The sequence below is a fragment of the Buteo buteo genome, chromosome 2 (assembly GCF_964188355.1).
Source record: "Buteo buteo chromosome 2, bButBut1.hap1.1, whole genome shotgun sequence".
Classification (NCBI taxonomy): Eukaryota; Metazoa; Chordata; class Aves; order Accipitriformes; family Accipitridae; genus Buteo; species Buteo buteo.
The window spans coordinates 5009134-5153312 of record NC_134172.1 but is presented as its reverse complement, the minus strand read 5'-3'; the positions used below and the strand labels follow the sequence as shown (position 1 = coordinate 5153312).

General features: G+C 39.4%; 1 protein-coding gene and 1 long non-coding RNA gene across 3 annotated transcripts; both read left to right on the top strand.

The window, feature by feature from the left end:
- The first annotated feature begins 40903 nt into the window (after positions 1–40903).
- On the top strand, positions 40904–123146 carry MINDY4 (MINDY lysine 48 deubiquitinase 4). Of its 2 annotated transcripts, none has more exons than XM_075044399.1 (18): positions 40904–41128; positions 43130–43249; positions 44456–44664; positions 46999–47257; positions 48291–48709; positions 63986–64044; positions 64394–64503; positions 65642–65758; positions 69293–69381; positions 73991–74092; positions 75082–75145; positions 76520–76585; positions 76841–76908; positions 95610–95673; positions 97594–97755; positions 109013–109106; positions 113985–114057; positions 119556–123146. In XM_075044399.1, exons 1-18 carry the CDS (start codon positions 41066–41068, stop codon positions 119602–119604), a joined length of 2187 nt encoding a protein of 728 aa, XP_074900500.1. In that variant the 5' UTR covers positions 40904–41065; the 3' UTR covers positions 119605–123146. The 2 variants fall into 2 exon arrangements, with proteins under 2 accessions (XP_074900500.1, XP_074900490.1); XM_075044389.1 differs by having other exon boundaries at positions 108926–109106.
- A 5886-nt stretch (positions 123147–129032) lies between these two features.
- On the top strand, positions 129033–138280 carry LOC142028588 (uncharacterized). The gene is made up of 3 exons (XR_012649632.1): positions 129033–129310; positions 137076–137157; positions 137701–138280. It is a non-coding gene; the product is annotated as an uncharacterized LOC142028588 (long non-coding RNA).
- The last annotated feature ends 5899 nt before the right edge of the window (positions 138281–144179 follow it).

Here is a 144179-nt window from a genome sequence, read left to right as displayed (position 1 = left end):
TTGGAAAAGAGCAGATCTTTCTGCAGTTCAGAAATCCAGATTAACAGATAGTTTAAAGGCTTGGTTTGCATGTTCTAAACCATTGTAACTATAAACTATAGTTCTGATCACTGTAAATAGAGCCAAAATGAGCAGCATCAGCCATCTACAGTACTTTGGTCAGGATAGATAGGTACTCCAGGTCCTTACTCTTGAACTTGGGAAGAGAGTTCCACGATAGCTATATTGTGGCCCCATTTCTTCCAGTACATCTTTTTCCTCAACAACATTTATAATTAGTCATTGTGACAATAGGCTACTAAACTAAAAAGAGAACTACGAAGGACCATAATGGTGTGGAGTAATGGGAAAATAAAAGGATTAGAGGGAATAAAGGATTAAAAAGAGGGCTATTAAAAGATGCAGGCATATTGCATGAACAAATCCAGATGAAATACCCACAGAAAAGAGAGGGATGAGAGGAGGGCAGGAAGTCAGAGCAGCGTAGGAGAGGAGACCAACTGAAGCCACGCCACGAGACTGACTGCTGACATGTGTCAGCATTAAAAACCACTTTCCAGCACAAACAAAAAAGGGCATCTATTGGGTTTTGATCTGTTCATTCCCATCAGCAGGGCACTTTTCATGTCAATGTTTCTGTCCGTAATGGAAAAAACCCTTCTGCTTAATGAGCGATACATACCAACACCATGGACAGAGCCACCTTCCCACCCCACACCAGACCGAGTTGGAATTAGAGCTCATTTCACTGGGAGCATGTTTCAATACCAACACTGACAACCTCCTCCCAACAACCTTTCCCAACACCCACAGTCCGTCGGCTTCCTCCTGACAGTGGTAATTTTCAGATTCACCACCACCAACCACAGGCAAAATCCTCCCAGCAGCCAACAGACCACTTCACTCCCTTCTGACAGTTAGTATCAGAGTCGCCGTCAATTCAAAAATAGCACATAGCCCATTGATGACGACCTGATAAGGTTGGCACGGGACACGGTTCACGGCTGTCCTTTAAAGTTGACGTCCACTGTCCACTCCCACAAACCTTGCTTCTCCAGACATGACACCCCAGTTCAAAATATTGCCCAGGCAGCTTGAATGCTGTCACCGACAGTGCTGTTGCGTCATGCATATTTAGGATAGTTGAGCACCTCTTCCCCCAGCCGCTCCCCGTGTAGCAACGGCAGGTTCTATTTTGTGTTTATTTCCTGGCTCAAGTCTTTCCATTTGTTACGTTTGGCTCCATTCCACGCACAGCTGAAGAGCTAAATAGCCAAGGGCAGAGGGCTGCTATTTCACCTTTGATAGATGGGAACTAAAGTTACTCTTGGCAGCTGACTTGAAGCTTCTATAAAGAAAAAATTGGGGCTCAGTCACAAAAGGGCCAGGCTCTGTGGATTCTGATAACAGGTTTAGTTAGGATTACCTGAGCTTGGCTTTAAATCAGCACGGGGAACATATTGTTTTCAGGATTATTTTGCTGCAGTGCATTTAGAAATGTCATGGTCGGTTTAAATAGATTATGGTAAGAGCAGCTACAGGCTCCATAAACAAACAAAAAGACCTCAAACAACAACAAAAACAAACTCTCATTTGGTCTCTTAAATATAATCTCAATTTTGCACTGTCAGGAAATACAGAACTGCACAAAATACAGACAGTCGGATGTGAGAAGAGAGTCTGATGAAGTCAAAGATTTTAAATCTTTTGGAGCTTTCTTAATTACAAGAGCTCTAGTCCCTAAAATTGTCCAGTCTTTTTCCAACTTTACTATAAATTTTAGAAACACAGCAAGTGTTTACAGTACACTTATAATAAAGAGCAACATGAAGTTTTGTAGAAGTGCACACAGTATGGGAAATAGATTATAATGTCATTTAGCTTTTATATGCTGTCTTTTTATCAGGAGACCTCAAAGACAACTCTCAAGCAAACAGTATCATCTTTTGATTTACACAGATAAGAAACTGCAGCACAATTGCATTGTGCAGGATCTTCCACCTTGCTCTTGGTAGAGCCATGAACAGAACAGATGATTGTAGGGTTGAGTCTACTGCTTTAACCATCAACCAATGCTGCCTCTCATACACACACGGCCTACAAAAACTGTATCCCAGTCTATGTCAAACCTGACTCGGCTTTTAGCTGATAGAAGTGAATGCAGCTCCCCAAAACCCAATGGAGCTCTGTCTAGGTTTCTCAGCTGAAGATTGGGTCCTCTATATTTCATATTAATGTATCCCTGCAATATACTATGTCGATTCTAAGTGGTTTTTAATCTTTTATTATTTCTGCATCAAGCATTGCAGAATTTGCTAGCTTTATATAATTTAGACACCTGAGAACACCATAATATTCCATTTTAATTCCTCTTTCTAATGGATAAGTATATAAAACCATTCCTAATCAATTAGCCTTACTTTCAGGGACAATCTCTGAATAAGTAAACTCTGACAAAAATGGGCTCTGCATTACTAAGTGCCATAGATGGCTCTGGCATGATCTAGACTTAATGAAAGATGAATACAGCTCCAGCCAAATTCATGGGAGCCTGTTTTCATGTTAGCAGTCAGCGGGAATGAAGTCCCACTGGAATCTGGGGGTGTTTGAGACTGCAATTTTTCAGTTCTGAAGCACAAAGAGGTGAAAACTCTGGAATACTAAAGTGACTTGGGAGCTAAGGTCTACCTTCAGACAGGTATCTTTGATGATCTTTCTCGCACAAGCTCTATGTTTAAAACTGATGTGTGGAGGTAGCAGACCCTGAAAGGAGTGTTAGGAACTTGTGTCAGTAAGTAGCAGAGGTGTGGGGGGAAAATAACTGCAACTTTAGTCCTCTAGATACCTTCTTAGGTCTGAACTTCAGCTCTAATGATATAAATGTTGGAAACAGGCCAGTGACCCCAGCAGGTCCTTATGTGTTAGACTATCCTCCTGTGACCCCAAGAACCACACAGGCAGCCCTTCTGGGAACCTGCTTCCCCAGAGGTCAAGACTGTCCATAACTCAGGGGTTTTGTTTTATGTGTTATCTTCTGCAACAGTATCCTGGTACATTGGCCCACTGAGCTAATCTAACACCTCCTCCACAGCTACCCAGACAGAATCACATTCCTGAGGGGACAGACACAGCAAAAAGGCTTATAATTGTAATTTCCTATGTTCCTTTACCTTGAGCTCTTCCCAACAGGCATGCGATCCCCATTACCACCCCGTATGGTAAGTAATACAATATTGAATGCCACGATTTTGAAATAGCAGACCTCCTCATTGCTTTGATTTCAGGAAGAAAACCAAAAAATTAATTTCATTCTCCATTTCCAGCTCTGGATGAGGACAACTAACTTCTTTGTCTGAGCAACGGAACCAGCAAGCCTGCAGCTACATACACTACCTGCAGATAAGGCCCTGGAATTACAGAGCAGTCTTCCTAGATGGTGAGAAGGCACAAAAATCCTCCCTAGCTAATGAAAATGTACCATGATCTGTTGGCCTTTAGCATCCTGACTTCTCTTCAGGCTAGTGCTGATCACTCAAAAAGTTCTGTGTTTAGTCAATGCACTGTGTAGCAAGTAGCTGGAGGAAGCCTGTGCTTGTTAACTCACTCCTGCAGGAGCTCAGCAGCTATTCTTTCCAGCTGGAAAAATCTGAATTGTTTCCAAATATTTGTCCTCCTGAAATACCAGAACTGATATCAAGAGCTTACTTTGTCTGGCAAGCTTGGCTTTCTCAAATCTAGCTATTTCCCCTCTGCAGGTCTTCCCTCTCTCCCCCTGCCTCCCTTTTTGTAGCAGGACAAGAAAGCTTAACCCAGCATGCAGATGCACCCTAGCCAAAGTGGGCTGTATGAACAACTATGAGCTGTAGTTAAAAAATGAGTGGTTCAGGTGTGCAGAGTATAAATGAACACAGTGACACTGTCAAATAAGTAGTAATTAAAATAATAATTAAATAAATAAATAACTCTTTCTTCTCCTTCAGATGTTTTACAAGTGACCTTGCCTGTTACTGGAAGCAATTTCCCTCTATCTGCTAGTCCCCTTTGGTTTCTCATGCAGACATTATATCCAGGTTTTCTGGATATATCAGACTTTTTAACACCTGTCACAGGACAGTGGCAGGATTTTGCTTTCAGCTGCACACATGTGTTAGTTAAATGCTGCACATCCAGAAAGATGCCAAAGCGATTAAGGGGAAACTAGACCCAGCAGAGCACCAATTATTCCTTTTGAGATGTAGATGGAGATTACTTTCACCTATCTTCACCCACCTTTGAACTTGCATCTTACACTATTGGCCAAGATTTGACAGGTATGCTGACAGCAAAATGATGTTCAGATAAAATACCGGCTGCTTTGGGAAGGTTGCGGGAAGTTATTATTCCTCTCCATGTGGCACTTGTGAGGACACATCTGCAATACTGTGTCTGGTTCGGGGCCCCCTGTACAAGCGAGATGTTGACAAACTTGAGTGAGGCCAGTGGATGGCTATGAAGGTGGTTTGGCATCTACCAAACCAGGGAACACGAGAGGAGAGCCTGAAAGAGCTTGTTCAGTCTGGAGAAGGCTAAGGGGAATCTAACTTTCTTTTAACTATCAAGTAGGAGGCAACAGAGGTGAGGAGCCAGACTGCTGAGGAGTACACTGCAGAAGGACAAGAAACAGCAGTTACAAGTTGAAAATCTGAAATTTTTCATCTGAAAAATGAAAACTGTATTTGCCATGACAGTGGGTGAACCACAGGAACAAGGGCTCTGAGAGGCTGTGCAATCTCACAGAATCACCAAATGGTTCAGGTTGGCAGGGACTTCTCAAGATCTTGTAGTCCAACCCCCCTTGCTTAAGCAGGATCAGTGAAAGCAGGTTGCCCAGGACCATGTCCAGCCAGGTTCTGAATATTTCCAATGATAGAGACTCCACAACCTCTTGTGGCAACCTGTTTTAATGTTCAATCTCACAGTAAAAACCAGTTTTCTTATTATCAGATGGAATTCCACGTGTTTCTGTTTGTGCCCATTGCTTCTTGCCCTCTCAGTGGCCACCACTGAGAAGAGCCTGGCTCTGTCTTCTATGCACCTTCCCATCAGTTATTTATAAACATTAATAAAAGCACCCCTGCACCTTCTCCAGATTAAATGCTCCCAAGCTCTCATAGCTTCTCCTATGTCAGATGCTACAATGCCTTTATCAACCTGTGGCCTTTTGCTGGACTTGGTCCAGTAAGTCCATATCTTTCTTGTACTGGTGAGCCCAGAACTAGACACAGCACTCCAGATGTGGCCCCATCCATCCTAAGTAGAGAAGAAAGATCACTTCCCTCAACCTGCCAGCAATATTCTTTCTAATGCAGCCCAGGAAAACTGTTGGTCTTCTTTGCTGCAAAGTCACATTGTTGGCTTTTGTTGAACTCACCAGGACCTCCAAGTCCTTCTCTGCAAAGCTGCTTTTCAGCTGGTCATTCCCAGCAAATACTGCTGCGTGGGGATGTTCCTCCCCAGGTGCAAGACTTTGCATTTGCATTTGTTGAGCTTCAGAAGGATCCTTCGTTGGAGATTTTCAGAACTCCACTAAAACCCTGAGCAGCTCAGTCTGGAATAGAAGCTAGCACTGCTCTAAGCAAGACTTGGCAACAGAGACTCTAAGGGTAACTTCCAACCTAAACAGTTTTGTGATTTTACAAATAAGCATCACAGATGTGTCAAGGCTCCAGCATACCGAGAAGCTCCAGCTTTATGAATGTAAAAGTACATTAGATAAGATAGACCCAAGCTAAAAGAAAAGAAGTGCCATTTTTACTGCTATGAACAACACAGAATGCAGAGTTCGGGGGTTCCTCTACATTCATTCTTGACAGCAATAGATCAAGAATTAGCTCAGTTTCCCAAATTTCACTTCAGCAACTTCACCATCATCATCCAGACTCTTAGCTTTCTGTCTTCTTTTTTTTATCAGTTTAAGTTCAGGAACTCCAACTTTACATATGCTTTCAGCTGTAAGTGCACAGTATTATTTTTTAAAACCAGAAATGGATGAGAAACATGTGCAAAGTAAAAGAGTAATGCACAATAGACAACCGAGGTCCTATATCTGACATAAATGTCACATTGTGAGGAATCACCTGGAGGTGTACATGGGCTTAAATTTGTGCACTTAATTAGGGTAAGGCTGAGTGAACATCTGGATATGGACTCAAGATGACCGCAAAAGACTGACAACCATAGCTATGACATGTAAATGTACTCAAATACTTATAAGAAGTAGGTTTGTTCCTTCCTGCCAGAGAAGAAGCATAAGCCAGGAGGATGACAAATCTCTGAAGTATAAGCAAGCTGAGCTGTTCTAGGCAGATGTCTATCAGTTCTACTCCATCCAAAAGAAAAAAAAAAAAAGGCTTTTGGAGACATTGCTAAATATCACCAGCCAGCCATAAGCACTGTACAACAGGATTGCTGTGAAAGACTCTGACAAGTCTTAACCATGAGGAAGCTTAACCTCTGGTTTCTAGTTAAAAGCTGCTAATTCTGTACCTGTGGCTGGCTGCTCTTGAAAGAATGGCCCAGGTAGCCCACATCTGTCTAGTTGTTTGCTTCAGTACCAGTGCACTTCCCTACAAACACGGAGAAAACCAATCTGGCTTGGCTTTTTAATTGACTATTTCCCTGTTGGTCTTTTTTTTTCCTGGTAGGAAGTTAATTTTCTTCTGAGTAATTTTGAAATAAGGACAGGAAATTATACTGGCCCCACATGTGAACGTTAGAGCAATGAATACGTTCATTCCCAGAGAATAAGCAAATTTTTTTTTAATATATATTTGAGTGCCTACTTGGGAGACCGTAGGAATGAAATTCAGAGAAGCACAGTATCAACAAGTATTCTTGCTATGAAGGTAAAACCATACGCATCTATTGAAGACATAAAGTCAATGCATTGATTCTTATCCCAGTTTCTAGGTATTTAGCAGGTATTTAAGCTTCCTCGCTGAGATGATGTTATCTGGAATTTGCATTACGTCTGTGGCTGCCCAGTACAGTTCTTGGTAAAAGGACTGTTTTAAGAGCACCAAGAGCACAGAGGTAACACTGGTCCTTCAAAAAGTGCTCCAACAAGTGCTGTTAGAGCTACTTCAAAATTTCTATGCAATAAATAGCAAATTTTCCCTGAGAGCCAAAGAATTCCCCTTTCTGTGCTCATTCAACAAACACCTGAAGATTTTTCATCAAAGCAGTATTGGTCCCTCAAGTAACACAGCTTGAGAAAACCTTTTTTGAAGCAAAAAATTTGGTCACAACTAAAACAATTAACAAAAAGATATGAAAAAGGAGACACCTCTGCCATAGCCACTGTCTGAGGGTCCCTTCCGAAGCGCCCTGCAAAAATTAAACACTTCCAGGGAAGGCTGTGATGATTCCTCATCATATCAATTATTTCTATTAATTATGTCAGCGTCAGGGGTCTCAGTGAGATGGGGCTTTGTTAGGCTAGCTGCTGTAGAATCGCTTGAAGAGCAGTCTGGTGCCAAAAGCTTGCAAACTAAGTAGAAAAGAGTCAGGGAGAGAAAGAAAGGGATGGTTATTCTTGTTTTATACTGGAAGACTTGAGGGGCAAAACAATTAAAGGACTTCTGCAAAGAGTCACAATAAAATCTATCTTCAAGCTGACGAGTTCAGACGTCTTTGGTCTCTTTGGAGAACAGCTGCAGGTTATTTGTCCTCGATACCAATCTGGTAAAGATTTTTAGAGTATTTTTGCTCAAGTCAGACAGAAAATTCCCTTTCTTATCACGACACTACAGCCTGAAGCCTCCATAGAATATATGAAAGTGTCCAACAACAGTGCTTCAGCCACAACACAGAGGCTGCTCACCATCACAGCCACAGCAACATTATCACACCAGCCCTACTTACGCAGCAGTCACAGCCTCATCTAAAAGGCTTCTGCAGAAAGGAATGGTTACCCACCCACTGACTGACCGTCTAAGCGTTCAGGAAGTCTGGAATAGCAAAGGAAGGGTTTATGACTGATTCGGTGTTAATCCTGCCAGTAAATGCGAACTGCAATGGAATTAGTACCGGTAATTTTGTCTCCTCTTTATAGTCATTGTTCTCAGGGCAGCCAGAAATTTGATCTTCCAAATTTGATCATAAATTGGCCACCAATTCATCCTTGCAAGAATTACTAATTTTTCCCTGTTTTTTTCTTTTAATACAACCTGGGATTTATCACATTTCACAGCTGCAAAATTTTACTGAAATTTGAGTTATAACCACCTATTTCCACAGAACCATACTAACAATCTGATTATCTTCTCCCTTATCAGAATGCTTTGAGCAACTATACTCAGGGCCTCTACAGGAGAATTTCTAATTTGTTCCTTGATGCAAATCCAGTCATTCATTTTCTACATCTACTCAAAAGTGACATACTAGCCCTACAGCAGAATGAAGGTCCACATGGTATGAAGAGAACTGTGCTTGACCAAACCTTAACTTCTCACTTGACCAGATCCCAACATAAACATAATTAAAGTGTCCTTTTGTTTTAAACTAATGCCACAAGTAGTTCATATGTATTGTAACCCTCTCTACTCACACCAAATCAAGATATAAATGTTGTATATAAAACATTTTAAATATAATAATATATATTATAAAAATATGCAGGAAACGTATTTCACAAACAGAAATGTCACACTTGGGGATGAAACAATACTGCTTGCAGCTAAAGAGTCATTTCTCTCCCCAATGTCATTAAGTCTCCTCTACTAATGCTGCCATAACTGAATCCTGGAGATGTGTTTTGCTTTACAAGAGAGTCATACCCATGGTAACAGACAGAATGCTCTGGGCTTTTAAAAACTTGTGGGGTTCTTTTTAAGAATTAGTTTTGAGCTGCAAATCCCTCCCTCACAGAATTACATTAGGAATAACCCACTAAAGTCAAGGAGGTCAAACCAGTGAGCAGGTGACAAGATAATGGAAGAGCAGAAGCAGTTGGTGTTATTTGTACTGCAAAACTGTTATGAGCCTGTCCCTGGCGTAGACTTGGCATAGCACATGATAGAAAGCATTTCCCCAAAAGCTCACATTTCAAGTGGGAGAGATGACAAAAGGATGAATGATAAAATGGAAATCCAGAGAGACAACAGGCCAGGCCGACCCAATACCACATCAGATGCTTAACTAGGAACGTTGCCTTCTTTCCTTCTATGCAATGTAGAGATGCTGGCACCTCCTGAGGGCTAGTGTATCCTTCTGTTGACCACACAGACCCAGTTTAGATCTCCAACGTAGGTGCCTATGTCAACTACCAGAAAATCAGGCCAAATGACTTCCCCATATGCATAAAAAGAAGTCACCAGCAGGATGACAGGACCCTCAGTCCAGTGTATTGAAAACTGTCTGACCTGCCAAACTCAAAGGGCTGTGATCAGTGGCATGATGTCCACTTGCAGGGCAGTCGATAGTGCTATATCCCAGGAGGTTGGCACTGGGGCCAATACTATTTAATCTGTTCATTAGTGACTTGCATGTTGAGACAGAGTGCACCTTCAGCAGATTCACAGACAATACAGAACTGGGACGAGAGATTGATAAACCAGATTGTTTGTGCCGCCATTCAGAGGGCCCTCCATAGGCTGGAGAAATGGGCAGATAGGAATCTCATGAACTTCAGCCAAGGCAAATGCAAAGTCCTGCACCTGGAGAGGAATAACTCCATATACTGGGATGGGCTGGGGACTCACCAGTGAGAAAGCAGCTTTGCAGAAAATTCCCTTGAGGTCCTGGGGGACACCACCTTCAACGTGTGCCTGCAACATGCCCTTGCAGGAAAGAAGGCAGCCAGCATCATGGGCTGCATTAGGCGGAGCATCACTACCAGACTGAAGAAGGGGTCTCTTCTCCTTTACTCAGTATTGGTGAGACACATCTGGAATGCTGTGTCCAGCTCTCCTCAGTGTCTCCTGGTGTCTACCCAGCTCCAAAAGCTCTCCACTGACAGTTGCCCTGAGTAGTTTTTTCAGTTACTTATACCTATACTCAGATTTTCACCAATGTTCTTGTTCACTGAGCTGATGAGACTATCACTTGGGACGTTACAAGAAGCCTAATCCAGAAAACATCTCCCTTTTCTATAAAGGCCTTTCTCCCTCTCAGCAAAGGGCATACGCTCTTGTGCATAAATGGTATTGGCAGAAAAACTTTACAGCCAAAGAAAATTGTTACAACTGTGATGAGGCCTGATGTTTTGAAACATTAAAAATATAATTTCAATAATTCATAAGTTCCAAGTTTTTATGTTTATGACAAAATTGGTGGTTGTTATGCCTCACAAAAGAAATAACTAATAGGATGAAATGGTTTTACTCCAAGCCGCTGCTTTCAGTGGAGTACTTGAAAATGAGATGAGATCCATTGAGGCAAAAAAATAAAATCATTACATGGCAATGAAAGTGTACCTAAGTGGTTATTTACTATTAAAAACTTCAATACTAATGACAGAATGAAAAAATTAAATTCAGAGTGACAGGCTTGCTGTACTCTACAACAGCATCCCCCACCGAGGCTCCCTTTCCCAATGCATGGGTTAACATGCTGGTTTTTGCACATGTTGGTAGGCTGGGATGCACAACAGGTTTCTACAGGGAGAACAGCACTGAACAGGGATGCTGTGCTCAAAAGGACAGCTACAGACTTCAAAAAAACCTCTGCCAGGACACTGTGGCAGGTCACCACCTACATCAGAGATCGCCCACTCTCTCCAAGGGCGCAGCTCAGTCTTGGCACCATGTTCAGCGTGTCACAGCCCTTCCAAGCTTACCCTCGTGGTAGGCACATCCCAAAGAAGAGATATAGATATACCCAGGGAGATAATTGCTCTAGCCACAAAAACATCCAGGCCCCATACCTGTCCCATAACCACATGAGTGACAAGTGCAGTATGAAGACTGTTTATTTTGAACACAAGGCACATAGAGGCCAGCTGAGGTGACTGATTCTTCTCCCCCATTTCCCCTGCATAGGAATGCATTCACACTCCAGTTAGTGTGAAAAACAACAAACTTGTTCACCCTTGCACTATCACTTGGGGTGAGCAGTTATATTTCTGAAGCCTCCCGTGGCCTGCACATCCTCCCAGAGACTGTGCATGGCACAGAGCACTGATGGGTTTGGGGGAAATGAAGGCACACAACACTTAAGTGACAAAACCATCCTCAGCTTGGCTGAGAGTAGAGCAGTGTGGAAGGGGCAGATAATCCCTGTGCTAGGGTGGGATGGCAACTGGGGCAAGAGAGAGACCAATGGATTGTACTTGGATAGACTGTGGTCCTTACTGCTCCTTAACAGGGCTGAGGAGCATCTTTCTGCATCCTGCCCAAGCTCCAGGAAAAGCGATGGTGCAGCATCCATTCCAGTCTGGTCCGCCAAGCTGCATGTCAGCAGAAACTTCATTTAATAGATTTTTCTTTCTACACCTGCCTTTTCCTCTTTGTTCCCACTGAAAAGTCATAGGAAGGGCAAGGGAGCACAATCAACAGTACGAGTTTCTCATGCAGGCCTGAGAACTGATCCACCAGTGAAACCTAATCTTACAATTTCTAGTCCATTGTGCCATATCACAGTTTGAGAGAGTGATAAAGAAGTGCATGTCTTAAGGAGAGAGACTTTGTATTTAAGTTAGTGCATCTGAGGCTGGTTTATTCTTGCTTTTATTTATTCTTTTCAGTTGCCTTGCTTCCACCTCCTCCAGCTCCCATTGCGCTCACTGTGCTCAGCTGTCAGCTCCATGGAGCAGGCAGCCCTGAGTCTGGGCAGTTTTCACACCAAATAACAACACATCAAGAATGAGAACATGGTCCCTGAGGCAGCGACTGTTTTCTGTGTCAGGCCCTCCCAGAGCTTCTCACCAGGGCAGAGATTGGAAATTCTCTGTCATCCCAGTCCCAATTATTATAAAAAAGTGGCAGAGAGAGGAAGGCCGACTCTGATAACTGAGTCAGGCAAGCAGAAAAATTAGCTGCTCTGAGTGATTTATCATCTCAGACTACTGGTATAATCCTTTCCAAATTCAATTACAGCTGATTAAAAATAATTTTTTCCTCTGAGTTGATCACTTACAGTTCCAAGTTACAGTTAAATCCTGCTGTAACAATGACCGTAAAAACTAACACTCTAAGGAAAGTTGCAAGGTTTGCTACTGGTTATACCATAATATACTTAGTTGGTAGCCCTCTAGCACTCTGGTTGGTTTTGAGTAAAGCAAGACTGGATGACTTTGCTGAGTACCCTAATCTCTCTCCTTCTGTTCTACCTGTCCTCTCAGTTGACATCGGATTGCCTGGGAGAAGCACTGCTTGAGAAACTGTTGCACTTCACACACAGCTTCACTTGGAATTACATTATCTCATTTGTAAAGAAGTGATATTCTGGCTCCTGTCCACTCATTTTTTTGGTCGAGCACCAGCAGACATATGAATATATTATTATTAGCACACACTTAGCCTGAGGTCAAGTTCTGGTGACCAGCTCCAGCATTTGGTCTGGATAAAAATGCTCTGTACAGTCAGCAATCTTCCTCCAACATTTGGAATGCATAGAAAGCTGCTTGTTAGAATAATAATAGTAAAAAGAGAGGTAGTAACTTGGAGCAATAGGCTTAATTCAGGAAAGGGTTTTAAAAGCCAAGCATCTCTCTTCCTCACAGAGCATTCAGTAGGATTAGATCTCATGCAATTGTCAGGAGTTAGACGTTCGTATTCTCCTATCACTCACTGTAAAACAAGGGCTTGGGAAGCAGCTAAAAGACATAAACCACCTTCCTCTGCTTACTGCCCCATGGCAACAAGTGCTTAACTCCTAGGACTCTCTATTAGCAATTCTTTTATCGCATTATCTGGATAATAAACCAACTACTTACACAGCTTTTACTGACAAGATCAACTGCAGGATTTGCAGTAGCAGAACAAAGTTGCTGTTTGCTTTCAAACTGCCAAGGTCAACGCAAGCCAGAACACCAGTCGTAGCAAATACATCACACACAGGGAGGACATGGTTCAGAAGGGAAAACGATGTTCTGGTGTTTTCACCCTCAACCAAAGCAAGATTTGCCAACGACTGACCCTATTATAATATTTGAAAATGGATGTTTCATCACACAGGCTTCAGAACAGAGGCCAGTGATCATTTTTGGAGTGTATCACACCCTCTGTCTTCATCAGGGCACAGAAATGCATGTCAAAAATGTGATTTGCCTAGGAGGCTTCATTGCTCTCTGACACATCACCTCTTGAAGGGACCAGAATATGATACTTTGAAGAGAAACAGAATACCTGACTAGACCTCCGATTCGAGAAATAACACTTCACAAGGGAAGATATTTCCTCTGGCTCTTGCAGAGAACAGCTAAGCCATGTTGCACATGATGTAATTATCCACATTTTCATTACCTTTTGTGTCTTAATTACTATTACAGTATGCTTGGCAAATCGTCACTCAACAGCTTACAATCACAGTCTTTGACTACATTATTTCATTCATTAGATTATAAAAGCAGCCAAAGAAAGCTGCAACACTGATGCTGGTTTCTGTCCAGCTACAGTCCTCTAAGCTCACACAGCTGACTGCATGGGCAGGCCTATTTACTAATTTTAAATGAATTACCCTTCAATCAGGCTGCTCTGGCCTGCATCTTTTTGGCACATTTCTACAACAGCTGAGAAACTGCAAGTATTAGTCCCTGGCTGCTCTCCTTTTTTTTTTTTTTTCTTTTTTTTTTGCGTTTTGAGGATGGGAAGGGAAAGTTACTGCACAATCTCAACATGCTGTGTCTTCAGATCAACCTTCATCCCAAAAGAGAAACAGAAGTCGCTTGCAAGTAGAGGGTCATAGGAAACCTCATTCAGTATGATTTTTATATCTTCTGTTCAGGTTGTCCTCCTCTAAGCAAGGCTCAGCTCTGACCAAAGCTTTTCTGCTGTCAAGGCATTTTTAGCATTCCTCTCTCAAGCAGGCTCTCTGGAAGCTATTAAGGGAGCTGATCTCCCGCACCAGCACTGGGGATAGCAATTGATGTGGGCTAGGTTAGGCCACTGATTTTCACAGAACTTGTAGGAATGCTAAGGATTTCAGATCTCTTTCCTGCATCATTTTCCAAATCATGTAATCCTATTACAGATATTAAGGATTAACAGATAGGAAACTGAAAAAAAGAAAAGAAAAAATTAACAAAAAACTACCTTTCCCAAATTACATACAAAATATTGTTGTATAAATTGTAGAATAGAAAGAATAGAATAGAATAGAATAGAATAGACTATTTCAGTTGGAAGGGACCTACAATAACCATCTAGTCCAACTGCCTGACCAATTCAGGGCTGACCAAGTCAAATAAAGCATGTTATTAAGGGCACTGTCCAAATGCCTCTTGAACACTGACAAGCTTGGGGCATCGACCACCTCTCTAGGAAGCCTGTTCCAGAGTCAGATCACCCTATCGGTAAAAAAATGCTTCCTGATGTCCACTGTAAACCTCCCCTGGCACAGCTTTGAACGATAAATCGCTACATTATCACTCAAAGAAGCATAATTCTCTCAAACACCTGACAGTCTTTGGCACATATGGCCAGATGAGCTCTTCTGGAATCATACTCATTCATCCATCCTCCAATTACTGTCAGTTTATTGTGGCAACGAAAAAACCATTGGAAATAAATTCAGTCAATGCCACTGCAATACAAAAAGCATCAAAAAAATGAGCCTGAGCCAGAAGTATTATACTTCTGGAGTACAATGAAAGAGAAGATGGTACGTGGGGGCATCTTGTCTACAAAGCAGATATAGTCATCTTACCGAGAACCCTAGCAGTGGTGAAGTTAGAGAAGGAGATAGGACCAGAATTTTGCAACATATTAAGATCCCATGGCTAAACTTTTCACCAGGTTGGTGATATTACAAAATATTTTCATATATCAGAGAGGCAACCTCAGTTAACATCTGATATGTGACTTAGGAAACAGAAAGAAAAAAATAAAAATGCCCACATTTTCTGTCATAATTTTTTACACCTCTCCACTGTCTTCATCCCAGAAATTGGTCACTTGGTAGTTCTACCTTCCCCTCTTTTTGCACCATTCACCCTGCCAATAAAAGGGAAGTGCAGAATAAAGCCTGCCAGTTACACTGAGGCAATGCAGTTATAGACAGATGAGACTGGGAAGTCCCAGGCCTGCACGACCCATGGCGATGACATAGCTGTCATTTATATAGACAATGCAACTGCCTGCAGGCCACAAGCATCCAAACTAACCTATCTGTGGGTAATTCAGAAAGTGAGAAGCCAACAGAATAATTCTTAAGAAGTTATTATCTGTTGACATCTTCCAAAGGAGGTGAGAAACCCAGAATAATGGTCAATGAACAGACTGGCATCTCCAAATAGTTTACCCACGTCCAGTAATGCTGGAGGCAGAACAGGTGGGATATCTGCTGCCACGAATATGTCATGTTTGATTAATTTCCACTGCTGGATGTAGTAATGTTCCTTCAATGGACTACTTATCAGCAACCCAACAGTCAGATGAAGCAGCACTCACTCAGGACACCCTATTGAGGAACTTATTGAACTTGGACGTCTATAAATGTTCTTTTGTAGTGATCATCTCATTAAAAAGTCTTTGTTTTCTGATGGATGGAACTTTATTACAAGCACAGTGGCATGCATCTGATGTTGCCATTTACATTTATGACACTCCTTGATGGGCATATTTAATTTCAGATGGAGGGGTCATTTGATTTTATATTGCACCTCAGAAACAGCTGCTTTTTCCACTCTACCCATCCTCAAAGCATCATGGAAAGCTTCTTGCTTTCCTCCCAGAAGATATTTTTATAGCAGGAAATCAAATCACAAAATTATTCCATTCTTTGTTCCAAACTGTGTTTAAGTATGGTATAAATTCACTTTTCAGTAAATGTCCAGGCCACCATCATTGCTCTACTAATTGGGTTGTAAATGACAAGAGTTTAGACTCAGGTTGATTTCTGAGATGCATTGCCAGAACAGAGATTCACTTGTAAATAGTGAAATTTAACAAATGTTTCTTAATAAATATTTGGAAAAAAAATCTGCAGTTACTGGTCTGTTCACATGTTACAAGTGATTGATTATGGATTTATGATAACGGTAGTTCACCTTAAGAGTTTCCATGGGGACACAAATCACCTTTAATTAAAAGATGATATGAAAAAACACTCGTTGAGATATGAGTTTCTTAATAAAAGTGATAAATTACATTGTGGATTTAATTGGAGGGAAAACACTCTAACACACTTAATTCAGTTCTTCTGTTTATTTTCACACAGAATGTATACACTTAAAGCATTTTAAGTATACCTCTGTTAAAATGATTTAAGGAACGAGAAGCGTCAGTCTGTGATTCAGTAGTGGTGTTCAGACAATATGGGGTGATTTAAAGGACTTAAAGAAGTGCTGAGGAAGAGCATCTAAAATATAGCAGCGCATTTTGAAGGACTATCATTTTAGCAATAGCATAGAATTTATACAAAGCAAGCCTTCTGTCTAAACATTTGCACTTTAAGTTTTCATTGTTTTCTTCTCCTGTTGCTACTTCTAATTCCTAAATGCACGTACACCAGGGAGCAACCCCAAGCTCTCAGAGAAGCTCCTGCTGAACGGATGGGTTCACTCCAGGAGAATTTGACTCAACTGTGTGGCACTGCTGGGACTGTTAGACAATTCCTGTTGTAGTGAACATCTTTTCACCACTCAAAATATTAATGGCAACAGACTATTCAGTAGCTGACCAGATGTTTTTAAGATGTAAATTGGAGGACACATGATACAAAGACTCTGGAGTGATCTGTTTTCCAGAAAAGTAAATTAGCCCATCAGGGACTGGCTGGCCTGTTGTCACTGGAAGGATTCTTGGTTTCTGAAAGATGTAGAATACCTGCTTTCTGCAAGTCAGTCCCCCCAGGATAACTGGGCATCTAGGATCTGTCATTTTGTCATCCATATTTTTCATATTAAATGCAATTTTTTTCAGTTCATTCTGTTCTGAGACTGAAACCCCCAAAATATTCATGAGAAAGTATGCAGTTGAATTAATGTGGGTAAATAAACCTTCACATGTTTGGGAAGGATTGTTTTTGTGCTTGATTTCTATTGCCATAGCAATGCACAGTGGGATGGCTGGTAGTGAGAAAACACTGGTTCAGTAGAGGAACCACAACAGTAAGCAGTATTAAAAGAGCAGCAGTGTCAGTCTCTTAATGTCTAGACATATCAGCACCCTGTATCAGAGCAATACCATGAAGACATATGAGTTAGTAAATTGGAATGGTTAAATCAAAGCTGTTAATTGCTGCTTGTCTCCTTGCCTTTCCCCACAATGAGGGGGCTCTGCCAATGTTCCTCAGTTGTCCTCATCTTCCAGAGCCAGGACAGAACAGAGTTCAGGTTCTCCTGCTTCCACAGTCTTTTGAAAATTGCAGGAGTTGTTAGACCTGCTATTTGGCAGCAACAGACAAAGACAGACCTTTATTAGAGATCTGTAATATGAATAAAAATCCCCTAACCAACATATGATTCTCTTTCATGGGAGGCTGTTACTTCGAATTCACTGGTAAACAGTAAAAAATACGATAGGAACAGATACTGCAAACCTCTGTATCTCTGAGAGTTTTGTCACTGTAAGTGCTACTAATCACTACTTCAACATAAAGACAATCTCTTCTTTGAGTAAGACGAGAGAGCAACTTCTGCAACAAGCTTACGTGCTTCCTTTAACCTTCAGTGGAATATGCTGTTTGTTCAATTATTTGGTCTGACCAAAGTTTGCTAACTAAACTAAAATGAGACCCAAGAAGGAGTAATTTCATTGAATTTCACTCCTTAAGGTGGACAGTAAGCTCTCGCTGCTCAGTTGGTACGGCAAATCTGGCTTTTGGGTCCCAGCTATTCTTCTAGACTTCCATTATCAGTAAATGGAGAGACGAGCACCTCCCTGGGGTGACTTATTCCACTTATTTGAGACACTTCTCTGAAACAGATGACACAAATCACTCACTAAATGCCACCTTCCTCATGCACTGGTGAGGCAACCTAGCTCAATCACCCAGAAGTTCAGCACCTAGTTCAAAGTCAGATGATCTCTGTTGTAAGAAGAAAACCACCCAGCTCCTTAAGTTATATCTGATGTATTGTGGTGTCCTCAATCCATTGGATTCACTTCGCAGAGAAGCTGCAGCAGTTGCACAGTTACTACATGATCTTGCCTTCAGGGTAGAAGCTCTTAGTATAAAAGCACTCTTATTTTGAAGGCAGGTTGTGTTTGGTGCAGATTTAGTGGATGTGCAGAAGAGCCCATTATTAGTTCTTCCAGCATCTCCATTCCGCAAGCAACATGAAAAAGTGCTACTGAAGTGATTAAACACAATAAAATTATAATAATACTGACTCAAAGCTACAACCACCTGGCTCCAGAATCCATTTCGATGTGTTGAAAGCAGTACTAGAGACAGTAAGAAAATTAGCTGGGTGCTATTCTGGCATGGTATCATTGCAAGGCGACAAAATGCCACATGTAGGGAGCAATTGGGACTTCTCACTTGCACATCAGGTTTCCCAGGAAGGGACAGACAGGCCAAACCCCTGTTGTTTGATTTACAACTGCCATTATGACATTGTACAGTTGGGAGAAAACTCAGAAAAATGCTCAAGCAGAGTGTGACAATGGCAAGAGACAAATTTCCTACAATTTGGGGGTATTGTTTTTTGTTTGTTTGTTTGTTTGTTTTTCCCAATACAGGTGCTTCTTCTAGAGTACCCTAGCACTTTAATAGTCCAGAAGTGTCACCAGTCAACAGGAGAGAGGATGGAGTGTCTTGCACTAGCTACAGTAGATCAAATTAATTTCATGGTCAATACTGCTGGAATGAGCAGAGTTGTTTTGAATGACTGAAAGTGGAGAAATAAAAAAGAAAAAAGAGTCTGATTTAAATTGAACTTAGCTTGCTGACTGTCATGAAGGATTCATCAAGGCCTTTAAATCATTCTTCTGGATCCCCTTACTTGTGTCCCCCCAGTAATCCTTCACTTCCCCCATTTCCTTCTCTATGTACCAAGGGCTCTCATGCTTCATGCATCTCCAGTTCCTCTGTGCTGCTTCCCAGGAGCTGGCTCTTCCCCAGTGACTGGCTGGATGTTAGACAGTGTATTTTTCAGCTGTTATTCAAACACATTCAGCAAGACTTTCCTTTTCAAGACATGATTTAGATCAAGTAAACTTTGTTTTCAGTAGTGCTGCATCATAAAATTAGGCAATTACTCTTGTAAATCTGTCAGGGCTCTACGTAATTATCTAATTTAGAACATTTAAAATAAAAGGCAGGAAAATTCCACTCTTTTGCATGTGTTGCTTAGAGGAATTAGCCTGGGGGATACAGGCATGCTGGTGAAGTCTGTTCTATTGGGTGTGTTGGGTCAGCAGTCAAAAATGTCCATGAATATATGGTCATCTTAAAATTAGTTTTCCTTTGACTGCATTCATCCTCCTTTTTTGTTCCAACTGAACCAAATAAGAAAGGCTACTGCAAGGAATCAAATTTCTGCCTTCAGCTATCTAGTGGAAGGTTACAGGGAAGACAAAGCCAGACTATCCTCAGAGGTGTACTCTGAAAGGACAAGAGGCAATGGACACAAACTGCAGCAAGGGGAATTTTGGGAGGACATGAAGGAAGAGTTTTTTTCAACATTACATTGGTGCAGCACTGGGACAGGTGCCTGGAGTGTTTGTGGAATATCTGTCCTTGGGGATTTTCAGCACTTGGCTGATGAAAACCTCAAGCCACATGATCTGACTTTGAATTGAATCCTGCTCAGAGCAGAGGTTGGACTAGATACCTCCAGAGATCCCTTCCAACCTAAATGGTTCTATAATTCTAACAAGCAGAGACACAATTCTGTATGTCTAACAACCTTGCCGAGTAGAGGCAAGGTTGACCCAAGCAACATCACTTCCCGCTGTCAGGCTGAAACTACATGAACAGGGTCTCTAGTGCTGGGATCACAGAAACTTCTTCAGCATCAAGTGGGTGTAACTAAGACGGAGCTAATGGTGAATCAGAATTTATTAAAAACCTAGGTAAAGCAGTTCTCCAGTGACATTTTAGGCTTAAAGGCATTGTCCTCTTAAATTGCTAGAAAATGAGGAAGAATGACTAAAAAAGCTTTAAAACAAATTACGCATGCAAACACATTCTCCTTATCTCCGCCCGTCGCCCCCTCCCAGTGTTATATCACTCAGGGAGGACAACACCTGGGCTCAAATCTCGCTGCGAATACAGCATCTGACATCACTGAGAACTTGTCTTCAACAGCAAAGCCTGCTGTTGCAGGAAGGCTGCTTTCTCTCCCAATCTATCATGGAAGCACCATGCCTAGCTCCACACTAGCATCCACACATATTTCAAAATGTCCCTATTTTTCACAAAGCAGATGTACTGTTTCCCAGCCAGTTCTACTTGAGAGAGTCCCTATACCTCCCTCCATCTGCTCCCCAGGCCTACGCAGGCAACAAACTGTGCAACCTTGTATGATGATCTTGGCTTCATGCCTCCACAAAAAAAAAATAAAAATCCTTCACTTCAGCTAGTTTTAGTATCTATAATTAGCTTCTATCAAAAAACATGAACATAAGATCGCAGATATTTTTGATAAAGTTTCAGTGATAATCGTAAGGAGAGCACAGGAATATTTCAGAGCCACAAATGCTTCAAAGCTAGCTTATGGACGTTTGTAATTTATAACAAACTTCTAATATCGAAGACATGCCTTCAGTAAGAACGGAAACAGAATGATAAATGCTTGCTAGGGCTGCTGGAAAGGCAGGACACAATTTCCATTGGAATTTTACCTTCCCCTTCCCCCAGTGAAAAATTTTAATGTTTCTCCAGAACAGCAAATTCCAGTACTTTTGTTGGTTGGACAGACCTCAAGGTCTTCATTCAAATTAGATGAACATGTGAAGTAGGCACAGCCCTCAGGCATAAAACATTTTAAATCCAAATTTTAAATACCTCTGAATTTTGAAAGAGATTCAAAGTTCAGGGACTGTCTGTTACAGGGGAGAAGAACAAAACTGACATTGGAGTCAAAATATGAGTTTGATATTATAAAAGATGAACACTTAGGATCTGAAAGTTTTAATTGTAGGATAACTGTAAATTACAGACTGTCCGAAGTGGAAAGATTTGGCCTTAGTTTTTCTACAGAATCTCAATTAAAAATAATTTCTACTTCCCCCACATTCTCCTGAATTTCACTGTGCCTAATTTCAGTTGAATGTTCTTGTTGTAATCAATTATTTAATCCCTACTCCACTTTCCAGTCCAACACCACTTCTATGAAGGTTTTCACTAAACAATCCTGTAACAAAAACAAAACCTCCCCACACCCCTGGATGAATGCTGAGGGAAGCAGAGACTCTAACAATTAGACGTTATTGTTAAACAACATAACACTAATGAGAACAGTTGTTCAAAAAAGGAACAAGCATTGCCAGAGAGAAAAAAATGCACTGAAAAATAGAGCAATCAAAAGAACTGACATTCAAAGATATGTTAGCAACAACTGTAACCTTATGGCCTCTTATCCATGCTGGAGTAAATAGATAATTGCTCATGCATAAACATAACGGCTTAGGTCCCAATAAATAAAGAATTAAACTTTGAGAACATCCACAAACAACAGGAGAAAATAAAAAGACTATAGACACCTCTTCAGAAGCAAGTACACAGTATAATGCTCTGACCTCCTGAATTTACAGCCCAGTTCTGTGAAGCCTCTATCATTGAAAGCTAAAGATCCACGAGGCTTTCTCCTTCAGTCTGATTTAAAACATGGGGAAAGTAATTGGTAAAATGGTAACATCCAAACTAATCATCTCTTCTTGAGGCTTACTTGTGCAGCAAAACTTGTGTGACCCAGGCTGATGCATGTGAGATGTAGACAAGCTGTAATTTACTTCTCTGACTCAAAATACTTGCCATTCATGGACTTCGCTAAACTCACTCCTTACTGTGAATCTTTGTTTTTAAACTCTTTTAGGCATGGACGGATTTCTCCACCATCAGAACTGTTGTTAATATAAGAGAGAAGACAATCAAAGTGAGGTCTGCTGCATGCCATTGAAAGTATATTTAAGAACAGAAGTAAGGTTTTGCCAGACCTGTCCACTGCACATTTTCTTGCACCTTCTCTTGAAATACCCAGTATGGCCTGGATAGATCTAGTCTAAAAAACATCATAACTTTATCCTGTTGGTAGTCCAAATCACGGAATTCCCTCCGAAAGTTGGGCTCCAAAATCTGCAGTAGGGTCTGGATCAGTTAATCCAATTCTGAGTCAAACATATTTAACAAGACTGTTTGGGAGCTTGCCATAATCCAGGGTTGTCGTGCAAATATACAGTACAGTTGCCTTGTATTTGATGGTAGCAATGCCGAGGACTGAAAAAAATGGCCAGGACAGCAGCCACAGAAACCATATGATTGTTCTTAACATATGCACATGACTCTAAGTAAATGCCTGCAAACCTATGACTAACTTCAGCCTTTTTTTCAATCCAAACATCAACCATTTTCAATTATTGTGTAGTTTCCGCAGATCTCAAGAAAATTAATTTTTCACCCAGTCTGGGTACAAAACCCAAACAAGTTTGTAAGCTGCTGGACTGGAAGTGATTCAAATTACAGTGTAACAAATGCAACTAGGCTTGAATTCCTGCAGGAGCTTGGGACAGACAGTCTTTTACATTGGCTCTCAGCAAATACCCAAGCATTCCTTTTTTAGCAGAAATACTCATAAGAAATTAGTTTCAAGATCTCATGGGTGCATATTTGAGGCTCCAAAGACTATCTGTACACACACAAATATGTTATTCATGCCAGAACTGCTCATCCAATCAAGGAACGGAAATGCTACTACTGTTTGTGGTTCATTTACCCAAATGCTCCCAAATACCGCAACGGAAATTTAGAATAGTTGGGACCACTACCACAGTGAAAATATTCAAAAAATGCATGATAAAAATTCTAACATTACACTAAAAATCCTGTGCTGCTCTCAAGAGGGGAAAAAAATAAAAAAAGCCTATGTTAAATTGGTTCCAAAACACCTGGAACTGTTACTGGCCAAAAAAAAAAAAGTTTTTGGATAAGCAGTGAATGAAGATCTGTAAAAAATAGAGTTTGACTAATTCATTATTGAGAATATTATTTAAGTCTTGTATTAAATTACATTTTAACTTCAATTAGCCAAAACAATCTGCTACAATACGGAGTAAAAGGCAGTATTTTGTTTAAAGTTTCTCTTTTATTTATAGTTCGGAGAACATGAAGAGGCTTGGCTCTCCAAACAAGCGTCTGGAAAAAACAGAAACCATGAATCATGAGCTCGCCCTAGTGTTTTAAAGTAAGACTGCAGAGAGGAACTAAGAAATCCATCATGTTATACTTAGCATTCTCATAAATCATTTTACTTGTCTATTTTTTCCATTTTAAAGCCAAAAATTACTTTGATTTCGTTAGTATTTAACAAATGCTTACTCAGCTGGATCTCCCATTTTACAACAGATTGAACATACTCAAATATTTTGATGTGTATTTTGAAGTCAATTAATCAATTAAGGTCAACGCAGTAAAGTACTGTTTTTTTTGCAGTCTATAAGCATTGCAGCATTTATCATGGAGAATCTTTAGCAAATTGTTAGTTATGATTTTACTCTATAGCTTCAGCATAAGACACAAGACAAAAGAAAGGAGAGGGAAAAAAAGCAATAGCTAAAAATCTGAAGCATTTCATGTGGGATTTATAAGAAATTCCCAATTCATTCATGACCTGGTTTTCAGAAACTAGTCCATTTACATAAATACAGTCTGCATGCAGCTACATGCTGCCTTTCTAATTCTTCCTCCTCTTCCTGCCTTTTTTATTTTTAATTCCCAATAAAACAATGCATTTCAAGCATACAGTTTGATGCCATTAATGAGGATGCATTCCAGCTTCAAGGAAAAAAAACAGACACAGGGTTTTTTGCAAAGCAATACCTATCACCTGTAAATTGGCAAAGTAACCTTCTTCAGTCTGCCTACAAACATGAGGACAGAAATTACCACGAGGAGTGGGATGGCATACACTTCAATTTCAACAGAAGTGTGCGGTAAGCAGCAAATTGTGGGAGAAAAGGAAAGGAAGGAAACGTCAAGCCTTTGAAAACTACAGTAGGAGAAGCTTTTCAAGGACAGATGGCAAAACCTTCTGCAGTTTGCTCAGTGCTGAGAAAAAAAACAGTGAGCATGCTGCCCACAGCAGGTGAATTCCTTAATAGTTAGAAGCTGGTTGCACATTTTAAGGGAAGAAAAGAGTGTTTTGCAGCATACAGAGCATTGTTCTCAAACAGCCACCCTGCAGAGATGGAGGGGGGGAACACTGTAATTTCCCTGAGATAGAACTGTGCTGCAAAGACATGTAGTTATTTATATTTTCTCTTAGAAAAAGGGCCAATAGGACACCAAGAAGAAAACTGCTTGACTATGCCAGTGCATAGTGTAACCGTGTACAAAAGAATAGAAGCAGAAAAGCAAGAATTTGGTATGGGATGATGGTGATCAATTCATACCTGAAATCAAAACCACTACAAACACACAGCAGGAGGAAAAGCTTGAGATGGACTGAGAAATTTGAGGGCAAAACTAAAGGAAGTAGAGCACTTCTGTTTATTCTTAACAACTTTAAAGGTGTCTGAAAAAATGCTAAGGCAGGGCCTTCTGGTTGCTCCACCTTCTTCTAAACCCCTTCCTAAAATCCCCTCCCAAAGAAAAAAGAAGAAAGAAAGGTGATCTCAATCTCACATCAAAATTTTGCATTTCTATCTCAGCCAGATTAACTGGATTCTGCAAGAAGTGACTGCTCGAGGGTAAAGGTTTTAGAGAGGAGATATAAGAGCAAGGCTAGTTTGGAGAGGAAGCCCTACAGAATGCATAAAAGCAAGGAAAAGTGTTATAGGGTCAAGGCAACAATTTATTTTGCTGACAATGATATGCACAGAAAAATGAAACATCTCCTGTATTCTTTTGATTCATATTCTTGCATTAAACATAAGTTGTATCTGAAGGAAAAAAATCTTAAAAGAGAAAAAGGACATTTGAAAACTGACTTAACAATCAGAGCATGTATTGCGTTCCTGTAATTTTATTCTGCATTTTGTTTATTACCCAGTCTATGTGCCAAAGCATATTATTGTTTACTGCTGGACTTAATTATTTTCCTGACAACAGTGCCAATTCCTATTTCAATAACAAAATATACTTTTGATTTTCCACACAGTCATATTGCTGTTAGTGAGAATTCAGAAGCAGTGAAATCTTCCTACAAAGTTTATCAGTTTCTCTGGATCTTTGAGAAGCAGAACACTGTAGAAAAAAATCATGTGAGCCACCGAACTTACAGTGCTTCTGTTAAGGTCTGCAAGTAGATGACTGGGCACTGGCTTGAGGTTTAGTTAACTGAACAGACCATGAAAAACTACTGGACACAACACTAGAAACTGCCGAACACAAATAACAGAGTGAAAAGCTGAAGAAAATTATACATAGCACTGTGAAGGATGGCTGAATTTCACACATGATGAAGGGGGAGTTATGTGAGACATAGCCAATTCCAGAGGTAATCAGAGGGTCCATTTGGGGACCAGGATCTTACGAGGCCAACAGGACCCAGGTAATGTCATACCACATAAGGCGCAGATGACCTAGGCAACAGTATTAGAAATACCAAATTTGGATGCAGATATAGTAAAACCACGACCAATGCGGAAAAAGTAATTAAGGATGAGTTGTTCATTTAGGAGGACATAGGAGTGGAGAAAGGAAGACCAAAGTGCATGGAGAAAGGAAAAGCATGGGAAAATAGAGAGAAGGGGGAATAAATGGGGTTAGCTATGTGTAAGCAGGTCAGTACCCTTGTCTGACTGACCCTGTGCCTGACCACCACAGTCTACCCTATCTCCTTGTTAAATCCTAATCTTAACTATTTCATGTGAGATCTCACTCTGTTCTCTGTGTCTGAGGGTGATCTAAGTGTCAGCAACTGAAGAGCAGACTGTCAGCCGCAGGACTCTGTAGGTCCTGGTGCAAGCAACTGGAGGCACTGGGGCTGGGGCTGCTTCATCACAGAATGTCAATTCTGTGTGCATGTCGAGTGAGATTTGCTAACAAACTTCAAGCTGGACTAGCTGGTGAGTATGAGAAGATCCACATCTGGTGAAGCCCAAGGTCTCAGCTGCCAACTTCTTAAGGTTCTTGGGCAGAGCCCAGAAATGGATATTAGATGAAGGAGTCTGTGATAATATTTGAGAGATCTGCTGACATGGTGTGCTTGTGAATCTAAATAGGCAAGGCATGTAAATGTCTCTTCACTGGTGAACTTCCATCCAGATCTGATGGAGAAGGGTAAAAGCACTGGGCCATTTATGTTCATGTTTACGTGGGTGCTGTTAGGAGCTCATGTAGCCTGTGTTAGCATACCCTAAGAGGCTCTGTGCTTATCACCTTCTGTCAGCTGCCCTCTTCTGCTGCCATCCCTCTCCTGATGGAATCCCAGAAGAGCAAATCCCTTATGTATACCTGAATATGCCCTGGCAGGAAGAGCATCCTCACTGCTTCTTGTTGCTTAATCCTGGGAAGAATGTATAGATTTGTTCAGCAGATCTGGTGCCCTCCATACAGTGGAGCAATTTGAGTTCAGGATGTCACGTCGGTCCCTTAACTCCTGTCCAGAAATAGGTATCAGCAGCTTCACTTACTGCGCTGCATGAACTGCTAGGAGAGATGAGATGCCTGTTCATTTTGGACACAAAGAACAGCCCTATTCTGATTATTTGACTTTTGGGATGGTGGCAGGTGGACTCAGCAAAGGAAGAATGGTTATTACCAAAGCATTTACACGCAGAAAAGTAGCAACAGTTCCTATGAAGAGTAGAGAGAGCAGAGAGAGGCTTGCAGAGGTGTGGGAAAGATGCATTTACTGAGAGTGCAGCAGCCACCTAGATGAATATCCCCTCATATGGACCAGAGGAATTGCTATCTTTATATGTGTTGTTTACATAGCCAAGAAAAATGGGCAATGTTTTAACGTAATGCACTTTGTAACGGGCAGTTGCAAACACTGCGCAAGAGCTTCATACTTTCAGGATCCTAAGCAAGCCATCTAAATTACCACAGTATCAAGCCACTGGAGCTTGTTTCCATGGTGGTATGGGCTCATGAGTACTTCTATGCCCACACAACTGCTCCAGCAAACAAAGAATGCATATCACAAAAAGGAAAAATAAGTTTGGTTGAGTATAGTCATCTAAAATAGGCTGCAGTGAAGAGAGGTTGGCTGATATGAAATGCATCCATCCATGGCCTCTGTGTTCTCTCTCTTCTGCTTGATAAATTGTAGGACAACAAAGTTCTGTAAGAATCTCAGCAGACTTCAGGACAGTTATCCAGTAAGACAGGATGAAATAAAAAGGGGAGAATACAAGAGAAATAGACTATCAGCTACCATGTAAGAGTTGCACAAAGAACAAGCAACAAAGCCTGCTGTTACCAGGTGCTGCATGAATACTCCAAGTACAGTCCCGCTGTTAAGTTGTATTGCTTCTGTATTTCCAAGAGGATAATGATGAACATTTGTTTATAACTATTTTCCAAGCATTAAGGTAAGACCTGTCTCTGACTTCTGCTGCTTAGCATCTTGCATTAGCAAACAGTCCCAGAGATTTTGACTAAATTAGTTTTTGACTATTTAAAATGCAATATTCCCAGGAGTATGACAACCTGATATTAGGAAACTAATAGCAGCATCGTACCCAAAAGATACACATGTCATTACACACACGCGTATAGTTAACAGTGAAGTGTGCTTCAGGATATCAAGGAGTCCCTTAACAACAGGGCTGATGAAGAACAAGGCATCCATCACATTCCTATATGAAATATTACAACATTATTAAAAATTACACAGCTGCTTATTCTCAAGGCCTCAGATGCAATTATAAAACTCAGTGGTAGAAAAGTACATATTGTTTGCTTTCATTACTTTGCTTCTAAGAAGTTTAATTCTTACCTGTGTTTCATACCTTTTCTGTAACACAAAGCTGACACTCCCATTAAACCAGTACTCCTTTTTCAGAGAAGCAAGACAAAAAGATGAAGTTTGAGACTGAAACAATGCCATAACTCACACTTCATGAGTTATACAGAGGATTACATTACTGTATTTCAAACTGCATCTGGCATCTCTGTGATCACTTGTTCTATGTTTGTAACTTTGAAATACGCAGAAATGCACAAACCTTTAGAGAAACAGCCAAGGCTACCATGCAGTACAGAAATGAAGGCTTTTTTGAAGCCCTACCCTTTGTTCCCAATCCTCCTTAAATTGACGGGGAATGAAGAATGCTGAAAAAAAAAAGCACGGTGCCATGCCTTTTCTTTTTACAAAATGAAACAGTTTTTCAATCCCACGTCAAAAAAGTTCTTAAGAAAACATTAGCCAAACCACACTGGAGGAATTCAAACCATGTCCAACAAGACAGTTATTCAAACAAATCTTTTGATTTAATATACTTGTTAAACAACACATAGCCAGATAAACAGAATCCACTTGTGGACCAGGCAGATTCTGCTGGTTTCAGTCAACGAAACAGCAGAAAGCTACCTTGATACTGAAATGTTCAGAGGGTGGTATTTTAGCATGTTTTTTTTTTCTTAAGAGTGCATTCTTCATGTATCACTTTTGACAGGCTAATTTTTGCAGCACTGATTTACAGCAGTAGTTCTGAGCTGAAAACCAGTGTAACAGCTTTTAAGCATCAGAATTTAACACCTCATCCTTGAAAAGCTTTTCAAAATTTCTTGCCATTATTGTTTTACTCTTCCAGTCATTTTTACTATTGATTTCTAACAATTAAATGAAGATAGTTACAATAAACGGTCAATGAGATGATATTTGTTTCAAGTCTCTCTTTAAATGACAAATACTCAGTTGCCTGGAGGGAGATGACAGAGCAGGCTCCCATCAGACCTGTTACTTAACTTACACCCACAAATATAAAATGGACAGGGTGTGCAAACAGGGACTAACTGGTTAGCATAGCAGGTGGTCCAGAGGTGCAGCCCAGGAAGGTAATTCAGCACAATGGTGATGTTCTACATGAATAGAAGAGGTCTTGACCTAGATGGGAGCCCATGAGGAAAGATGTAGCTGCACAGAGCACTGGGTGCCCCTTCCTGAGTCCAGGGCTGGGACCGCAGCAGCCTCAATAAGGCAGGTGTGCTCTGGACAAATTACTGAATCTGTAGACCTGTCGGGGGGTCAAATGAAATGCTTGACATCTAATGACCACCCCAATAGCAAGAGACATCCCAAAGACCCAGTGAAAACAGGGTCTTTCAACAATGGGACGACTAATGCTAAGTTATCAACTTTGCAAAAGTAACAGAGCCACATGTATGGGTGTGTGTGTTCCAATATATTTAAAGAATTATATACGGTTGTAGTGTAAGAGCATGAAGATATTACAGGAAAAGAGAAGCATGGAAGAATCATTGAGGTTAGGAATCCCATAATCTAATTCCATTTTAGCACTGGAACTGGACACTACTGACCTCCATCAGGGCAATGACAGTGATCATGAAATGCTGAGCACAGAAGCAGTAAACTTTGTACTGGTAGCAACAGGAGGAGCTAAATTACCTACATACAGAATGGGTCAGCAACTCATTAGGACGAGACGCAGAAACAAAACTCCTAGAAGAACCTGTATAGGAATCCACATGAGAGTTGGATTTAGATTCAAGTGGTGCTTGGGAACCAGTTCAAGTGGAATCACTGGAAGAGCTGTTCTTTAGTGGTGATCACAACACAATTAGGCTACTATACAAAACAGCAGGTGAGTGAAGAAAGTGCTAGATAAAAAATGTGAAGAAATGGAACAATGTAAAAACAAGGCTATTAGTCAAGAAAAAAGAGGAAAAGAACAGCCCCAAAAGCAGGAACAATCAAATCTACAAGCAATCTAGAAACTACACAGAATACTGGATTAGAAGCCCAGATGGACCAAAAGGTAAAAAAGGAGAAAAAAAAAAAACCCAAACAACTAATTCTTGCTTGGCTCAACAGGGAGTTAAGAAGGCTGTCAGAAGAAAAAGGTCAGAATTTAAAGAAATGGAAAGCTTGCCCACATGTAGAGAACAGAAAAGCCATACAACGTGGCAGGTCAAATGTAAACAAGAAATTAAGAGGATGGAAATTAATTTGAACAGCACCTTACAATGGATATTCAGCTTCATAGTAAAAAGTTCTTTTAAAACATTAAAAGCAGGAGGCCAGCTAAGGAATCAACAGGACTGCTTGATGAAGAAAGTATAATAGGAGCACTCAGGGGTAGGCAAAAACACTCAGTGAATTTCTTGCACTGGTCTCTTCTGACATCCTTTATAATGAGTCAGCTTCAATACACAAGAAATATTGGACCAAACCAATAATACTAATAAACACCAGAACTGGGTAGCATTCTCCCAAATGTGAATCTGCAAAACTGCTGGCAAAGGCATGCTACCCACCTTTACAAACAGCTGCTCTGCCAGAGGCCTGCAGCACTGCTAACATGATTCCCATCTACAAGAAGGGCTCCGGAAGGTGTCTTAGAATTACAGGCTCGTGAGTAACCTCCTTGGCAGTGACAGAGTCCATAATAAAGAATAAATCGTGAGCACGTGCACAAATACACTCTATTTGGAAAGAATTGGTACAGATTTGTAAAGGGAAATCCAGCCTCACTAGGCTGCTGGACTTGTATGAGTGTTTTCAGTCAGTATTTGGGTAAAGGGAATCCCATGGACATGATATATTTGTAGTTTGAAATAACTTCTCATTAATAAGTTACGTTGCCTCAGGGTTGGAAAGCAGGTATCACATCCCGGACATGACCAAAGAGCTTCCATGTTCAGAAACATGCTAATACCACCTCCAGGTGGTGATCAAAGTGCAGTACCGTGCTTCCCAGAGCAACCACCCTGGGGACATTTCAAAAGCCTTTCAAGTTTTCTTGTGCAATACTGTTTCCTACTATGTATTTTAATGCTTTTACAGCTTATCAGCAGTAATTTCCTATATTCCTGTTAACAGCAGCTCTAGAATACAATACAGTCAACACAAACTACATTACATTTTTAAATAAAATGTACAATTGCAGAACTAAAGGGAAATTATTTCTAATGAGTATCTGCACTAATGAGCCAAGTTCAAGCTAAATGCATCATTTTGCTCAATCCCAAATTCTATAAATTGAAGTGGGTGTCATAGCCTTCAAGAGTTTAAGCACTGCTTTAAAAGAATCTGTCAATTATTTAATAGAAATCCTTTCCTAGCCTGATGTTGCTGATCTATGTCTCACATCCAAGGTTAATTTAATGTTTAAAATGTAGCATTTCAACTGCTGCTACATGAAGTAATTTATCTTGGAAAAAATGTAGAGAACAAGGAAAGACAGTTATTCATGTGAATAAGAATATTCATGAGAAAATTGCATCTATATAATGTAGACATGCAAAGATCAATCTATTATACTAGGTGACACAAAGAAAGGAGATTTAAATCGTAGGGTAAAATTACAGCTACATACAGTACTTTTTCTTTTTTTCTTTTCTTTTTTTTTTTTTAAAGCAGAAAGGAATCTGGTTCACCACAGACTCTGGTCAAGTCAGTGAAGGTGCCATCATGCCATCCAGAAAACCTCTTTAAACCCATTCAGATACATCTGTACTATCAACACACACTCTTCCTTCCAAAGTTCTCAAATGATTAAGAACACACACAAACATTTGGTAGTTCCACAGAGGAACCCACACCTGTGACATTTAGACAAAGGTTAGTCCCAAGGAAAAAACAAGGAGGGTAAGTATCAGGGATAGGACCTACTCTCTCAGCAGGAAGAGGACCAGACACCTGAATTCTTCTTTATCAGTGACCCTAAACAATGATTAATAAAACAAACAAACAAACAAACAGAGACCTCCCATGAAGTCTCAAAGGCAAGTTTCATCCTGTTTCCAAGGACATCTCAGTAAGTGGCCAAGAATCAAACCATTCCTCTAGAGCAGGCTGGAATAGCTGTCCACATTATTTGTTAACAGGACTCTGCATCATTTCAGAGCCCCTGCCTTGGGGTCTGGGGTCATGACTCATCCAATTCCATAGGACCAGATGGGCTTCACCCACAGGTGCTGAGAACTGACTGGTATCATAGTAAGGCTGCTCTCTATCATCTTTGAAAAGTTGTGGAGATCCAGGGAGGTCCTCAGTCACTGATGAAAGACAAATGTTGTACCTGTCTTCAAAAAAAGGCCAAAAGTTCTACCCAGGGACCTACAAGCTAGTCAGCTTTCCTTCAGTTTGTGGGGAAATGATGAAACAAGTCCTCTGGATCACACTTCTGAGTGCATGAAGGAGATGGTGGTTATTTGGAATAGCCTCTGGAAAAGGACGTGGAGGTCTTGGTAGTCAGCATGCTGAACACCAGCCAGCAGTGTGCCCAGGCAGCAAAGGCGGCCGACAGCATCCTGGGCTGTATTAAAAGGAGCACGACCTGTTAATCGAGGAAAATCAACTGAGGGAAATTATTATCCCCCTTTACTCTGTACTCATTAGATCACATCTACATGACCACATACAGTTTAGGACCCCTGGTACAAGAAAGACATTGATCAACTGGACTGAGTTCAGTAGAGGGTCACCAAGATGGTCAGGGGCTGGAGCACACATCCTCTAAGAAGCAGCTGAGGGAACAGGGCTTGTTCAGTGTGGAGAAGAGAAAGCTACAGGGAGGAAGACATCTGTTAGGTTGTGTGAGAAAAGGTTCATCTTCACAAAGAATCATAGAATATCTCAAGTTGGAAGGGATCCATAAGGATCATCGAGTCCAGCTCCAAGAAGCACAGAGAGATAGTGGTAAATGGGAGAACCTGAATAACACTCTGCCCCAACTATTCTGGGCTATCACAGGAGTCATCAGCTTGAAGGAGCACAGAGGAACAACAGGCAAGGGAACCCCCATAACAAAAAGAGCCCTTGCCACAGCTCCTCCCAGGGCTGTCACAGGAGAGCCACCGATGAGAGTGAAAAGGCTCTCCAGTGCATCTTTCAGACTGAGGGGCGGGTTTACACGATGGAGGGAAGAGCTTTACAGGATTGTTCAGAATTTACTAGGGCTGTTTAGAGAAGGAACCAAAGGCAGGCGAAGGTAGGGATTAAGGTGATTTGGGAAAGATTAAAATAGAAAGGTAAGGAGTTAGAAGGAGCTGATGTGCGTTAGCCAGGGCTGGTCAGTATGTTTGTCTTTCTGCACCTGGTCAGCACAGTCAGTCCTGTACCCTCATTAAACTTTATTTCTAACTACTGTCCTGGGTAAGTGTGTCTCTATTCTGCAGCTATGTGCGTATATGGAGGTCTGAGTCATCTTTCTATCTCATGCATTTAACTCATTTTTTCCCCACATGTCCGATTGAGCTAAGGGCTGAAGAAAAGACAGGCAACAGAAAAAGTAACAACAACGGACCTGAAAAATGCTTTGGCAACAAGGAGCTCAACAAGCTTTCTTGTTCAGCACCTCAAATACCAGTCAAGTCCTCTCCTGTACAAATCAGTCACTTTCCAAAGCCCTTATTTAGAAAAATGCCTTTTGTTCACAAGAAGTTTATGCATTTCACATTTAGAAAATCTTTATGCATTTCACCTTCTCCTTTAACATACAATGAAATGTTCTGCATTTTTACAAAAAAACACAGGAACGTTAACTAGACAAATAAAGGTAATTCTAAACAGCATATAAAACATCAGACTTAAGTGCAATTATGTTCTCCCAGTACAAAGCAGAGAACAAGGGGAGTCAACAAACTGCAGCACATACATAATTGTGTGCAATTATACAAGCAATACATAACTTCTTCTAATTATTTTGCATTGGTAACAGACTCTGCTGTATTCCAAATTCTGTACCAAAAAATGTCAGCCAACTCCAGGTGCCTTTTAAAAGCCAGATCTATTCTACTCATTGTGCATTACTCACTGTGGAAAATAATGGTATTTACAGACATCACAATGTTCAAAGTCTATGTTACAAAGTCTTTCCAGACCTCACATTTGCTGGATTGCTGGAACTGTCACTCACATTACTGACAGTATTTCCCTTAGCCCCTAACCAGAATAAAGTTTCTAGATCACATATATACAGTACCTAGTAGTGCTGAACCAGCCAAATTAAATTCTATGTTACCCCAGCTGCTTGCTATGTGAGCAGTCGGTGAGCTCAGTGTCTGTCATGATTGTCAGCAACTGGGATCCTAAAATCTGGGGTGGCAATATTTGTGAGTTTGATGACTAATTAAAACCAGAAGCTTATAAGGCTGTAAGAAACAGAGGGCTACAATAGTGACCTGTGGGGGAGGACATCACAAACTACCGTGTGTCAGGCAAAATCACTTCCAGGCTGCCCTAAGTCAAATGAAACAACAGTGGAAAACCCCAATGTGTGCCAAAACTTAATCAAATCAGAGAAGTACTTGAGCTTAAATATATTTAATGGAACATCTGGAACTGCTTAGGGAACTCTCAAGGGGAAAGAATACACCACGCCAGATCACATATGCGCCTGAGAGTACTCCAGCCTATGGCTGACACCATGCTGGAGCAGGAACCACTATGCTTATTGCCTCAAACTCCCATATTGCCCATCTATTCATGAGGGGAATTTTTATGGACTCCATGTATCATTTAGTGAAAATAAAGGAATATGAGACTGGGAAAGGGGAAGATAGAAGTGTTTATCTAATTATTTTCTCTCTGTTTTTTGTTTTTTTTTTTTTAAATCAGGGCTGAAATCATGATCAAGGAGTGCTGGACAACTAACTGGCTCAAGTAAAACACCCCAGCTACAGACTGCATCTCCTGCAATACTGTTTCTCAAACCATGGCCATGCAGAGCTCCAAACTCTGTTCTCTGATCAAACTGGACTGTAGAGCACACCATGAGTAGTGGTGACACAAGATACTACACTGGTAACATTAGAATGACTCAGCTTGTCTTGCTGTTGCAGGGAAACATCTTAGCATTATCACTACTAACTACCATGATCTGAATATGCAGTTACGGAGATCCATAAGCCTGTGGCTACTGTACTCCAGACTTGGCAGTAAGTTTGGAGAAACACAGTAAAAATAGTCTAGCCAATGCTTTTAAGTAATTCTTTTTAGTTAATACAGCATTTGGGAACAGGACTCCCCAATGTCTGGACTATCTGTCTATAAATAGTGCATTTTCCAGATAGGTCTGCCCTGCCTGGGCGAAGCTGGACTGCACCCTTGCTGGTGATGTCACCATTGCTTACCTGTGATGTGGTAACCCTTGACACGCAGCTCACCTTCCTCTGCAGAGCGGATCTGCTCTTGCTGCTCTCTGACCTTGGGAAAATGGATAACATCATCAGAGGCTTCTAATTAAATGTTCTCCCAACTGTGCTCATGCTGAGCATGAGATATGCATCCCCAGCAGTTGCCCTCCAACTCCTATCACTGCTGATCAAGAGGAACGCAAAAGACAGAGTGAGGGCTTGACAGCCAGTGTCCCTCGTCTCTCCATGTTGCACAGAAGTGATCTTGCCCAGATCACTTGAACATACAGAGTTTGGTGCTTCTGGGTATGTGGGTAGCAAGGTTACTAGCAGAAAAAATATGTAAAGCAAGAAAGATTTTGCGTAGTAAAAAAATCCCCTTCCATAGGATTTCACATTGAATTTTCTTACATTAATTTTCTACAGAAATAGCACATCCCCTTTCCCACTGCCTGGTGCAATCTTATTCAGCTGAGGAACACCATGACCCCAGGGGTTCTTGCCTTGAGCTGCAGGGAGGTGGAGCATGTCATTGGCACCTAATTTTGCAGTGGGGCTATGTTGGGAGATCTGCCACATGCCAATGCAGCAAATGCTTTAGACCTAACTGAGCCTGCTGAGTACTTCTTAATACATGTGGATACCGGAGAGACGCTGTCCCACGTGCTCAACAACTACCCAGTCCCTGTAACAGTTATGAACACTGTATACTATAACCACTGTAGTGGACCCACTAAGAATGAGACACTTTGCATAGATTAGTTAGGTAAAACTCATAAAATCAGTATTATAAGAACGTTGTTACAGAAAGTCTGTTTCAGAAGCCCACCATTCTTTGGCATAGCTTAATAGTAAACCTTCCCCAGCTTTGTAATGCAGTTTCCCGATTTCTTTCTGTTTGTATCTCATTTGAGATTGCTTTCTGTGTCCTGGTGAGACCTTGTGTCACAGCACATGTAAATACCCACTGTTAGGAGTACCCCAAGAGCTACTCCAGGGAAAATCAATCCCTGCATCACCACCCCACGTAATCTCTTTGTCAGGTTATAATCAACCTACTTTTACTAGTAAGCGTTAAATGAAACCCTGAGAACACTGTCACTGCAATGGACAGTAACAGCAACAACCAGAGGGTGCCAACGTCACCCTCCCTGTACCGAAGTCGTTAGCTGCATAGACGAGAGCTTTTCTCGGTTCTGCAATACCGACCTACGGGCGCCAGAGGGCATTCCTGGCACTTATATTTCACTTTGGGAAATTTTTTTGTAAGGAAACAGAGGTACCAAAAGCTGGCTACAGGTAAACATTGCTGGATTTTTTGTAAATGCGTAACAGCATCCATCTTTCCTAAGAGAAATGGAGAGTAAAAGACTGTAAGACATTCAGAAGTAAAAGCTCTTAAGGTCTGAGCTTTGTCACTGTATTTTATTCCACTACCTTTGTATTTCACTATCTGTACCTAGATTTTTCCCCTACACGCTACCCAGACTTTTCATATAACTTTCTCCACAGGCCTCCTGCTCCTTCCCACTGCACTAACACCTGCAGGGCTTCCTTCTGCAATCTGTTACTCTCATCTGATCAATATTGGTTTCCTACCCACCAACCCCAGGAATTAGGGAGGGAGTTCTTCCTGCTCTATAAAACCAGGTCCATGTGGAATCAGCTTATGAGCAGAAATTCTACCATTTTTGCAGAAAACGTGTAATTTCAAGTAGCTGAAAATACTTTGTGCAATGTCTTTAAACAGTGCTACACACTTCACAGCCAGAGCTGTGCTGCAATCACTGAGCGGTGATTGCATTACACTATCCCCATTCCTTCAGACATTTCAGTGATCAGTGTATCTCATTTACATAGCAAGGTGTTGGTAGCAGGAGGGTGGAGAGTGGCTGCAGAGGTGGTCTCTGTGAGAAGAGATCAGGGGCTGCCCCCATGCTGGACAGTGCTGGTTCCAGATGGCTCCATAATGGGCTGACTGGAGGATGCAGCTGAGCCCATCAGCGAAGCCAGTGGTGCCTCTGTGAAAGCATATTTAAGAAAGGGAAAACTGTTGTGCAGCAGAGCATGAAGGATAAGGAAAAAAAGGGTGAGAAACAACCCTCCAGACACCACGGTCAGCAAAGAAGGAAAGGTAGGAGGTGCTCCAGGCACCAGAGTAGAGGTTCCCCTGCAGCCCATGGAGGAGACCACAGTGAAGCAGGTGTTCCCTGCAGTCCATGGAGAGGACCATGCCAGACCAGATATCCACACTGCAGCCTGTGGAGAATCCCATGCCAGGGCAGGGGAAAGGTGTGAAGAGGAAGGAGTGGCAGAGAGAAGCTGTTACGGATTGACTGCAATCCCCATTCCCCATCCCCCTGCGTCACTCAGCGGAAAGGACTTAGAAGAGTCAGGAATGAAGGAGTGAAGTTGAGCCTGGGAAGAAGGAAGGGTGGGGGGAATATGTTTTTACTTTTATTTCTCACCATCGTACTCTATTTTTTAAATTGAAAATAAATTAAATTTAATTTCCCCAAGTTGAATCTGTTTTGTCCATGATGGCAGTTTGGTATGTGATCTCCCTGTCTTTAGACCCACAGGATAGCACCTTTACTGCTAAACTGTTGTTATCAAAATCATGTTCCACTTTCATTTTGGAATACAGTTTCCTGGAATGAAAAGAGTGACAGGGGCACCTATATCATAGCAAGCATTATTTAGCATGTTGCAACATGTTCTAGGACAATGTAAAATGCCAGCAAGTTAATGCATGGCAGACAGCTGGTATTGACAACCATAACAAACAGTCAGGCCCTTGCATGTCTGATTAACTGAATGGTTGGCAAATTACCTCCCGATATCCTGAAGGCATATGATAGCTCATTTCCAGCACAAGGCAATCTTCTTTTCCCCAGATGTCCCCAAAAGACATGTGGAGAAACTAACCAAAACTTTTGCAAAATACTGTTTCCTCCAGCTCTCCAAGAGCCTGTCAGAGTCCAATACCTTCTGACCAGGTTCTTTTAGATATTCCACATGTAAAGGGTATAATGTTTAATGTCAAATTTACTTATATGAATATATTTGATGTTACATGGGATTTCTGATTTAGCAGTGTGATATAAAGCATCACACCACAATACAAATGTAAGTTACACTTAGCAAAATATAGCAATTGCAGTATGCAGTTCAATCGCAATACCAGTATGATCCCCATTACGAGCCTCTATAATATGTTCATTGTCACGATGCTGGGCATCCCTAGTAACTGGGAAGAAATATGTGGGTTGAAGCCAGGTCAAGCCTGTTACTCTCTTCAGAATGCTTTTCTGGATGTTTAGCTTTTACACTGTGTTGGGCTGAGCCATGCACACACTCCCCCTATGCTGGTCTGGCTAACTCAAAAGACACACACACTCAGGGAGAAACATTTACACCACCAGTTGATCCACTCAACTGTTGATAGCTGTTTATATGAAATGAAGTCCACCCTCTAGTCCCCTTTGTGTTGAGATAAAGTCTGTTTCTTTGCATTATTCTCTGAGCTTCATGGGCACATCACCCTTGTCCATCTGCACTGACCATTCTTCCACTGTAGAGTTTTAGTCAGTGAGCCACATTCCACCCTTTGTCAGTCAGAGAGTCGACATACACGCGTGGCAGACTTAAGGCTGAGATTTCAGCCAATACCCTACTAAGTAAAATTATACAAAAACCAGCTACTTATTCTTGTGGGTATACCATTTGATACATCTGGACACAAAGCTAACCCATAAGTAAGCAAAACACTAGGTCTGGAAGAGGCTAAAAATAGCTCACCTAACTGGACGGATACAGGATTTCAAGAAAAGAGAAGCAGGTAAGAGGGGGGAGGAGAACTGTGCTGTATGCAAAGCAGCAGCCTGAAGCAGAGAACTACTATGCAACAAATTATGGGCCAGCCAAGAGCTTATGGGTCAGGACCAAAAGGAAGGTCAACAAAAGAGCCATTGCTGTGGGGATCTGCCAGAGTCTGTTCCATCGAGAAGAAATCATGACTTCTTCAGAGAACTGGAAGAAGCTTCACCATCACCAGGTCCTGCGTCTCATGGAGGATTTTAAGCACCTCAACACCTCATGGAAGAGATACATGGCCTGGCACAACCAACCAAGAGACTTCTGGAGTGTGTTGACAATAATGCTTTGAAGTTGTGCTGGACAGATGAGTTGATGAAGAGGGGTGCTCTGCTTGATCTGCTACACATGCATATGGAAAAACCGGTGGGTGATGTGAAGGTTAAATGCAAAGTCCTGCAGTAAGAATGAAAAACCCACCCAAAAATACAGCCTAACTGTTGGTTATGCAAGAAAGCAACTTTGCAGAAAAGGATCTTGGGGAGCAGGCAGACAAGCTGAAAACGAGTAAGTAGGATGCACTTGCAGCAAAGGCACCTAGTAAAAGCAAAAATGCCCCTCTGTGAAGCACTCCTGAGGTTGCATATGGAATACCCTGGTTTATTTTTCTTCCCCCACTACTCAGTTTAAGAGAACGATGAATTAATTTGACCAAGTACAGCAAGGTACCAGTAAGGCAATTAAGGGGCTGAAGCACACAAGATGCAAGGAGCAACTGAGAGGGCAGTGTCTGCTCAGCCTAAAGAGAAAAAGACCAGGTGAGGGTCTAGATGCTATATAGAACTATTGAATGTGGGTTAAAGAAAAGATAGAGCCATACTCGTCTCACAGGGCACAACAGTTAAAGAGGTAAGATGAAACAGTCGGAAGCTGTAGCAAGGGAAATTTTAACTAGCTAAGGAAAATAGTTTACCCACCTAAGAGTGGTCAGCTATTGAAAGAGGTTGCCCAGGTTGCGGAATCTCCGTACTGGGAGAATACCCTGCTTTGAGCAGGGTACTCTGTTATATGACCTCTCCAACCTAAATCAGATCCTTGAGCTCAAAGTGTTACTCACCACAATCCCTCCGGTTAGCATATTGTATCACTGGCTAGCATAGGTGCAATCTGAAAGGGAAGATTCAGTTGATGAATGCTCCCACTCTAGACATTGCCAGTATGAGAAATTAAGGTCAATTTAGCAGCTGCATTTTTTTTTTGTTTTGTACAAGAGTGCAATTTGATTAAAGAAACATATATGGTTAAAAGCTGCATTACCACAGGAGTTAATAAATTGCAAATAAGTATGTATGCTTCTTAACAACAAAACAAAACAAAACACCCAGAAAACTGTCCCCTCTCTTAGATTTGAACAGCCCTTTCTCCAATTTTCTTATTTAAAGCAATTACCGAGATGCTTGCTGCAGTGTTACACCATGAGCCCTTTCAATTTTAAGTCTCTCCCTGGCTTCCTTCCCAGGGGGAGGAGTTCTCCCTCCTTCCGATGACACGGTCTCCACAGCAACATACCTCCAGCAACCGGACTGCCCACCGCCCCGCCGCTGCCATCCACCCGCTGCTGCTTCAGGACCGCAGCGGTTAAAAGCCGCACCGAGGAGCTGCGATGCCGGCAGACTTGAATGATTTGTTAGATGGAGTAAAGAATACGCCCCCTAAGCACACTTTGGGCTAAAAAATGGACAACTCCTTTGTGGAAGAAGTGGCTGCATCACTGGTGAGAGAATTTCTCAGTAGAAAGGTAACTCGTCTCGATTTTCTCCCGCTAGTACAAATGAGAATGACACATGAAAAATGTTAAGTGCTAAAAGATTAAGGAATACTGGGAGGGGGGACTTCTAGCCTTAGAGCAGCTAGACCTGAACCGTAACAAGCCTGTTGGGTAAGTATCTGCACTACATTTCCCACAATGCCTTTTTATTCCTGATTATGGAAGCCAGCTTCCTCCTTGTTTGAGAAAGCCTGATTCTGACCCACACGCGCCTGCAGAACCCAAGATTAAATCAAGAAACGCAGTTTCTTCGTCTTTTTTTTTTTTCTCATTAATTACCTATCTTGCTGTTGTCCTTGTGTTTACAAGAGGCATACAAAACTTCCCAGGACATAAAAAAAAAAAAAAAAAAAAAAAAAGGCAAAAGGTAGTGGTTCTAGAGAAACTGGTAATTTTTTTTTTTTTTTTTTCTGGTTTTCAGTAATAGCTTGGCAGACAGCAGATTTATCTGGGGGAAAGGGGACAGGGAGAAGGGGGGGTAAGAGGCCACTGTACTTTTCACAAAGTTAATGCTGTAAAGGAAACTTTGGACTATACATAGGTGTGTGGAGTGTGGGATTGAGCAGAAGAAAAGGCACCTTCACATTTCCAGGTGAAAGTACCTACCACCTTGTATTTATGTTAAATCCTAAGGAAATACTGCTGATGTCCAGCCCAGTCAGTCCTTCAGTGTCAGGAATGAGTTAGCTTGTATCAGAAATTAAACAGCCACTGTCTTAAGTGCTACACAGACCTCAATTTTCTTCATCTGTTTTGCATCAAGTCTCCAAATGCACATTTTCAATGTTTGTGAACAAAGTTGAAACATTTGCCAGCAGAATTTCAGATGCAGAATTCATTATTTGCCATTTACTGCCAGAAGTATGAGAGGCTCAATTCTGTCAGCTCAACTGATTGCAAAGATTTTTCAAATGAAAGACATTTACATTTCTGAGTTAGATATCTTTAAAGGTAAAGTTGAATAAAAGCATAAAAAGAAAGGGAATGCCCTGCTCGTAAAACAGACCATACAGCTTACCATAGTAACTTATACCTGAATTGCCACATCTATTTCATACTATATACTCTCGAGTCAAAACAAGGGACACTGATAATCCTTTGTGCTTCTGCACAAGTGTTCCCCTGGATCCCCCAAATCTTCAATACACATCAGAGCCAACTGTGGTAACGATCCTTTATTTATCACAACTTGCCCAGTTCCCTAAATCTGAGCCAGACAATCCATCTGCAGAAAAATAAATCCTTTCTTGTAACAATAACCCTTCATAGAAGGAATCGGGACTTTCTCTGTCAAAATGGTGGTCTGGTGTTGTACCACTTAAATTAGTTTGGGATCTGACTCGGACATTTCACAATCAATCAGTCGCTCCCTCTAGAAAGTGAGATGCCCTTACATTTTGTCTCTGAAATGCCCACGTATGCAGACTACAGATTCACAGTAGTTGAGGAACTCTGAAGACTCCAAACCAGCTGATGCCATGGAGATCTGACTGATTTCCAACCCGAGACTGATCGGAGTAACTTCAACTCATGATAAAGGTTCTGAAACCTGTTCTGAACCCACCAAGAGATAGCATGTCAGAATATGAAAAGCTGTATCACATCTTGATGGAAAAAGTAAACTCAGTATTTCTGGAACTATTTGAACCAGAAGCCCAGGTATTAGCAGGGGCCTCATACAGATCAGTCAGTCTTATGAGGCTATTCAGCAGCTGAAGTCACCTGAATGAAGGTCTCTTTTTTTCCATGTTTGGTAATTTCCATCTCACAGACAACATAGCCACCTTAATTATTTTCACATCTGTGGGCTGTAATAATGCAAAACTGTACCATTAAAGTACAGGTTCTAAAGGTTAGCTAGTTACTAATTACTGCCATCCAGAAGTTTCATATTACATCCAACAAAGAATAAAAGATTTATTAAGTTGTACTGTCTCAAGTACTTTAAAATCTGACACTTTTCCTTCGCAGGGTTTGAAGAAAACCATCACTACCATGGACCAAGAGCTTCCACGTTCTGCACTTAGCATCAATAACAGGAATGAACTTCGAAATGTCCTACATCTGCACTCCTTGTACAAACAGAACAAGGTAAGGAAACAGATCGTGTTCCCCAAAATGTGGTATCAGATACCATGAAACTGGGCCAACCAGATCAAGACTGTAGTGAATGTCCAAACTGGAGAGAACTCAAGCTTGTGTCTGGTACTGCATTGCTGCAGACACACTGACAGTTCTCTGAGGAATGGAGATCTTAACCTTTAGGTGAGATTGCAGCTCATGGGACGAAGCTGAGAACCTGGCAGTTCATGAACCCTTGTTACAAACTGCAACATCCAATAAACCAGGAGCAGTTACTCACTTTAATACCTTTTCCATCATTAGGGCTAGATTATTCAATTTTGGAAGTACCCATACATGCCTATTTCTATTTGCAACTTTTTGTAAGACCTGGCAGATAAAATTACACTTCTAGCATTTATTATTCTTTGAAATGCAATATAGACAGCAATATTTGATGACAGGGACATCAATGGATAATTTCCACTTCCAGTTCACTCATGACTTAAGGCACCATGATGCTTTTGGTAAGCAGCATGATGCTAATCCTGTATTAAGTCACTTCAAAAAAATCTCCCAGTGTAGTTGCATCACTAAAGCAGACATTGTAGCATTTTCTACTTAAGCCTTAAACATCTGTGGTGTTTTTTTGTTTGGTTGTGGTTTTTTTTTAAAATAAAATACTCATGTACACAGGACACTTTTCCAGAGTACTGTTGAGAAACAGTGTAACAAGAGGGGTGGGGTGTTGCCCTATAATTACCAGTTATCCCAAGCACAAGAGAGTTCTATAGTCTATGGTTCTCACCAAGTTCTGATAAAATAAACCCCAAATACTGAAGTCAGGTACTAAAAACACTTGTAGTTCATTCTACATTCTTCTGATGTTCACCAGGTAACATTAGAAAAGGTGTATTCTAGCACAGCTACCATACTGTGCAATGTTTAGCTACAATGAGAATAAGGAATGGCTGTAACAGGTTGCTTTTTCTGTATCACACTTACTTCATTTAACACAGCAACACCTTGAAGCTCTTGGCATTCTCTAGCTGACATTTTCCAGTTTCCTGGATTGTTTGTAGAGTCACATATGGGATACACCCATAGGCAGCTAACTCTAGAATGTAGTTAGTATGTTCAGCTACTGTACAATGTAAAAAGAATATCCTAATTTAGGCTGCAGCAAGACGAACAAAGAGTTTCAATAGTCACCAAGAACATTTTCTTTTTGGATAGGCCAAGGAGAACCCACTGAAAACTCTTCTTGAAATTATTACTAATTATTTCCTTGAGCACCGTGGGACTTCCAGAAGCATCAGTTCAAGTTCTGCTCTGTCAGTTCCTCAAAGTAAGAGCTCAACATCTCATCCACCTGACTTCTTGGATGAAGATCATGTGCGTGGGAGTGCCACTGTGCTTGAAGAAAGCAAAACTCAAGCCTACAGGTACAGTTTTATTTTTCTCTTTGGCCTGTCTAGTAACTTTTTAAAATTAAATAAGGGAAATAGCATTAAAAGTATTATCATTTATACCTTCAGCTACACTACCTTTTATTAGTTATCCTAGTAACACATAGCTTAAATTTCCAATTATTAAAATCTCCTATGCAAGCCACTCTTCAAAAATTTTGTTGCCTACCAATTGATAATCTCAATTACATCTTTCAGTCACTGAAGCACATAGAAATCTGAGCTTTTATGCGTTGTAAATTGGAAATACTCAAATTGAAGCAGTCTGATGAGAAACTAACCACATGCACTCAAACTACACGTATATTCATGCCTTACAAGTCAAAACCAAGGTCTGTTATCTTAAATTCAATATTGTTACTAACAGTATATGTTATTTCCATCTTGCAAAATACCTGAAACCAGCATGTAACCAAGTCTTTCAATTGCATTTATTACTGCCTCAAGGTGGAGTTAACAGCCCCAACTGTGCTTCAGTACAGAACTTTTAAATTGGGCACAAAGGAGTAATTCACCTTCCCAGCCTTGACTCTCAGGGAATCAATCTGATTTTATTCCTCATCCTGAACACAGCACGCTCCAAGTAGCTAAGCCTGAGCATCAGTGCTTGCAAAACCCCAGCAACTCCTTCCTTATAGGGGAAGAAAGCTAAGATTTTGAGTTGATGCTACCAGCTGAGAAAAAGGAGGCAGTGCAAAAGAAGAATTAGCTGCTTCTCTTTTTCAGATACAGAAGCTTCTAGCACGTTGTCAGTGATCTTCTCTCCCTCTGTCTGATACTATCACACCTCATACTACCTCAGACCTCGTACCTGCCTCATTTTCTCCCCTTGCCCCAGACACTGCGAGTTGCTCCATTCCCCCTGCGAGCCTCTCCAGTGCCTGCAGACCCTTCTTACTACAGCAATAAGCTTTCTCCTACAGAGGGATCCACTAACACCCCCGTCTGACACCGCACAAGAGCACCCAGACAGTTACCAGACCGCTCTACCCACCCTCCCCATCCCCAACAAAATGGCGCGGCCCCCCTCCCGCCCGCAGCTACCTCTAGCCCGCTGTGCGCATGCGTATTGGCAGCCGAGCGCTTCCCTCCCGCGAGGCGGGGGGGGGACGGCAAAGTGAGTGCTCGGCTGCTGGCCCAGAGTGGCCGTTCACTGCTCAGGAAGTGGTGCGTTGTGGGGCCGCTCTGCTTTACGCTGGAGGGTTCTCTATGGTTCTAATCCTCCGCTGGCGGGACAGACATGCGCAGTGTGGTTGTTGAGTCGTTTTCCCCCCTCCTCCATACATCTGCACACACATAAACGCTCATTATACACAGAAACATGAACACACAACTTCAAAGAGGCAAAGTAAAGCCCCGCAGGCAGAAGCAATATGTGTCTGTGACCAGAGAGCGGGGGGGATAGTGTGGTCCTGTGAGGAAGGGCCCCTCGCCATCGTGGTGCAGGCACCATCCCTTATCCCTCAAGGGATGAAGTATTCCCCTTTGCTGCCTCAGCCAGTGGGGCAGGGGGGAGCCAAAAATGGCAGATTAAGGGCAAATCGGAAGGTGAAAAAACAGAAATGCCCAACCTTTTGTGTGTACGAGTTTGGAAACGTTACCCAACCACGCACTGAAAGCTGCCAGCTCTGGAGAGGGCAAAATCCTGTATTGATGGGCGGGTTTCCATCTAAATCCTGTGTGATTTTGTACCAGTTTTCATGCCTTCATATGCACCAACCTCACCAGTTAGGGCTTCCTGAGGTGGGGGAGGCCGAAGTTGGCTGGAGGTGCAAGGAAGGAAAAATGGACCAAGTGGGTGTGACAGGGGAATGTGGGTTTCAGGGCCTGTCCTGATACAAACCAGTATTTGTAACTGATTTTTTTTTTCGAAACCAGCTGCGAATCTGACCCTCAGACACAGGTAGGCATTCCTGGATGTGTGGCCCCATTTTTCCCCTGGATCAGGTCTTGTCCCAGCCGTGCGGTTCGGCTGCGTTTCCACGGCAGGGCCGCAGGAGGAGGCTGCAAAGCTGCCATAACGAGGACTAATGTGGGCAGGTTGCCACTTTGGTTCTGCATATCAAAATAAGTAAGCATAAGATTAAAGTGTTACACATATTATAACCAATTGTGATACATAATAATGATATTGAAATAATGTCCTGAAGAACTACATATAGATGTTTAAGTGAAAAGCAGCAGTGAGTACTATTGCTAGATAAGTAACTTAATTTGACAGCACTGCTTTAATTAGCCAAGCAAACATTTTCATTGATTTCATTGTGCATTTTTTTGCTGTTTGAAGTTTTGCCTTTTTCTTTCTCGTAGATATGATGTTGAGGATCCACTAGATAAAATCCTTCCATCCAGAAAACATCAGCACAAAAGTGAAAAATGCCACACAGGGACAATACACAACAGCCACTTACCCTCTGATGGGGATAAGAAGTTAAAAGATAGTCAAGAAGATTTAAAAGCAGCAATGATTTCTGAGGAGCTGAAATCCAACATGAAGGAGAAGCCAAGGCCCAGGTCTGGTCTCATTGTCAGAGGAATGATGGCTGGACCAGTAGCAAGTTCACCAGAGGTGATTTCCAACACTTACAAAATATTTGGCTTGGCCATGGATTTTATATCTAACCTTCTGCGATAAAGTCATTTGCAAATAATGTGAAAATGACTTCTGCATGCTAATCCATTAAATCTGCAGTCTGAAAATATGTGGTAAGTTAGGGAAGTGATTCTGGTTAATTCAGAAATTCAAACTGTTTCAGATATCACCACTACCTGTAACTACCCCCTGCATATCTGTGATCTTAGGTTGCAGAATTGCTTTATAAATCTTTTCCATTCTTGATATCTCTTGACAGATGGGATTTTCCATTTTCCTAGGAAAATTGCTTTTTCATCTTAGCAGTATCTACAGCTTTCAAAGTTTTCTTAGCCATGGGTATCTGTTTAACTCAGGTTTTCCCCAAACCCTATATTTAATCAGTAGCAGTTTGGAACTGGAAAATTACTTTCAGTTAGAAATATGTTTCTAAAGTGGTCAGTCAGACCATATTCCATCAGTAAGTATTTTCAAAACACAGTTCTAAAATTCTTGCCTCTTTTTTTTTTCCCTCTTGCTGCTTTTATATAGACAGGAACTTCTCCTGTGTGAAATTAGGCTTGTAATAATGAGAAATTGAAATATTTTAAACATATCATTTAGATAATACTGAAGAGAATATGGAAGTTAAATGAATTAGTTGGATTTTTCTAAATATCTCTGATTGGAAATAGAAACTAGATACCTGTAGTGGGCAGTCTTTCTTAGTGTCCTGAGTTGGGTACAACCCCAAAATTAAGCTTTTAGGAGGTATTTTGTTGATGTTCTTGGGTAAAAGAAAACAGGTTTTAATGGTGTATAGCATCTTTAATACTGTTCAAATTTTAAGTGAAAATGTATGTCTGTCATATATTATCATTTTTTTAATCTGATTTACTATATAACCTGATTCCTAATAACAAACAAATTACTTAGCTCAGAAATTAGCGACAGAGCTTTCCTTTTCTCTTCATGTTTATTTAAAGATGCTCAAATTTTAATCTATGGTTTTAATGGCATTTACTTCTAGGACCTGCAAAAAAGGAGGCTTCCAAAACGATCCACTAGCATAAGCAGCACAGCACAGTTCAAGGGTGAAGAACATGAAGAAAATGAGCTGAGTGTCCCAAGCATTGATCTTCAAGAAAGCAAAGGATCTTCAACACAAGTAAGTAAGGAGTTTGCATCAAAGACTATGTCAAGCTCACACACAAGTTCAGCCTCTGAAAAACTAAGAAACATCCCCAAAGATACAGATGACTCTTTTGCCAAACTGCTGTCTGAAAGAGAGAAGACCAAGACAGAAGAAAGAAAATCAGTTCCAAGCTTTGGTACAGACAGAAGTGAAAAAAGCCTTAAAGTGAGCGGCCCTCACAGACATTCAGGGGCTGGAAGAGAGAAGAGAGAAAGATCCCTCAAGAAAAATGAGAGTCGGTTGTCAGGCCACAGGTAAGAATATTTGTAAGAATATTATACTAAAACATTGAGGAAATCTGATGGAGGACTAGGAGTGACTGAGATATGCCTTCTGATTTCATTGAGGGGAAGAAGCTGGAAGAGGTGAAGATACTGAAAGGTGGAGAAATTTTAAGATTTAACTTACTAACTTTTCACATCCCAAACCACTGAAGACTCCTTTCTTGGTCAGTGGAGAGAACCTGGAGGTGCTGGTTTCTCTTTACTGCTTCAAAAGGGAGCTAGTTACAGGTTCAGACTTAGACCACTTAGACATCTAAGCAGTACAAGTGACTCCCACCTGTGAAGGTCATCTACAGTGTTCCATGGAGATGTTGCTTGCTCCTTAGGAAATAGTGTTGATTACCTCTAAATATTGCAGTAGTACAGCCAGAAAACCTCAGAGGATAAAATTAAGGAATACCAGCCAAGTGCGCACATACGTCCACATGGTTCAGTACACTGCTGTGTTGAGATATCCAAGCCATGCCCAAGCAGGCTGGTTTAGCTACCAGCAGTGCTGTACCATGCAGAGACACTGTGCTGTGTATTTGAAGCAGGACAGCCCGTGTCATTGCAGTATTTAGACTAAGCCCAGTTAGCGTCCTCATGATGCTGCAGCCACACAGCTCCTGTGTCTCAAAGTATTTTACTCAAAAGTTAGCTCAGATTTTTTTTTATTGTGCTGCATTGCTTCACATTGATAGAAAAGGTTTAGAAGAGCCTGCTTCTGTGACCTCCAAATATGTATTTTTGGCTTTTCTTTGTCTTATATTCTTAATTGATTTGTTTTGGTTTGTTTTGTGGTGGTTTTTTTTTTCTGTGCAGAATTTGAGAAGAGTGGGAGGCATGGGATTTTATTTATTCGGGGGTTGCTAAAGCAGTAGGGCCCAGACTGCCACATCTCAAAGCTTGCTTTGTAGTGGGGTTGTGACTTGGGTTGGGTTTTGAAATGCTTCAGGTTGAGTCATCCATCAGAGTTTAACCAGTGTGGAATTCTGAACTGCTGAAGATGCTCTAGGTTTGAGCAGTGCAATGCAACTGTGCCCTGTCTGTGCATATATAAAATCTGCATAATAAAAACTGCTGCCTCATTATCTAGCACTTCCTGTCAGCAGCTCTTCAACAACTTTAAGCAGGGGGTGATTATCACTCTGCCCATACTACAGATGGGAAAACTGAAGCAGGTAGAGAAACCTGCACACGTCACACAGCAGGTCAATAATATAGTCATACATAGGGCTCTGGCACCCTGAGTGTTGGTCTTGTGGTGCGCTCCCAGTGCTAGAAGTGAGTGTGTGTTATTATTGGCAGAAATATTTTCAAGTTTGTATCACCTACTGCTCCACAAACTAAGGCATATGCCATTATCCCTTTCTGCAGGCCATAAAGTAGTATTTTTGTTTTACTAAATTTAACAGCAGCCAGGTTTGTTGCTTTTTTTTAAGTGCTGAAAATCCTCAGTAATATGCTAAAACTGCAATCACAGATTTTTTTCAAAATTATTATTACTATTTTGTTTTCATGTTTAATTTCTTATAAATCTTGAGGTGCAGTGTGTTAAGGCCCTGTTGAGATTATGAGGAAGCAATGATATATTAGGTTTCTCCACACTTACGGTATGGGCTGTGGGAGTTCACAAACTGGGGATCTACTGGAGCTGCACATGGTCCAGGAGTGGCACTTGCTTCCTGTCTGGAACCAAAAAGCGACTGAAAATAGCCACCAACATTATGCAGTTATTTATCTGTGTTAGCTAACTTCATTTGTAAAAGATTATTGAGTAACAGGCCAAAGTACTACAGTCTTAAGTCTTAAAACCCACAAGAGGTCAGTTCTCCATTATGTAATGTACTAGAAAGCTGAGCTATGTCAGATAATGGCTGAACCCAGGTAATACAAGTCCACCTGTTGCTGAACTGGAACTGGTGCCTGCAGATCCACCTTTGATATTTTGCTTCCAGAAGGATTTATTAGGCCTTTCATGATTCCGTGTGGATACAAAGAGCCAGCTCGTAAGTCACTGTGGAAGCAGAAGCAACAGGGTCTGACTCCATACAACTCTTGTTTCATATAGCTTGACAGAGTGTATAAGGTAGTGTTAACCCATCACATGAACAGGTTGCCCAGAGAAGTTGTGGCTGCCCCATCCCTGGAAGTGTTCAAGGCCAGGTTGGACGGGGCTTTGAGCAACCTGGTCTAGTGGAAGGTGTCCCTGCCCATGGCAGGGGAGTTGGAACTAGATGATCTTTAAGGTCCCTTCCAACCCAAACCAGTCTATGATTCTATCATCCTTTCCAGTTTCAGGATGGTTTATTACTTCATGCTTAGCATTAATTGAGGTAGACAATACAGCTTCAGCAGGCTTTTGACAGCTCCCCAACAAAGCTGACAAGAGTAAGCGTATTCCTGGTATTTGATAATCAGTGAATATATAGTACATTATTTATGAGTGTCAAAGGCATATTGGACTGGATAAAATTCTTTGGGAAGACTGCGTCTGACCAAGAAATCTCTTGTACTAACTTCACTCAGCTATAGCTGGACGTGCTGACACTTCCCAACCTTGTGCAGTAATTGTGGAGGAAGTAGAAACGTAGAAGCTGGACTGAACAGGGACTGCCCCAGTGCACCATTTTGTGCAATGTACTGTGGTCTAGTGCTCCATTGCTGTAGTAAGTGGTTTGAAATAGATTCCTTCCTGCAGAGGACTGGATTGGTTTCAGCGAGAACAGAAGAGGGAGCTATTTCCTAAGCAGAGTCCATGTGATAATATGTTTCCAAAGCAAAACGGGGACATTCCTGCCAGATGATTTGAGTTAAAGCCAGTAAAGCATTTGAATTCATGCTGAGCTCTGAGCTCCTGAAAACTCACACTGAAATCAGCAGGACTGCTGATACTCCTGAAGTTAAATGAAAGTAACAGAGAGTGGAAGTGAGACTACAGATAAACATCGACCATTACAATATAAGGCCTGGCTCTTGCAAGACTTTTATATCCCTTTGGCCAAATCCTGCAGTGTTTGAGAGCCTTTCAGCATTTGGCCAGAGTGCTTGAGCATTTTGAGGCATTTGAGGCATGAAAAATTACAATGTAGGAGTGGATATTTGTCTGGATTCTCTTGCATTCTCTGTTACTGCTACCTGATGCCCCTGACATAAATGCTAATCTAAGTATTTAGATAAGTAGTTGAAAATCTCTGTAGGATTAACCACAGCTAGTTCATTCACAGGCATCTGCAATTCTGGTTTTGTTTCCCATAGAAAACTAAAGACATACAAATCTTATTTTTCCTTCCATTTGCTGCACTTTTTCATTCTCTTTTCTCATATGCAAAAAATGCTTTTGTTGCATACAGGCTGCAGGCATCCATTGTCTACCTGTGAGGAAAAAATCAAGCAAAACCACTGCCATGCTTCAAAAGACAAGCTGAATGTTATCAAATAAATGCTTACAAACTGAGTGGGCAGAAATACCTAGCTATAAAAATATCCTGGGGAAATACAGATCCACAGTATTTTGACTCACACATTTTAATAAAAGAAATGATCATGCTTTTTTTTCATTAAATATCTAATTCTTAGCTACTGCATGAAGTGTGTGCAGCAGGGTAGCTGTGTCAAGAGGCCAGATTTGTGACTTGCTACTTCAATCTTATAATATCAACATGAAGTTAGACCTCCAAGTACCGTATTTCACACAAAAAGTTTGTCCTCAGTAAGAAATGGAGCTTCTGTCTTTGTCCAAATAGATACTATTTGCTATCTTGACAGTGAGGAGCCATTTTGATTTCTGTGATGACCCAAATTAAATGCCTACCTGTAAAGAGAGCTGTGTAATTCAAGAGTGAGCAGTAAGTTTTCCAAAATGACAGACCAATACACCTACCACAGATAGGAAAAAAAAAATGCAAATTCATTTATTTGCATTGCTATTGCTGCAATTCCTTGTTTCTTTTTAGAAAAATGGAATCAAGTTAGTGAATCAATCAAATGGAGACTAATGATACAGATGTAGTCTTTGCTTGTTTGTTGAACTATTGCTGAGACCATCTGCTCTCAAATTCAGGTAACTCTAGTGATGGTTTAAAAGGCCAGTGCTTAACTGCAGTTATTACCTAATTGCTTATAACTGTAATAAAATATTGACTTTTAATAGAAAATCGCTTGTTGTATTTTCAGTATTCTCCAGACTTAATGTTGATCCCCTTGCAGACATACTGTCATTACATAGTGAGGGCACTTCATTCCTTTCATCACAGAAAGGTAGACGTGAAGAACAATTTGTTCACCTGCAGCTTCATTTATTTACGTAGTTCCTGGTAATACAGTGTCTGAATTCTTCCCCAGAAATGGGAGAATAATGATTGCAAAGAATTAGAACAAAAGGATTATTTTCTTCCTTGTATTACAGGGGGAACAGAAATTTTTGTTCTGTTGGGTCAATGATAGCTCTCCATGACATGATTGTATTCTTTTCTATGTCACTAGGAGTTATTCCATAAAGAAAGTATAATATGCTGTAGAGTTTACAAACCTACTCAGATGTAATTGTGAATGCAATCTATATGCCCTTTTTTTTTAGAATTCCTTTACTTTTAATTAATCCTGAAAAAAAGGCAATATATAGGTGGCAGCAAATCTTCATGTAACCTCAGCTGTAAGCAAACAGCAGCTAATTTCGTTTCTCCATCATAGAATCATAGAATACCAGGCTGGAAGGGGCCTCAAGGATCATCTGGTCCAACATTTCTTGGCAAAAGCACAGCATAGACAAGATGGCCCAGCACCCTGTCCAGCTGAATCTTAAAAGTGTCCAGTGCTGGGGAATCCACCACTTCCCTGGGGAGATTATTCCAATGGCTGATTGTTCTCATTGTGAAAAATCTTCCTCTTGTGTCCAGTTGGAATCTCCCCAGGTGTAACTTGTATCCATTACCCCATGTCTTTTCCATGTGACTCCTTGTAAAAAGGGAGTCTCCATCTTCTTCGTAGCCACCCTTCAAATACTGGAACATGGTGATAAGGTCTCCCCTAAGCCTTCTTTTCTCAAGGCTGAACAAACCCCGTTCTGTCAGCCTTTCCTCCTATGGCAGGCTTCCCAGTCCTTTGATCATCTTTGTGGCCCTTCTCTGGACCCTCTCCAGCCTGTCCACAGCTTTTTTGTATAGTGGGGACCAAAACTGAGCACAGCATTCCAGGTGTGGCCTGTCAAGTGCTGAGTAGAGTGCCGTAATGACTTCTTTATCTCTGCTGGTGACGCCCTTCTTGATGCAACCCGGCAGCCTGTTGGCTTGCTTTGTCGCAGCAGCACGCCGTTCGCTCATATTGCGCTTGTTGTCCACCAGGACCCCCAGCTCCCCTTCCACAGAGCTGCTCCCCAGCCGGGTAGATCCCAGCCTGTGCTGCACTCCTGGGGTATGTTTTCCCAGGTGCAGGACCTTACATTTGTCTTTGTTGAACTTCTTAAGGTTCTTGCTAGCCTACTCTTACAGCCTGTCCAGGTCTTCCTGCAGGGTGCCTCTCCCTTCCAAAGTGTCCACTTCCCTACTCAGTTTGGTATCATTGGTAAACTTCATTGGGGTACACTTGATCCCATCATCCAAATCACTTACGAAGATATTAAGCAGCGCTGGGCCCAATATCAATCCCTGGGGGACCCCACTTGTGACAGGTTGCCAATTTGAAAAGGAGCTATTTACCACCACCCTCTGGGTGAGGCATCACGTTTTGTTTGTTGTGCCATATATGTTGTGGTGTTGGTAAGGGTAACCGTGCTGGTGGCTGGAATCTGTAGGTACAGGAGATTATTATAAGGATAGTATTTCAATCTGAGTTTTAAACTTACTTTTCTCAGGAGTTGTTTTTTGGTGACTTTTCATATTCCATGGCTTTAGCTTTTAATAGTTTAGATAAAATGCTTCAGTGGCCACAGTACATTTCTTTTCTGCCTGAACTACATAATAGTGCAATCATAAATATATGAAGTAAATAAGGAAAGGTAAAGGTTTCCTTTGACAGAGAAATCATGAAGCAGAAGTAATTAACAGTGAATCAGTTCGTGATATTTTCCTATGTGACTTTATCATGCAAAGGTAGATTGTTGATGAGTTTTCTGGTTGTATAAACTGATACAATGTATACAGCACTCCTAATATTTTACTGTAGAACCTTCCATTTTAAGAAAATGAAAAATGTTTCTCCAAGAACATATGGAGACAAATACATAATCTAGTATTTGTATATCGATATCAAACTACACACACACACACACTTGTATACAGAATTATGTCAGTAATTCCTCCATACTCCTTCATAGAAATTTCATTTAACTTAACAAGTTAAAAATGACATTTATGTCTCAGTGCCACTTCAGTGGAGAATTTGAAACCTCATCTATCCTTCCAGGTCATTTTGATGCTGCTGTTTATAGTTCATTCTCAAAGGAGTATTTCTCACTGTTCTCCTTTTTGTTGAGTCCTTGTTCCTCTCAGTAGTGTCAGTTTTGTGCAAGGCACAAGCAAAATGTGGAGCACTCACTACTTTTTAATTTTTTTACTTTGAAATTTTCAAGAGAATAAAAAATAATGTTAAAAAATACACAATTCAAGTGAATGATTGAAGATTCCAACTAAAAAGTTGCCATATCTGTAGTTATGATTTTGTTAAAATGCTGCAAGTTCCACAGGAACTTGGGAGAGACGATGTTGAAGGAACATATTCAGATCAAAGGTAGCAAACTATTGAAGACTTCCCCAAGTCTTTTAACCTGGGCAGAGCCTTAAATGGCAGTGGGGAAAGGTTCTCTGCCACTTTTAATATCTTGAGGTAGGGTCAGTCCTCCCTTGAGCAAGGGGGTTGGACCAGTTGACCTGCAGAGGTCCCTTCCAAACTCAACCATTCTGTGATTCCGTGATTCTCCTTAATGCTGAATCCCCTACAAGAACCAAGTATTTATCACTAAACTGAGCACACAGAATAAAGAATGGGGCTTTATAGTGGAATGGAACTCACGACCTTTAGGAACTGTAAAAAAATAAATAGCTGTTGAAGTTGATGCCTGACCTTGGATTAAAATTTTTCTATTGCTTTTCCAGAAAGACCATGGTGAATAATAAGTTATTTGGGGAAGCTAAATGGTGTTAGAAGGTCAAGATGTCCCCATGTTTCACAGTTTGAGCAAACAAAATTGGGGAAAGGCGAGCAGAACCACTTCACAGCAGTTGAGAAAGTTCTTTTGTCTCAGCTAGAGAGACATACTACAATTGCTGCTTATGCAGCCATTGAAGTTGAAGTGCTCTCCTGATTTTCCATGTCCTTTAATTCTATCAATGTAAGGTGTCATAGGGATGTGGAAACCCTTTACTTCTCAGCTGAATAGTTTCTAAATGAGTAATTCTGAGCTGGCCAACTGCGCTCTGACTGGGCAGTTCTGCAGTGTAGTGGAACCACCTTGTGCTGAGTTAGATGGGCAGATACTATCTGTAGACCTCAGTTTCACCTCTGGTAGTTAAGAAGAAGAACATATTACGACGTTTGAACTTCTGGTTTTCATGTATAAAGCCAACCACCCTCCCTCACCCAGTTAAAAGAAAAATAGCATAGAAACTAGAATCAGAGCAATGAAAGAAGAAAAAAGTGTAAAACTGGAATCAAAGACCCAGGGCAACAAAAGGACTTAGCAATCAGGACCTGAAGTTAAGGATATCTTGCCAATTCCATAGAAACTAAAAGGGAATGGCTATCAGACAGGCAAAAAGAAATAGGAATATCACTACATCAGAACAAAAATTTCCTCCTGCCATTAGTGAACGAAAGGATACAGCAGTGGATCCCATTGTCCAAAGGCAGAGATCTATAATACAATTTCAGGAGCAGGGAAGATAATTGATTCTCCACTCATCCTTTCATTGTGAACAATCACCCTACTTATCCGGTTCTTCTAATTGCGTCTGCCATACCCTCCTTTGCTTTGCCATCAGTCTTGGCTACAAACTGAATGTGAGCTAGTGGTTTCCTTTCAGAAGTCTGCCAGTACAGATGGATATTTCAGACAGTAAGGACTATTTTATGACTGTGTAGCTTGGCTTCAGATGCCTTTTCCAACCAAAACCTAAATATCTCTGATGCACTTCATCTCCACCACCAGGAAAGCAAGCGCCAGTGAGTTCAGAGCCAGAATTTCTCTTCCTGCAATAGTCTCTCAGCTGAGTTTGCCTTAGCTGGGCACTCTTTAGTGGTTCCCAAAATATCACTTATTATTTGATAATAAGCCTTTTTCTAGCAGTGCTTTGCATTCTAACACAAATAGGGTAGGGTTAGTGAATTGCCATAGATACCAAGTTCCTTAGTGGAACATTACTCATATTTCATAGAATCTTAGAAATTACAGATGGAAAAGACCTTTTAAGGTCATTTGTTTCTATGGCAGATTATTAATTTCTATATATATATATATTTGCTGTAATACTTTTTCCAGGGTTTTGTCTAGTCCAGGCTTAAATTACTCAGGTAACACCTCTCCCCTGAGAATATATTCCAGTGTCTAGCGTCCTTAGTTTTAGGAATTTTTCCCTTATATTCACCTTGCATTTCTTTTTACTGCCCTGTTATCCGTAGCTAAAGTTGGTTTTTGACTGATCTTTCTGTTCCTTGCTACATATTTGCCTCTGTTAAAATACTTTTATATAATTTTCATGTTCATTTAGACATCTTTTGTCTAAAGCTTATATCTCCTGCTTGTATTTTTATCTTTTCTGCTCTGAAATTTCACTGTTGTTTTTCTGTTAGGTTTTACTGATTTGTTTTATATTTCTTCCATGTAGTTAAGGACTGCTCTAACTCTATTGCACTGTGAGTCTCACTAATACGGCATAAGAACAGTCACCGGCTGCTCAGGACATGATTCTCAGCACTATGAAATCACATTAGCCCATTTGTCACTGCAGTTTATCACAGGCATATGCCTTCTTACTTTCAGTTTCAAGCACATTGAATGCAAAATGTCTCCTCAGTGTTTTAGTGTGTTTTTCTCCAAATTGGCCTTTATATTAGAAATATGAAGTCAGTCTAATCTGTGGTAAGGCAATATGTGTTCCTATAGCAAAGGTACTTCCCTTCAACTCCCTGCATTTCTATGTAAGACTGACAAGGAGCGAATGGCTTTACTTTGCTATCTGAACCACCTATGGCTTTCTTCATCCTGAATGGAGATGAATACAGGTGAATCCATTATGTTACTGAAAATTGCTGCCTTTTCCCTTTCATATGTTCCAACAAAAAGTCCCTGAAAATTCACTTTTATGGAGCTAAGAGATCCTTAGAGGAAAACAAAGTACTAATCTTCCTCAAACAAATCCTTTAAGTCCTTTAAAAATATGTGCAGGTTTTTTTGTATTCTTTTAGATATCTGGGACTTTCAAAATAATATTTTTAAAGTGTTATGGTCCTTAAAGGATTAATACTCATGCTTTCTGTTATTAACAGGAATAAACGAGCTTATTTTCTGTGTGAGGACCAAGCCTATACCTGTCAGTTATACATGATTGAAACCTAAAACTGCCAAGATCCTCTCACACATTTTTATCCTGCATCATTCCTGGCCACACACTGTGCTGATTTACATTAGAACATTGGCAGAGAATATTGGCCATGAGTTTCTGAACAAGTCCAGAGCAGGATTTGACATTCCCTCCATCAGCATAAGCAACAATGCAGAGCACAAGCAATCCAGGAGGTTTCTGACTGCACTGATGATAACTTCCTGACACAGGTGATTGAGGAATTTTTTCCTGTGAGGGTAGAAAGTAAGTACTCATCACCTTGATAGCCTATTCTGTGAAATGAGGTCTGAGCTCAGATGGCCATATTGTTATAAACTAGAGCCTGTTTAAAATCAGTCAGAAAACCCCAACTGATTTCAGTGTATGCCAGCATACTCAGTGACATGCAGAGTGTATGAGCAATGTCTGAGAAATTCGTTAAATTTTTCCCACTATAAGAGGAAGAGGATGTATTGGGCAATGGTGGCATTTCTGGGAAACAGGAGTTTAGTCAGAGTGCAACACTTCAGGCAAAAGAATGGAAAAGAATGCAGAGTTGGAGCAGCCTAGTAGTAAATTACCTTTGCATGTTTCCTTCCATCTTTGTCAGTTTGTGATCTGTGCATAGCACCAGGCATTGTCCTTAAGCTGCATGAAGAAGCACATGGCGTCATCTCAAGCTTTCGTCAATGCTTCGGTGTGGCTTTGTATACAGGAAGCACAGTAAGAATAGTGCAGTCGGCACCTTCCCTGAGAGACTAACCAAACCCTCCTGCAGTGTGTGCAGCTGCCAGTCGGGGAATAAGTCTTTATTTGTCTCTTGCAATTGGCAATCAGAAGAATGGCTGTCAAACAAAACGGGGTCATCTTTGGGGAATATGGATTTAACTAGCCTATATACAAAAACAGAGAGAGAGAGATACTGTAGTTGCCAAATCACTCAGCAGTGAAAACCTTCAAGTATCTGGAGTTGCATAACACCTTTTATAACATAATGCTTGGACCGGAAAAAAGAACCTAAAATAAAAGTAACTTTTGTGACTTTTGTTTTGTGCCAATGGATTTATGGCATCAGAGCCTTTGACATAACATCTGTGTGTGCTGCCATTTGCCCTTTTAGTATTTTTCCAGCACTCCATAGGAAGAAGCACTTTGCAATTACTGGAAATGGCAAATGGCTTCTGTATCATTTCTTTATTTTTGGAAAGGATGTAAAACTGGAAGGGTCCAACCCATTGCCTAAAATGCATTCAGTCATTTGAGAATTTGCCTTGTTCATGCAAATACAGAGGGAGTCTAGATCCTCTAAAATGTAAAGCAAGAACAGACAGTATACATCCTATTTTGCTCATAGAGCTTCACACCATTTCCTTTCACTGTGTCTACATATGAGCCTTGGGGGGAGCACAGTAGGAAGCAGCATGAGAAATTACCCGCTCCTTAAAAACAATCAGTTGTTTGCAGGTAGCACAAGGAATTTTTGTCCCCCTATGTGTTAATCTCCCTAAGACTACTTTACCAGGAGGTAAAATCTCTCTCTGCAGTATATGTGCTTACCAATAGGCTGTTATCTGTATTCACCTTTTTTTATAAGAAAATGAGATAAGAAAACTGCCCCACTCTTCAGTGTAAGCTTTTGTTGTCTTCCAATTTAACATTTGATATTAGCTTTCAGGAAGATAATTTATTTTGCTAAAATTCATCAGGTTACAGTGGTTTGGACTGTTAAAAATCTGAGGTTTCTGACAGGAATGTAAGGCCACAAAAATTCTACATCCTTAAAAATAAATGTCCTAACAGCTGAAGGCCAAAACCAGTCAGAGTGGGTACTTTATGTATGACAAACAGAATGGAGGATTCTATTCACCTCCACTGATATGAACTGATTGAGCATTGAAGTCTGGGAACCCTTCTCAATGCTTTACGTAGAGTCTCTTAACTGGTGTCTTGTAAGCACCTTTATATAATGGAATCAATGGAATGGAGTTTTATTTTACTGATACCTGTTTATTTTGCTGGCAACTGTTTTGAGTTGCTGAATGTAATGGTCAGTTCACATGAGTGGTACTGTGCTCCTTGAAAATTCCAATGTGGGAGTGTTGCACTGAAAAATCTTTGATAGAGTACAGTATGAATAAAGGAGCCACACTTACATTATAGTCAGTCTGGTTTTATAGCTGGAGATAAATATTCATTCATTGCCCATGAGAGCATTCTGTTCAGGTGAGCCCAACTCATCATGCAGTTCAAACCATCTTGTAGCTCAAGCCGTGATTATAATCATACTTTCTTCATATGCAGACCTTTTCAGCAAAGATGTAGCTTTCTTCTGAATTGTCACTGCAGTTAATAAAATTCAGCAGGACAAACACAGATTCATGTGTGAGCTTATTAGAAATGACCCTTTCAATGGCAATTTTTTCATTTAGCTTTTTTATATCTGTCAATGAGCCATCTGTTCATGAATTAATTTTTCATACTGCTCATGTGCCAATCAAATCAGATGCAGGTCTTAACTAAAAAGGAAATTTGGAGAAATTAAGTGTATGAGATCTGTTACCTTTGTCAACCAGACTTGCAAGCATGGCAGAATTTATATTAAATCTTCTTAACAAGGTCTTTTTCCCATAGAAATATATTGCCTAGTATTGATTATGATCCATTTTCTTTGCATTTTTACAATTGCTTTTAATAATTCTGGTTTTATATTTTTGCCCCAAAGCAGTGGCAAGCTGCATCGCATATAATGGCCTTGTTTACCTTTTTGCAAATAGCAACAGAGTCTAATTTTTTTCTTACCTACTCTCCAGATCTTACTCACTATACCAAGAATGTCACATATGTCTGTATATGGCATAACAGCAAAAGACCAGAGGATTGCATTGTGACTTCTTGGGATCCTGCTGACACTAAATTATTATGCAGAAAAGGTATATGTCCAGTGGAAAAGCTGTTGTAATCAGGCAGTGAAATAAGTTTTACCAACACAGTCATCTTAAAGCCACCGATCATCAGTGTTTATTTTTTAAGCCCCTTTGTTTATTTGACCTCTTGTGTATGGTAGTATAAATAGGAAATAGTGGAATGTACATGCATTGTTGTGCCAAGAAGTGCTTTCTCTGCAAGTTCAGCTATTCTGAGTAAATTCAGTTTTCTGAAATGCATGAAGATCAGATAGGAATGTTCAAATATTTAGAGAAAGTACTGTATAGTATGTTTATAATGAAATTTATTTTCTTCCTGTCCCATTTTTCTGCCATGACGGATGACTTCCCCCTTCCTCAGTATTCTAACTGTATGGTTTTACATGTACAATAAATTTTCCTGGAACAGTAACCATCTGCTGAAATGGAAATTGCAATAAATGTCCTGAGAGTGTTTTGAGAAACACAAGCTCCCCTTAAGGAGGGAACCTACACCTGCAAAAATACCCTCTTAACCAGAAAACACCCTCCATCAATCTTTCATGTCAGCACTTTCCTCAGCTTGATGGGAATTCTCAGCTTTGACAATTCAAAGCACTTTGCATCCCAGCATTGGTTCTTCCTGGAATGGGTGTAGAACCAAAATTTTTCAGACTTCCCAGAAAGCAATAATGTTACAAAAACTGGTACCAGGTGAGCTATATATGAATTGTACCATAGTTGACTTTATTTTCATTTATAGATCTTTTGAGATGAAACACTACTGAGAAGTGTTTGGGTTGCTAATTTGATGTAGGCAGTGTTCTACGTGCCTGAACATAGGCATATATTGCTTTTTGAGACTCTAAGGTATCCAGGACATCTAATGAAGCTACGAGATATGATACAGTACCTATAAGAGACCCAAGCCCTTCTGAAGCAGCAACTGAGGCCAAATAGGATGCTGTAACCCATAGTGCTGCATTCTTAAAGTGTTAAGAGCTCTGTTTTTGCAATACTAAATCAAAATGGGTTGACCTAGGAAGAAACATGTTATTCTCTAGGAAATAAGAGACAATAGTGTGCAGTCTCAGACAAAACAAAAATGTGGCTTGTGATTATGTCAAAGTACAGTTAAGTGACATGAGTGCTTGGCAGAAAAACATTTTATTGGCAAATTTAGTGTCATTGAGACCCTTTCCCTCACCGGGAGGAATGAAATACTAGCAAGTAGCTAGCAGAAAGGAATATCAGCTGAAATTCAGTATTAGCAAAAAGCAAGGTGAGATCTGATTGTATTTTAAAATATACCACAGTCAACTATATTAAGTTCTATATCACATTAAAAGTACTGTTATGTTCAGTGAGAGCTCAATACTACTTATGCCACTATACAAATTTGCTCTCAGTCCTCTTATTTATATTGTCCTGCTGGGCATCCTATTTCTTTTTACCTCAAGTCCCTAATAACATGGGTGATTCATTTCCATTCTATCTTTTCTGAATTGTAGCCATCCACATTTCATTGCATAAACCCTTTAACTTGTTCATAGAGAAATAGAGGTGTTTCTTTTCTTATGGTATCAAAGATTATCAGTGTGAAAGGTGCCAAAATGCTTTTGAACTGGAAAAGCCCTGAATATGATATGTCTGTGTTCTGTTTTTATTCATCTTTCACACACTGAAAAAGGAAATTAAGTTAATGGAAAGTATGTGATATGACAGCAGTTGTTGCTATAATAATATCGTGCATACAAAGAATGTTGCTGAGGAAATTATTCCATACTATTTTTGAAAGGACTGTCAGGGCAATACCTTTTTTCCAAAGCAAAGGCCAATGATGCAGTATTGCTCTTTTGGAAAAAAAACCAAACCCCATCATCTTTTTACAGTAGTTATTTGAAACTTTTCCTTGGTTCTAAATTCATTTTGGTATGAATTCAACAGGAAGAATAAACCCATCTCATCTCTGAAGAGCTAACATTCTATTTAAGTTCTGACTTCATAGCCAAGTTTAAATGCTTAGTCCTTTTAGTAGTTGTTTATATGAATTTTTAACCTGTTATTTATGTAATATACAGTTAAATCACAAGGGCAGTTGAACAATTGCTACCTGTTAGTGGATTAAAAAATTACACTGCTAAAGGAAGCCAGTCTACCACCTATTCCCACTTATATTATTTGGATATTTCACGTAGTTTAATGACTAATTTGAATCTCATCCTGATCCCCATCAGGGATGTAAATTTTATGTTATGTCCTGATCCTTTGAACTCAGAGGCAGTCACATATACTTGAATATCCTCACTTGAAATTCAGGACAGTCTAAAATCTACCCCTATATATGAGCTTGCAGGACCTGAGACATATTGAATTCACACAAATGAAATGAAACAGATGTTGAAAGAGAACTGAAATCCTGAATCAATTGCAGTATATTGCTCTGTGCTGTTGGCTTTTCCTGATGAACTCCTGAAGTTTTGCTTTCTTCCACTGAAAAAGTTTTTGCTCTAACACCATTTATTTCTTCACACAAAAATATGAGACTGAGCTCCTTTGTATAGAACATTTTAAAAACTAAAGGTGAAAGCCATTGAATATGTTTTTATCTATCATCTTCTGCATCTTTTATTATATCTCTCTCTCCACATGCACACACATACCCCCCCCCCCCGTATATAGAGATATATACACATATATTTACACACACATAAAAAATATATCTTTGTGTGGGCATATTCCATATTTCTTCTTGTTTATTCAAACAACTTTTCTCATTGTAAGTGAACATTTGGTCATTTGCTTTTTGCTTAATTTTAATGTAGGAAGTCTCCAACATCCACTTACTGTAAAGAAGATCAGACGAAAGATGTCCTAGAATTAGGTAAGTTACGTCAAGCTTCAGTTTGGGTTTTGCCATCCTATTCTTCAGAGCAGCTGTAACCAAATATGTATGAGTTGCTTCTTTTGTAACCCTTAGTTGAGTCAGAGTAATTGCATGTGCTATTATTTCTTGGGTAAGACTGTGTGAAGAAGTCATTAAGAAGTAATCAAACAAAGGCTGGGTCATGTATTTTTTATCTGTCCTTTCTGACTAAAACTATATTTTCTTTTTTATAAAGATGGATGACAAGAAAGTGTTAATTGTCATATTGGTGACCCCCTGGCACTGAGCCTGCTGGGGAAAGCAATTTTTTCATCCAACATATTATATGATTTTTTTTTTATTTTAGTGGATGTTGAGGATGAAGAAACAACTGGAGAAGTTAGTAAGAACCCAGATCTTTCAACACTGTATATGCTTCAAGTAGTATCAAAGGCAATTGATATTTCTCTTGCAAAAGTAAGACTAACTATGATGGTAAATATAAATAGATGTGTGAGAATGTTTTTTTCAGTTAAGTTAGCCAAAGCTGCAGTAGGTTGCTATGTGTTGCATGTTTGTGTGTGACTTAACGTGCTGTTTCATTCCTGAGTATATTCCTTACTTGGTATTCAGGTGAAAAAGTAATGTAGGGATGCGTGGCCAAAATTCAGAAAAATATCAGAAGGGCATGCCAGAATGCATCAGCCCACTTGAAGCACAGATAATAGCTTTAATTAATGAAGCTTGTATTATTTTATTAATGCCTCCAGTCAGTTATTCACGTGCTTATTCTCCAGTCCTTTAAATTGACAGTGGTTTAAGACAAGTTTATTATTCCCCTATCACTGTTTATCCTGTGCTTACCTTCCTCATTCTGACCAGAAATGGAAGCATTAAATACTTTTAATATTTTCTTTTCCATTCAGACAGAGGGAAAGGAAAAACAGAGAAGAGATAATGATGGTGTCTTCCAATTTCATTTCTAGATCAAAGAGGTCCAAGTAACTATGCAAACACTGAGTAGTCTGTTCTTATTTAGTCAGCTTTACTTTAGCATGAATGCAATTTCTTCAGTGTAGCTATTCCTGAATAGCAGTGGTCTGCAGTTGTTCAGGGCCAAGATCTGAATTTGGCACATGCTGATATGCCATCTGACATACAGCAGTTAAACATTTGAGTAACATTTATCTCATATCAGCAATTCTGACAAGCAAAACTGGCTGCCTTTTCTCCATACTGTGTTCAGCAGGGTCCTTTTCTCCCTAATGTAACCATTAGTAGGTGTTGCTTTTCTAGCTGTTAAATTTAAGTCAATATTCTGTAACGGTTTCATGGGAAACTGTGCCCCAGACAATCTGCATAAGCAGTTTCCTATGCTGAGCAGCACACAGCATTGTGAGTTGAAGGAATATTGCAGGAAAAGGAAAAAATTGCTCCTTTTCATTTGAGTGTTGCTATTTACAGTACATATAAAACAGAAAAGGGTGGTTGTAGTGAGTTAGTCATTACCCTTCCACACTCCTCCTTTCTTTTCTACAAATTACTGCAAGAAAACGTATCTATGTTTTGATTTGTTTTTAAAATGAGAACTTTTTTCTTTCCTTTTTTTTTATAGGAATTAAAAAATCTTTTGTTTGGCTCTAGTCTTTGTTGCTTCAGTGAAGAATGGAAAATACAGAGTTTTACTTTTAATAACATACCACAGTTAAAATACGGCATTGTGCAAAAAAAGGTACTGTAAGTGACTTCTTTAAAGTGATCTTTGCTTTTTACACTGAGTTTACAAAGGCTGTGTGTTTCAGCAGTAAAAAAAAAAAGTCTTCTAAAGACTTTTCTCTTTCTTTAACTTCTCTAGTTACCAGTGGATGATGTGACCTTGTCAGATCTTCTTAGGAGACTTGAGATGGATGGAATATTTCTGAGGGAAACTTAAAGTAGCTACAGAAAGTGTGCACATATGTATGTGTGATGGGGAGTTATTCGTAGGGAGGAAGACAAGCCGCTTCAGCTGAAAGATAGTGGTGGTAAAAGAATAAAAGAGCATAAATCAAGGGTGGAGTTTAAGAGATAAAGGAATTGGGTGGGCAGAGTTTAACAAGTTTAAGATAGAGCTTTATCTGTCTCAAAATGGGATGACATAGCAAAAATTGCCTGCAGTGCCTGGGAAATCACAAGGAGATTTTTGCCTCTTAAAGATATGGGGGTCACATGATGAGGCTCATTCCTAAAACAAAAGGGAACAAATGCCCCTGCAGTGTCACTGAGGCTGGGACTCTGGGATGGCTGGTGGGACCACCTCTTTTGCAGCCATTTTTCTGTAATTCTGGACTGCAGCCACAAGATGCCAGCTCCTCCCTAAAACAAGGTTTTCATCAATTCCTTGGCATCATCTACCAAGTGGCCCTTTCTAAAATCCCCAGGAGGTCCCTGTGGTGACCCGAGTTGTTAAAACCATCGTGCTATGACTAGGGTCAGCCTGGAAAGCACGTACCCAATCCATAGAAATTTTTGGTGCTAACAAAGATCTCTCTGGTCTAGGGCATTCAGTGGGAGACTCACTCATCTGGTGTCTATCTTCTCAACCTTGCGTGGGCACCTGACTCTTACAGACTCAGACTGCAGTGCTTCAGACTGTCCTTCTGCTCCATATGCCAGATGTAGTTGGTCAGCCTGGTTTCTCATCTGGCCAATGTGTAGACTCAGTTCAGACCAGGGACCACACGCAGGGTGCAGGATGTGTAGCTGCCTCCAGAATCAAACAGATCCATTGTAAAAATGCATCCTCCTCACCTACAGCTTAATGCTTTTGTCTCTGCCCTGTGACTCTGTACATATGCTTCTGGGACATCCATGCACCAGGTCTCTTCTCTTAAAGACCAAGGATCTGAGGACTTCAGTAAAGACTAGGGAAGGAGTAGACTCCTCTTTACAAAACACTCATCAAGCTTCTGTACTGATGCAGAAAATCTTTATCTGGCCTGAGAGAAGTAGACCATTATGTACTATACAGAAATGAGAGGAAGAGAGGCTTTGGGGCAAGGACAATGGCTAATAAACATGTCATTAAGATGTTTAATTAACTTACCTTGTCTAGTTAAATATTTCATTAGGCTGATGATCTCAGAGAAAAGCTGCTTATGTTTAAAGAAAACCTAGCAGAAAAAAGATATTAAATGTTAATTTAAACTCCAAAAGGAACCATGGCAGTAATGTTCACTGGTCCACAGTAAATGTTACTTTGGTGTTTCCAGACCCTGCTGCTAGAGAAAGGATATCTCATCACTTCTAGTGACTCACTGGCCATTAAATTTCCTACTGTAAATTCCACAACAGAAATGGTAAACCAGAGTGTTTTGCTTAGATGTGTTTATTTCAGATAGGTAATATATACCTCCTCACTTCCAAAATTCATTTCAGCTGAACAAATGTTTGATTCTCTCTTACATTAAGTTTCTGTGGTGCAATAAGAAGATATTTAGAATGGTTCCTGTAATTTTTTTGACTGGGAGGCTTTCCCTGGTGAACTGAAATAAACCTTGCTTTTTTCCTTTATATATTTCAGATGATTCACTCATTAGTTACGTAAGTAACTATAGAGAGGTAGTGTGTGTGTAATATAAATGAGAAAATGGAAGGTATCAATATCTAAGCTATTTTCTGATTACAGGACCTTTATTTTCTAGGTTGCATACTGTCCATACTGCATGTACCTGGAAGTCCCATTCCCTTAGGCTTGATGCCATACTTAGGACAACCTGAGAATTAAACTGATCACTTTGGTCACATTGCTATTTGAAAATAGCAGTGCTGGCTGCACTTTTCATTCTGCTCCATGGTTTTGAGAGGAGTTTGACAGATCCTAAACTGATTCATCACAACTTGGTTGTGATCTACAGTGGAAATCAGGGGCGCAACTGTAGCATATGACAGCAGTGTGATCCTGGGTTAATCTCATGCTATGGAGAGTTACAACAGCGTAGACATTGGCATGGGTTAAAATCAGAACACAGACTCTCCAGAAAACCTGCTGGGTGGTCCACACTTTCTTACTCTCATGGTTTTTCTTACGTGACCTTGGTAGACAAAGCTGGCACTGATACGTCAGCCTATATGGGATGCTGGTTTAGGGAGGACCTGTGTTAAAGTAATGGACTTCCTAATGTTAAGAGTGAACCCATTTCTGAGAATGGCAGCATGTGCTGACAGACACGTGGGACAGCATCTGTGGGATTTAATATGCTGAATCTTCTGTTAAGTTGCAGTAATTCCCAGTACTACCAATTTGATGTGTGGTATTGTGGTATCTGTGATGTTAGTCTTGTGTCCTGCATAGCCTGCTCCGTTCATGCTTAGATGTTCCAGACAAATGATGGCTTTTCTCTGTCTCCTCAGCAAATTACTTGAGTAAATAATATGATATGAGGTACCTGGGAGAGAATTGAGTGACAAGGGGAGTTGTGCTGGATGAAGTTTTCTAGACAAGAAGAGGGCATACCATTTGCTTCTCAGGACAACTTGTACAGCTGTCTCTGCCATATAGTTAACCCATAGGAACAGGTCTTGGTTGTGCAATAGAGTCAGGTGGGCTAGATGGCAGGGAATAAGCAAGGAGAAGTAAATACATTGCTACTCCATCCCACAGTCTTTCAGAACAGCTATTTATCTATTTTCCATAAAGTTTAAAGTTAATATGGTATTTATTGGTATTGTGATTTTTTTTCAACATGAATAATTTGAAAGGTTCAAACTTCATTCATTTTCTTTCTTCCCCAGTTAGATAGCTGCCTGGTGCAGAGGACTATACATAAAACTGAAATTTTTGATTAGTGATGTAAGTGGGAACTTGAGGCGGGGCATAGTGCTCAGAGGAGGTAAAAGACCAAGGCTTATTTTCACCATTTGGAAAACAGTCAGATTTGATTTCTCTCTGGAAGTCAAGGTACACTGTGGCTCGATAGGGATCAGGAGATCTTTCATTTGTTTGCATAATCACAGAACAAATTTTAAAAAACCTTTCCTTTGACATTATAGATGTCTAGGCATTTTCAGGAAAAATAGGTGGGAAACAATACCAGTTAGTAACACTGATTTTCACTGGCTTGCAAAAAAAATAAAGCGACAGAGAGTACTACAAAGTCATGGATGGAAAGAGAGAGATGAAAGAATGGCTTAAGCCTGAATGGAAGCGCATGGCTTGCAAAAGTTTTCACCAGCATGAAACAGTGCAAATTGTTCTGCTCATGGAGTGTCCCGTTATTCCCCTCAGGGTGGCCCATGTGGAGTACTGGCTGCAGTTCAAGCTTGTGTCCTACAACAGCTTATCTTTGCAGACAGTAACAGGAATAAAGACACTCGGTAAGTCAGCAGTTGACATCAGAAATATTTTCCAAACAGAATTATTTTTTTTTTTCTCTGCTGCAGCCACTGAGGAGCCTTTTGAGTTTGAACTTATTGAACTTCTCTTTGTCTCTGAGAGAGAAAGAAAGTAGCATATGATTTACTTGTATTTACTTCCCTTTCAGCTGTAGGAATTTAGAGGTTGGTGTTTTATTTGTAAATTACTTGCTTGTCATTAACCCAAGAACCTCTAAAAAAAATCCAACAGCTTGAATTGAGGCCAATGAAAATTATTTAACCTTGAGATCCCATGGAGATATGATTTCAAAGAAAATGTAATCAAGGCTTGAAAGACCATGAAATTCATGCAGCTTTTGACACTACGAATCTCAGGGAGGGTGAAAAATTAAAGTTACAGCTATAATTTTTTTTTCTTGCTACTGTGTTTGATCTTTCACAGTTAAACTCCTTAATAGAATTTGAATTTAAATTCTCTGTGTGTATTTTCTACTTACTTTAAAGGAATATTGTTAAGTATTGCTAGTGTCAAGGAAAATTGCTTGCACTTCTATAATATTAACATACTTGTCACTTTGCTGAAGGAACAGAGCTTATTCAATGAAATGCTGGAAAATAATGTCTAAAAAAATTACTGTATTACCAGACTTCTTGTATTCACCTTTTGTTTTCAATAACAAATTAAGTCCATTACAAAAGAAAGATTTCATAAAGCTTTCCTGTGCTTTATAGATGCAGTTTGTTGAATAGGTGCAACAGTATTTTACTGGTTTACGCTGCCACCACCTTGTGTTATTTGTGTGTGATACACTGACCCCAATTTAGTCAGAAGAAAATCTTTCATGCTGAGAATTTTATTGAACTTCATTACCTTACAATGTAAAAATGTTCATCATGTATAAAAATTTGGCCATAAATATACACTTTTCTGCTGGGAGCTGTTTAGGAAAGTGACAGGGTCTCTGTTGATTTTTCTTAGTTTTGTCTGACTGGCACTTAATGTAAATTCATTGTTTGGGCTGTTTTCATCAATAATGGAATGAAACAGGCACCTGTAGAACATCATTATTTGCCTTCAGCACCCAGGGTGGGAGATGACAATTAATCAAAGGATTACCAGGCCCTAGGGGGTCCACACTGGTGCCCAGGTCCAGTACTAGTGTGTAGGCAGTCCTGATACAAGACACCTAGTAAGCCAGTAGAAATGTTGAAAAACAGGCTTAGAGTCTAAATACAATACTGAAAGTTTTACAGGTACTACTACTATTGCTGTTGCTAGTTGTTATTGGCACTGATTGCCAGCAGACCCCAAGACAAGGGCCAAATAAACAAGATGCTATGAATTCATCACTTGAAAATTGCCTGTTCCTTGAAGTCACTTAAAGGCAGTTAGGATGGACTAATAAAAAGACAGGGTCAGTGGTATAATACTTGTGCAGAATGTAATGTCAAATTAATTCTGCAATGTTATGCGGTTTAGTTTTTTTCTTCTTCTGTTCAGTTCTTTCAGTACATCACATCTGTCTGTAATTCCTATCAAGAACCTGCTGTTCAGGGCACACTTTTTAAAAGTGCGAAAATTAGCTAGCAAAACTTTATTATTCTAATTTAGCTTATAATGGAAGTAGACTTTTCAAGGCACAATGAAGCTCTTGTCCACATAAAAGAGAAAACTCAGAAACTTGCATGCAAGAAAATCAGTACATATTTTGGTTTTATGACCAGGAACCTCCTCAGAATTCACCAAAGAATTATTTCTGGTTGTGAAAGCCAAGAACTTGTTTCAGCTTGGAGGACAGCCTTTGATCATCTGCTCCTTGGTCCCTTTGAGTCTCAGGTCATCCTTAGTAAAATTAGAGATGTTAACCTTTTCCTCTTTCAATGTGGTTCAGTGATAGTAAATATCATAAAATTATGTGGCACCCAAATAAGTGGATTAAGGCCAGATTGTTTAAACTGTAAGTGTCCCCACTCATGCCAGCTACAAACTATCCTGTTTACTTGGCAACATTTGCCTCTCCTATTTTTCCCCTCCTATTATCCACATGGTTTTAAAATTGTTTTTACATATTTTGTATATGAAAAATGATGCTGAAATATGCAGAAATTCTTTGTGGGATTTCAGGTTAGCAGGTGAGCTCTTTGTCTTTATGCACAGAAATGCTAAAAGCCTCCAGGCTCCTTAAAATGAATAGCAAGATGGACTCTTTTATTCATGAGATAAACATATTTTTCTTATGATGTGTTTGCCATAGGCAGAAACTCTTAGGCAGAAAGAGAGGGAAGTCTTAGAGCTTGAAATGAGAGGATTAATATTCCTTTCTAATTCTAACCTGAATTTTCAAATTACTAACCACTTCACAGTAAGTGTTTAACTTCAGGCTTCTTCGACATTCAAGAAATAATTATCATGTCTCCTTCTTACTCTGCTACCTCTCTCAGACACGTAAATTAGTTGCTATGCTTCCCATAAATTTCTGAGTGTCTGTATTAGAACACAGGCAGAGATAAGAGAAAGTTGTGATTGTATTTTTTTTACTTGAAAACTCTCACTAATTATTTCCCATATCTCACATCCTTCAGAGGGAGAAACATTCTCTAAATGAACATTATATTCAAGGCAGACATTGAACTTGAAAGTCTGTTTAATTTTTTGATGTTTGGTGTTTCTTGTTTAGTCTTTTGAATTATTAGATTTTTTACTGAAATGCTGGGAACAGGTTTTGACATCATCTCCCATGCTGGTAACACTCTTAAGACTGATAATATCTGAATTTCAAAGACTGCCATCCTTGAAGCCCCTAGAGAGAATTCCAGTTCTGTGCTTCCCAGGGGCATGGATCTGTTGTCCTCTTCTTCAGGCTCATGGATGTTGGGTTTTATTTTTAAATCTGCCAGTTTTCCATTGTGTGACTTTTGGCCTCCTGGCACTTTATTTCTCCATTCACATCTTGGAAATTAGAATAACAGGAGGTATTAGAAGACTTCACAAAACACAGCTTGTAGGAAATGTGTTGACAGTGTTGCTTACATATAGATCAATAGACTACTGTAAGCATCTTGTAGTTTTGCACATCATTGTATAAGTTCCAAGCCAAGCATCTAAGTGAAGATATTTCAGAAACAGTGGGGCTTCACAGACCAATACTAGGTCAGTCACCACTTTGGGCATACCTTATTAAAAAAATGCAAGCATACTGTTTATTGCAGATAGTACTTTAGATGAAGTTTAGTACTAAGTAAGAACTTTATGTTGTTGACAAGAGTTAAGAAATAAGAACTTAAGAAAGAAATTAAGTATGAAGGCCTTTATAAACTAAAATCCATATTTAATATATAAACCAATCCTGTTACAGAATATTAAAACAGTTTTATTACAGATATAAAGATGAATTAGCTTCTCTTGTCCATTATTTGGCAATACAGTATTGTTCCCTAAAGTACATTTACCTGTTTTTTCATCCAACCAATTACAAATATGTAATCTGAAAGAGCATCCACTATTTTTTTTAGAAGATTAGTTTCCAGAGTATGACTATAGATCTGTGTATAATCAGTTCCTGTTGTTGATCATACCTTATTCTTCTCTTGATTTTGGTCCATTGGTCTTAATAACAGTTTTGTTTTAACCATTCCTTATAAATCAGACACAATTTTTAGTATTGATCTCCTAGAAATAGAGATTGTGCATTTTATCTCTTAGGTTCACCTGTATTACAAGGATATTGTTGTAGAATATATAGATATAGGCTAGCAAGCTTACAATTGCTTAGCTTAAGTACCCATAACAGCAGTCTAACCATCATTATGAGCAGCATAAGCTCATCCAGATCACCCAAATGCAACACGCTGCTGTTAACACTTGACCTAGGTGAATTAACTTCCCTCAAATTTCTGTTTTGCTTCTGACTTCAGACGAGACCTACCCACTGTGCCCAGTTTGTTTTAGTAGCAATCTAAAGAGGAAGTTGTTCTAGATACAGCTCTATTCACTGGATCTGGTTACCTTCAGTAAGATCCAAGGTACCTTCTTGAGTGCCTAAAATGAGATTTAAGGTGGTTCACCTCAAAGAATGGTTCCAGAAAGTCCATATTCCAGTGGTAACTTCAGTTGCATCTCCCTCCTTAGAGCTCTTTAGGTGCTAAACAACAGCATCACATCCTCCTATCACCTGTTCAATCTAGTGCTGAGAAGTCTTCATACTGCATGCACAGTGAGTGGTCTCATGGCATTTCATTCAGATGCTTAATCCTCAGAGAAAAGTCAGATTCAACTGTACCTTTACACCTGGTACGTCTTCTCAGTAACAATACTAGCTTCCTGTTCAGCTCACGGGATTTTTTTGAGTTGGCCATCCAAGTTGTCTCTTTTCTTGACTACAGAAGGAACTGAGATACCTAAATGATTATTTTCTAAGGCAACTTGCCGGAGCCTCATTATTAGGCATTGCAACACCTAAATAGTCTCAGAAAATTGCTTTTGTTCTTTTAGCTGCAAACCTACTATGAATCTATGTATACTGTAATTGGGGCAGTTTGCCCTCTAAAGAGTAAGCTTCCCAGTAAACATTTTGGTACTTGTCTATTTCTTCCATTTCCTGGACTGCAGTTGTCTTCAGCCCTCAGAAGTACACAGGACCAAATGCCTCACCATGGCTATTGCAGACATATTGTGGCGTGCAGGAGGCAATGAAAAAGCAATTGTGGCACTGTAAGTAGGAGAAGTGGTTTTAGTTATTGTACAATGCTCTTATACTTGTGTCTGTTATATATGTACATAGTTTACAAAATGAAAGTTTTGTAACGTGTGTGTATGCAGTCTAAAATGGCTTAAGGAGAAATGCAAAATGTCATTTCTGCTGTCTCAGTAGCTTGGACAAAATAGTCAAATTCTTTGAAATTGCTGTGAAAGAACCTGTGGATTTCATTGAGGCTGGGATTCCTCCAAAACCATTATCAAGAGTTATTTTTCCAGAGGCAGCATTTTACTCCAACAATTTTGTATTGCAGGATATTCTATTATGGCTGGGATTAATTTCCTTTTGCTGTAGCTTCCTACTAGTTACTTAGTTTATGCTATGCAATTAAGCTGCTTGTACACAAGACATCTAACTTTTAGATTTGCTTTGGCTGTACTGGATGTGACATGATATTTTTAAGTGAGGCAGGTTTTGTGAGAATAGGTCATTTCTTTTATTAGATCAACTAAGATAGCTGAAAAATAACAGAGAAGCTTTTGGGCACAGAAGTCCTTCTTCAAACCTGAAATAGAAGCAGAAAATTCAAAGACATTTCAAATGATATTTTGCATATTTTACATCTATAAAATGCTTCCTATGTGATGATATTGTACATATGTTCTTGTTTTAATGTCATTGCTTTAATATTCTTTTCCAATAAAAACTGTCATTAACATCTTAAACCTATATTTATCCTCTTTTTGTATAGAGAAACTTGTAATTGATATTAAATAGGCTGAGAGAGCACAGCATAGCTAAAGTATATGTTTCATTGATAAAAGTTTGTTTAATATGTAATATGAACTTATTATGCAAGAGGTCCCTTTTTAAAAAAGTGGTTAAAAATAATAATACAAAATCTTTGGTTCATCATTCAATTAATATAACATCTTGATTTCTCTTTAATGCCATTTTGTTCCTTCTAACATGAGCTTTGGTTTTGTCTGAATATCCTCTTCAGGCCATCAGGAAGACAGCAGTTCACTCCCATAGGAAAATACAAGGCAGATGGAATCTTAGAAACTGTAAGGCTCTGTGTAACTCACAGTAACATTCTCCATATATCCTCTTTCTAGCTTTTCTTATTTTAGTACAATGAATCTGATTTCCATTGCTCTTTTAGTGTTTTAAAATCTTTTATGTCAAATTAGTTAGTTGTGTTCCAAAAACCAATAGGAAGTAACAAAATCCTGTAGTCTGGCTGGCTGGCTCTGAGTTGTCCCAGTGTCTGTGGGCAATTGGGCTCTCTGAAGTCCTTTTTGTTCCGTCTCCTTTTCAAGCTTATAAACTGTGCCTACTTTTATTGATATGTAGTAAAAGTGAACATGGATCCTTTCAAGTTGACCAGCATGGCCGTGAGCATCAAAAGGCAGTATTTTCTTCTTGTCTTACACAGAATTCTTTGCCTTTTTTTTTCCTCCAGAAGATCTAAATGGCAAAATACTTTCCAGTTATGCCTTTATTTCCATCTGAAGTTCTCAGATGGCTTTGCAAACAGTGATGCCATAAGCCAGGCTTTAGTGGTTTAAGGAAATATTACTGGCCTCCTAAATGGAGGAATGGATGTGCCAACAACTTTTCAGAACCAGACAGTTTTGGAACAACTGAAGGTGAAAACCTGTATAAATAGGGTGAATGCAGCAGAAAACCTTGCCTATAATATGCTTTTCCAAGAGACAAGGTAATTAATACATTAACATAATTCTCAGCTGCTGGCTATTTTGGAGTGCAACTAGCACCATTATGCTGCCTCTAAGTACTGCTTATCAAAGGTCATGTGGATATAGCCACAGTGAAAATGTGATGGAAAGGAATATAATCCAGACTGCTTCATCTTTCCTCACACACTATCTGCAAGACCATCATTTCTGTCAAAATCTGAAGATGGAAAAATAGACAAAGAATATTGAAATAAGGGCCTGGATCTGTGAACTCTCATGAACTTCATGTTAAATAGGAGTATTCATGGGTGTATTCTCTGATTATGATAAGAAGTGCTCTGATATATGCCTGCTATAGATGGGTCACCACATAGGTATAAACTCCTAAGCTACTTGCCCATTCTATGTCTTCTAAAGCTGCAGTATTCCTATGTTTGTTCTAGGAATTGTTTTTCATTGCAAAAACAATGCTTAAAGTTGACTCAAACTGTTCAACGAATTTAAAAACAACAAGAAGCGGTATTTAAAAATTCAGAATATACGAAGTGTGGAGATACAGTATTATACCAGGTAGCAACAGTAAGTGGTAGATTTCTTTAGATCTTTATTCCATTTTGTTTATTCAATTTTTTCCAGTTAGATTTAAAGTTTCTGCTACTTTACTTCAGCTTTTGGATTATAAAAATGAGTTGTTACTGATTCAGTTACTTTTTTTTTTCTTCTTACATTTCTTCCCAGCTAATACTACATAGTGCCACAAGATACGAAGATCTGATTGTATTTCTTCAGCAAAATATTCATCAGGTACTGTATATAGAGAAGATACTAAACCTGTTATAGTTCAGGTTTCTGTGTTTATCAGTCCCATATGATGTCTTCTGAACATTGTTTCAAACACTATATGGACATGTCTTGCATTTTAACAAACAGAGCAACAAATTCAGTTTTAGTATAAATGAGAACAATTCTTTCAGCTTTTCAGTTCAATTTGTGTATCTTTAGGATTGGACAAAAAATGTACACAACAAACAAAATAAAAATAGTCCTTTTCTTTTTCAGTTTGAAATTGGTCCCTGTGGGTGCATCCTTCTGACTGTGTCTGTCATCTTATCAAGATCTATCAATCTGTGAGTGTCTTTGTATCCCTGTTTCATAAACTGCAAAGCAAACAAGCTGTGCAAAGTGAGGAAACAACCATGATGTACTTAAATCTCTGGCCTTTTTAATCTGTCTTGATGTTTACTCTGATAAATATAGGCAAGTTATGCAGATTTACTCACCTAATCTTGTCTTTTTTTGTTGTATACACATACACTTGTGTGTGTATATATATATATATGCTGTTAAAGTGGCAGTGATCAGTACACTGTATCTGATATAAATGACTCCATCTAAACATTAGGCATCATGTCAAAGGTAGTTGCCTATGCTCCCTCTCTTGACAGCTGAAAGCAAGACTCATTTAGAGGGTTATTTATTTCACATACTTTAGGTATCTGTCTTAGGTAGGAATGAATAACTTGCTTGTGATTCCCCAATCTCTCTCGTCAATGATAATGATAAAGAAAGGCTAGTATAAAATGGATTAGGCAGCTAATTTTTAAATGGTTATAAGTAAGGTATGACAAATCTAGTCTCAGTTTATTGGTGTAATAAATACGCTGAGCTCTAACTAAGCAGTAGTCATTATAACCTCTTTTAAGAACTCATTGAGGCTTGCCCAAGCACAGTTGCAGTTATTTGTGCTTTTATACAGATTAAATGTATTTCTGTGGTACTGTGAATATCAGAGTGGGTCAGAATATAAAAATTTTCTTCATTTTGTCAAATTCCACTTTTTAAAAAATGTCTTAGAATTATCTGCAAGTGAAAAAAATGTTCCCTGACAGCTTGGAGTAACAACTGACACTAAGAGAGCAGCTTGTGCTTGAAAGCAGCATGGGTTTGATTTATGTAAGCTTTTATTTCTAACATCTCTGTATTGTCTTGAAAATAACTAGCAACTTAGTCCAAATTTGTGATACGCATTCAGTTGCTCACCTACTGAGATTCCTACAAGTGTTTACAGATTGTTTTTTTGGTTTTGTTGTCATTTCTTCATTTCTTTTGCTTATGGTAACACTCCAGGCTATTGGCTTAACTCCACTTCTGCACTCTAACACAAATGATGTGATAATTTTATAGCATATGTCATTTATTCTTATTTTTCTGATCTAGTTACAGCAGAGAGGTCCAGATTAATAAAGGTATTTCATAGAATCATAGAATGGTTTGGTTTGGAAGTGACCTTGAAGATCATCTAGCTCCAACCCCCCTGCCATGGGCAGGGACACCTTCCACTAGACCAGGTTGCTCAAAATCCCATCCAACCTGGCCTTGAACACTGCCAGGGATGGGGCAACCACAACCTCTCTGGGCAACCTGTTCCAGTGCCTCACCACCTGCACAGTAAAGAATTTTTTCCTAATATCTAAACTAAATATACCCTCTTTCTGTTTAAAACTGACACCCCTTGTCCTGTCACTACATGCCCTTGTAAAAAGTCCCTCTCCAGCTTTCTTGTAGCCCCCCTTTAGGTACTGGAAGGCTGCTCTAAGCTCTCCCCAGAGCCTTCTCCATTCTGAACAACCCCAACTCTCTCATCCTGTCTTCATAGGAGAGGTGCTCCAGCCCTCTGATCATCCTCTGGACTCACTCCAACAGGTCCATGTCCTTCTTATACTGGGGGCCCCAGGGCTGAATGCAGTACTCCAGGTGGGGTCTCATGAGAGTGGAGTAGAGGGGGAGAATCCCCTCCCTCGACCTGCTGGTCACGCTTCTTTTGATGCAGCCCAGGATACGGTTGGCTTTCTGGGCTGCAAACACACATTGCCAGCTCATGCTGAGCTTCTTGTCAGCCAACACCCCCAAGTCCTTCTCTGCAGGGCTGCTCTCAATCCACTCATTGCCCAGCCTGTATTTGTGCTTGGGATTGCCCAGACCCATGTGCAGGACCTTGCACTTGGCCTTGTTGAACTTCATGAAGTTCACACGGACCCACCTTTCAAGCCTGTCCAGGTCCCTCTGGATGGCATCCCTTCCCTCCAGCTTGTTAACCGCACCACACAGCTTCGTGCCATCGGCAAACTTGCTGAGGGTGCACTCAGTCTCACTGTCCATGTCATCGACAAAGATGTTAAACAGCGCCGGTCCCAGTACTGACCCCTGAGGAACGCCCCTCGTCACTGGTCTCCACTTGGACATCGAGCCATTGACCACAACTTTTTGAGTGCGACCACGCAGCCAATTCCTTATCTACCGAGTGGTCCATCCGTCAAATCCATGTCTCTTCAATTTAGAGACGAGGATATCGTGTGGGACAGTGTCAAAGGCTTTGCACAAGTCCAGGTAGATGACATCCATTGCTCTTCTCTTATCCACCAACACTGTAACCCTGTCATAAAAGGCCACCAAATTTGTCAGGCACAATTTGCCCTTAGTGAAGCCATGTTGGCTGTCACCAATCATCTCCTTGTTTTCCATGGGCCTTAGCATAGTTTCCAGGAGGATCCACTCCATGATCTTGCTGGGTACAGAGGTGAGACTGACTGGCCTGCAGTTCCCCAGGTCTTTCTTTTTTCCCTTTTTAAAAATGGGGGTTATGTTTCCCCTTTTCCAGTCAGTGCGAACTTCACCGGACTGCCATGACTTCTCAAATATGATGGGTAGTGGCTTAGCCACTTCATCCACCAGTTCCCTCAGGACCTGTGGATGCATCTCATCAGGTCCCATGGACTTGTGCACCTTCAGGTTCCTTAGATGGTCTTAAACTTCGTACAGTGGGCAGTTCTTCATTCTCCCAGTCCCTGGCTTTGCCTTCTGTGTCTGGGCTGGTGAGGCTGGAGCACTTGCTGGTGAAGACTGAGGCAAAAAAGTTGTTGACTACCTCAGCCTTCTCCATGTCCTGGGTAACCAGGTCTGCTGTTTCCTTCCGGAGAGGGCCCATATTTTCCCTAGTCTTCCTTTTATCACCAATGTACCTATAGAAGCTTTTCTTGTTGCCCTTGATGTCCCTGGTCAGATTTAATTCTCTCAGGGCTTTAGCTTTCCTAACGTGATCCCTGGCTGCTTGGACAATTTCTCTGTGTTCATTCCAGGCTACCCGTCCTTGCTTCCACCCTCTGCAGGCTTCCTTTTTGTGTTTGAGCAAGTGACAATATATTTGGCATTTGGTAGGATCACCAAAAAGTAGCAATGGTCCTAATTGCTATTGATTGTATTGCTTTACTTGTTATAAAATGGTAAACATTCTTTAATAATATAAGCAAAGAGCTTATTTTTCCCATCACCTCTAAATTCTTAACAGATGGATTATGACAAGGCCAATCAATCATCTGTGTTTGTATTTGGGGGAGCTAAGTATCTGAAGTGAACATGAAAATTCCTTATGGTGCCTATTTGCATTTTTAGGTATCTAAATATTATTACAGTTCTGGTCCACAGTGTCAGAATTGTTTATAAAATGTAGCTTTATTGTGAGGAAAATTCATGGCTTTCTCACAGATCATCATTTTAAAGTACCATTACTCTTCTAACTTGGTACTGTGTAATACATGGCATTGGTACCTATCTTTTGTTTATAAGAAACTGGAATTTTTCTGTGTCACTAGATACAGTGGAATGTATTTTCAGACCTTTGCATAAATTTTTTTTGAAGTGCAAACTAAGTTTCGTTTATGTAATTTTCAGTAACAGATTTGAATGACTATGTCATAGTACTTCTCTTAGGATATTACAAATATCAAGACAAATAACTCACTGCTCATATCATCAAGAAATATGTACCATTTAGTGAGTGTTACAAGCATGGTAAGTAATTATTTACATAACTGGCATAGTTCTGCATGAATAGTTGAAGACAAATAAGAGTTGTTTTAGGTAATGGAATTTTCATACAGTAATAAATCTCCCTAGGATTATTTTTGTCCCAGTTTTTTAACACAAAATCAGTGGAGGGGGTTTGTTAAAAAAAAACACCAAACTTCCATGGAAGTTTCAGTTGTCATGATTTTTGTGTGCATGTTCTATTGAAAAAGCTAGATAGATTATTTAATTTTAGTTGAGAAGTTGACATTTTTTACATTCTCAAATCATGTTGAAATGCTTCTGTTTGGGTCAGTTCTTCACCATGTGCCCACAATGCTGACCCTCTGGGGACCCTTGTTAAATATCTCTTCTATAAATAATTGGCATTTCTTGTAAGCAAGCTGAAGACTAAGGATGGAATAATCTTGAACCATGGTTATCATAAAATGACATTGTCTAAGATGCAGAGGTATGTCCAGTGAAACCAAACCAAAGCATTCACATTTGGCTCAACAAAAAGAAGACTGGCATTTTGGTTAATGAATATTGAAATGTTTCTTTCAATCAAAAATATTATTTCAGATGTTTTCTCTTCCATGAAAATTTCCAGTGTTTACTAAAGCTTTCACTTCAGGATGTAATTAGAAGAAAATAATAATACCTTATTTTATACGGTGGGGAAGCATTAATTACAAGTTAAAAGGAATAGCACTGAATGTGGAGTAAATGGTGAGGTTGATTAACTGAAGGATAAGTACCACTGTACCAAGACCTGTGCAGTTCAACCCATCCAGCACTGATCTAGAAGAAGTGCAGGGTAATGAGACCACAAAGCTTACAGACTTCCTCAGAGCAGTCACATCTGTGGACAGATGCTTCCCATGTCTGTAAGATGGAAGATGGCATGCAGTTGTGACCATGCCACATAACTTGGGAATGATAGCTGCAGTAGTTGGTGCGGTTCAGAATGATCAAGACCTGTTAGCACCTTCTTAAGTCTGTGACTAAGTTCTAGCAGTTCAGAAGGATCTCATAGTGCCAACACTGGAATAATTTCATCTAGGGTTAGCCTTCTAAAAATTACGCCAAGTCTCAGTCTTCCCACCTCCCTCTGTAATCAGTGAAAAGAGAGAAGCTTCTCTAAGAGAGAGTCATCCCATCCAAAAATAAGTGCCAAGAAAGGTGAGGAGGATTGCTGTGGGCAGCGCCTATCTTTTTTGTTTGATTTTGAAGGAGAACTACTAGCTAAGACTCCTATTTCTTAGATTTTTGCTATTTTGAGGGTAATGATCTATCTTACTTTATTTACTTTCTATGGAAATACTGGCATCTAGGCTTCTTTTACGCTCAGCAAAGAGAAAAAGATCATGATTCATTTGACTTATTTTGAATGTCTAGCTTAGAATGAGATAAATCATGTCCTGAAATGCTTACTTACCTCCCCTCTATAAAAAGAAAATCTCAATTACCTAATCATATAGAGGCTTTACACTGTAAACATCAAGTGGTGAAATGAATTCTGTCATATAGTAACTGGTCAATAAAATCGGAGATGAAATTCAGTGCAAAGCGTTATACATGATGAAAAAAGATTCTCAACTATACTTACCTAGTGATGGGCTTTAAATAGGCTATTATAAAAAAGGAGAGAAATGCTGGCACCACTACTAGTAATTTAATTATCTGAACATATCAATTCAAAAAAGAAATAATGTGTTGGGAGTTAAGGTGATAAGAAGTGAGAATAGAATAAAAACTTGGTAATGTTTTTGCATAAATACATGATCTTCTCATGTCTCTATCTTGCATGTAGTCTTGTCTCCCCCAGTCAGAAAAGAAACATGGTAGAAGACAAAAACCAAAGTTTCCCTTTAGTGTGGACTAGCTTCCGTGTGAGGACAGATAAAATCTTTCCTCTTCAGCACTGAAGAGGAATAACTTGGATGTGATAAATATTTAGACTTCCATGATAAGGTTGAATAAGGAGTGATTATACATTATTTCTCAGAGTCCAAAAACTTAGGGGATGTCATGGAAATGGTCAGGCTTCTATTTCAAAACAAACCACAGTACTTTTTTTCCACAGCATAAGTAACTGTCAGTACTGGGAGATGAGGAGGCCAAAAATATGAAGATGTTCAAATAAATTTAGACAAATTACTGGAACATGCATTCTTCGGTATCTTTAAACTCACCTGTCTAGATGTAATCTCCATGCACCCTGTTTTTGTGTTCTGCCTTGATGTTTGCTATTGCTGCTGCTGACTGGATGCTGGGATAGGCTGACTTTTGGTCTGGCTCCATAATTTTTACATTGTTACTGATTTTTCATGTAAATGGAAATTCCAGATTTCAGCTAGGTCTATCAGGGAGTTGTTCTAAATCACTGACAATCTAAGTATTTTTATTTAATGGGGACGCATGCCAGGAAATGCAGGGGTTTGCACTGCTTTGTAGATTTTGGTAATGAGTTTATCATACTCCATGCACTAATGATCATCACTGGTAGGACTGATAACAAATGGCCAAAGAGGAGTGAGAATTCCTGAGGAAGTTGCTGAGAACGTGTTGTTGCTTCTGGTACAGGAAGGAATGCTAGTCACTAACAATTGTAACCTCTTTTTTTTTTTTACAACCAGTGAAAAATTAAAAAATAGTGGGCGTATTGTACTAGCTCAAGGGACCAATCTTCCTGAATGTGCAAAATGTGTACTAAAATCTTCATGTTGTTAAGAGCTACAAGATATTTTCCATGTACCTGGGAGAGACTGGGCTTAAAGGTGGGCTGCAAGCCCCCTTGTGGGCCTCACCATTGCACCCAAGAGCGGCACATTGCATGCAGGAAAGATGAATACTCAGGAGTGGTTTACACTGACCCAGTAATGGCAGCTTCAGTAAACTCCACAGTCTTACTGAAGTTACAGCATGTACTGGAACTGCAGCACAAGCTTTCTCTGCTAGATGCTGTCTCATCACCTCTAACTCTTGGCACCTTCCTCACTGAGCTTACTCATGCAAAGCCATTGCTATATTGGGATGTGGCTGATTCTGATCCATTCATTGAAAAGCCTTCTTTAAATTTCAACTTCTTACCAACCAGTCACACTGTCTGTTTTCATTGCTGTATTTTTCTTAATCAGTGCAATAGCTTTATTGCATAAAACCATCATTACTAGAACCTATTAGAGCAAAGAACATATTGAATGAGAAAATTCCTTGGGTCAAATTCCTTTGTGGAAAAGCAGTGTACTGCCGATTTCAAGCTGCCTGGAGAAAATAAATGGAACCTCATCTGACACACAGACTCATTGTGTTACTCACAAATTTGCTGACCAATAGAATCAAAACACCAGTGTTTGCAATCTTTTTTGTCGACTTAGGGATACATTATCACTTACTGATAACAGATCACAAATGTAATTCTACAGTCAGCATTGGTCACTTGGGTATCTTTTCAAATTTTTCTCTTAAGTGCTTGTGTGAGAATAAAGAAAACAATGGCTTTATCTGTGAAAAAAAAGGAAAATGATTTTGCAAGTCAAGAGAAGGGTGTGTACTTCATTAAGGCTGGCCACTTATAAACCTAGGAAAATATGCATCAACACCTTTTTCCTTATTGTGATCCCACAACTCTAATAACTATCCTTCTGTAGTGTTTACTGCACCAGAAATGTGTACAGTCCTGTTTCAAAATTATTTGTGCTGTTTCCATTTCTGAATTTGGGAGTTTTCATTGTTTTGGGTTTTTTTCTTTTCTTTTTTTTTTTTTTTTTTTTCCAAGAGCCAATGTCTTTTTATTAAATGGAATAAACCATGTTTTGATTCCTTATCAGTCTAGGACTTCTCACATCAAATAAGTCTGCCCCTAGTTATTAGTAAATTATCTAGTTCTCTGAAGTCTTCTATCAATTAACAATTTTTTACTAAGCGAATCATATGATTAAAACCATGTTGTTCTGTGCCCTTGAGTACTTATTCTTCATTCCTGTGGTACCCTTTTACTGAACCAGGGAAGTTAAATTTCCTTCATCTTTCATTCTAATCCATCCTTGAAATAAACACACACAAGCATTAAATCATGTTAGTAGCTGTCCAGTATACCTATTTCATCTCAAAAAATATCCTTCCCATAATAAATGAACCTGAGCTGCACTTGACATGTTATAGGGGAGAGAAGTTTTTACTTGTTTGAACTTCAAGTGAGAGGAAAGCCTGATCAGTCAGGCTAAAGGGCCAGAGGCTACAATCCCTCTCTGGCTATGCAGAGCATCTAGCTTCAGCATTTACAGAACTATTATACCTTCTTGAACGAAAAACTTGCTCATCTAAAGAATCTGTTTTTTAAGTGCTCAGAGGATGTTGGATGAACTATGCGTTGTTATCATTATTATGCCCCGTACTATGCTCAAGTATATCCATTTGTCAACCTGGTTTTACTTCTGTAATTATTTTTTGGGTTGCAAGCCATATTCCAAGAATCTTCCTGCTTTGGTCCATTGGCAAAGTATTTTTATCAATTTTTAAAAAAATATAACAGTTCTGTCTTTACTCATCTCCATAGGACAGCATTTCGCTATGAGACGTACTGTTATATATGTACATTACATATTTATAGTACAGTAATACCTATGGGCTGTAATAAAGATCAGAAGCTCTCCTTGCCAAAGAGTCAGAAAGAGCAAAGCCACATCCAGAGTAACCTCAGCATGCCACTTACTACTCCCCAATTGCTCTGACCTCATATGCACTAACTTATAGGGCAAACAGATGTGTTCATCCTTGTTTCACACAGAAGAAAGTTATCTCAGATTTGCTGTAGGGTAAGAGCATGTGTATATGCAATTACTACGGGTCATGCTCTACCTGGCCTCAAGATCAGTTGTTTACCCATAGCCACACAATTCCTGCTTTATAGAATTTTCACGGAACAGGAGGGACATGTCACAAATGGGAAGCAGAAGCCTGTGGGAATTGATTTATCAAAGAGCTTCCAGATACGTATGATTTGTTGGGCATGTGCTGTAAGCATGTGAGCACATTGCTTTACTGTGGCCAGAACAAGGTGCCACAAATCAGAGAAGAAACTGTACATTGACTGCTGAACTTTGGCATCTCTAGCCATGATCTTACCTGCCTTTCAGACATGATTTGCTGGTCCATTTTCATCTGGATTATTTCATATTGCTGCAAGGACAGAATAACCACTCTTAATTAACCATACACTTCATTATGATAAAGAATCTTAAGTAATCTCAAATAACGATATTAAAATTATAAAATATTAGTGCAATTAAAAAATATTGAAAGCCAAGCTCTGGGAAGACTACCTTTACTCAATAAAATAAGTTTTTATTGAGATGTGTAACAGAAGATAATTGTCATTGTAGTAATCTGTATCAAGCCATTTTTTTCTGTATCCTTTTCTATATCCTTTCTGAATCCTTTTCTGTATCAATTATTGTGACATAATCCTGATTCTGACGTGTTACTTGACTTTTAAACTCTTTCAGTCACGTAGGACATTGAAAAAGAAAGTGATGCTCTGTTGCATGAATTGTGGGTGGAACAATGGGTCCTCCACCCTCAATCCACTTTCCTTAACTGACACCTTTTCCTGTCTCAGAACCAATCTCTAATTTAGAGTTCCCCTAAAATGCACCTACTCTCCTCATGCTATTTGGCTGTTGAAGAAAGGCTTTCTGTAAAATGACCATTTGGCTTGTCCAATGGTAAAAGCAATTACAACTTCACATAAAAGATCCAAACACATGGGACATACTCAGTTCTTGATGGAAATATGAGCTAGTTTTCTGGGAAAACTTTTTCAAAGGTAGTTCCCCCCCCTTCTTGAGAACGCCTGGGAGACCAACAGCAAGGGGAAATTACGTGTGTGAGCAGTTTTCACTCAGTGTTTACACTTATGTAATATAAATACATGTCATCATGTATTTTACAGCTTAGTCTTTTGGTGTTTGAAAAAGATAGGGAAGCAGCTATTTTTAAGGGGAAACAGCTGTCAATTACGTTACAGTGCTAAAAAACAAGCAGCTTGACCTAACTGAAAAATCCATATTTGAGAGTCTCGGACCTCTCCAAGATCCATTTGTGATTTTACAACATGGAGGAAGCATGAGATTAGATTTACCGAAAGCAGTGGGAGGAGAGCAAATAGGAGAGTTTGTGTGGGATCCAGTCCTTGGTAGGGAAGAATTGAGTCCTTGTTTGTTTGGGTAAGTGAACTTCTGTGCCTCCTGCTTGATAGGTTGCATGCAATACATAATCTTCAGGATCTTCCTTGTCTTCGAGGCTCTGTTGTGTAAATTAGACAGAGGCCCTTTTAGCTGGAGTGTTCACTGGGCAAGTATATATATATATACTGGGTATCCATTCTTTTGGTGTGGATATACAACAGAAAGATTTCTTATGGCAACAGGGGAAAAAATCCAGATTGTTCCTCCAACACATCCAGTTCCTTCTAGAACAGATCAGGATAAATCATAAAGCTGAGGAACATGCCTGAAGAGAAGGAAGCTTATTAGCTCATTCTCTGGAGAATTTTCTGATCTCTAAAGAAAGAGTGCAAAGGAATGAAAAAAGTGTAGTGAGCAACAAATAGCTCTAGCACTAGTGGTCTGAGTCTTGGTGTTGGAAATAATGTGATTCAGACAAGGTCAGACCTAGACCTTGAGTCACGGAAATTAAACAACAAGCAATTTCTGTATCATATCAATAAAAAGATATCAGGAAAAGATGTGAAGTTTCTGCGTAGAGTGGATGTGGGTGATATTAGGAATAATGTAAAGAATGCTCCAGATCTAAATTAATATTCTGCCTTACATTTCAGTAAGGAGAACACCATGGTGCAAAGTCAGGATAGATAACTGGAATCCATGCATAGAAATTGAATTCATTTTGTGGGAGGTAGAACTGAACCTGAAAAAGTGATGGCCACACAACATGAAGGAAAAATTAAACCAAGTATCTTTTTGCCTATATTTCATTCCTAAACTTATGCAACACTTTCTGATCTCTCTCTTGCTTTGTCAGACTTTATGAATGAACTTGATCCTAAAATCTTACATGCTTTGTCATACTATACCTCTTGCCCCATTAAAACGTACAGTAACATTGCATCTCTGGTGCAGTAAGTCTGGAGAATCGGATGCTCCCCATCTCCAAATACTGAAATAACTAATATCTAAAATCACAGATACAATGACAATGATGCTTTATACCTTTTCACAATAGAGGTCACCATAGCTGTGTAATAGCAAAAAATGCTTACATTTAAGAAAGATAGAAAAGCAGACCAAGCAACTTAGCCTTTATCTCAGCAGGTTGAAATTCTGTAGGCAAAATTCTGAAAAGAGAGTCCGTAACTACAGAGATAATGGAAAATGGCAGGGAATGCATTCTGATTTTATAGAAGATAAGTTATACAAAACTGAACTAATATTCTACTTTGATAAAAGAGCTGCTTTTTTGAAGTGGGAAATGAAATAGATGAATTCTGGGAAATGAAATAGATGAATTCTATCTGAACTTCAGTAGAGCATGCAATTATAGTACCAAATGGAGAATTGTTAGTTAAACTGGAAAAAAAAAAAAAAGAATAAATTTAGTTAATGGAGAGGTAATAAGAGAGTTTTGTATTTGATATCATGCCATATGAGAAGTCATTTGCTAATGTGAAAATAAGGGATCTTAAGAATTGTAAAGGTGATAAAGGAAAGGGACTCAGAAAAGGATTACCAGTGTGGGGAAGGTTACTGATAGAGTTCCTCAATGATCAGTCTGGCATTAAACTTAGTTTTTATTCCCTACAGTAATGTTGGAAAAAGGGAGTGGTGTGCTAATGAAATGTACTGATGACTCAAAAGTTGAAAGGCACTGTCAATACAGAGAACAAATTGTGTTGTACACGAAGAGTTGGCTCAGCTTCATGATGAGGATAATAAAAAAAGAATTTATTTTAACTACAGAAGGTACGAGGTCATGCAAACAGAGACTACTCACTACTGTACTGTGGGGGTTCATAAGTTGTGAACGGCAGGATGAGGAGTTGAGAAGAGCAGTGGAGTACATGGTGACTTTGAGCTAGCATTATAAAACAGCACTGGATCTGCTCTTAGGGTATATCAGTATAAATAGTTTTAGGAGGTGAAGAAGTATTTATAGATTGTGCAAGGCACTGATGTATCCTCATTGAAACCCCATGTCAAATTGGGTTCACTCATTAAAAATGGGAGAGGTGTAGGGAAAGGGAAGACCAGGGGAATGAGAAATCTGCCTTATAAAAGAAGAACAAACATTTTTATCTTTTCTAGCCTAAAAAACAGATTTTGAGAGGGGACGTAACGATTTTCTAAAAAATGGGAGGGCAGCAGTTGTAAGTAAACAAGAAGGACTGAGAAGAATTGTTGAATTTAAAGAACAATAATAGTACAAAATAAAAGTGTATCAGTAAACTTATCCTGTGACTCAATAAACCTAGTCAAAGTGCGACTATATTTCAGGTTCCTAAGCTACCACTGAGAAAAGTATGGAAAGCCAAGAAAGCAGCTAAGAAATATTTTCTGTGAAAGACAGTAACTGGGATGGCTGGATTTTACCTGCCAGATGCAGAGAACATCATCTTCCTTTTTTCCCCCTCTCTGCAATGCTGCTCTATCCCAGTATGTGATACGGCTGTAGTCCACTCTGTGGCTAATATAAACACAGAGTATTGTTCTGAGAAGTATCTGAGATATGTGGATTTAATTGTCCCTCAGTTCCATAAGACTGTCCATGTAGCATCAAAGGAAAGGTCCTATTAGCCTGTCTTTGATAGTGGAAAGCTGTGGCTGCTGAGGGAAACTGCGTAAGAAATGGGGTGAATATAGAGCAATTATTCTGCTGGTGTATTCTTTATGTTTCCGATAGTCAGTAATTCAGAGACTTCCTAAACTGGAAGTTGTATCCGGACCACTGAGTTTATTAGCCCTTGATGAACCTATCCTCCATGAATTTTTCTAAAACCTTTTTGAACCCTTTAATTCTTTTGGCTTTCGCAACATCCTGTGGCAATGAGTTCCCCAAAGTAGTTAGGTGCTTTCTGAAAGAGTTTTTCCTTTTGTTTGCTTCAACTGGTTGCCCAATAAGTCTACAGAGTGTTGCCTAGTCCATGTTCTGAAATGTAGTGAGTGAATGTTCCTTAATAATCTCCTTACTATTGAGGAGTTTTTGAACTTCTGTTGCAGTCCATTGGTTGTGTCCTTTGGTACTGAAAAGGTCCTAGGATCTATGAAGTCTCTTCTTACACGAAAGCTGCTCCATATCTTGACAGTGGTTTCCTCTGACCATCTGAATTTCCTTTGATTCTACTATATCTAAATGCTTAAATTCTCTAACTGTTGAGCTAAAATTTATAACAAAGTGACTGAAACCGAGTGTTCATGCATTGTTTTTAATTCGCTTGTCCAACTAAGGAGTCTTTTTTAAAGGCTGGCTACAGGGTGTTGTCATTTCTATAGCAACCTTATTTCTCATCGTGTGATCTAAGAAAAATATAGTCAGCCTGTCTGCAGTGCTGGCATATTTGTGAGTATGATTTATCTGCCCAGTCCCTGCTATAGAGCAGTTAGATGGCCATGCCTGAGTCATGGCAGGCTCCCTTTACTTTATGGTCATCAGATGGAGAAGATGCATTTTCCAGTAGACTTTCTTCCTCTACTCTGCAAATGATCTAAGCAAGGTCACATAAACTACCTTCAGGATGTACCAGTTTCTTTCCATGTACAAAAATGTAAAGAAACCCAGACTGATTAGCTGATGTTTATGTGTCCATCTTTAGATAGAAAAAAATAGTGATATGAAGCCCATCCCTAAGTGTTTGATTAGCTTTGTCATCTTCCCAATCTTGTTTTTTCCCTTTCCTTCAGGAAATCAGTGCATTTCAGAAATGAACTCTTTTGACCTTAGGGGCATAAAGTATATTTATTAAAAAGACTCCAAAGATGTGAAAGAACAAGTGTGATTCTACTACAAAATAGAGCAGTAACAAAAACACTCTCATATTTTTGCCAAATTTCAGCCAGTGTACTGTCATACTGTGTACTATTCAGCTGTTTGCTAAACGTAAGATCAACATGGTTAAGCAAATCTGGGTTTAGTATCTTTGCTTAATGTGTGGTGCTCAGGAAGTCATACTGCATTCAGTAAGAGGAAGGATAATTTATTTTAAAAAATGAAATAGGAGGTTGAATGTGCCAATAGATTAATCTCTTTTCACATCAGATCTATCTCTCTGAAATATAAATACTTCCTACAGTATGTTAGCACCCTGTAGCAGCAGAGCTGATAAATGTGCATGATTACCTCAGTACACGTACATTTTAAGAACTTTGTGAAATTAGCAGGTACATTAAAAAAGTGATAAATAAAGAATCAAGCCACTTCCTTGCTTTCAGTGGTTTGAATCCCAAACAGCAATCTTTTTTTTTTTTTTTCAGAGGGGCTCTTCCCTTCTTTTTTGAACATTCATTTGAAAGCTTTGCAGTGTGCCAGTATAAAAAAAAAATATTATGGAACATTTACACAATAAGCCAGTCACCCATCCTGTCATTTTCCACATCCCCATTGTAATTATTTGAAATCCTTATGCTTGAAGACGAGTTTTTCTCCCTCCCAACCCAAATTCTATTTTCGGAGTAGACTTGTAATTGTGTGTTTGTTAATATAGCTGTCTGTTGCCATGAACAAAGTGAGGTCACCAATTTTCTATTACAGCTTTGCCACAGAGTTAAGGACTGTAAAACAGCTAGCACTTACTTGAATGCACTATTTTTTTTTTTTATATTGTTTTATTTTGTTCTGCTATCAATCCAAACAATATCTAGGGTAAATAACTGACATGAACTTTTGTATTTAATATTCAATGCTCAGATGTTCTCCATTTAAGGCTTGGCAAGAATTTTCCTGGAAGTAAATTGAGAATTAATGTGTATGAAGCATTTTTAAAATATATTAATTATCTAACTCAGTGTTATTTGCTAAGAAAAAGTTAATCTGTTTACAGATTATATAATATTGTAGCATCCAGTGCTTAAAATATTTATATTTTGTATTTTTATTTATGTACTTTTAAAACTTCAGTAGAGTTCATACAGAACACTATAAAATATTTTATCAATGCATCATCAGTACTAAGGTTTATACTGACATTATGGTTTCTTCTAAGTCTGGTATTTTTGTTCATCTGTCTTAAACTCTTAGAATATTTTTTTTATAACTGGTATATCCCGGAATGGATGAATGAATTGAAAACATGAGGCAGATTCCTAATAAGAACTGTCATGGCTACCTTGAAGTCAGCAAGTTATGTCAGTATGGCTGTGACAATTCAGAGCAGTCAAAGGTTTGGCTCAGAACATCTATACATCTTCAGTACTTTACATCCTTAATAAACACATTGTTTATAACTTGAAACTAACAGTTTCAACAAGGCTGGTTAACACAGAATCACCAACAGGAGCATGAAGAGAAAATGAGATTTATAATATATAATGATATTTTTTGAAAGGCTATTTCAGGCATTCCTGCCCTAAACCCAGCAGCATTAACAAACATGAAAAAATATGTATAATTCACACCAGATGTATTTTGCTGATTTCTGTCATGATGAGATTTCTCCAGTTGCTATAAAGTAGATATTTGCTCTGAAGCCCCTTTACACGTTTTGGTTTTGCCACATAATGATGTTCATTTTATGCAATAATAATGTGAGAAAAAAGTGTTTGGTTGCTTGCTGAATGAAAAGATAGTTAAGCCCCCGTATAGGTACCTCACCCTGATCACCCTATTATGGGGAGGCCCAAAAAGATTTACACAGAAATATTTTTTAAAAGAACAGTACAAAATTAATTAACTATTTGGAGATGAGTTTTGCCATGTTATTTAGGTTCTGTGAGCATATAAAAATACATCCATATTTTGTCGAGATATCAGAAAAGCAGGCCTAAGCAATTCCAGCACTGCTGAAAGGAGAATTCAGCAATTCAGGGGTCCCAGGGCAAAACCTGAAACACAGTAAAAGTTGAAACTATGCCTTTACGCACATTAGGAAGTATGTTAATCTGACTCTATTTGCTGCTGTCTCTCTCTCATCTCAAGAGGCTGCTTCTGCCTTAGAAGAAGCCACAGCTTCCCTCACTCCGTAGAATATTCACACTTTCTGCTCCCTGGTTTCAGTACAGACGTAAGCCACATTACTTTACACACAGTACAACTGAAAATAAAAATCAAGCTGGGAGATCTTACAGAGTGATCTGAAATTTAGCAGATCTCATTGTCAACTTCCTGATTATCTGTCAACTCAGGAAATGATTCCTGCTGAAGGTTGCACTTAAGCATATTTGAACACATGCTTAATTTTAAATATTTGTCCAGGAGATTTTAAAAACCAGTATCTTGCTCTCTGCATAGTTTTTTTCACAGACTTTACAGTATTACCAGGTGAGGCAAACACCGCCATTCTGCACCAGAAGTCAACATATTCCTAGCTCACTCTCCAGTTAAGTATTTAAGTACTACAATGACACTGGAAAATACTGATAATATTGCAAGAGGAAAAAAATATTTACCGTTAATGCTGTTCTCTTTGTCTTAGTTCTCTTAGTGTCTTTTTACTGACCTGTGTTTCTGTGAAAGCAGCATGCAGAACACTGAGTTGTAAATTAAGAAGAAGGAATTCAGTAGAGTCAAGCCTTTAACTCATTGTCTGATGGTGACCGGGATCCTTAAAAGTCTCCTGGCTTAAAATTAATGGGGTTTTCTGTTTTAAAGTGATTTAAAAATTATAAATGGAAAATTCCATAGAAGGACAAAGTAGTATTAGTAGTAATGATTTATTCATTACATCTGTTTTGACATCTGATAGCCAAGACACCAGAATGAACAAATGCTTCAGATTTGCTTGTCATCAATGAATATCTTCACAGCCTGGCAGGAAACAAACACATTGTTACCATTATCTGATACTTTTACAATGTATGAAGTGTACTTGCACTTAAAAGCTGACACCTTTTATTATAACACAATAAGTACACCTGCACAGAAGCTGGTAAGTCTTTGGCAGGTATGAATAATAATCTTAAAACCATTTAGAATAGGTGTAAAACTCATAGCTATATGCCTGACGTTTGTTTCCTCATTAGCAGAGATGATTTGAAAGGCAGATGTTCTTCTTCTTGAAAATCTGAGATACACCTCTAAACTCCCATATTGTTTGTACCTACAGATGAAATTAGAACTTCCTCCTATTGTCTTTGTCGTATGTCCCATCGTCCCTAACTGACGCATATTGTATAGTCTACTCATTTCAAACAAGGCTATGGCGTTTTCAAGATGAAACTGTTTCTAAAACTAAAAAATGGCCAAAATCCAAAGATTATTATCACCTCATCCATTCCTTGCAATGTTGCATGAGAGAGTTTTCCATATCACAGGCACACTTTCCATGGTCTTTTCTTTGATTTCACACTAGCAAGAGATGTTATTATGGCACTTTGTTATGATTGAGACTAACTTGTAAATTATCTTTAAAATAATTTTTTAAAAAAGGGAATTGTGATTCAATGGCTATGACTTGATTTGAATGATTTTAAGTATCATTAGGGCTGGAAATCTTAGAAATTTTATATTGCATTCTGATTTTGGCATTCAAAAAAATCCCATGAGAAAATAATTATTTACAGTTTGGGTTGAAGACAGGGAACGTCCCAGCTTTTTACTTAAGAAATTAATTTTTTAACAGAGCATGTATAGCAACGTTGAAGGGAAATCTCTAGCTAGCTCTACTCCAACCACATCTATTCAACTCTTACTTTATCACAAACAAAATCTTTTGGTTTTGTTTTTTTTTTAAATAATTGTGCTAATTGCCAGAAAACATGAGTAATTGGGTGCATAGAAGATTTTACAAGTCAAATGAGAGTGAGAAGGCCAGGTGTATGTAGAATAACTAAGTTTTAATTGATGATCATTCAGGCATTCTCTTTACCTTTGTAACAATATCAAAATAAGGATGTAGCCAAAACAACTGAGACCGACATATTTTATACTGATGGGAAATAGCTTTTTTATGAACCATAGAATTAATCTGTGGAGTTTATTGCCATAGCTGTCCCAGAATACAGTACACTGTTTTTTCTCAAAACTAGATTAGACATTTATTTATGTATGAAATAATGTTTGCAATTACATTTTATCTGCAGGATAAAAATGATCACGGTTACAATCTTATTTATTAGGTCATCAACCAATCACTAATTCAGTAATTTCAGGAGTATGGGAGAGGGAATTTGGTTTGGGGAGATATTACACCATAATTATCCATAGTGCAATTTCATGGACTTTTCTCTTTGATATCATAAAATAGAAGAAGGGTCATCTTCAGTTTGTGGGTATATTCCAAGTACTGATGATAGGCATAAGAAATACATGCATTTGTGAGAACATCTTATCTGAGTACTGGAATAGGTTGCCCAGGTAGGTTGTGGAGTCTACCTCATTAGAGATATTAAAAAACTTATCTAGACATGGTCCTGGGCAACTGGCTCTAGGTGGCCCTGCTTGAGTGGTGGGGTTGGACAAGGTGACCTCCAGAAGTCCCTTCCAACCTCAGCCAGTCTGTGATTCTCTAATTCTGTAAGACAAGTGGTCCACTAGTTCTAATTTCTAAAGTTCTAACTAGTGGTGACAATGGCTTCTTTTCTCCTATACAACTATCTTATTTAGTCTAGCTGTAACAAACTTTTGCTTGCCACAGGTTTAGTTGATATATACACTTTTTTTTTTTGCCATGCAAAAATGACCTTGAAAGAATTTAAAAATGTAGAGATATATTTATTGTTGGGAAACAGTTTGGGTTTTTTTCCCCGAGATTTAGACATTAAGTCTAGTGAAAAAAAGCAATTGTATTTAAATATTGTCCACTCCTTTTCAGGGTGCGCAATGATTTTGATGTACTTACAAACCGATTGATTGGCAGCCATGGCTATTGTACTCAGGTAAGTTAAGTGTGCAGTCTTGGGGATGTGATATGCCTCTGCATGCAGAGCTGTGAACTGACATCTGTGAAGAGATGGCATTTCTTATTTTAAGTTCCTTAGGTTTTCCTTTTTCCCCATAATGTCAAGCACCTTCATCCTTTATTCTTTTTTCCTTGTGTTTTGGCATATTGTTGTCTTTGCTTTCAGAGCCTCTGCTTTTTGGCCTATTTTTCTGCTCTGCGTGTGTCTGTACCTATGTGTGCATGTGCTCATACTCCTCTCATCTGCCTCTTTTGAACTCCTTAGTTTATTTTGGGGCTGAGATACTGCTGAGACTGCAAGCTGAGTTTTCTCCATGCCATTTCAGAAAGGTGGCTGAGGGTGCATGTGCAATTTTATAGCTCCTCTGTAAACAATCACTGCCCAGCTAACTGAGCTGATGCTGACTTAAGCTAACTGGTGCTTCAAACTGGAGACACTGATTTATTAAATACATGTCTGAAAGACATGTGGTGCTTGAAAATAAGCAGTCTGAATTGCTGTCTGACACTTAAGACCACAACTGTATGTAGTCTAAATTCCAGCTCATGTCCTGTACCAAATGTCTTCCACTGGCTGGCTCTAGGCCTGCAGAGGTATCCACTCAGTTGGAAATGCTTTGCCTTGGACATGTAGGTGGAGTGTAGATCCCAGAATTCTGGGACATGGATTCCCCCAAAGCTGGGACGTAGGCAGTTGTGTGGTCTGAATGTGGTCCACAGCCATTAAATGTATTGCCATTTTGGCTGCAAAAGGCAAGCTTCATGTTATTCTCTGGTACTGTTGCTAGAAGACTTTTATACTGTGGTTACATGGTGATTCCTCAGGAAGGTGGTGGAACATCACTGGTGGATTAGAACTCCAAAAAACATCAGTAAGAACCTATAAACTTTGGAGAGTCCTTCAAGAGAAACATGGGGCTATAAATGTGTGCAGTATTTTTAAAATCATACGTCAAATCCAAACTGGCAATACCACTATTATTCATGTCTTCGGGCATGGTAATTTGGAATATTTTTTCTGGAAGCTTTCTTCATGTTATTTCCCCTCATGTTTCTTGACATATGTTATTTATTAATAGTTAGCTGGTTCATTGCTGTAGCACAGTCTGCTGCTAGATATTATTATGTGCTGTTACATTCTAGCTGGCCCTTGTGAGATCTTATGCTAAACAAAATGTCTAGTGTCCCTGTTCCTTGTACTTTACACACACTCACATGCGCACATGCACACACACACACAACCTCTCTCTTGTATTTAGCCCCTGACACACCCGTACTTCTAGTTCAATTGGAGAGAAAATAATCAACAATCTGCTATACAAAATATGAGTATATTAGTGATATGGACCAGATGTGAAGCCATATGGGTGAATGTCTTACTGAATGAGACTTACGTTCATCCAGAAATAATCTGTGAGGGAAAAAAAAATCTTTTAACAGATCTCATCCAACATACGAAATAAATCACTAAGCACATGCAGAAATATCAGATAGTACTGTACAGGCTTTTAATTTATATCATTCATGCTGTAGCTTTCATTGTAGAGAAAAAGGGACACCAAAATGTTTTAATTCAAAAAAACCCCAACACTAATATGAGAAGGTTGAGAGTTGGATGTCAGAGTAAATGGGCTATCAGCAGTTTGGAAGGATGAACATTGAAAACTCCATTAATATTTCCTCATTTTACTTTGGGAGTAGACTTTCCTCAAAATATCTGGAAAAATTTTTATAAGCAATCCTAATCCTAACCCTAAACTTAAAGCCACCACATAAATTAGGGGTCTGGTACATGTGTCACTTTATCAGTCCTGAATCAATCTTGTACTGATGTCTGGTAGAGACAAGGTGTTTAACTACTGTTTGTTTGTTTGTTTTTTAAACATGTCACAAACAGGAATTGGTGAACTTGCTTTTGACTGGCAAAGCTGTGTCCAATGTTTTCAACAATGTGATAGAGCTGGACTCTGGAAATGGCAATATCACAATATTGAAAGGTATCACAAGCCGCAGTGATATTGGTTTGCTGTCTCTCTTCGAGCACTATGATGTTTGTCAGGTATGCTTTCCATTCTTCTGATTTTAATTATAAAGGAAACAATTCAATTTAAAATTGTCTTGGAGTGAGTATAGCAGCTAAGAAATCATGGGCTTGACTCAGTTGCTCAGTCAGAGGCATCTAGCACTCTTTTAGATGCCCCAAGGCAAAGCATGGTCTCTCTTCTGGATGCAGGTTCTGTGTCACAACTGCCACCCCTTGGTGAATGACTTGGGTAGTCCACAGCATCTCAAATCTTACATGCCTGTGTCATTTCTAACTGATCTCCTGAAATGGGAGTCAATTTACGGACTAACACACTTCTATTTAAGTGGCTGCTGTATAGATCTGTATACGTGAACTAGGACCTGCCCGGTGAAGTCTGTGGAGTTGAAAGCTGATCAGCTGACTAAACATAATTGGGTACTCTAGGCTGAGCTGAACAAGTTCCTCTGACTGTATTCACTAGCTCTCCACTGATTATAGTGTAGTTGAAATGCCCAGCTCACATGTGGACACCTATATCTTAGTCATGTATATGTAAGCAACTGAATCTGGAGCTGAAACTCACCCTAAGTATTCAGTTTTCCATGAGTTCCCATGTGATGGGAAGCCAGATTGATTGAATCCTCTACTCCATTCTGTATGGTGGTCATATTGTATTAGCAGTAAAAAAACTCATAAACAATTAAAATAGCTGTCAATATAATGGGAATGTTCCCTTTAACATGTCTTTGAAATTAGTATTTTAATTGTAGTCATCATGAAAATTGAAAGATAGATTAAAAATTTCAAAGATGTGACAGCCATTAATTTACCTTTGGAAAAACTTTTATAAGGATTTCACTGGTTCTCCATCAACAGACACTGTTGTCAGGATGGACATCTTTAGGAAAGACATGCTCTATCTTAAACAGAGAATCTTGTATTTGATGCAAAGATATTATCTGAAATTCTCTTGCTTGTGTTAGATGCTAGATTAGATAATTGTAACAGTCCCATCTGAATTTTCCTCTATAAAAATTTGAATTCATTAGCAAGGAATTTGTTTGTACTTATCTAATATAAATGTGTGACTGAAAACAAAGCTTAGTTCTAACTGTTTCCCATATGGTTAAAGTCAGTTACATTTTCCTACTACTGACAAATTATAATTTTTAGTATTTTTGATTAACACAATCCTTTACATTATTCACAAGATTATAATAAGGCTTAAATTCAGTGCAGACAGCATATCTGTGTATCCAAATCAGATTAGTTCAGAACAAACTGGACTAAAAATAAATTAGCTTCTGTGTCTAGTTCAAGCTCCTTGTCCTTTTCTATAAACAATGTAACATTTAAAACCTCAAAAAATTGTTATGCATCACTGTAGCATTTTTCCATTCTCTAGTGAGGAAAATGACTTCTAAGTAGCAAAATGGTAAGTGAGGTCAGTGCAGGTAAGAGCTATTTCTTTCCCATCTGCCCTCTAAAAATAAAATAAAAAGTTACCCAGAGAATCAGACACCGTCTTCCACTTATTCTGCAAATTACATGGCGGAGGGAGCCTGTTTCTTCTACTACTGTGCTCTTGCATGGGAGCTGGACTCATGAGCAGTGATCTGTTTTCCAAGCCAGTGAGTCTTAATCAGTTACAGAAACTCCAGTAGATGTAGTTTCCTTTTTTTTCTGTCTACACTAGTTAGGCATCTGATGCAAATTGTCTTGCTTTTTATTAAGAACATCTGTGACTGCTCTGCATTTCAGTTCATATGTCTCAGTGCATGCTGCAATGCCTGCCTTCGGACTAGGACAAAAGTCAGATTCTGGTGGACTTTGGCCTCAAGTCTGGGGAGTCTTCACTGTGGCTTCAGCATGAGGGGCCAGATTCTGCTTTCTGTTACAAAGTTATACGTTTAGAACAATTTAGAAAAAAGAAATGTCACTGATAGTTTGCAGTAGTGGAACTGAGAATAGCATTTGCCTGTCATTCAAAGTGACTCTTTTCTTCCTCTCGGTGTTTCGGTAAGTGGATTCAACATCCAATTACATTGTGGCTATGAGGATGGTAACTGAAACCAGTAATGGAAAAGGACTGTCATTTTTGGTTGGTTTTTTTTTTGTTTCCAGGAGTAAGAAAATCCTGAGCATGATATATGATGAATCATAGACCTTAGCGTTGGAAAACTCCCTTTAGGTCATATCCAGTCAATCTCTCAGGGGATAAATCAGGATATTTTTATGTCCTGTTATATAGTAGACGTTCTTTTAAAAATCTGAATCCATGAAGTTCCTGCCTTTTTGTTCAGATGACTATTTATTAGTTGATCGTAGTGCATATAACTGAGATCTTACCTTTTTCCTCACACATCTCTGCTTTAAAATATGAGGAAGTGCAAATACAGATTTGCAGGTACCTGAGAATGTGAATATTTTAATATCTACTACACAGCTTGTGCTTTGGATATTCTAATATTAAATCTGACTGTTCATTTACTTAGTTTCCTCTGATTATCATTCTTACTTCTAATCCAACCTGACCCCTAAACAATTCATCCTCATCCGCTAGACATTTGCAAGCTGATGTAACAGTTCCTCCCTTTTTCATCAGTGCATCCTGTCCAAAGCTTATTTTTATTGCCCTACTCTAGACTTCTTCCAAATTACCAATGCATTTAGGAAAAGATATGCAAGATTCCAGGCTAGATGCAGTAAATCCACACAGAGAAAAATTTCTATACCATTTTATCTCCCTTGTCTAATATGTGGAGTATTTGTATATAAACCACAATTTCCTTGGCATGGCTTCTAAGTTGAAAATATCATGAGGGCATGAGAACTGAATTAATCCTTCTGTCAAACTTCAACAGTAGCAAATCAAAACAAAATGATCAGTTCTTTTTTCTCCAGTGATTGCCTGAAGAATCCCACTGTTACTGATCCATTAATCTTTCTCACTGGATCATGCCGAATGTGTTATCTTTACTGATTAGAAAAATGTGTATTTCATGTAATTTGTCTGGAATTGTTAATGTCTAATCATCACTCTTAGTCCTAATATATCACCATACTCAGTATATTTTTTGTAATGTAATTACTTGCTGAAAATTGTTTTGCAATAACAGATGGATTCATTCAATCTATTTCACATGCAAACATTTAGTTTCATAGTGAGATTCCAATTTTAATGCAAAAAGGCTAGAAGTCCAATTCTATCACTTTTTGGTAGGCAAGTTACACATCTTTGGATTTCTTTTCATTGTGCTAAGCCCATGTTTAAGCTATATTAATTCCATCTGATCTTACACATTTAACTAAGAAACCTAAATTCAGATTTAGCTTTCCTGGGATTTCTTTAGAGCTCTTAAAGCAATAGAAACATTTCCAAAATCTGGTCAGTCCATATAAAATTGATGCAGGTTTTCCTCTGTTTGGTGGGCTGCAGCATGCAGCATTTTAGCAGTAGTCTCAGGGAAGCTGAGTCATTTCTGCAGCTGGGACAAGACCTCAGAGAAAGGGGTGAGGCACAGAAGTGGGTAGGGCCAATTATAGAAGTCATGAGTGAGAAAGTCCCTGCATTTGGGTTAGAGTCTTTGGCCTAAATGCCACATTAAAATTGCAGGTGAAAAAACCTTGAATGATGGAATGCTCTTTTCAAAACTTATTGTGACATTAAAAGTAGAAACAAATGGAAACAGATGCTCTTCTTATTTATACCAGATCGTTTAAGAGACTAAAAGCAACAAAAGGGAAAGATAATCTGCATTCTCATCTGAAAAATTTAAAAGATAATACTACTATCATTAATAATGGTAATAATAACAATAAAAATATTAATATCTAGCATTTATGCATCATTTCCTATGAATAGGTCTGTGCTTTGCGAAAGACACAAGTATCATTACCATTTTATGGGGAGGGAACAGATGAACAAAAGTCAAAGTGCTTATCCCAATAAGTCATCCAGTAAGCTGGTAGCTGAACTGGGAAGAGAGTACAGGTCTTCTGAATCTTTCATTCTAAAGTTAGTATGATACCAGCTGATGAATTTGGCCATCCTTCTGAAATGCTTTTTGAAACCACTTTAGGTATGTGCTGTTGTACACAAAATAATGAAGGTATTCAAGGTTACTTGTCTCTTTTGAACCTTGCCTCTGATTCTTCTTTGTCTTCACTGATTCTCTGGTGCTTGTAACCTGTCTTGCTATTGTAGTTAAACCTCCTCTCATCTGACCTCCCAAACTCAGCCTACTCTGATTCATGACAATGTCCAAGTCTCTGCCTGAGCTGTCAGCATTTCAAGAGACTGATGCTTTTTAGTTTTTGCATTTCTGAAAATGAACAGAGAATGTGGCATTGACAAAAAAGTTATGCTCATTTTTCCTATTTCTTTTCAAAAAGAGAGAGAAATGTAAATAAACAGAATTTATTCATTAAAATTCCACAGATGGGAATTATTATCTTTGGTCCTTTTGATGAAACCAGCACACTCTGTGCTATAACAAGACCTACTTGAATTATTAAATTCAGCACACATGCTCTGTCTTCTGGCACCTCACCTGTTTATTTGCCCTGTGGAACGTCCTTCTTATAACCTTCTTCGCTGGGAAATATGTCTGCTAAACAGGCGCCTTTCTCAGTCCGATGGACTGGATTCAAGCCAGGTCATTGGTGGGGTTGCGGAGGGGGAGGTTTAGAAAGATGTTTTTAACCATCTTGTTTAAGAAACCAACAACAAAAATATGCATGTGCAAAATGGAAACTGATGGTTGGTTTTAATTTTCCACTTATTTTTCAGTAATGGGTATGCGGTAGATATTGTGCCGCCTAGATGCATTCAGCAAGGGACCCTGCTATTTATGTAAGACATTTGTGAGCGCCACTGTGGGCAAAAACATGTGATACATACAAGGTTGACTGAAATTAGGGTGACAAAGCATCAGCCAGTTAAAAAGTGTTTTCTTCATTCTTTGTTTTTACATCTCCCTTTCTAGCCTGGAACTGAAATTTTCTTTACTGAAGTCCTATTGTCCTACTTATCCATGGACAGTTATTTTCCCAGTGGCCAGTCACTGTTGCTGGGATATTGGCATTGATTTCTTGTCAACATCCTTCCAATAAAATAGAATCACAGATTTTTTATTTAAGACAATAAGAGTAACAAACCCCGCATTTTTAAGACAGATCTGCATGCTTTGCAAACAGACAAAAAAGACAATGATAAGTCAAATATTTTCCACATGTCTCTCTAGATTATAAATACCTGCATTTGGATCTGTATTTATCCTATCCAATGTTAAGGCCTTTATAAGCTGAAAATTCTTCAGGTGAGAGTAGAGCCAACTCCCTTTATAGCTGATGAACAGAGGGGGTCTAAATTTCTGACAATACCCATCTCTTCCTTGTTTGATTTTACAGACAGCCAAAACCTAGGGGCTAGCCTAAGTTAGAGGGCCTAGAAATAGATGGTGAAGAGTTAAATGGACTGAATCTTGACCTATCTTTGTCATTACAGTGAAGTAACTTACTGAAATGGATTATAAACTCCTTCATGTGTATTGAGGGAATGGCAAAGTGCTGAGGTCTGAGTGAGGGTCTGAAGCTCCCACAACATTTCTTCACTTGATGGGACATACCAGAAAAACAGCAGAATGGGACAAAGATAAAGGAAAGATCCGGAGGCTACCTGGCAACTATTTGCCTTACCACAACTGCTATCTTCTTTTATGTTGTGGCCACAAAAGAGAACTTTAGTCAAAAGCCAGTGCTTTCCAGAAGTCTTTTCTTTGGTTTGGTAGTCCTGGGATTGAACACACATCTCTTTCTATTCTTCTTCATTAATGTAGCCCTTTTCCCCCCCAGTTCATTATCAGAAAGATTTCCTTTTCTAAAACAAAAAGGATTCAAAGCTACAGAGAAATTATCTAGGGGTCCCACATGGCAGTAGTGTTTTCTACTACAATTTATAAATATCTGGATAAAAACTTCAATTTCTGCCTAACCTGGTATAGTCAATAGATTATGCTTACTCTGAATGTCAGATCTTGTGAACATTAATTTTATTTTTCTTAATCTGATTGAAATCAAGTACATATCAATGGCAATAACTTTACCCTCACAGTGTCCCTTAACTATATGCAAATATAATAGTAATGTGGCTGGCTTGGTGTTTTAATAGTGCTGGTGCAATAGGTGAACTGAGTCAGTGGTATTCTTGATCACCCAAGGGCTGTTGCAAGGGTATCCATTTTTATACCATTGACACTTAACACTGTTGGAACATTGTTTAATATTAATTCAGTAAATGTCATTACAATGCTGGGAAAAAATGACAGAACAAACAATAGGCTATGGCCTGTAACTGTGAAAGCTTTGTGTAATTATCCTTTTGTCTATCAGTCCTATTGGATTCAGTACAACTAGCAATTTCTCATTTTGACAGAACCCAGATCTTTGTGGAACTACATGTGTCTCAGTACTGCACTGTATGATTACTTTGGAAAATAAGCATCTATAACAGTTATATTCAGGCAAACAAACATAAAGCAAGGAATGACTGAATATAATTTTAATTGGGGGGAAAAAAAAAAGTAAAGTCCAACAAGCAAGGAAGTGAAATTATATTAAGTTATAACAAAACTCCTGGAGAAAAATGCCTTCACATTAGCCATATCCAGTGAGCCCCCTTGGTTTTGATATCATCTTCTCTTCTTTGAATCATGGCCACTGCATAGGAGTGATAACCTGATGTTTGTTTTTATTCAAGGTAAATTGTGTAATGGAGTCCAAAAACCACAGAATCTCATTTATGTTTCTTGTTTATTTTTTTTGGTATAAATGTGGAAAAAGATAGCCTTGTTCAATGATCAAATAAAATCTGAATGGTGAAGTACCATACACTCATTCTGACAGATACATTGGAATAGTTCTCCAGTAATAAATATTTGTCTGTAGATTTAATTTCACTATTGTTTGAATACACAGTAAAGTCAGATGTAGAAAAAGACCACCCGTAGTGTTGAAAATGAGCCCTTTGAAGGTGCTTGCTTTTGAAAGGTTGACATTTTCCAAAGATGAGAATTGTGTCCCTGAAATTTATGAGCATTCTTAAGAGATTTGTAAAGAAGAGGATTAGGGTTAGTGAAGTCTCCATAGGAATTGAAAATATGCAGCATGAAAGGACATCTAATTCATCCTTGCCCCCTTATATTTTTTTTTTCCTGAAGAAGATTAATGAGCATGTTTGAAAACAAATATTTGAATAGTAATGCATTATTACTATTTAATGCATTATGATACTGCAAGCAGAAAAAAAAAAAAAGGATTCTTTTTATGTTCTGCAAAGTAGAAATACAGACCTTAACACAAATAATAATATTTAATAAAGTAGATTCAAGTCACATATCCGTGATTTGCCTTTGGAAATCAGAGCCAGTGTTACACTCACAGGGCAGCATACAACAGCTGAAAAGAAGGGCCCCATTCTCTGGCAGGCACTTGTTGGAGGACACACACTCTGAGTTTAAAGGGTTTCCTGAGAAGTCAGAACACTGGGTGGTCATGCTTGTTCTTCCCTGTCCTGCTTCAAGCTCCTGTTACATTCCAGGATCAGTACCACCAACCAACCTGGCCAGCCAATTGAAGAAGCACTCACCACTCAGCAGATGGACCAGTTAGATGGACCAGTTAGACCACTCAACAGTTGATGCTTGAAGAAGCAGGCAAAGGAATCCTCGCAATGAGGATTGTCCTTACTTTGTCAGTAGCATGGTTCCATATTATATTTTGTAGAAAAAATCTAGACGTGTTTTGTGGAATGCTATAGGAGGGGGAAGTTCCTTATAGGAAGTCTAGACAAAGTAACATGTTTGGGGAGAGGAAGAAATTTTAGTCTTATGGATAAAAACCATTCCCTGCTGCTTGACCTTAAAGCTGGAGTGTAGGAATAACCTGAGGTATCTGGAGAGCCAGAAGCCCCTGGAAGGTGATGATAGTGGGACAAAGTCGCCAGTGGTTTTGGGGAGAAGCAAACCTCCAGTGACCAGCCAACCACCCGAACACAACTTCATGTTGAAGGCAGCAGCTAATCCTCAATTAGTATAATTGATGTAAGTGAAATGAGAACTTCTCCCTTTTAATGGGAGATGAGGATTTGACCTGCAATATTTTTATAGTATCCTTATTGTCTTAAAGTTCATGCCCTTGCCTTCTTCTGCAAGCATTGTAGTTGAAAACTTAACATATTTGGAAAATGTTCCTACAGACCTTACTAATCTGAACAATTTGTCCTGACTTCAATAGGACTGTTCATGTGAGTAAGAACTGGAGTGGATGTGTGCTTTGAAACAGTTCTGTATCTCTCTAATCTTGTTTTGTCAAATGTTGTTTGATGAAGCTTGGAAGTTGCTTTAGCAGACATATGTAGGAAGAACACATTTTTAGAAGACTGGCTGTTCCTTTTTGGCTTTGATTTATCTGCATATTAAAATATGCATGTTTGTGAGACTGAATCTTTTCATCCATATCCCTCTAATTTGTCATCTTCTGTTGCATCTACGTATTTTCCTTCTTGATAACTCCTGTTCTGAGTGGTTTTGTAAGCTTGTAAAAAAAATTTCTTTACTTTTAAGCCAAGAATTTACATAAAAAGCAAAACTGTTGTATAAAAGGCTGTTTTAAATAGATACCAGCAAAGTAATGAGTCAGAGAACAGTTACTTAATTAGCTAATGACTTCTTATCTAACATCAGAAGAAATTCTCATTGGGGAATATAATTGATTTTGTACTCATATAACACTTCAGATACAAATTCTAAATCTCAGTAATACCCCTTCCCCTCCCCCCATCCCCACTTATCACTTAGGATGCTGTTTAGATTTTTACTTACATATATCTTGGCATATATTTTGGCTTCTGCCTTTTAGCAGTATATTAGATGACATTTGCATCTGTGTGCCCAAGGTGAAGAACTGAGGGCTGCACTGTAGAAGCTGTATCCATTAATCTGTATCTAGAAAACACGCATGAGAATTTTTCTATTAAAAGTCTTCCAGTTTCCACTAGCACCTATTGCATATGCTGAAGCATGATTTAAATCCCATAGCGGTAAAGGTAAAGGTAGTAATAGACAGAGATTATTTCTGTAGATTATATCACTTACCATATTACTATGCAAACCTCTTCTAAACTACCTGAGCCTCTGAACTAGCAAAGTTTCTTTGATCCATGTGTCTGTATTACGGAGAGAGAAACTGATCTTGTATTTCTGTGCACATATATTTGCACACTTGGCTGCTGTTCCTTGTTTTGCAGATTGGTAGCATACCAGGAGTGCAACATCTGTTTAGCAAAGGGTCCATAAAACTGGAGATAAAATAAAAATGGTTATACACAGCGTCCTGCACAGTGGTGATTCTGTCTACTCTTAAGAATAATAAACAGAGCTGTAGTTAGAAACATTCCACTGAAAGCAAAAAGTTTTATTTTGGTTTTTATTTGCCCTGAGTGATTTATCAAAGATACAAAACTCAACAATTCAGTGATGGAAAAAACAGTATTATTTTGAACTTAGAATACAGCTTTCAATGACAGGAATATAGCTACTAAAAAATACCTGTTGTAGCTGAATACCAACATCTTAACTGGAAGAAATAAGGTTTCTTTGTTACATTAAGCAATCTAATCACTATTTTTACTCTATTACTTGCTACTGAAGGGGCTAATATCCTTAACTGATACTGCAGCTTTAAAGCAGCAGCATGCAATAGGAGGATGGTATCTGTCTCAGAACACATTAGTGTGAGGTGAAGAAAATACAAGATATTCACTGACCTCAGGGGATGCAGGAAACTTCCATAACTCATTTTATGTCACCATATATTAAGATTCAATACCATAGATGCACTCCCCCACGTATTAAATACTTAAAACAGAAGTTCCGTGAGAAATAATGTATATATGTGAGGCTACTACACATAAGACTAGTCTCAATCCTTTGCTGGACTGAACTTGAACCTTAAAGACTACGGGGTGAAGCAGCGGAAAAAATTGATTAAAGCAATAAATGAATACATATATAGATAAAAGAAATTACTCACAAATCCAAAGAATTGCTGTAGTAGCCCACATTTTAAATAGCTGGTAGATTTAAAAACAATACTTCAAATCAGTAGAATAGAATAGAATAGACTATTCCAGTTGGAAGGGACCTACAACGATCATCTAGTTCAACTGCCTGACCACTTCAGGGCTGACCAAGTTAAAGGATGTTATTATATCATTATTATATGTACCAGATGGTACACTCCTGAGCCCTCCATGCTCCCAGGAGCAGTGTGAATGTTCCCACTAGGATTGCCGCCCTGAGTTGATGCCATGGCAGCTCTTGGCTTACCTACTGCAATCCTGTTGGTATCCCCTTCCCCCACTAATTCTAGTTTAAAGCTCTTCAGTATTCTAGTTTAAAGCATCTTGAGTATGAAAATCATTTATATGCAATTTCATACAGAATATTTAGGTTACTTATAAAGAAGTTTTTTTTCGAACATTCTAAAGGAGGGCAAAGGCTTAGAAAAGGCATCTGTTAAAGAAATAATTGGGTTTTTTCAGCTGAGACTATTTAATTTTTAAGAACAATGAATCAAAACAAGTGCTTCTGTTATTGCTTTCTTCTAGTAGCTGAAAATATTTTACATATCTGGACTGTGAAGCTAGAAGAACATGCTAAAGTGAAAAGAATGTATTATATTCTTAATCCAAGAAAAGATTTTGGTCTCGGTTTAGTTGCTCACACAGGGGTGTCTCGTGTCATCTGAGATCCTATGAAGTCTCTTGCCTGGCTTCCAGGTGCTGTTGCATAAGAGCATGGTCTCCCATTGATCTTGCGTATTATTCCTAACCTAAACTCACTGTGGTTTTATAGTTATTGCAGAGGACAGGGTTCCTTTTGGTTCTGATCATCTGGTATATGATCTTTTTGCTGTAAGGATTTCATTACCTGCCTGTAACTCAGGGCCAAATAGTTGCTTTATATGTTCCATGATTTACCAGAGCTATGCTGGTCTGCTTCATCAGCAGTACATAATGAGCCTTCATTAATGTTTGTAGACTATAATAAATAAAAGATCTTATACAACTCATGTTTTCCACAATGAATTGTTTCTTCCCCTGCCCCTCGTGATGTTCTAATGTTTTGTATCTTTCTTTTAGGTTGGTTGTTACTTGAAGACCCCTAAATATCCAATTTGGTTGGTATGCAGTGAAAGCCACTTCAGTGTGCTTTTTTGTTTGGAAAAGGATTTACTAGGTGACTGGAAAACAGAGCGGAGATTTGATCTATATTATTATGATGGCTTGGCCAACCAGGAAGAAGAAATACGGTTAACAGTTGGTACGTACAACTCAGTACCTCTGCATTTCATCTCTGGTGGTGGCAATAGCATCACATCAAAAAGAAGAGTTCAATAATACAAACAATGATGGTCTCAGGCACTAAAGTTTATTTGTGTGCCTCTCTCCTGTTTTCCGTAATTAGTTTTGGTGATTAATTGGAAATTAGATTTCTCAAGAAAATTTTGAGGATAAGCTCTTGAAAGAGTTAAAAGTGAGCATGTGCTACTTTATACAGACTGGTATATCTTTCAGTGACACTGATTTCCAAGGAACAGATTGTGATCTGGCCTATTCATGCTCCCAGGTTTATAAACCATATTTAACTACTCCCATTCTCCTTTACATCTCACATCATTTCTACAGGCAGAAAGTGCAAGTCTCCTGTTCCTCAACCCTACATGCCTGTAGTAAAATGAGCAGAGAGGGTGAGAAAGCATGAAATCCTTGCCTCCAAAACCAGCTACTTCAGAAGATGGCAGTAATCCACTAACAAAGTCTAGTCTCTTACCTGCTTGTAAGCATACCTGGAAACACAAGCATGCAAAAGATCTTTTGACTTGTTGCACTCATTTTTTCAGGAAACCATGACAAATTATGCAGCTGCTTTTGCAGTAATTATGTATTTCTCCAACTGGAAGGCATTTGGACAAGAAGTATTCTGATGCTTAGAACGCTCCTACTTATTGCCATATCAAGACATTCTTGACCACTAAATTCCTATTTGCTAATAATATCCTACTTATCTTTTGTTTTCTTTTCTTCAATATATTTATACAATCTAATCAAATTCCTTCTCAATCTTAAGGAGCCACTGTACTGTAGCCCACTCTTTAAAAAGAAGCTGTCTGTATTCCCTGTTTGCACCTACATTCTGGTTCTTGGACAGGATGAGTTATACATGGGTGTTGTATGTTCTAATTGAGTCCATGTGGCAAAGCTCTTTGTATGGTGGGAGTGCTGGGGGCTTTTAGCATCTCGCAAGATTTGGTAGTGAATTCATTCATCTTTCTCCCTGTTATTTATCCTCTTATTTTAATTAAAATCCTTGTCATTCTATTGTAGTGATCACATTATATATTATCTCAAAGAAAAACTTGACCTTTGCAGGACTATAGTTGCCAACTGGTTCCCACATGGCCTGTCCCAGATAAAAGGTTCTTTGTAAGTGATACAGATGATAGAGTTCAACATAGGGCTAGAGAGATCAAGACACATTTTTTCTATTGTGTTGTACCATGTAACATAGAGTCCAAAACAGGTGTCCTTATCTGTCTTTTTATCATTAATAAATCAGGAATGTTTCCAAAATCCAGAGCTGCCAAGCACTCTGAGATCCCTGGATGAGAAAGTTCTCAGAGTATGGACAAGTTTTTCTCTTTACTGTTCAATCTGTCATGGCATATCTGTATATTTCTCCTCAAAGACTAAACTTGCACTGAGAGGTAGATATCTTTTTGTTGTGCCTATAGCCTCTTCCAGGGATGTGTCCTAGTAAATCTTCTGTTATCTGTGAAATTCTGCAAAAGGCTGTAAAATGCAAATAATTTCATCATTCCAGGGAACTGCTTTCCTAGTTCTGACTGTACAGTAATCCTTTGTTAGGTCTGGATAAAAACTGAAATTACTTTACATCCAAAAGGTAACATTGATCATACATCTAAACCATGCATGCAGTACCAGATGGAAACATCAGAATGCTAAGTATTACTGGTATTTCCATTGCAGAAATATCAACAAGCTATGATGGTTAGGCAGTGTTACTCTGATGGTTAGGCAGTGTTACCTAGAGATACAACGTGAGGTTCTGGGTGCTGCACAGCCACATCTCACTGGTGCTGGTTACTGAAGTTGTTTGCTTTTCACTAGTAAGAGGGTGAATTCCTTGATATAGGAATCTTGTTTATAATTAGGAAGATTACAATCAAGGTCATATTTCAGGAAATCTTGAAGAAATTACACTGGGCAAGAAAGGTAAAAAAGCCAGAAAGAAAGAGTAGAATTACATTTTGGGGGTAATAGCAATTGCCACTTTATATTGAGAATTTGCCCTGCTTCTTATACTTATGATCATTTGCCAAAATTTAGATGGGAAGTAATAAAGTTCCTTCCTAAAAGCAGGCAAAGCATTCTAGTGAATTCAACATACTAACCTAAATAGATGAAGGTTCTTCAGTCCTTTCCATTGGGGTAGAAATTTCTGATAGGCAGAGAAGAAAAACAAGCCAGTGTATCTAAATTTTGCATGCATTTTGCTCATCTTCTTTTGTCAGCTGACTGACTGGAGATTCTGGGATTTTTGTTATATGTCACAGAGACCACTTGTATGAATGTGTTGTACTGCTCAGAAAGATACTGCTTCTCCTTTCTAATATATACAATTAACACCTACCTATGTTAACATTTACAATATGTCGTCTCCAAGTGAAGATCCAGGGAATTTTTGACAATCTGTTTTAATAGATCATTCTTATATCTCATTGGTGCTTACCTTCAACTCAGTATCCTTTTAAAGGTGTTTTCAAAAAGCAACTGAATAATTGCTAAGGAGAATATAACTGAATTTCTCAGAAGATTCTTCCAGAGTCATAGACAGCATCCTGAGCCCCTTTGCAGGTCCCACACGAGGTAGTGCAAGCAGTGAAATTAGCAGAGATTCAGATACTGGAGGCAGCTTCTAGAGAAGGCTCATATATTGTTTATGACACTTTCAGAACAGTTTTTTCGTACAGTTAAGATGAGATTGTTCCAATGTGCAAACGCCTTCTGGAAAGGTAATTAATAAAAATAACTTCCTAAGGTTGCCTATTTAAAATTGCCATTTAAATTATGAGCAGTATTTCTTCTCTTGGTGATTGTCTGTTCACATTCCACTCTTCTGAACCTGTGTCATCATATCTCCTGAACAGCAAGTTTGTCTGTAACTGTGCTGGCTCTCGATTTCTCAATACCCTTAGCTTAGAATGTAAGTGAATATATAAGAGTTCATATTCATATCTTTCTTGCTGTTGGTGACTCCAGGATGGAAGAGTGTAACTTCAATATTGCTTGCTCCAAATAAGTTGTATGAAACACTTTAACGCAGTTTGTTAGTTAATTAACTTAGCTAAATGTTCCTTGTCTACTCCTGTAAGGTACACCTTTAGTGATACTTTTTTCATATTCTTTTGTATGAAAAACCTTTATTCAAACCTCCTGGTTGGAAGAACTCAAGTCTAAAAATTACAAAATTCCACAAGCTGACAATGACTGGGAAAGGCAGCCATGCCATATGCCTATCCTGCTACCAGTACTAGGGTCAGGACAGTAGCTCTTGCTTCTCACTATGAGAAAATCCAGAAAATCAGTATCAGGCATTCCTAGATGGGTGCAAATACTATTGGAGACCTCTGACAAACCATTATAAACTTCAATATTATGATAAAAGAGGCCCTTTGAAACTTAGAAAGATTCCTGTGTACCTCTAAGTTCCTGAGGATCTAGGAGAAAACTGCCAGTACTTTATGTATTTTTAAATATTGTCCATTTCCTACTACTCCAGCCCTTACAGTCATTCAGAGTTTTCCGCATGTATTTATACCAACATGATCAACAAGCAAGGGAGAGCCAGATTCTGTCTATGACACGAGGAAGCCAGATATATCTGAGACTGGCAGCTGTGAATGTAAGAGCAATTGCCTCCCATCCTGTCTACAACAGTCTCACTGAAGCAGACCCATATCCTACACCCTGTCTTGGCATCGTTTGTTGCTCGCAACCTACCCATTGGCTGGATGACTGACAGAAAAGAAGAAAAAGAAAAAGCCCTAGTCTGCTGCAGTTTAAAATGTTTTACTCCAAAACAGGAAACAGCTGAGCAGACTGACATCCAAGCTGGTCGCAGGATGTTTTCTCCCTGAGAAGTTCAGCGACTACTTTCACTGTTGACAGATCCCATGTCTGAGACACTGACCTCTCTGTTTTCCCTGGAACAGTGCAATTGCCTCTCTGTCCCGAAGGAATGCTCACAGCCTGTGGTAGCTCTCTTATATCCAACACAACATTGGCTTGTCCCGTCTGTGCATTGCTTTCTCAACAGTCAAGGGACAATCTTTTCCAGGGTGAAAGAATCTTAACCCAGTTTGGATTGGACTTCAGGTTTCCTATTCAACTACCGCTGTCCTTAGTATTTGAGTAATGAAAATTGCCTTCTTAGTAACTCTGACATCAACTGCAAAATAAAAACCTCATGACATCCCTCCAGCATAATCTTTCACCTTCTAATCCATGTTTTTTCCTTGAAACCATCTCTATATTAGTAAACTAACATGTGTCAGGGCATGAGTCTGAACACTGTCCCCCGATCATCCTTACTGGTAAGTAGTCAGCACAATTTTCAGAAAGTTTCTGGCCCAGAACAACTAATACTGGGCACAATCTGGGGATCATTCCCAACAGCGTTTGCATTCAGTCACCCCTGCCTTTAGCCTGCCACCACATGAACAGGCAGTAGACCACTAGCTGAAAGGGTTCAGGCGATGACAAAGCAGTGAGTGCCAGACTGTCCGCTCTAAGGTCAGCTATAAAGCCCATGCTATTTGCAAAGAGCCATAGTTGTGGTACCTGCTCTGAGCATTCCTGGCCCTGTCTGTGGCCACTCTGTTCAGATGGTGTGAACAAGGGCATGAGGTGGTATTCCAGTGCCAGGGTATTTCAGTCCAAAGTGGATACGTGCCTATTGTGGGCTACGAGATTTACAGTGTAAGTGGTAGTCCATCACTTCCATGGGTGGAGTTCCGAGAAGCTACTGCAGTATTCTATATAAATAGAAGCTACTGCGTTATTCTGTGTGAATAGAAATATGCTCCAGCCACTAATAATGTCTGATATGTCTCTGCAGACACAACTCAGATGTGCACTGAAGATAAAGAAAATGACCTTACTCCTCCACTTGAGCACTGTATTAGGACAAAGTAAGTGAAACTACAGTTTTTCATACAGATATATTCAGTTACTGATATAAATAATATATGTAAGGCTGGAGTGTGGTAAAAAATAATGCAGCAAGTAATCTTGCAAAATTACTGCTTAAAAATCAGAAAGGATCTGAATAGGCCAGGTTGTGATAATAAGTTTTACACATTTAATTGTGTGTTATTGTAGTTAACATCAAACTGGCTAAGACATTCACTTCATTTTTAGAGGAACCTTCATTACATCACCAAGAACCGACTAAGCCAAATTCAGTTTGAGAGCACAACTTGATTTCAATAGATCTACATTTAGATCCCCAAAATTTCATTGATTCCTATTGTAGAGATATAATGAGAAAAGGAGAAATTTTTTATAAGTCCTTTCTGAAAAATATAATGGCTGTGGGAGACTTGTGCATCGTTCTCGATGCACGAAGCCCTGTGCTCAATGGGCTCAGTTTTCTCAAACTTTCCATGTGCCTATGGGCAGCACAGAGCTCAAGATCACAAAACACTGTGTTTTGTGAAGTCATTCTTGACAGTTCTTAGGTCATATTTTCTCCTTAAATACAAGGCTAGTTCCTGTCATGTTCAGATTTTCATGGCCATTTTGAGGTCTATATGATATTAAATGATATTATTTTAAGCAATTTATCCAAGTTATACTGAAGTTAATGAGAACATTTTCAGTTTAGTGAGACATGAAAGAAGCAAAATGGAGAAATTTAACTAGGTAGAAAAATCAGCTTTATATCAGCTCCATCAGCATGACTTTGAAAACTGCTATCTGAATATCTTTGGAGCAAGAAGTAAAAGCCTCATTGTCAAAGACCGTAACATTTGTTAAATCAGCAAGCCAAGCAGCTTCAGATTTCTGTTGTAATTTCCCCCTCTCCTTGCCACAATTTGTCCTGTAAAAAAACACCCCCAAAAATAAGCACAGTGGCTGCCAAACAGTGTGTTCCTGCATGGCTGCCATAATAAAGTTACAGAAAAGTAGAAGAGGCATCCTGTAACATGACAGCAGTGACATTAGTCCAGACTCCCTGCACATATAGATTGTATTGATTCCTCTGTTCCAGTAACACATAAGCATGACTACAAACTAAAATAAATAATATATAGCCTCAGAAACCCACACAGTAAATAATGCGTGCAACTACTTAAAAGTGCTCTTAGAACATCTTCCATTCCTGGCACTGTATCAAAGTTACACAGTTTTTGTAGTGGTGATGTTTGTTTATTTTAAATTCCCTGCTTTAATCTACTGGAGAAGTAAATTACCAGCAAATTCCAGTGTCAATTTATTTTGTTTGTACCATTCTCAGGACCGTCTGATTTACCCTGATCAGTTTGGCTCCTTGTTTCCAGTATTCTCCATTTGCTTTGAGCATATTTATTTAAGCATGGCCTTGCTGCTAAAGGTTTTTTGTGTTCTATTTTTCCTTTTTGGTTTAAGAACTTTTTCTTCCAACTATGAAACAGTGTATAAGGAAAAGTAAAACCAAACCAAACTAACCAATATTTTAACAAATTGGGAGATAAAAAATAAATGTTTTCTATCATACAGCCATGGAAAACACTCCTAAACTGATTTTTAGTAAAGCAAGCAAGCAAGCAGAGAGCCATTACTTATTTTGACCAAGCATTCATGATGAAGCTACTTAATAAAACTTTCTCATAAAAAAATGCAGGATGATTTCCCAGGCAGTGTAGAGAATTTCACAGACTGAACAATCAGAACTGAGAAGATTAACTGTTGTTTCCAAAAGTTGATTGGGTTTTTTCCTTTTATTCACATGACTCAGTTCTGTTTTAATCCATGAAAAGCCTTACCCATTGTTTACCTCAATACCTGAACACCACAGTCCTGTAATGCATTGAATTACATGCCTAACATCTGTTTGCTGTTTGTTCTCTTATCCTCTCCCAAAGGGAAAACTGCATATGTAATAGACTGTTTCTGTATTTAGGTTTTCTTGTTATCATTTTTATCAGAGGAGAAGGGTTGTTTTGCTTCTGCAGGAGGAAGAGAGTCCCTATTCTAGTCCCTATTTTAGTCCCTATTCTATAAAATGTCAGAAGAGCGAGATTTGAGTTTAAAGCAGGTAACGCTTCAGATGGCTGGAACGACTAGTCACCAACAGGTATCACTTTAACCTGCAGGCTCCCAACCAAAGAGTCAGTACAAGTACATGTGCTTTTATTGTGGCTTTCAGCCCTAGACATCTGTAGAAGCAGTCAGATTCTGACCAAGAGATGTCTGGAATGTGCATCCCTGTGTTGTTTGGGAGATGCCGTGCGGACGTCTTCTCCCATTCTTCCCTGAAAAATAGTCATATCACAGTCACAATCCTCGACATCTCTCTGCACTGGCGGAAATAACATCTGTTAGCTCTGCCTGAGGGGAATAAAACTTTGATCTGATATTATAATCTGAATTTAGAGGTATATTTTGTTAACCCTCTAACATCAGCTTTCCTCTGGGGTAGTGGGGCTATATGACACATTAGTTCATCTGTTTGGCTTTGAAGTGAGACATCCAGTGGAAATTTAGTGGATAAGAGGAGAGCATGGGCATTTCATCCTGAATTATTGGTGTGCTCTAAAACAATACTGAATGATTAGTACAGGAGATACTCTCTGAATGTTATTCCAGACTGAGCATTGTTCAGGGCTTGAACCAGTTCCTCCTGGGTTCCCGTTAACTCCATGACCCTTGGGTGAGGTTGTAGTTGAACCAGGTGGGTCAAATATAGTTTTCATTTTGCTAATCTGATAAATTATAATTGAATCAGCAGCTAGAATCTGGGTTCAGTTTGAATTGCGTTGTGGCAGGATAGTGTGGGGAAATGATGACGCTGAATTGTCTGGACAGTTTTGTTTCTGTCTGTAAAGAAAAGACTTGTTCAGCGCCTGTGAGTGAGGTTCCTCACTATTTGACACCTTTTCTTGTGCATATTCAATAGATGAAAACAGTTTTGGATCCGTCTCCACAGAAGCAAACAGCCAAAGACTGCTTTTCAGTCTACAGATGGCTCAGCAAAAATGGTTTGAAAATAAACACGGGAGATAAGGCTTGTTATGAAAGTTACCTTGAGTCCTGCTTCAAAATACTCTTTTCTGTTTAAGCTTTTTATTGAAATCCTGTTTTAGAAAAGGCCAGTTCTTCACTGCATAGTGATTAGCAGCATCCTAAGCCATAAGAGCAAAAATGGTATCAGCACATGTTAGTGTTTTCACAGAGTATAGTGTATTCTCAGAGCAGATTTCATTCGGTGTCTTTTGGCCTCTGTGGAGTCTCCGTGGATCCCTCTCAAATCTTTAATCACCCTGATGAGATAGAAGGTGGTGCCTTGGGAATATTGTACACAAAGATAAGGGATGATTTGACGGCATTACCTGAAAAATCTGGTGGGGACAGAAGGTGGCGATTGTACTTCCCACTTGCATTTGGTTGTTCTGGGGTGATATTCTGAACATCTGGCAGGGACAGCTCTCACCACTGGCAAATGCCAGACTAGGCCGAATATCCCCAGCTAGGACATATTCTGCTTTTAACTTAAGATGTGAGGCATCACTGTTGTGTATTCCTACTAAGTCCTGGGATGAGGACAGTCTTTCTGCGATTTTTTAATTTTTATTTTCTCAGCAAAATAAAAAAAAGAAGGAAAAAATTCACAACAACCCTCAGATGGTCTCTTCCTTTGAGACTTTGCACTGAATACTGCATGAATTCAGCTTTTGGTTTTGTTTTACACTTAATTGACTTGCTCAGTGAAAGGACTGAGCTGCCATACCCTTGCTGACACATTCTTTCCTCGGTGACAGAAAGAATGTGGCACTCTGGCAACTCACTGTCATCTCTACCCCCTCACCAATGTCTTGCTACTGTGCACATGCACTTTGAGACAGATTTTCAAAACAGATATAAATACTTGACACTGAGAATGCAATAGTTTAGTTCTCAGAAGATGGGGACCGTGAACTTGCAAACATGAGAAATGCCACGGACAAGGGTGCAATTCATGCAGTGAATGACTCTGACTGTACAGTAAGTTGACTCACTTCAAACCAGTGAGGTCACTGGAGAGCATCATCCTGCTTTCACCAAGTCTTGGTTCAGATCTTTGTCTTCTGCCATGATTTGAAGACACATTCGGTGACAAATGCAGGGTTGATACCTTCTTTGCATTCAGTGTTGGTCACATTCCTGGAGTGGTGTCGTGGTTTAACCCCAGCCAGCAACTAAGCACCATGCAGCAGCTCACTCATTCCCCCCCACCCAGTGGGTTGGGGGAGAGAACTGGGAAAAAAAGTAAAGCTCATGGGTTGAGATAAAGACAGTTTAATAGGAAAGGAAGAAAGGAAGAAAATAATAGTGATAATAATAATGATGATGATACTAATAAAATGACAACAATAATAATAATAATTAAAGAATTGGAATATACAAAACAAGTGATGCACAATACAATTGCTCACCACTCGCTGACTGATGCCCAGTTAGCTCCCGAGCAATGATCCCCTGCCTGGCCAACTCCCCCCAGTTTATATACTGCGCATGACGTCCCATGGTCTGGAATACCCCTCTGGCCAGTTTGGGTCAGCTGTCCTGGCTGTCCCCTCCCAACTCCTTGTGCCCCTCCACCCTTCTCGCTGGCTGGGCATGAGAAGCTGAACAATCCTAGACTTAGTCTAAACACTACTTAGCAACAACTGAAAACATCAGTGTGTTATCAACATTCTTCTCATATTAAATCCAAAACATAGCACTATACCAGAAAGGAAATTAACTCTATCCCAGCCAAAACCAGGACAAATGGGCAGCTGAGGATAAGCAGGAATTAAAGACATGGAAGGTTTTTGTGCACATGTGTGTGGAGTCACTTGGAAACATTGTTCTTTGTACACATCTTTAGTGTTATTCTGAAGAAGGAATGAGGGCAGAGAAAAAGCAAAGCCTCAACATAGGAAAAGCAAAACATTGCCATTAAAGTGAGCCATTGAATACTTCAAAGGAACCAAGGTCAGGAGCAAAGAGAGCTGCTAACTGAAATGATCTGGTCTCAGGGTCTCAGAGACAGAGAGTTCCTAATCAGAGGCCTGCCTGTATAGGAGTGTGCAAAATGCGTAGTAACAGCTGAGACTGAGCATTCTGGTTATATAGGGCTAATTCTTGTAGCCATCTTAGGGATTCCCTACAGTCTTTGCAACATGAAGGTACTTGTTCTGAATCAGCTGCTGCTGAGGACTCTCTATTGCTTAGAAGAGACTGAAGGAAGGGTAAGGAGCCTGACCTCCAAACTTGGGCACCTAAAATTCAGGGGCACAAGTACCTCACTTCTGTTCTTATGCCTTTGAGAAGATGTGATTAGTTACCCCAAATGAGTCCATCCTAATCTCTCTAAGGTTTGTTGGGTGGTTGAGGGGTGTTGGGTTACCTTTCCAATGACCTGATTAACTGATGGATATAAAACGATTGCTTTCATTTCTAGGTGGCAAGGAGCTGTTATTGACTGGAATGGCACAGAACCAATATTGTGACTGACCTGACCTGCACTTTATTTGTAAAGACAAGAAGGAAATGACTGAATTAGCACATTCCTATTCCCACCAATACAGGAAATAAGACAAGAGTTGTGCAGTTTACGATGAGGAAGAATGGCATGGTTTGCAGGCTGGAAGAGTTTCACCTCAATCACCTCGTGCTTCAGATATTTTGCTTATAATATAAACAACACTGACGTAAATTCCTTGTCACTGCCTTTAACATACAGCTTCTGAGAGAGTAGACTCAGATTCCACTACCAAATCAAGGTTACAGATGAAGCAGTGAAGTCGTCAACGTCCCCTTGAGGTCTCTTTCTGGATCCACTCTGTATCCTGCAATTGTTTCAAAGCATCTGATGAAAGATGCTGAACCCAGATTTCTGTCACTGTACATGCCTTCTCTGTACTGCTTAGTTCTTCACCTACAAAACTCCAGTGCAAATATAAAATATCATCCAAGAAATATATATTCACTTCTTTACCTGATATTAGTAAGTCTCATTTTGCACTAAACAGATTGGTAACCATATGGACTTTTCAGATAAAGCCTGACCTATACAAAGTTCTTGTGTCATAAAATTTGCAGTAAGGATTGTGGTTTTGTGTTATGAGAATAATAACACCAGTACGTTCCTTATACTGGGTGAAATTGGTGTGTAACAGTGCCTCACACTGATGTAGCACATTTTTCTTTCTAGATTAGAGATAGCTCTATTAGTATCTTTACATTTATACCATTGTAACTACTTATACACTAGGGTTTATTTACACCAAAGTGATAGATAAGATCTGTGCTTTGCTTCTTCATTAAGAAAACAGAAGAGCTGTTAGATTTGAAATTTAAATGGTGCCTATCTGTGATAGATACCGTTTTTCATGATTAAATAAAGTGCATGTACTGAAATGATGTACTGTGGATATGTATCACGAGGTACTGAAACAGCAGTTTGTATGCTGAAATGAATTCAAGTGACATATTTTGGCAACACTTTACCAAAATTGGAACAAGTTACTGAACTGAAGATGGAAAAAATGCCTTGGAAAAAAGGCAGAAAAATGGTGTTTCTAGAATTATTCCTCTCTCTTGATAGTGAATAATTCATGAGAGTTTAATAAAGAACTTTTACTTTCTGATATTTATCATAGCACCTTCTTCCTAGTCAGTATGCAAATTCCTCTGAGTCCTGATAAACTAATTGCTCTTTCCAAAATCAATTTCCAACAAAAATTCAAGGCCCTACCCTGTGTAGCATGGAGACACCAAACTGACTATGCAAATACAAATCTCGGGGAATTAGCACTTGAGCTAGATTTGGAAACCAGCCTGAATATAAGCCATAACGGAGTACTAGAAAGGTTTAGATAGTCTTTGAGTGAACATCTGTCTCCCCCTTTGCTTCCCATTCACGTCAAACTAGCTATATGCCATAAAGCATCTCAGAGTTTCAGTTATTTTATTTAATTCAGTGTAATGTAATTTGTTTGGTTTAGATCAGTTAGACAAACTTTTTTAAACTTTGTGAGATTAAAATCTCCCGTTCAGCCTCTAAGGCATAGGCAGCATCAGATCTGAGCTCATTCCTGACTCTACTACAAGGATGTTACATGTCCTTTGGCAAACCCTTTCATCTTTGTGTATATAGGCATATGTTTGTACTGTCAGCTATAGGTGTACTCAATACTGCCTTTAAGATACACTCATCACCCATACTTCAGGCAGTCCAGTTTCCCAGGAAGAGCTTGCCTCAGTGTGAGCTACAGTGTTTCTGGGAATGGGAGATCACGAACAGTCAAAGATCCCAGATCCAAAGCCTTTGTTCCTCTTGAAATTTCTGTGAACTATAGTCCACAAGTTTCATGAAGCAAATATAGCTTGATTTTCCCACCTACCTCACAGGGCATCTATGATGTAAACTAAGATTTTTTGCAGAATGCATTTGGACAGAAAATAGTGTAGAGATGAAAAATGGTGGAAGATTTTTGGAACCAGGTTTAACAAAAAATTCCTTTCTGAATTTTTCAGTCTAGTAAACCTACACCATTTAATTTAAAGCACTGCTTTAAAATATGTCAGTTTGGAGATAACCTTCCACTCCCTGATAGAAGAGCAGCAAAGATTAAAGATTTGTCTGGGGAAGGAGGGAGCTGCCTTGTGACAGGCCAGATTTCATCTGACTAAAATATGGATGTCTACAGTGCATATGTGTTCAGAGGAGCTGTTCTCCTCTGTTCAGAAGAGGGGAGATGTCAGAGTGTGATGTGTCTTTGCTTTAGGATGAGAACTATGCTCCAGCCTGTAGGATGATAAGTAAAAATGGGGATTGCCTCAAATGCATTTCACCCATGAAGCTGTAAGGATTTTTCAGGGTATAAGAAATAGTATAGTGAATAGCACTTGGAAATAGATTGTGGTTTATGGTTTATCTTGGAGGGTAAATGAAGATGAGGGGAGGCCCTGAATTCTGACCATCTTTGTAAAACAGGCTGTAAATAACTTTGAGGCTCCTTCATCACTGGTTATGGAGAATAGTTTTGTTGAATCTCAGTTTCTGTGACAACAGAACCTCAGTGAGACAGATCTTTCTTGCCTATTATCTGTCACTGTGTCCACGTATATTTGTTCTTCAAAGTCCACTGTCCACCTGTCATCTATTTAGCTAACTCCAGATTCACCCGTGCCCCCACTCACAAAGGCAGAAATAAAGCACTTGGACCACTTCACCAAACTGCCACCTGTGTAGGGTAAATCCACCAAGGAGGAGCACTGAGAACCTCAGCACTGCTAAGCTCCCTCCACCATCCTGGACTATTGGAGCCTAAAAGCTGTGTCTTCCTTCACCAGCGTTCAATGCCAGTGTCCTTACTAGGAAAAGAGATGACTCTTGAGGTTTGCTAGGGCAGCCTTCCATAAGGAAGAAATGTGCAACCAGAACATTAATTTAGATCTAGTTCTTCTCAGAAAAATGCCACAGCGTTACCTCGATCACTGTCTGCATCAAGAATAAGACCTGTGTATTTTTATTCTATATAAAGCACCAGAAATTATTTCCCTTAAGACATTACAGGGCTTTTTGAGTCAGACAAGGCAGTGCAAAATGTTATACGGCAATGCAACAACCTTTGCACAGATCTGTGTAGAATCATATCCTGTTCCAGTAGCATGCATCTATTTTTTTTAATTATGTTTTCCTCTTCATTGTTTCTTATTTTCTTTTTCATTACCCAATGAATGTGACTTCCTGAAATGAACAAAACAGCAACCGTTTGATAATTGAGCATTAAAAGACACCGGTGACGTTGGCACTTGGTCTGCATGATGTCTTAATTTCATTCTCTTTTCTTCCGTGGCATAAAAAAAATACACCCTCTGCTGAAAATTGGCCCCTTCGCTAACAACAGACATGGCATATTGTGTATGTAGATGAATATGTAAGCAGAGGTACTATTTTGGTAAGGTGTCATATATGTCACTTTTGTACAAAATGTATATTTAACTTTGTCTTGTACAGAATGTCCCATACAAATAAAACATTTAAAGCAATGGTAATAGTAAAAGCCCAGATTTCCTCCTCATTTTTTAAATAATTCATTTGCTAGTGGAAATTAATCTGGGAGATTAGATTATAAATGTTTCATGGGCCGCATCAGGTCAGTGGAATAGTAACAAGAAGTTAGGCCTCCTTTTCTGTGAGATGAACCGTAGTGCGGTCGGGGTGGGATAAAGCAGCCCAGACCGACCTCGGTGGTGTTACACCCAGGCAGCTACAGATGCTTAAACCAACTAGTCTGAAGCTAGTTTAAAGCGCGAGGTACCATCCGACTCCACGTACACGTGTCCACCATGTTCTGTTTGAAACCTACCCAAGCGGTAGTGGAAACTGCAAAGATCTCATTACTTGTCATCGTTTAGTCTGATAGGAGTCACATCATCCTGATCAAAATCAGAGCAGAGGCAGTCATGTTGCAGAATCTTATTGGGAATCCGGGCAGGGTGGGTATGTGCACACACTGAGTAGGTTTCTTATCCATCTGCAGGTCTACTCAACAGCAGAAAGAAATCTTTTATTACTATAGCAGCAAACACTTGTGAAAAAATCATCATTGTGGGTAAACTTCAGACCTAATTTGATGAACCTGCTGGTGTCTGGTTTTCTACATATCTGCCCTTATACTGGTCAAATCTGGGAAATCTGAGATATGATGGCTGACTATTATGAATGAATCTCTGCTGTCACTATGTGTTTTGTTCCCAGGCAGACCAAAAATGACAACTTGAATCCATTGTTTGCAAGTCTTCACTTTTCTGAGGCAGATTTCTTTTTGGTTTTGTTCCTAATATACCTAATGGGCTAATCTGAAATGGCAGGAAATGGTCACTTTAGAAATCAGAGGAAGGCTGAAGAGCTTGGAAAAATGACACAGCCGTAAGCCAAGTTTTTCAGAAGTGATAAGTGGCTTACGGTCTCTAAAGATTCAATTGCTGAAACTGAAGTACTTGAAGAAGGCACGATTTTCTGGTGTTGGGAGCTCCATTAAACCACAAGGACCTCAAATCACTGGCTGTTTCTGAAAATGCTGGTACCAATTTTTTGAAGGAGTAAAATAGTCAGTACTTTAGAGTGCCTACATGATTTGGGGTATGATTACAAAAATATAATGTGATACAAAATCTAGATTTACATTATTTTGGTAACTTTGCTTCAATTCCCTGTCCCAGGGTAAGTTTACTATGGAGGAAACTGCCCTGAATTATTTCACATTGACCACACCTGGTATATGGACAGTTATTGTGGAGTAGGTGATAAAAAGTTAATCCACACCAAAGTTTGTCTTGTAATAATTTGTCTCTTCAATTCATGTTTGTAGAAACACAAAACTTAAGAATCAAGAACCAAAGCCTTTATGACTGATGTGCATTATTTTATTTTTCTGTTCAGCAATAAGACCGTGTAGGAAACAGAGGCATTTCTCCATGGAAAGAAAATGATTGCTCCTGCATGTTCATATGATCCAGGGCCCAGTCTGCTGTATAACCTGAGGAAAACTCATCCCATTAAGAACACTTTGTGTATACTAGCACTCTTCATTTATTTGTTTTCATTGGCTAAAAGATAATAAAGCCAACATTAGCTCTGAAATAAGGAAGCAGTTTCTCCTTAGCAGCTTTGTTTATAAAACTAGAGAAAGAAAAAGGGCATTTTTAATCAGATATTTTATTTGTCATTTCAACCAGGGTAGGGAGGGATTGTTGTTACAGTGGAAAGAAACCTATTTTTGTGATGTCCCTCATTAATAACAGTTGTTGACTTTATCAACATGGAAACAAGCACCGATTTTAAAAAGAAAAACCCTCTCAAGTATGCAAAGTGACTTTTTTCTAAGATAAATATTTATCAGTAGTCCAAGATTTCAAGTTTCATCTGCTGTGGGATTTTTTTATTTTTCTTTTGCTTGAAGGAATTATGCTAAACTGCAACAGTTGACACTTCATGGATGTTGTGGTTAAAGGCACAACTCTTAGCTATTTGTAAGAATGACAGCATTGAGACTTTTGCTAGACCCTCGAACTAGAGCACTATTTCTTTGATGTCTGGCTCTTGGCGTCAAGATGAGTTTCAGCTAGTGTGTGATTTCCATGGCACTGTACGCATTACATGCTATTCACAGCATGCTTTACATAGCACATCCTTGGTCTGCACAGATTAAAAGGTCTTATAGCAACTCATGGATCTGGGTGCCTCAATTTTCAAGGCCCATTTGAGAAACCTGAGATCATTTGTGAAAAAATAGAATATAAGGAGCTGGCTGTAGACAGCTTGAGATGAGGTGGTCCTGTGCAGAGACTAGATTCAGATACTGAGAGACAGTAAATCTGGAAGCAGCAGTGTGACATTAATACAGCTCTGAAGCTGAACTTATAAACCCTCATTCTTTTATGGATGTTAAATGGCTGAGATGCAACAAGGCTAATGGGTTCAGATGCAACACATTTCATTTTTGCAGCTGGTCCATGCATTGCTTACTAGAATTTTGTAACACAATCTGTTTGCTTGATGTACCAATGTCTATAACGGCACTGGAAAATAGTGAGCATCCACAGTCTCAAAATAAAGGTCTTTCATGTGACTGAAGTGATCATCCCAAACCGAAAGCTTCCAACATTGTCAACTAGTCTTGGCAATAGTTATTCTGCTCAGATTCCTTCCTGCTGTAGGAAGTTTAGTCTTATCTGTGAATCTCAGGCGAGATCCATCTAATCTAGTCAGAGGTGTCTACAGGGTAGATATCTCCACGTGAACCAGTGACTCAGGACTATCTTTAAAGCCACTGGTAAGAAATAGGCACAATATGGGCATGAGCCACCCGACTTGTTTTAGGTGCCTACTAAGCGATTGGCATTTTTCACTTCCCTGCCTGCTGCCAGCTGGATCTCTGCTGGTTATGCTGACTATCGGGAGGCTGGGATGGCCAGTTCAAATGAATCCCACTGTGTGTGAATGATAAGGTCAGAAAAGAAGAAGAATGGGTTTATAGACCAATATACTTGACAAAACAAGTGAATGAGATGATGGGTTAGAGATTCCTCCTGGCTCCTGCGTCATTCTTACCTCCGTCTTCCACTTCATGGCTTTTAGCTGTGAGATAGAGAAAGCTCTCTTTGTGAAAGAAATCACAGGACTGAGCAGCAGGAATTTGCCAGCGTTTGGAGAAGGAGGTGCTAATAAAATTTGGTCACTCGTGTGGACACACGGAAGGCATATCGGAGTTGAGACCTGGAAGGTGTCCTGGACATGAGATTTTGTAAGCATAGATTTCTTGTATAACAGCACTAAGACTGTGTCACAATCCTCAATCCTGATAAAACACCCAAGATATCTGTACCTTGAGTGGGTGTTCTGCTTATTTTCTTATCATTTGGCAAGGACTTCCAAATTAATCTAAGAAATATTCTGGGCATTTGTAAAAATACTCTGTGCACTGGAATTCAGCAAATATTTAATAATTGACAAAACACCAGCAAAGAATGTGTAACCAAAAAAAGAATAAAACCGTTCAGCTCCTCTCTGTACAATACACAAAGAATATGAGGTTAAAAGTTACGTTCCGCAAACATACCTTTTGCTGAGATGTACTTGGTTTGGTAAGCGTTGTGGATATGAGCCAAGGGCTCCAGACCTTGACTTCTTGATCATTCCTGCAGGGAGCATGGGAAAATATAGCTTCTAGCTAAGGGAAGGGAGTGGTCCCCAGCCTCCACCTGTGCAGATCTGTGTGGCACAGTTCCCCTGAGGACATCCGGGTTTCTGCAAGGTTATTTCCAAAAAGAAGTTAAAACCCCAACTGAAGATCACAGTTACTGAGTCAGCTGTGTACATGACTTGGTGAAGTTTTGGTAGGAATTAAATCCTAAATATTAAAAAGGCATCATCATAAGTAGGGGTGGAAGTAAATTAATTTTAGTAACCCAAGCAAAAAGCAAAAATCCACCTTAAACACTGAACATGCAAGTGGCTACAAATCATTTTACTCTAGAGGTACAGGACATCACAAATCACTGATTTTTGTGTTACTCTGATTTTTTTCTTCTTTGTGATGCAGTTTTAGGCCTACACTTCGTTTTCTTTACTGACCATTAAATTCAGGAGAAAAATATACTAAAGGCCAAACTCATGCCAAGTGCAAATCAGCTAAATACTGTTTTCAGTATGCTCCATATTTTTATTTATCTCACATGGAAGATAACTGTCTTGCACGCTATTACATTTTGGCTGAGAAAAAGGTTCATGGTTTGTGTCTTTATGTCTTATTGTCTATGATACATCTCCGTGTTCCTGTTTTTAAGTGGCTGTAATACGTTGTTGATATGATTTCAAATCTGCTGTCATATGTTGTTTGCGTTTGGTTTATAGAAGTGAAGGGGAAAAATATCACAATAGCAAATTGTGGCTGGTAAATGTCAGTCCTAGATAGTGTGACAAATGAGTAATGCTTTGCAATGGCGTGTGAAGAAAGCTGTTTTTATGAGCACTTCAATAGAGAAGAGTTTTATTGTAACTGCCATCCTTCTCAGGGCTGAATTCCTATCACACACAATATCCTTCCTGAGTCGCTCTTGGTCAAGTCAGTTCTGTAAGAAACAGTCCAGTTTTATTAAAGTTATGATTCCAGATTGCAAACCTGACAAATACAACACACACATTAGAATCTGCTCTGCTTGTATCGGTATTATTTTTCAGGAGTTTTCAATGTTAGCAGCAGATGAACATAGTAGATGAAAATCTGAAAATCAGCCTTTTTTTTTTTTTTTTTTACATTATGAAATATAGCTATGGATACCCAACTGTTTAGTCATCTGAGAGAGAAAATAGGTGTCTGATGGCTGCACGCCATATGCTTTGAGAAATACATGTGTGTATGAGTAGCAGAAGGCACAGAAAGAGGAATTAGAATGATAATTATTATATTTCTTCTCATTTTGGGTGGAATTTGTTAGGTTTTATGCAACAGGGCTAAGGCATCCACTAATTTTTAACAGAACAGTGAATTAAAAATACAGGGAAACATCCTGAAGAGTGATAGACTAAAGAGCCATGAGACCATGTCAGGAACTGTTAGAGTCTCCTCTAATAGCACCAGCCTAGATTTAAATTCTTCTAACACCTTGTGCTTTCCAAATACACATTGCTCCTGTGCTTCCTCCTTTTGAGTTTTCTCAACTGCTGAGAGCAATGAAAGGCACTCCATAACCTGCAGTATAAAGGCAGCATTGATTTTTACTCTCTCCTTGCTTGTTTTGCCCACTTTACATATCCGATGTCTAACGTGTAACTGAATTAGGAAGCCTCTTTCTTTTGTGGACTCTGACAGCAAAACGTCAGCATGGTCCGAGAGGAGAAGGGTGATTTATGAGGTTTCCAGGATGCAGGGAACAGGTGACTTTTGTTTAAAGGAAAAATTCTGTTCCTTGCTTAAAAAAATAATCAAGTAAAAGTAAAGCCATACGGAGAATATGTGTTATCTACAATCATTCCAGAAAGAGTTTCCTACAGAACAACCATTACAAGTCATTGGAAGTCTCTTGGGAACAGCAGTCAAAAACATCAGCAGTTAATTACTAGAACTTCCTAAATCAACCTTCTTTGGCATGACATGAAGTGAACGAAAGCAATAAAAACAAGGAAGTGCATTGTGCTTTGTCCTGTCCAACTCCTGTTCAGACAGGCGTAGGTCACAAGCACAAATGTAACCAGGCATGAATTGTTGTTTTTTATTTTAATTCCTGGCCTTGGGTTAAATTAAATCAGCATGCTGGAAAGGCCAAGGTGAAATGTAGGGCCAGGTCTTCAGACTGCGTAAATCCTCTGACTTCAGTTGAGTTGTAGTATCGCCACACCTTCAGAGCGTAGTCTGTGCTCTAGTAAAGCATCAAAGAATACGGAAAAAATATGCCCTACAACGGCTGGTAAAATAAAGAGAGAAACCGAACAATCTGTTCTTACTGGTGTCTTCAAAGTATCAGCTTTTGAGAATGTATGTTGGGGTGCTGCTGAATTTTATGATATGCAGCTCTGGGAGGCTTTTTCTTTACCTTGCCCCAATGGTGGTCGGTCCTGCGGGCAGCAGAAGTGTTGTGCAGATCCTGTGGCTGCTGGAATGAATCTGGAAGGAAGAAATTATGTACCCTCATGTTTGTTACCAGGTATGCGAAAGGGAAAATGTTTCATGTGTATCCTGTGTCAAAATCGATTTCTTTGCTTTAAAACCAATCTGCAAAATCTAGAATATCTGCTTGATAAAGTAGATTTACTGCTCTTTTTCACTGATCTCTTCATTCTTGCCCTTACATCTCACAGTGGGGTAGAGAAGATGTTTCACCAGCTGATTTGGTAAGTCTTCCAGGGAAAAGGAGTTTTGAGGAGGGAGGTGAACGGGGCAGAGTTGCAGGCATCACATATCTTTGACCCAGCGTGAATAAGAAGGAAACCTGGAGGAAAGCCTAGTGTCTTAATTGGAGAGAAGGAGCCAAAGAGAAAGGCACACAATAACAAATGAGACAGAAATTGTGTATCGGGAAGGTTTTATAGGATCTCAAAACCTTCACAGATGTGGGTGAGGAGAAGCTGGTGATTGACATAAGGTGGCTGAAAGGAAGAGAGCACAACGAGATGTTGGCCAGACAGGGTTCCCCAGACCTTGGGAGCTTAAAGCAGCCTGGGCAATGGGGAGCAGCAGAGCATGATATTTTTGGATCAGCAGGTGGCCAAATCATGCTTGGTGCCATGGGAGGGCTGGTCAGAAGAACAATAAATTAGGCAGCAGGCAGGATGTTTGCCTAATCCGTTAGCATATGTAATGAAGAGCTAAATCACCATAAACACAAAGGCTCGTCGAGGAGTTGAGGAACTACAATAGGTGGAGGAACCCCAATAATGCAATTACTGCCAATGGACTACTCTGACTCAGTCTCTCCTGGGGCTACCCAGGGAGGGTCATCAGCCCCTGGTCAAGGCTGAGACCCACCAAGATGGCTTGGCTTGGCCGAAGAAATACTTCCCAGGTGGCCTTGAAAGCTGCGGGTTTGCTGCCTTCACAGGAACAGGACTCCTAGTGGGATGCAAGGGAGGAGCACTTGAGGATTGTGTAAAACTTCTTGTGGGCTGTTTTTACGGGAATTGTGAGAGTACGTGAGACTTATCATAGGATGTTTGGGGGAAGGACCAATCCATGTGGCTTGGGGAGGAGCAAGGGTGGGAAAACAGAGAGATAAGGGGATAAAAGCAGTTGAACGTGTATGAACCAGGGCTGGCCGTGCTCCGTGCTTGCTCAGCTCAGTCTGTCCTGTCTCCTTAATGAACTCCGTTTCCAAATATTTTCCTGGCCGAGGGTCTCCCTGTGCTGCGTGCACGTGTGTGTATGGATGGGGTCTGAGTGCCAGCGGCTGGAGAAGGGGCCGTGGCTCACAGCGCTCGTGTGTCTGTGGCACCAGGAACCAGAAACATCGGGATGTCTGAGTGTTTCCCTGAGGAACTGCAGCCCCGTGCGTGTGTGTGCGCACGTGGGTATACCTAATTTGTCAGCAAAATTCCAACCAGACGAGCTGGCAAGAAGGCTAAGAGGTCTGGGAGCTGGGCATGGGAGAGACCATGGCCCTGGGGCCAAATACTGGAAGGACCAGGGGGTCAACAAGTTGGCAACTGGAGGGTCTGGAGGTCTGAAGCAGTTGCTGGAGAGATTGTGAGTATTCCCAACAGCCGGCTGAGCGTAGGGACATGGAGCTGTGGCAGCCTCGCATCCACTGGATCCACACATCTTGGATCCAGCTGCCTCCAACATCTGTCATCCTGACCTGTGGTCTCCCCAGTTGTTGTCCGTCTGACCCCCACTTTGGTGTTTGTGGTGATTAGCTTTTAATCACATAACGTGATGTAAGGCACTAAGGGAGGCACCAAGCTTCTGGAAACATATTTTAAGCTATTAAAAAAAGGGAAATAAATTTAATGTTAGTACTTTTGGGGGCTTTTAACTGCACTACTGGACAACCACAACCCCTTGAGGCCTTTCTGTACTCTGAATCTATGGGATAGGAACTTTCTCCTCCAACAACAAAAGTTTCTGAAAGGAGTTGTAGGACATAGTGTGTTGAGTTCAGCAACGTGAGGAAATCGCCTCTTGTCCTCCATTCCACTCTAGGTGTATGTGAAAGTCACATCACCACTGCTCTTGGTCTGAGGAGGTTTACAAATTTCCCCCTCCATGAGGTCATCTCTCTGACTTCTTGCTTTCTAAACAATTCAGGTGATTTTTTTCTCCATGTCTCTACAGATCTGACATCTGTGCAATGGACCAATGGGTCTCTGATTTAATATTTCCTAGCATCTTTTCTATAATAAAGGTGAACATTTATGAAATGCCATACCAGTATGTCGTGCCTCACATACAATATTAAACACAAATCCAAAATTAAATGTCAGGTGCCTGAACTAGGCAATTTTATTATTGATTCTTAACTCCATGGCGTCCCAGTAAAACTCTGACTAATACCAGGTTCTGCTTTGCTGTGCTTTTTAATGGCATGTAATATAAAAAGATTCACCTTACCAGAAAACATTCAACATCTAGGCAGATTCAAGCAAAGAGAATTTATATCATGGATAACTTTAGTCTGTGACCAAAATCTGAAGTGAAGCCACTGCCTATGATCTTACAGTGAATGTACATCTACTCTCTTCTTCTGTTCTTCATGTTCAGGAATATTTTATGCTTAGATGTGCTTACCTGCTGTTTACCAGCACATTACCTTTATTTTCATCTGTGGTTTGTGTTTTTCAGTTTATCGCTCAGGATTTGAAAATAAAGGAGGTTTTTTTGAATGAACAAGCTAAAAAACACATCTCCATCATGGTTTCCTAGGAAGGCTTTTATACTCATGTCCAGTGGCTGTGCTATATAAGTCTGCAAATCAGATATAAAAAATTTAAGTGTGAAAACAGAGAACAACTGGAGAAACAAACCATGCAGATAGGGAAAGTGATAGTTATCCAGAAGTTCTTATCAGTTTCTGTGCCAAAACCACAGCTGTCATGTTTGTTGTAATCACTGCTACGTTTAAAAACAAGTGTCCCTTCAGATTAAAGTAAAATTGCATTTTGTTTACTGCCACACTAGTCTGTTTTCCACTGTATACCAAAAATGGAGCAAAATGAAGGAAAGAGCTTTGCTTTTTCATCCCCTCATGAAAGACATATGGTTGTCGCTGGCTGTGAGCGTGTGTGTGAAGTGATGGTCTGATCTTGAGCACCCCTAACACAGATTGATACCTGAATAACATAATTTTGTTAAATGCTGTTTTCCTCTTGCAGTGGAAGCTGTCACTTTTAATTTTTCTTGAAACGTTATGTCTGAACTCATCACTCTACACATCTTTTAGGGTCAGATGAACAGATGCCTCCTCCTGACCTGCCTTTTACAGCTACTTTAGGAAAATACAAATACACTTCTGAAAGTGGAGCACAGCATACAAGATGAATTGTAACTTCAGAGGATGCTTCAGGGAACCCTCTGCTTGCAACTGTAACAGTATAGATTTTTTTTTTAATCCCTCCCCTTTCTATGCATGGATCATAGCCAGTGTCATCTGTGTGCAGAGCATAGGCTGGTGGAAAAAAATAGAAGAAAATTACAAAATCAAGTGTGATTTTCTGGGCTTTTTCTCCATGCTCTTTCTGAGCTTGCGGAGGGTTTAACTACTCGTTCCAGTACCAGGATCAGTGTCATTTACGCACGAGAAGCCCTTTATGATCTCAGGCCTCAGCAGGCTGTTTTCCAGCTGAGATTTTTGAGCAATTCCAGCATAGTGTGTAGGAAACGGCCTCTGGTGACATTATTCTGCTTTCAGTGGCAGTGCCAGCATGTGCCAAAATGATTGCTACTATAACAAATACACTAAGCCATGCTGCAGTTGCCCTTTGTGTAAATTAGGAGTGAGAACTGTGAATGCCCCTAACGTTCTCCAGAGCTGAAGTACAACACTGCTGCTTTATGCAAAATTAACAGCATGTGGCAGCCCCACTTAAGATTGCGCAGGTCTTTCTGAATGCACCCATGTTGTAAATGACACTACAATTTATTATTAACTTGTTAATATTTGATGGAACGGTGCAGTTTATTAAGCTTGGGGAAGCAAGCGAGAGAAAAGACACCTGAAATTAATGGAGTCCCAATATACAGACGTAAATAGAGAACAGCAGGGAGTTGTGCTAGGATAGTCACAGCACACAAAATTAATCATTTTCCTCATCGAGCCCCCTGTACCTGAGAAGTTCAGGGAGGGCAAACTCTTAGTGATGCCTGAGCACAGCAAGTTACAAAACAGAACAGCTCCAGGCAAACTTCATTTACTTAGAGCAGTGGAGCTCTAAGCTGATGGGGAGAAAAAGAATAAATCTCAGAAATTTTTCAGCCGTTCCATACTACTGATTCAGAATCCCATTTAAAATAAACAGATGAACAAACTGTGATGTTCTAATTGCTTTCACTCTGAAACTCACAGTAAATATGCAAAAAAAGAGCCAAGTCCGTGTTGAATATTTAGGAAAATACTGATATATGTAAAAATAAAATAAAAAAAAAAACAAATTGAAAGTAAATAACCAAAACATCCTGGTTGCACTTCCGTAATTTGAAAATGAAAGAAAAAATATAATGACAACAACAATACACATGATTGCAGCAAGGTGAAGTGAAATGCAAGGAAGAAAAAACATAACTTCAAATCAAGGACATATAGAGTATCACCATCCAATTGTCTTATGTTTCTTTCTGTCCTGATATGCTTAAGGATTTGAGGAAAAATCCTTGTTGACTGAGTTTTATTTTTCCTTTCCTATTTCTTAACAACATGGAGTTTGAGAATAAAACTGACACCTTCCTTCTCTAACACGAAGGGTCTCATTGAAAAATAAAAAAAAAATTCCCTTGTGAGTTTGAGTGGATATTGTCAAGTTAGAAATGGAACATTTCTATGAGAATTAATCAGAGAACTTCTGATTTGCCTTTAAATACTTCTCAGTATTCATCAGTATCATGATGTCTTAAATACCTCTTGCCAATATTGGCACAAGATGTGTGGAGTAATTCATAGTAGAGCCTTACAGGCCTACACATTTCTAATGACCAACTGATGAGGCTGACTGCATTTCTACCCATATGCTTCTTTGAGAAAAAAAAGGGTTATGACAAGGAATGAAGAAAATTACTCCATTTAGAAATTCCATATCCCATTAAAAGGCTTTACAGGTAAAATTCCATTCCTGTTGAAATCAATATGATTCGATTTCATAATGAATAGGATTTCACTTAAAAAAAAAAAAAATCAGCTTTGAGGTATGTGCAATCAAATAAAACTCCATAAGTGAGAATATGTTCTTAATTTGGTAGCTCCCAAAGCATAAAATAAACAAAATAGTGTGTAAGCCAATGGAAGTCAAAGATCTGTGTGTTAGTCCATTGGGCTAGCCTAGTTCAGCTGTACTCAGTTTTATAACCACAGTGCACTGTCAGTGCTTAGTTGAGAATCATGGTCAATGACGGGTGGTTCCCCCACACAAATGATCATAAGGCCACTTTCAGATGGATTAATTAGGTGAGCAGTTACAGATTCCTAGACAAAATACAGCCTTGATTTAAACAGAAAAATTCTGTTCATTTGATATAAAAAACTGTGGCCATTTGACTAAAGAATAAGCTACACCAAGATATTCTTTTTATCAGTTAATTAGAGTGAAAAGTGTTGCAACAGGGAATGAATTGCTACATCCATGCAGTGTTTACCAAAGAAGGAAAAATGTAGAGTCATCAGCCAGGTGAAAACAATCAGTCAGGACCTAACAAATGAAGAAATGTTTACCAAGGTTCATAGGAAAAAAAAAAGAAAAGAAAACATCAAGAAAACTTGGAACTAAAACAACCAAATCACTGATTCACCAGAAAATAGGCATGTGAAAAAAGCAGTGCTGCTACCAAGGCAAACGTGCTGAAAAATTATTCTGGGCCAGAGCAAACGGGACCTTTCCCTGCCCAAGGAGGCACAAGAGAATCATTACTGCCTAAATGCTCACTTAACATTCCCTGGGAAGCAATTTATAGAGAGCACCACATGCTCCCCTCTCCTTTTAGGGAAGCCGTGTGGAGTGGATAATCCTGGAGCCTTCTCATGCCAAGGAGCAAAAAGAATCATTACTCTGTATCTGCGGCATTTAATCAATCTCTCCCTAGGCTTATTCTGTACGATAAGAACTGAGAAGAGAACAAAAACCTGTCACGCACAGTTCACTTTAATACGAGAATCCCCAAGACATCCCAGCTCCCCCCTTTTAAAGGACATTTCTGGAAAATTAATGACATTTTTTAATGGTTTTCACAATTTTACAGCTGTCAAGATAATGAGAGCTATAGGGACTGTTTTTATAATGACAGGACTCCCTCACTTTCTACCTTTGTGCTTAGAAACAATGGACCAGACTGATTCCATTTCCATTTAAAAATCTGATTGAGGTGTCTAGGTTATGGTATAGTTGCCTTATGCTTCCAATAATATACAGAGAGAGATTATTTCAAAAAAATTATTCAGATTTCACATTCTCCTCTAATAATTGGTCATGTAAGCAATAAGAGCTTGTTGCCAGATAATGGAGTCTGAGGGATTGACTTCCATGCTTTGAATCCCAATGTCCCAGGTTTTCCTCTACTAACAACCTAGGTGAGCAAAACGTTTCGCAGGATCTGCTTATTTCTGCCACCTTCAGCAAGTTGTGCCAGTGCTGTCTGAACACTTTTCTTAAAGCACAGTAATACCTGAGGAAATCCCTCAAGCTAAATTGTAAATATTCAATTGTAAACTGTAAGGGAAAACATATTTCTGCTGCGTGAGAAATATCAGAAAAGAGTCCGTGCCAGTGTTAAATCACCAGCAGGAAAAAAACCACCACCAAAATTGGGCTTCCTGTGTTTGATGCTTTATTCCAAACTCAAACATCTCAAGAAAAATGACCTGATTTTCTTCCTGAACATTTACCTACCCACATGTATAAGCATCTCACTTGATATATGTTGTAATATGGAAGCCTGCTTTGTAATTTTGAAGCATTAAGAGTTAGTAGGTAAATGAAAAGTTAAATTCATAATGGTTACAAAAAATCTTCTGGAAACTCAGGGTACAGCAACCCAGAAGATGCCTTGTAATTATTCCTTTTCCATGTCTTTCTGCTGATATGATATAATAATCAATGCTCAGTAACCACAGTCTAAGCTGTACATCATAGTATCTGGCACATATCATTGTTATCCCTTACTGGCTCCACAACAGTACAGAAATGAAATAAAAATAATATTCTCCTTTCTCTTCTCATAAATCTATGGTAACTTTTCATTAGGTTTCATTTCACATGCCAGAATAAAGCATGTTACATGTCAGAATAGAACATGGATGAGACTCTAGGGTACACATAGTCCCAGGCAACAGTTTAGTTTTGGTAAAATTATTTGCATCTGTTAAGACTCATATGAAGCTTACTTGATTTTTTTTTTCTTTCCAAAATCCCTGGCACTACACCAAAGTGATGGAATTTAGAGTTCTGACCCTTAAGACTCCTGTCAGCAAGCTGAGGATGTAATTTTCTTTGGGGTTATTATAGCTCTGAAAAGGCTTAGTTAGATTTAACCTGATATTGTTTGAATGAGTTTACAATCGAATAGCAAAACAAAGATAGAGTAATGGTTCATATTTTTGATGTAGGCATCTGAGATTTTTTTACATGAGCATAGATGAGCACTGTTGGAACATCGGAGGGCTTTTTAGAGTATTTTATTTTTCATTTGCCTAACAAGCTTGGTCACAGTTGTTGAAGATTTTTGCTCTACTTTTCCCCTAAAGAGGCTAGTAACTGCTGAAAATATTAATTTTGCAGTGACAGAAGAAGATATTACAGGGAGGCCTCAAGCTAAACAGAACTCTGTGTGTGGAGAACATCTGTCTGTTATTCTCAACAGGTAAGTCTTGTCAAGGACCTGGAAGTTCAGCTCAGATGATTCCTCAGTTCTTATTCAGGTTTGAAACTTAAATGTTCTGGAAATCAGCCTGGAACTAGCATGGTTTAAGAGCAAAACAAAACAAAACAAAACAAAACTTTCTGGAAGTTACTTCTAAGGTGATCGATGTGTTCTGTGAATTTAAAATAGAACAAAGCTTGCTTAATTGTGTTGACTGGGTCTGAAATACCACGAATCCTACGCCTTCCGCCTAATTCTGGCAGATTGACATTCTGTCCTAGCCAAATCTCAGTTGTACCAAAGAAAGAAAACATGTAAGAGAAAACATTATTTCATGAGTTAGTCAATTTTTCACTTATCAGTAAAGGTACAGATGAAAACTTAAATGGGTTTTAACTTGTTCAAAAGTAGTTTATCATCAAAAGGATAGAGCAGAAAGGAAAGTCTTTTTCTCTGGACTGAATCTATACCTTGTGAATAAACCCTTGACAACATTGCACTTTATGTTAGTGATTCAAATTCTATGCAATATTTGACTTTCAGAAAGAGAGAGTGGAAGTGGGAGATCCATTGGAAGACAAACCACAGACTGTACCTAGAAGTGCAGACGATTTCTTGTGATTTCTGTCAAAGGAGTTTATGAAATTTCCTGCTATCAAGACCATGTTACCTGTTGGTAATTGCAAGAATTTGCTGCTGAATGACTAAATTAACAATTTTGAAAATTTTATTTGGGTTTGGGGAAGAGTGCTCTTTAGACAGATTAGAAATAATAATGAAAGAAAACAAAACAGCAAAACCAGAGCAGATGGTAAATGAGAAAAGTAGCCTAACAGAGCTCTAGAAAACAGTGTTATAAGCAAGTCTTCAACCAGACTGTCTCTGACAAAACACTTTCCCAACTGTTCAGCAACTATGTGCTTTTCTGCCAAGGCACATGAAATATAGTTCATTATAAATAAATGACTTTATCTATTGGCAAAGCTATTGAGAATGTAGGTGGGGTTATGGCACTATATGTCCTGCAAGTCAGAAGGGTCCCACGAGAAGTGAGGCTGAGGTTGTGTGGATTCCCCTTCTTGTTCCTTGGTGAGCTCTCCATTTTCAAACCTACCACCTTGACCTCTCCTGGCCTTTTTCCCTTTGGAAGTCACCTCCAGCTATGTCTCTCCTGTAACCTAATCTGCTTTTCTGGTCACACGCCTCGCACTACATAACAACATTTCATCAAAACACATTTCTAATTAATAAGTTCTGGATTTGATCCCACCTTAGAGAAAAAGTCCAACTGATTTAAGTGGGAGGAGGATCAATCTTTGTTGTGTTCTTTTCTGTTAAGAATGTACCAAAATCTTGTGACGCATAATCAAATGAAATGATTTGTCTCTAATAGTCTCTCTGTCTCTCATGAGCCTTTAAGAGGCTGTTCAGTTCATTAAAAGCACCTTGGAAAATATTGCTTTTGGAGACAGCAAAAGGCACAAACATGAATAGCCACAGATGAGCAATTTCTTTTTAAAAAATCAGGAAATTAGAATCAATCTTTGGAAATCTTTTTTGCTCTGTGGCACCAGCAGTTCCTTCTCACTACACTTGGGAAGGATTATCTGAGCGATGTTGCTTTCACAGTCGTGTGTTTCAAAGACGCCAATGGAGTGCACGATAGACAAGCCAAGCAATACACACCTCCACTGTTCTATCAAGAGAGTCATGTTCTTTAACGGCATTTTCCTCTCACGCACTGGTGTAACATGTTGTGCTAATTTTCCAGAACTGGAAAACTGGCAGAGAATGGCTGGGAATGCACTAGAACGTCGGCTGGAGGAGTGATTGTGTAGAGACTGCATGCTGCCTTCGAGTTGGTATTTTCCTTCAGGGAGGTGCTCATGACTAGTGATTTGAATTACTGGAAGCCAAATCAAAAAGTCAATTGGAAAAATACTTTTTTTTTTTTCTTTTATGGTAATACCTACAGGCCCCAATCAACCTTGTGGCCCTTTGTCTTGGCCATCGTACACTTGAATTTGGTCTATGCTGTTAAAGTAAAGAAGACCAGAGATGAACCTGTGTCCTGGTTTTGGCTGGGATAGAGTTAATTTCCTTTCTAGTAGCTGGTATAGTGCTATGTTTTGGGTTCAGTGTGAGAAGAATGTTGATAACACACTGATGTTTTCAGTTGTTGCTAAGTAGTGTTTAGACCAAGTCAAGGATTTTTCAGCTTCTCATGCCCAGCCAGCAAGAAGGCTGGAGGGGCACAAGGAGTTGGGAGGGGACACAGCCAGGGCAGCTGACCCAAACTGGCCAGAGGGGTATTCCAGACCATGGGACGTCATGTCCAGTATATAAACTGGGGGGAGTTGGCCAGACTGGGGCAGATCGCTGCTCGGGAGCTAACTGGGCATCAGTCAGTGAGTGGTGAGCAATTGCATTGTGCATCACTTCTTTTGTATATTTTGATCCATTTATTATTATTATTTTTATTTTATTATTGTTGTTATTATCATCATTAGTTTCTTTCTTTCTGTTCTATTAAACTGTTCTTGTCTCAGCCCACGAGTTTTACTTTTTTTTCCTGATTCTCTCCCTCATCCCACTGGGTGGGTGGGAGTGAGTGAGCAGCAGCGCGGTGCTTAGTTACCGTCTGGGGTTAAACCATGACAACCCACAATCTTCCATAGTGATCAACTGTTAGCACCATCCCTGAAATAGTTCTGCTCCATGTAATTTTTCCCAGACAATGCTCAGAGATGGTTCAAGTAATATCACAGGTCAGAGACTGTTCCCAGTAGGCAGTATGGGTGAGGCTATGCTTTTCTTCACATGGAGGAAAGTTTAGCCATATGGCCATGAGATTAATTACGCCACTTGCCTTCAGGACCAAGGAACAGGTCTTGGCCTGATTGTCGTACTCGCGTTCATGTATCCTTGTGTAATAATAGAAGGGGTTTGCCTTTTAATACTTGTAATCTCAACAGAAAAGAAAATCAAAAGGGAAAAAATCAAAGAAATATTATTATTTTCCAGATGGTACAGAGAGATTAAAGACATGTTTACTTAGTGCGATGGAGCATTATACAGACATCCTCAAGCTAGTGCTGACCTGTGGTTGATACATGTTCACCACAATAATGGACAGAGTATATTTGTTGGCCCATCAAGCTTTAGAAGTTGGCTCAGATTCCAAATAACCCGAAGACCACTGAGAAAACACTTCATAAAAGTAGCAAGACAGTTGGCAAGAGACATAAAAGGAGGGGACTTTGCTATAATCCTTGTATGCAAAACCTCTACTTCTGCTGAATAGTTGCCAGCGTCATTTTCTGATGGCATCCCTCTGCCTCAGAGCTACAAGTCCCTTCAAGTTTTTACAGAAGAACCATCAGCCTGTATAGCCTGATGTGAAACTCATTCATCATCTTCAGGTTTTATCTCTTCAAGTAACAAATTTCTTCACCCTTTTAAAGATTTGAAAGAGTTTGAGTCTTGATAGAATTGGAACGTGAACTCTTTAATATGATAGAGGACATCTCTTAGGCTTTCTGAAGATTACACATTGCTGCTGTGCCAGTCCATCCCTTCTGCAGAAGGACACCTCCAAGCAAAATATATCAAGGCATCCCAATTCAGCTTCCCCTTTCCGTGGGTAGATGAGTTGAGTTCCAGCTTTCCAGGAGACACACAATGAAACCATGCCACTGGCTTCATATGCTCAGGAAGCGAATCTCATCCTCTACAGGACCAGTTTGCAGGGCTCACATGTTTTAGTCTTTATCAATTAGTTAGAAACTTGGACCATGAATTGGAAAGTAACAGGACTATCTGAGCTCCCCAATGAAATCCTCCAACCTTGTTTTTTGCAGGATACAATAGGCCTCTTTAGATCTGGGTGCAGCTTCTTATTGATATAATGATAATTTCAGCAAAGCTCGTAGCTGTTCGTATGTTGGTCCTGGCCATCTTCCTGTTAATATCATTAGGTTACGAGTGGAGAAACGAGACACAGAAAAGCTGCAATGACTTTGTCACAGTTAGAGAGGAAGCCTAGACTGGAGCAGGACACCTGGGTCGAATGCATAAATTAAAGTCCGTTGTGTTAACTACTGGACCATCTTTCCCCTAAAGGGGTTTATGACCTGGGCCTATGGTAGTTTTAGTATGAACAGTATTTCCTTGATTTTTGCCGCTTTGCCTTGACCACTGGTAGTTTTTCCTAAAAACCTTCTGGCTCAAGACTCGTACTATATCTCGATTGTCCACCCAGAGGAATACTTGTGACTAAATTTATCTGCCTTTTAAGTTGTTTTTAAATTGCCTTTAGCGTGTGATGTTTCCTTATCTTGGACAAGAGAAAGGAAAAAGGAAGGAGTCTATTTCTGCCATGTCTTTCCTCCTGTAAGAAACCCCCCTCCCCCTTCCCTTCTCCCTGCCTTCCAAAGCTTTTGTTAATTTAAAATTAGCCCTTTGAGACGTTCTTGGGAAAATCAGGCTCCACACGGTGAGCAAGTCCCTGTGGAGAGGGGACTGTTGCCGTCGCAGTAAACATGGGGCAGAATCTCAGTGAGTCACCTGGCTTGCGTTCCCCCGCTGCGTGAGGGAGAGCAGCGTAGGAAGCCCATAAAGAAACATGCCACCACCACCGGGGAATCCACGCGGGATGCTTCAGCAAAATCATTTCCCATCCGATCCGGGCCTCCTACCAGCTATTCACTGCAAGCGTCAGTCCAGATAGTAATTAGTGGGCACTGGATGCCTGGCTCTGATCTCATTGCCATTGTTTGACCAAAGGAAGGATTCAAAACAAGGCTTGGGGCCAAAAATAAGTTCTGAAATGCTTTTTTAATATTCAGATTCTCTTGCCCCCATGTTTTTTTCTTTTATTTTTTTTTTATTTCCCTTACAGCTAATTTTTAGTGACACCCACTGGCCAAGCCTCAATTGTAATAAATCCCTGGTACCTCTGGTTGGCTCGTAGAGAAGTTATTGGCCCACAGTGCATCAAAACAGTCTGAAATATCTATCTGCACATACATGGTGTTCCGGCCAGCCATACAGAAATGCTTGGGAGAACTGTTGCTCCCAAAAACGCCTCTGTCTCAGCCTGTCCTAGTAGAGACATTGCAAGAGGGATGCGACAGGCAAGCCAGTCTTTGTCAGCCTTTTGATGAAAAAAAGAAAGCACGTAGGATGTTTTATTCAAACCACCTGTCATGTTTTTTCACAGAAGCTGTGTGGAACAGGAAGAAAAAAGAATACAGAAAGTAACCTTTCTTGGTATCTTTATTATCTGTTTTGTTGATGTACAGTGGAACACATGGACGGAGGGTTAGTTTTGCAGGAGGAGGAGGATGACAAATGATAGCAGCCTCTTTCGGGGGCTTTGCTAGGTGGAAGGTTTATAGGAGCTTCTGACATCTCTTTGTGGGCAGAGGGGAGAGACTATGCACCCATGAACAGGGAGGACAAACATATTTAAGTCAGGGCAGCTTGGAAGATAAACTTCTTTCCCATTCTCTTTCCTTTCCCACTTTCCAGAACAGATAGATCAAACTTCAGATTTTAGGAATCCTAAACCTCACCTTTCTAATGCTGCAGACGCGTAGATCTTCAGTGCTTGCTGTGAAATGCTGATTGCTTAAGTCTTCTTCCAAACAAACAGCTTCCTTACATTAGTAAACCCCTGTTTGCAAAAAGAAAATGGAAATTTAACTCTAAAGTCTTGGTGTGCACAGTAAATGAGACACATCTGGTGTCACGGCACGTATTTCCACACTGCACACCCAGTGTAGCTCATACCTTCGACCAAGCCAGCTCTCATTCTGGAGGTGAAACAGTAGCAGAGATCTCAGCACAGGGTAATTATTCTGCCAAGGGATGTTTTGGTCTGGTCCATCAGACACCAACGCTACTGTGCTGGCACTCACGGCTCATGGCAAACAAGGGATGGGAACAGGACATTGCTTTTATAGGCTGTAATAAATGTGTGGACTGTTTCTGAGCAAGTGCCCATTACTGTGACACTTGAAGTTTACAGCTCATGGTGGAAATAATAGATACATGTTTTCTGCTCCCACCCTACCCCACCAAACAGAAAATTTTTCTTCAGCTAATGTTGGAAATCATCAACCTCAATGTAAGCACCTTTCTCAGGTACCTCTCTTGCCCTTGGTCATGTCTGGGTCTTGACGGCAATGTAAGCAGTCCCGTTGAGCTCTCTGACACCTTCTTTCTTGGTCCTGCCTCACTGGTTTGTATTTCTTGGAAAACTTTCCAGGCTATGGGAGCAGTGAACGTGTGATAGCTCAATGAACTGCAAGCCACCCACTTAGATTACCTTTGGTATGCTCCGAAATGTATTCAGGACTTGTCTTTAACAACTTAATTTCAGTGTTTTTCTAAGGAGTTTAACCAGCTTGTAGAGGATAACACCTTATCCAGCAATGCCCACCCCAGACTTCGTTTTGGCGTTAAGTAAACACAGGTGCATGCTAGAAGCTGGTTGCAATGATACATCATCTTGGTCTCCTTCCAAAAACACTTAGGCAACAGGAACTCAGTGTTATAGAGGGACCCTAGATATACCATCCCCATGCATGCCTCTGATGTTGTATATAACATGTTGTGAGCACACTGGCTTTGTAAAAGCGAACAAGCAGGCGACACCTCCGACACTGTCGTGATTCCTCAGAGTGCTTTGCTACACATGAAGGAAGGGGTGGGGAGAAAATAAATAAAAAAAAAAGAAAAAAGACCAGGGCATTCCTAGGAGCATCTTGAGGACTGTCAGGAAAAATCAGATGGGACATGAAATCAAGCCCTCTAGCTACAAACAATAGTTATTGCTTTCTTTTTGGAAAATCATTACAGATGTTCAACCAAATTGAAGAAACCTCAGAAATAGCTTGTGGAATGAAAGTATGTGTTCTGTTAGTGAAGCTTGTTTGCTTTTTTTTGAGCCCCAGAGAGCATTTTAAAATGCTTTAAATTGTTTACCTTGACTTAAGTCAAGATTAATTAAGTTTTCC

Bases quoted from the DNA above. Each gene is read 5' to 3' on its own strand.
- MINDY4 (XM_075044389.1), top strand. From the start codon at position 41,066: ATGGACAACTCCTTTGTGGAAGAAGTGGCTGCATCACTGGTGAGAGAA. The intron at 41,129-43,129 runs GTAACTCGTCTC...TTTCCTTCGCAG, and splicing joins GAGAATTTCTCAGTAGAAAG to GGTTTGAAGAAAACCATCAC. The intron at 48,710-63,985 runs GTAAGAATATTT...ATTTTAATGTAG, and splicing joins AGTCGGTTGTCAGGCCACAG to GAAGTCTCCAACATCCACTT.